The sequence below is a fragment of the Salvelinus alpinus genome, chromosome 21, assembly GCF_045679555.1.
Source record: "Salvelinus alpinus chromosome 21, SLU_Salpinus.1, whole genome shotgun sequence".
NCBI classification, from domain to species: Eukaryota; Metazoa; Chordata; class Actinopteri; order Salmoniformes; family Salmonidae; genus Salvelinus; species Salvelinus alpinus.
In genome coordinates, this window is record NC_092106.1 from 30861512 (window position 1) to 31005690 (window position 144179).

Here is a 144179-nt window from a genome sequence, read left to right on the forward strand (position 1 = left end):
GTATGTCCCAGTGCCTGTATCAGAAATGGCCTCTGGCTTGTGACAAGCTCCAATAGGAGCTGGAGTCAGAGCCCACTGGGCAAAAACTGGTTGAATCAATGTTGTTTCCACGTCATTTCAACCAAAATGATCTATGTGATGACATTGAATCAACAAGAAAAACTGATTGGATTTTCAAAAAGTCATCAACGTCAGGGCATTTAGTCTTTTTTTCATCCAACTTTGTACCTAAATCCAATGACATGGTGACATGTTTTGTTGAGTTCACGTTAGTTGAAATCTCATGTAAATCAAAACAAGACGTTGAACTGACGTCTGTGCGCAGTGGGAGGTTATCACTAGGCAGAGTCGGTGTCAGTGTGAGGCAGAGACTGTGGGAGGTAAAGGTATAGACACAAATGGACCCATCACCTCCCTGATTTCACCTCCCCTTTCTCCCACCCCATCACCTCTCCCAGAACCCCTCTCTGCCCAAGCCTAACAAGAGGGTGGGGTGATAGCAAGGGAAGGTTATTAAGTTGGTATGCTGCTATGGCATAGCACAGTAGACAGTTGTTGGGACCCTTTGTCCCTCCGTCCTAAACAACCCTCAGTGTCTTCCACAGGTTGTTACAAACAGCTGAAGAAGTGAGGACATAGTGACCACACTGAGTCGTGTGCCTAGCAACACCTTGCCTCCAGGGTGGCCCACGTGAAGCACACCACACAGTGGAGAACAAATCCATATGAATGAGTTGTCACTCGTTTGTCATGTTGTTGGAGTGATTTCAGCTGTTAAATATTCTATGCAGAGGGTTGGCTTAGTAACCATCACTGGAGTATATTAAACATATTGGAATAAGATTTGGTTGTGTTGCTATAAATCCACACAGGAGATTATATTCATGTCAGACAAAAATCCTGACATTGTGAGCCTATTTCGTCTAACAGCTAAGGATGAGTAATTGCTGGATCATTCATCACTCAGACACTCACATCCCCAGGGGACATTTAAGGAGCATCATGGGAGACATCATTGTAAAACTCTGGTCTTCACCAAAACCAGAAACCAGCAGACAATGCTTGTGCATCATCATAATGCATAATACAGCTGACAACACTGGAACCATGTTGACACTGTATCACAGCAGTAGGAAGGCTAGTTGGCATGCCATGTCCACACAGTCACTGAGCTGGCAAACGTTGGCATGGCGTGGGCTATGATAGGAGCTTGGGGTATTGAGCTCTCTCTGTGTGTGTGTATCGAGACCTGCATGGCTTGGCATTTATAGTGTTGGTGTAATGACTGTGTGATTGACTGGCTCCACAATAGGGACTCATGTTCTGAACACATACATCTCATCCAGGAGTCAGGACACCACCCGGCGGGACGGCTAGCTGCTAGATGTAACTGGATTACTGTTCCCCTGGGCACAGACCCAGATTAAAGGGTTAAATTAAACAGCATGAATAAAATATTGAAATTATTCTCTTTGGAGCATGCCCAGTGGACATGGGTTTTAGTGGGGTTTGCTTTGCGTGGCATGGCGCCTGCTGCTGCTGGGGTGATGTGGTGGTGATGCTCCTATTTGATGTTTCTTTTTGAAAAAGAGGCTACTTGTGTGCATATAAGGTTTTTAAAGCGTTCAAGGGCAATAGGAATTGAAACGTTGATTAATGACAGTGCTTCCAAATAGGACACGCAGTCTGGACTCACCATTATGCAGACAATCGAGCTCGCCACAGCGTTCAGCTAATTACTGTATATTACTAAACCCCGAGGCCTCGTTCTCATTGAAGAGACAAATCTAGAAAAAGTTAAAGTCAGCACCTGTACCAGGTTATTAAGGAAGAGGCGAAGTGCTTAATGTTATCATCATTTAATGGGAACATTTGGGCCTTGGTCAAGATCATTTTGCTTAAACCTTGAGAAGAGGGATGGCCGAGGGGCGCTTTTTTAATTTTAATCTTTCTAATTGGCTGTTTGGTTCATGCACTTATGTAATGAAAGAGGATGTTCCTTCTTAATCAACTCAAGGGAATGTACGGTGGTGAGGCAGTTGGGTGTGTCCCCGGCGGTTCAACTCTCCCACTATTTCATTCCCAACTCTCCGCTCACTTAACCAAATTAATACTCCCCTCGCATCTCGTCACAATAATATTTCACTTTTTTTTTTACCAGATCCATAAATATTAGTAATTTCTTTCTCTTCCCTTAATTATTTATTTATAAACATTCGCAGCTTATGCAATGTTTTACAATTATTTTACGGTGCTTCGTACCCGCTGTTGCCAAGGCCGAGAAATATCCACCACAGGACACATAAACGTAATTTAATTTGAGAGCTGTGGCCCGTAAAATAATTTGATTTATTGCAAACACCGGAGTGTCGGGAGATAAAATCCTCATCCTCACCATCTCGATCAGGGATTTATTGAATTGTGTTCTATTGATCTGTGATTTATTATTCAGAAAGAAGCAATTTGGGCCAACGCAAGCAGAACAAGCCCAGGCTCAGATACAGATAATGAGACCTACATTCATTCCCAGATAATCCTTATTCCAAAGTATTAACACCTGGCACATTCTCTGCCTCCTCCTCCCATCATTTCTGGTGGCTCAAATTAACAGTGGCATGCAGTTGGCCAGGAATGAACTCATACTGGACAGTTCAGGCTCTTCATTCAAAGACTCAATCATGGACATTTACTGACAGTTGTGGCTGCTTTCTGTGATGTATTGTCTCTACCTTCTTGCCCTTTGTGTCCAGTAATGTTTGTACCATGTTCTGTGCTGCTACCATGTTGTGTTGCTAACATGCTGTGTTGTCATGTGTTCCTGCCTCGCTATGTTGTCTTAGGTCTCTCTTTATGTAGTGTTGTGATGTGTGTTTTGTCCTATATTTAATATATATTTTAATAATCCCAGGCCCCCGTAGGCGGCCTTTTGGTCGGCCGTCATTGTAAATAAGAATTTGTTCTTAACCGACTTGCCTAGTTAATGGTTAAACAAAAAAGCTCTACTGTGGTTCCATGGGACAGTGACGTGAGTGGGTTAGAGACCTGGGTTTAGGGCCTGATAGCAGTGCTGGTAGGCCTATGGACAGATACCTAGGGCCATGGTAAATATTCCTAGTGCATTTCAGTTCATTTTTTGTCAAAGAAAATACAGGTGTTTCATTAATAATCAAATGAAGCTAAGCACCATTTACAATCTGCTGTGGTTTGTAGTTGAAGGTAGTGTCTGTTTTAGAAAAACACACAAAAAATAAACACGTTAAAGTGTTGTATAAGGGCACAGGGCGAGACCCAGATGCAGACACGGGAGGCAGATGGTTCGAGTCTCTGATATTTATTATAATCCAAGGGGCAGGCAAGAGAATGGTCGTGGACAGGCAAAAGATCATAACAAGGTCAGAGTCCAGGAGGTACAGAGTGGCAGGCAGGCTCAAGGTCAGGGCAGACAGTATGGTCAGGTAGGCAGTATGGTCAGGCAGCCAGGTTCAGAGTCAAGGCAGGCAAGGATCAAAACGGGGAGGAGTAGCAAAAGAGAGAATAAGAAACAGCAGGAGCATGGGAAAAACACTCTGGTTGACAAGACGAACTGGCAGACAAACAGGGAACACCGGAATAAATACCCAGGGACTAATGGCGAAAACAGGTGACACCTGGAGGTGGGTGGAGACAAAGTCCGGTTAAACAGATCAGGGTGTGGCAGTACCCCAGGGGCGCAACCTGGCGTCCTACCTTGGCGCATACCTGGCTGACCGGTGTGCCGGCGGTGAAAGTCGGTGATGAGGGCAGGGTCCAGGATGTCTTTAGCAGGAACCCAGAACCTCTCCTCAGGGCCATAACCCTCCCAGTCAACCAGGTACTGGAAACCCCTGCCCCGTGGTCGAACCCTCAGGAGGCGTCTCACCGTGTATGCTGGCTGACCGTCGATGACATGGGGGGGAGGGATTGGCCTAGAAACAGAAGACAGGACTGTGGGACAAGGGATTAATCTTGGATGCATTAAAAGTAGGGTGAACATGGAGGGCATGGGGTAACAGCAGTGGGATTAAAGACTCTAGAAATGGGGAAAGGCCCAATGAAATGGGGGGGAAAGTTTGCGGGATTCCACCCGGAGGAATCCTGCCCGACCCAATAGCGGGGAGCCAGAGTCCGGTGATGGTCTGCTTGTCGACGATACCTGGAGGTGGTCTTGAGAAGAGCCGCCCGAGTTCTTTTCCAGGTACACCGACAGAGGTGGATGACCCGCTGGGCTGAGAGTATGTTGACCTCAACTTCTTGTTCTGGGAAGAGTGGAGGCTGATTACTCTTTCAAATACTCCACATATTCCACCCAGACCAGTTGCTGGCTTCAGATGATGGGGTTACTAGCAATGAGACACCGAAGTGTCGTCTCCATGTCTTGATTGGCTCGCGCCGACTGGCTGTTGGATTGGGGATGAAACCCGGAGGACAGACTGGCCGACGACCCGATAAGGATGCAGAATGTCTTCCAGAATCGGGACCCAGATCCGAGACCATGTCGACCGGGAGTCCATGGTTTCGGAAAACGTGCTGGACCATGAGCTGGGCCATCTCCTTGGCTGAAGGTAACTTGGGAAGAGGGATGAAATGGGCGGCTTTGGAAAACCTATCCACCATCGTCAGAATGGTGGTGTTACCATCTGACGGGGGATGCCCAGTGACAAAATCCAGGGAAATATGCAACCAGGGGCGATGAGGGACAGGGAGTGGCTGAAGGAGGCCAGACGGAGCTTGCCACGGAGTCTTAATTTAAGCAGACACCATGCATGCGGCGATGAAGGCCGAGACATAAGGAGCCATGGTGGGCCACCAGAAGCATTGTCGGAGGAAAGCCACGGTACGACGAGCACCAGGATGAGAGGTAAGCCTGGAGGAGTGAGCCCATGTAATATGTAATGCCCTACAGCACCACAATACAGACAACTATTGGAGCTTAGCCTGCGTGAACATTCCTTAGGCGATAAATCTACCTCCTCCCAGTTGCATAGGTTCCAGTGTATCCGACTCACCTGTCGTCGATGATTTGAGGGAGCTCGGGTGTTCTCGAATCCTCTTGGAAAAACAGCCTTCGGGGACTTCCGGATTCCTTCGGCGGTGAGCGAGCCACAGCGGATGGACGAGTGTGACCTAGGCCAGACCTCTCACTCCTGCGTTCTAGTAGACGTCCATCAATCCTAATGGTGAGGGTGCTGAGGGAATCGAGGTCCACTGGTAACTCCCAAGCAGCTAGCTCATCTTTTATCACCTCTGATAACCCGTGAAGGAAGGTATTGAATAGGGACTCTATGTATTTTTGTAAATAACAGCTGGTGCACTATATCTAAGGAGGTCTCGAGCTATTGCTCGCCTGAAGTTGAGTATATCATGATAAGCTGTAGACCACACTACCTACCGAGAGAGTTCTCATCTGTATTCTTCATAGCTGTTTACATGCCACTTCAGTCAGAGGCTGGCACTAAGATAGCATTGAATGAGCTGTATTCCGCCATAAGCAAACAAGAAAACGCTCACCCAGAGGCGGCGCTCCTAGTAGCCGGGGACTTTAATGCCAGGAAATTTAAATCAGTTTTACCAAATTTCTATCAGCATGTTAAATGTGCAACCCGAGGGAAAAGAACTCTGGACCACAGAGATGCATACAAAGCTCTCCCTCGCCCTCCATTTGGCAAATCTGACCATAATTCCACCCTTCCAAATTAAAGCAGGAAGCACCAGTGACAAGATCAATTAAAAAAAGTGGTCAGATGAAGCAGATGCTAAACTACAGGACTGTTTTGCTAGCACAGACTGGAATATGTTCCAGGATTCTTCCAATGGCATTGAGGAGTAGACCACATCTGTCTTTGGCTTCAACAATAAGTGCATCGATGACGTCGTCCCCACAGTGACCGTACGTACATACACCAACCAGAAGCCATGGATTACAGGCCGCATCCGCACTGAGCTAAAGGCTAGAGCTGCTGTTTTCAAGGAGCGGGACTCTAACCCGGAAGCTTATAAGATATCCTGCTATGCCCTCCGACGAACCATCAAACAGGCAAAGCGTCAACACGGGACTAAGATCGAGTCGTACTACACTGGCTCTGATGCTTGTCGGATGTGTCAGGGCCTGCAAACCATTACAGACTACAAAGGGAAGCACAGCCGAGAGCTGCCCAGTGACACAAGCCTACCATATGAGCTAAACTACTTCTATGCTCGCGTCGAGGCAAATAACACTGAAACATGCATGAGAGCACCAGCTGTACCGGAAGAATGATCACGCTCTCCGCAGCCGATGTGAGTAAGACCTTTAGACAGGTCAACATTCACAAGGCCGCAGGGCCAGACTGATTACCAGGAGGTGTACTGCGAGCATGCGCTAACCAACTAGCAAGTGTCTTCACTGACATTTTTAGCCTGTCCCTGTCTGAGTCTGTAATACCAACATGTTTCAAGCAGACCACCATAGTGCCTGTGCCCAAGAACACTAAAGTAACCTGCCTAAATGACTAGTGACCCATAGCACTCACGTCTGTAGCCATGAAGTGCTTTGAAAGCCTGCTCATGGCTCACATCAACACCATCACCCCAGAAACCCTAGATCCATTCCAATTTGCATTCCGCCCCAACAGATGATGCAATCTCTATTGCACTCCACACTGCCCTTTCCCACCTGGACAAAAGGAACACCTATGTGAGAATGCTATTCATTGACTACAGCTCAGCAGTCAACACCATAGTGCCCTCAAAGCTCATCACTAAGCTAAGGACCCTGGGACTTAACACCTTCCTCTGCAACTGGATCCTGGACTTCCTGACGGGCCACCACCGGGTTGTAAGGGTAGGTAACACATCCGCCACGCTTATCCTCAGCACAGGGGCCCCTCAGGGGTGCATGCTCAGCCCCCTCCTGTACACCCTGTTCACTCATGACTGCACGGCCAGGCACGACTCCAACACCATCATTCAATTTGCAGATGACCCAACAGTGGTATGCCTGATCACAGTCACCAACGAGACAGCCTATAGGGAGGAGGTCAGAGACCTGGCCGTGTGGTGCCAGGACAACAACCTCTCCCTCAGCGTGTTCAAGACAAAGGAGAAGACTGTGGACTACAGTAAAAAGAGGACCGAGCACGCCCCCATTCTCATCAACGGGGCTGTAGTGGAGTGGGTTGAGAGCTTCAAGTTCCTTGGTGTCCACGTCGCCAACAAACTAACATGGGCCAATCATACCGAGACAGTCGTGAAGCGGGCATGACAAAACCTATTCCCCCTCAGGAGAATGAAAATATTTGGCATGGGTGCTCAGATCATCAAAAGGTTCTACAGCTGCACCGTCGAGAACATCCTGACTGGTTGCATCACTGACTGGTATGGCAACTGCTCGGCCTCCAATTGCAAGGCACTACAGAGGGTAATGCGAACGGCCCAGTGCCTCACTGGGGCCAAGCTTCCTGCCATCCAGGACCTCTATAGCAGGCGGTGTCAGAGGAAGGCCCTAAAAATTGTCAAAGACTCCACCCACCCCAGTCATAGACTGTTCTCTGCTACTGCACGGCAAGCGATACCGGAGCACCAAGCCGAGATCCAAGAGGCTTCTAAACAGCATCTACCCCCAAGCCATAAGACTCCTGAACATGTAATCAAATGGCTACCCAGACTATTTGCATTGCCCCCCCTCCCCACTCCACTCTCTGTCCTCCATGCATAGTCACTTTAATAACTCTACCTACATGTACATACTACCTCAACTAACCGGTGCCCCGCACATTGACTCTGTACCGGCAGGTTCCAGGATCCCCAGAATGTCGCTCTGGAGGTGGTAAGCGGGGTTCTCGGGGAGCCGGGGTAGGCTGTACAAACCCACCACTAATAATAAAAAGGTTACTGGGTGGTTGGGGGTTCTCAGAGGTGGCGGGCTGCCTATGAGCTAATTCACTGATTTGCTCCATAATAGCCTTGAACCCTTGGTCGTGGCGTTCCGTCAGGGAACGAAGACCTTCCAAAAGGTCCAGCAGTAGCTCCTCATGCCTCCCAAACGTGGCTCCTTGCAGGGAGACAGCGTTGCGGAGCTGGTCCAAGTCTGCTGAGTCTGTCATGGCCAGTTCGTACTATAAGGGCACAGGGTGAGACCCAGATGCAGACACGGGAGGCAGATGGTTCGAGTCTCTAATATTTATTATAATCCAAGGGTCAGGCAAGAGAATGGTCATGGACAGGCAAAAGATCATAAGGTCAGAGTCCAGGAGGTAGAGAGTGGCAGGCAGGCTCAAGGGCAGGCAGTATGGTCAGGCAGGCGGGTTCAGAGTCAAGAAAGACAAGGGTCAAAACCGGGAGGACTAGCAAACGAGAGACTAAGAAACAACAGGCGCACGGAAAACCACATTGGTTGACTTGACAAGACGAAATAAATACCCAGGGACTAATGGAGAAAATGGGTGACACCTGGAGGTGGGTGGAGACAATCACAAAGACAGGTGAAACAGATTAGGGCTTGACAGTTGTGATGCTGCAGAAAATACTTGGCTCATGACTGCCTTCCTCCCTCTCTCTGTTTCGGCTCCTCTCTTTCTCTCCTTTCTGTATTGAAGGCTTATTTAGTGAGTTTGAAGCCCTGTCAAACTGTGGCATGTGTAGTAGTGTGTGGTAAAACTATTTTCCTTTATTTTCTTTAGTGAATGTTGACTAAACGCATCGCAGGGAATACACAAATTTTTGCGTCTCATTCATTAATACATACTTTAAAATGGAATGTAAGGGGAATGCATACACACCATAACCTACCAAAACACAAAACACACATGCTGTTACGCCCTGACCTTTTTTATTCTCTATTTATATAGGGTGTGACTTGGGTGGGCAAATCTATGCTTCTATTTCTTTGTTGGCCTAGTATGGTTCCCAATCAGAGGCAGCTGTGTATCGTTGTCTCTGATTGGGGATCATACTTAGGCAGCCCTTTTTCCCATCTTTGATTGTTGGATTTTGTTTTTGTACAGTTACTGTGTAGCCTGCAGAACGGTATGTTCGTTTATCTTTTTTTTTTTTTTGGTGTTCATCAAAATAAAGAACGATGTACGCTTACTACGCTGCACCTTGGTCTCATTCCAACAACGGACGTAACAGAAGATCCCACCACAAACGGACCAAGCAGCGTGGCCAGGAGGAGCAGACATCCTGGACATGGGAGGATATCCTGGATGGTAAGGGATCCTGGACGTGGGAGGAGATCCAGGCCAGAAGGGATCGCCTTCCATGGGAGCAGACAGAGGCAGCGAGGGAGGAACAACGGCGACGAAACCAGGAATCAAGGAAATGACGGAAGCCCGAGAGGCAGCCTCAAAAAATGTTTTTTGGGGGTGGCACACGGGGTGGCGAGCGGAGCAAAGGTGGGAACAAGAACCAACTTCCTGTATTTACGATGAGGAGTTGGTCACGGTTCAGATACCATGTTTTCCGGTTCTGCGCACCGTGCCTCCAGTGCGCACCCTTAGCCCGGTGCGTTCTGTGCCTGCTTTCCGCTCTTGTCGGGCTAAAGTAAGCTTCCAGCCAGGACGGCTTGTGAAGGCTCAGCGCTCCTGGTCTCCAGTACGCCTCCTCGGTCCAGGATATCCTGCGCCGGTTCTACGCACTGTGTTACCAGTGCGCCTTCACAGCCCAGTGCGTCCTGTGCCAGCGCCCAGCACTTGCTGGGCTAAAGTGAGCATCCAGCCAGGACGGGTTGTGCCAGCTCTACGCTCCAGACCTCCAGTGCGCCTCCATGGCCCAGTATATCCTGCGCCAGCTCTACGCAGGGTATCTCCAGTGCGCCTGCACGGCCCAGTGCGTCCTGTGTCAGCACCCCGCACTTGCCGGGCTAAAGTGAGCATCCAGCTAGGAAGGGTTGTGCCAGCTCTACGCTCCAGACCTTCAGTGCACCTCCACGGTCCAGTATATCCTGTGCCAGCTCCATGCACCCGGCATCCAGTGCGTGTCTCCAGCCTAGTACGTCCTGTGCCTGCTCCATGTACGAAGTCTCCCATGATGATTCATGGCCCGAAGCCTCCAGTGATGATTCATGGCCCGGAGCCTGCAGTGATGATCCATGGCACGAAGCCTGCAGTGATGATCCATGGCCCGGAGCCTGCAGTGATGATCCATGGCCCGGAGCCTCCGGTGACGATCCATGGCACGGAGCCTCCGGTGACGATCCATGGCACGGAGCCTCCGGTGACGATCCATGGCACGAAGCCTCCGGTGACGATCCAAGGTCCGAAGCCTCCGGTGACGATCCAAGGTCCGGAGCCTCCAGCGAGGGCGCCCAGTCAGGAGCCTCCAGCGAGGGCGCCCAGTCAGGAGCCTCCAGCGAGGGCGCCCAGTCAGGAGCCTCCAGCGAGGGCGCCCAGTCAGGAGCCTCCAGCGAGGGCGCCTAGTCCGGAGCCTCCAGCGAGGGCGCCAAGTCAGGAGCCTCCAGCGAGGGCGCCAAGTCAGGAGCCTCCAGCGAGGGCGCCCAGTCAGGAGCCTCCAGCGAGGGCGCCCAGTCAGGAGCCTCCAGCGAGGGCGCCCAGTCAGGAGCCTCCAGCGAGGGCGCCCAGTCAGGAGCCTCCAGCGAGGGCGCCCAGTCAGGAGCCTCCGGCGACGATCGGTGGTTCGGTTCCTCCAGCAGTGATCTACGGTCCGGAGTCCGCGACAACGATCTACAGTCCGGAGTCTCCAGCGATGATCCCCGCACCAGCGGCGCCACCGAAGTGGGGGGAGCCTCAAGCGGAGCGGGGTCTGCGTCCCGCACCGGAGCTTCCATCGAGATGAGATGCCCACCCGGACCCTCCCCTATAGGTTCAGGTTTGCGGCCGAAGTCCGCACCTTTGGGTGGGGTACTGTCACGCCCTGACCTTAGAGAGCCTTTTTTATTCTCTATTTGGTTAGGTCAGGGTGTGACTTGGGTGGGCAAATCTATGTTTCTATTTCTTTGTTGGCCTAGTATGGTTCGCAATCAGAGGCAGCTGTGTATCGTTGTCTCTGATTGGGGATCATACTTAGGCAGCCCTTTTTCCCACCTTTGATTGTAGGATCTTGTTTTTGTACAGTTACTGTGTAGCCTGCAGAACGTTACATTCGTTTACATTTTTTTTTTTTTTGGTGTTCATCAAAATAAAGAACGATGTACGCTTACCACGCTGCACCTTGGTCTCATTCCAACAACGGACGTAACACATGCACTAGGTCAGTAGGTGATGGCTGGGCTGTACTATGGAGCACAGCTGGCAAATTAGTCTGGAGATTAGGTCAGGTGAAATGGTGGTATGACATTTTTCCACTACACCACAACGTAAAAAATCTGGGAAATAAATCTAGTTAATGACAACAACAAAAAAGTATATTTTATTGTCACATACAACGGATAGGTGCAGTGAAATGAGTTGTTTTACAGGGTCAGCCATAGTGGTACGGCACCCTGGAACAAATTAGGTGCCTTGCTCAAGGGCACATATCTTTCACATTGTCGGCTCGGGTATTGGAACCAGCAAACTTTTGGTTACTGGCCCAACGCTAGGCCACCTGCCGCCCCAAATCAACAGGCTCCCAAAATCATATTGGCCACCTCTCACCTCCTCACGACCTCTATCATCGCTCTATGTCTCAGAGGAGTCCCCCCGGACAGCTCCAGATGATCTGTCTGCTCTGTCAGGTGACCTCTGGAGGGGGCAGGACTTACAGACTAACAGCCTCGCCTTAATGAATCACTGCTAACAGACACGCCACTCACATCTGACCTCGAGTTATGAAAAATATCCATCAGAAAGGAGACCTCTGTTTCTGTCACAATGTGATAATGCATGAAAGATAATGAATGGAAGTCATGTATGGTAATACATAAAACATTTTCATGACTTTGCTTTTTGTACCCTGCATCTGAAACACAGGAGGTTGGTGACACCTTAATTGGGGAGGACAGGTTCGTGGTAATGACTGGAGTGGAATAAGTGGAATGGTATCAAATACATCAAACACATGGTTTCCATAGTTTCCAGGTGTTTGAAAACATTCCATTCACTTCGTTCCAGCCATTATTATGAGCCGTCCTCCCTTCAGCAGCCTCCACTGATCTGAATGTAACTGGATGTTCCTACACCAGGCCTTACTTCTGAAAATGTGATAATACTGCCATTCAGCTCTGATTTGATGTGGGCATAATGTTTGGATTACTCCTGATTGAATCAAGAGCTAACATCCAGTATTTAGGCTTAATATCTCCTCACTGAATCAATATTGAACATGGATGATGATTTTTCCAGTATGCATGCCAAGGAATCTCACGGTCACTTAATACAACAACTCCGCTCTTCAGTTAATTGTTGTGCTATTGACTTACTCTTGTCTATTTCCTCCTCCTTGTTGAATTTTGACAATCTCCTTTTACTGCCTCAGTACACACAGAATTATAGCGATCAATCTACTGAAGACAACATAGCACAAATATTTTGTTGTTTCACAGTGTTACTCCATGTTAACAACCCCTACCACCACTACCACAACCTACCACCAGCCTTCATTTGTTAAAGTTAGCTCTGTCTACACTGTCTCTGACATGCTTGTACTTTATCAGTGGGACATTGTGCACCTGGACACTGGGCACCCGTATGTGTGTGTGTGTGTGTGTTTGTCGTAGGTCAAAGGTTGAAGGGGGGTTTAAATGAAGTGACAGCCACATGAACGTCCCCCGTCTCCCTTACTCCCCCTTTCCTGCCAAGGGAAGAAGGAAGAATGTCATTTTTCACTCCTGTCCGTTCGATGTTCCCGTTGGAGTTTGCAGTGCAAACATGACCCCTGTGTGATAGATGGTGTTTATACAGGATCAAGGTGACTGTAATGTCGTGGCAATTAATGGAGAGGGGGGGGGGGGGGGGAAGAGAGAGGAGGAAAGAAGATGATGATGAAGGGGTGATTTCGAGGGGATGAGAAGAATCAAGCCAGAGGGAAAGAAAGAGAGAAAAGGGGTGGGGGGTCATGTGGCTGTCACTTCGTTTAAACCCCCCTTCAACCTTTGACCTACGACAAGAGAATCTGGGAATCTGGGAATGTTTGGAGGCCATTCTTATCTCTGTGAATGAAGAAAATCCCCAGACAGCTGAAGACGTGCGGTGGAGAGGAAGGAACGACAAATCCATTGGCAGGTTTGATTCTCCCCTCTTGTCTGGGGGTAAAAAGGGGCTTTTGGGCTGTGGGCGGGGAGACTCCCCTGGTGACCTATAGAATTCCCTCCTGCACTTTGAGCTCCAGGGGCCTGGGGAACCACTCTTAAACCCCCAAACCCCTCTCCCTCCTTCTCCTCTCGCACCCAGCCGGCCTGTCCACCCACTCCCCACCGCTCTGCTTTCAGATGGGGGGAGGTTGTATGTGGGTGTACCTGGAGGAGTTGGGCCTGAATGAGGCTGGTATGCTAATGCCAGCCGGTAAGGCTTGGTAAGCTGTCTTCCTTTTGAATGAAGGAAATCTCTGAGGTCCTCAGCAGTTTAAAGTCAGCCCGAAGGGAAGCCTATAAGCCTCAGGGTTTACCCAACAGCACAGAAGATTGGAGTTAAAACAAAGAGCAATGGATGAATAGGGAAACAATCATGCTCCCCTTGGAGCTTTGCTTGATAAAATACTTGGAACTTCCATCAATACTTGCCTGTGATGAAGATATATTGATTACAGTACAGATTGAAGTTGGTGTTTGATATTGTTTGAGTAAACATAGTACTGATTTTGATGTGTTTTGACAGTTTGCCTTCTTGATGATGGTAATTGACCAATAAAGTAATCTTAATCTTAACATATTTGAAGATATACAGAAAATAGTATATTTTGGCATTCATTGAAAAAGCCTTTGGGTTGAATTGCCCTTGATGTTTGTGATTCATACGTAACACATCTTGGAGCTGAGTTTGTGTACAGACTTTTTCTAATCTCGCTCATCTCTCTCTCTCTCTCTCGCTCGCATGCACGCACGCACGCACGCACACGCACACACACACACACACACATCTTGGCTGACCCCTGCTCTCTGGCCCTTAATCGTCATGTGGTAGTAATTAGCGTGTGCTTCTGTGTGTGTGTTCAGAGGATCCATGAATACAGCGTTTCAGGAAAAAAATTGAAATAATCATCATCATCATTCTGAACCAATTAAGACTGATGAGCATCCTCATGATGACTAGTCTGCTCCTCTCTTCTGACTAATAAAGACAGTCATAGACACACACACACACAGGCAGAAAACAGTCTATTGTGTAACATTTGGACCCTTTGAGTATATCCGAGAAGGTTTCTGCCCTCCAGACTCAAAGAAGGTTAGGACATTTCTGATGCTAAATAAGACCAGGAGATAGGGACAAGAAGATGGCAATGGTGGACGGTTGGTGTAATTGTTGGTTGGTGTAATAAGCGTGTAATTGTCATCTGTCAGTGTCCACTCTGTCCCCTCTAGCTGGACTGGGCGGCTGGGTTGGGACTTGTGTGAGTGACACCCACAGCCACTCTGTAGACAGGACCATATGGCCATGTAACAACACCTTAGTCTCCTCCCTGTGTATTTGTAAAGGACTCTTAGTCTGCTGATTAGAATACACACAGACAGACAGACAGACAGCGAGAGAGAGAGATGCCTGGTACAATCATTTCTACAGTATCTATCCATCTGTCTCTATACGTTCTACAGTATCTCTTCATCCGTCTCTATACTTTCTACAGTATCTATCCATCTGTCTCTATACTTTCTACAGTATCTCTTCATCTGTCTCTATACTTTCTACAGTATCTCTTCATCCGTCTCTATACTTTCTACAGTATCTCTTCATCTGTCTCTATACTTTCTACAGTATCTCTTCATCTGTCTCTATACTTTCTACAGTATCTATCCATCTGTCTCTATACTTTCTACAGTATCTCTTCATCTGTCTCTATACTTTCTACAGTATCTATCCATCTGTCTCTATACTTTCTACAGTATCTCTTCACCTGTCTCTATACTTTCTACAGTATCTCTTCATCCGTCTCTATACTTTCTACAGTATCTCTTCATCTGTCTCTATACTTTCTACAGTATCTCTCCATCTGTCTCTATACTTTCTACAGTATCTCTCCATCTGTCTCTATACTTTCTACAGTATCTATCCATCTGTCTCTATACTTTCTACAGTATCTCTTCATCTGTCTCTATACTTTCTACAGTATCTCTTCATCCGTCTCTATACTTTCTACAGTATCTCTTCATCTGTCTCTATACTTTCTACAGTATCTCTTCATCTGTCTCTATACTTTCTACAGTATCTCTTCATCTGTCTCTATACTTTCTACAGTATCTCTTCATCTGTCTCTATACTTTCTACAGTATCTCTTCATCTGTCTCTATACTTTCTACAGTATCTCTTCATCTGTCTCTATACTTTCTACAGTATCTCTTCATCTGTCTCTATACTTTCTACAGTATCTCTTCAACTGTCTCTATACTTTCTACAGTATCTCTTCATCCGTCTCTATACTTTCTACAGTATCTATCCATCTGTCTCTATACTTTCTACAGTATCTCTTCATCTGTCTCTATACTTTCTACAGTATCTATCCATCTGTCTCTATACTTTCTACAGTATCTCTTCATCTGTCTCTATACTTTCTACAGTATCTATCCATCCGTCTCTATACTTTCTACAGTATCTCTTCATCTGTCTCTATACTTTCTACAGTATCTCTTCATCCGTCTCTATACTTTCTACAGTATCTCTTCATCCGTCTCTATACTTTCTACAGTATCTCTTCATCTGTCTCTATACTTTCTACAGTATCTCTTCATCCGTCTCTATACTTTCTACAGTATCTCTCCATCTGTCTCTATACTTTCTACAGTATCTCTCCATCTGTCTCTATACTTTCTACAGTATTTCTTCATCTGTCTCTATACTTTCTACAGTATCTCTTCATCTGTCTCTATACTTTCTACAGTATCTCTTCATCTGTCTCTATACTTTCTACAGTATCTATCCATCTGTCTCTATACTTTCTACAGTATCTCTCCATCTGTCTCTATACTTTCTACAGTATCTCTTCATCTGCCTCAATACTTTCTACAGTTTCTCTCCTTGCCTTTTTCTCTTTGGTGTTTCTCTCACAATAACCATCCTCTCCTCCAGAAAACAGAAACAGGACAACACATTTAAAAGTTATAACTATTATATAACTCCATTAATACTACTAGACAAAACCGTTCTGAAGGCCTTCAAAGCCACACATCTCAGGATGTATTTTAGCTTCACCAGTCATGTAGAGGGAGTATCCAGACTGCAGAAGGAGAGAGAGTGTTTCTGGCCGGTCATTTAGCATGGTCTCTAGTTGATAAATGACCTTGTCTTATTGACTGTGGATTATGTGTGTTTGCGGGATGGAGTCAGAGCTCCACAGTTACAGTGCTGTGGAATGAGCTCTGGAGAACAGACCTGTGTAAATGACTTTAAGCCTGGGAGCAGGACGGCGCTATCATTAACTAGACCACGCTACCATCATAATACCAACACTGAGACCTACCAGACAAGGACATGGTCAATACTGAACATGGGACGTGGCGCTACAGACATTCTGTTGTTTTACCATCCTCTCTCCCTTTCTGATTATCTATGTCTCCCCTCTCTCTCTCTCTCAATCCCTTCCTCCCCCCTCTCTCTCAATCCCTCCAACCCAAGTTCCTAGGCCGTCATTGAAAATAAGAATTTGTTCTTAACTGACCTGCCTAGTTAAATAAAGATACAATAAAAAATACTAGTGTGGAATGAGAACCCTAGTCAGAGGAGTTGACACATACAGATCTGAGACCAAGCTAATGTATCTCTGTCTCTGTGAGGTAGCTATCTCCCTGTCTGACTGTAGAGCGGTGGGGGGGTCTGGGTGGAGGCCGGATGGGGTTAGTGGGTCGTGAGGGTCTGGAGGCCAGACAGGGTTAGGGGACTTCCTCTCTCTGGATCCCCTGCAAAAAGGTAATTGTTTCAGGGGGAGATGCCTTAAAGCCCCCCTTCTTCCTCCCTCCTCACCCCATCACCTCCCTGGTCAGAGGCTACAGGGACTCAGTTGGGAGAGCAGCAGGGGAACTCTACTAAATTAGAGTGGGGGTTAACTTCCAAAAAAGGAAGATTGGGGTGCAGGTACCGGTCAATGGTACGGCCCTCCTTCCATGGAACAAGAGGGGAAAGGGGAAATCATGGGGGAAATAATGGTGTGTGTGTGAGCACGAGAGAAAAAGAGATGAGTGTGCTGAGATGATTAAACGTTCTCTCTCCCCTGACCCCACTCCCATCTGTCAAGGTAGGTAAGCAGCTTCCTGACACTCCTGGGACCCTCATCCCCCACCATGTGACTTTGGAGTTATGGGTGGGCTACTGTGGCATATGTTGATGTGTACATATGACATGTGGACACATTATCACATGCAAACACACACACTTCCACCTGTGTCAGAGTACCCCCTCTTCCAGATGCATTATCTCGACACACACACACACACACACACACAATGAGGGGATCTAGCTAGAGAGAGGGACTAAGGAGACAGAACAGCTCAGAGTAGGAGCGTGACATGCATGATTGAATGAATGAAGCATCTGTTCTCCCCTTGGCCTCTGCAATAACAAAGCTTGATTTGAAAAGCCACTGCCTAAGCCTTGGAGCACTGCATCCTAAAACGTCAATGACTGGAGCGCTGCCCTGTGCAGTAAAACCCCACAGTCTCCCTTGTTGCCATGTCGATTTGTTTATCGAACATTCCTCTTTTACATTCACAAGTCACAACCTTAAATGTCCCTTTACAAGTCTATCTGCTCTGTAACTGAGGGAGAAATTCCAACATAAGATATACTCACTCATGAATCCCTGACAATCTTGCATGTCATTCATCTCCTTCCAAAGGAATATTTTTGTGCAGAGATATGACTTGTGTGTTTATCTTATGTTGTCAAGATAATGTTCTTTGAACAGCCCAAACACAGTTTATATTTAATCATAATAACAAAAAAATCATGTTTGAATTGAATGCTTTAAAGAATGACATTGAGATTTGTAATTGAAGACAAAAAGTGAAGGGTAGGCAGCAATTTGAATGTATGTGTGACCTTCAGTGTGTGTGTGTGTGTGTGTGTGTGTGTGTGTGCCACAGCCTGAGGCAAGGGGCAAACTCCCAGACGGCTGTGCAAACAGCAGCAACTATGACCACAGCCCCAAGGAAGAGAGAGGATATGTTCACCTACAGAGAGATGAACCTGGAGAAGAGTCCCCTAAGCTAGATGGTCCTGGGGCTCTGTTCACAAACACAAACAGACCCCACAGAGCCCCAGGACAGCAACACAATTAGACCCAACTAAATCATGAGAAAACAAAAAGATAATTACTTGACATATTGGAAAGAATTAACAAAAAAACTGATTATACTAGAATGATATTTGGCCCTTAAAACCTCTCTGGGATATGTGGGACGGTAGCGTCCCACTTGGCCAATAGTGTAACGGCGTTCCTCCTCCTCTTCATCCGAAGAGGAGGAGCAGGGATTGAACCAAACTGCAGCGTTGTATTTAGACATAATGAATTTATTTAAGTGTAAACGAAAAACACGAACTTCACTTGAATACTTACAAAATAACAAAACGAATGTAGACAAACCTGAACATACGAACTTACATATAACACGAAGAACGCACGAACAGGAAAAATGACTACATAAAACGATGAACGAACGAAACAGTCCCGTATGGTGCAAACAAACACAGACACGGAAGACAACCACCCACGACAAACAATGTGAAACCACCTACCTTAATATGGTTCTCAATCAGAGGAGATGAAAACCACCTGCCTCTAATTGAGAACCATATTAGGTCACCCATTAACCAACATAGAAACAGAAAACATAGAATGCCCACCCACACTCACGCCCTGACCGACTAACACATACAAAAACTAACAGAAAACAGGTCAGGAACGTGACAAATAGCCAGGGGAAATGTAGAGCGCCAAATAAAAAAAAATGATATAAAATCTAACTTTCATTAAATCACACATGTAAGATACCAAATTAAAGCTACACTTGTTGTGAATCCAGCCAACATGTCAGATTTCAAAAAGTATTTTCGGCGAAAGCATAAGATGCTATTATCTGATGATAGCACAATGTCAACAAAGAGAGAGTAGCATATTTCAACCCTGCCGGCGCTACTCAAAACGCAGATATAAAATATAAAACATGCATTACCTTCGACGATATTCTTTTGTTGGCACTCCAATATGTCCCATAAACATCACAAATGGTCCTTTTGTTCGATTAATTCCGTCCATATATGTCCAAATTGTCCATTTATTTGGAGTGTTTGATCCAGAAAAAAACAGCTCCATTTTTGAACAACGTCACTACAAAATATCTAAAAAATTACCTCTAAACTTTGCCAAAACATTTCAATCTACTTTTGTAATACAACTTAAGGTATTTGTAAACATTAATAATCGATCAAATTGAAGACGGGTCTATCTGTTTTCAATACAGGAGAGCAAGAAACTAACGCTACTTTTTTTAGTCTTGCGCAACTCTCAAACAGTACACATGACGTTACACTGCTTCCTGATGGCCTTCTTCTTCATTGCACAAATGAATAACCTCAACCTATTTTCTAAGACTGGTGACATCCAGTGGAAGCAGTAGGAACTGAGAACAGGGTGATTAGAAATCTGGCTTCCCAATGAAAACTCATTGAACAGACAGTGACATAAAAAATAAAAACAATCTGAATGGTTTGTCCTCAGGGTTTTGCCTGCTACATAAGTTCTGTTATACTTACAGACATGATTCAAACAGTTTTAGAAACTTCAGAGTGTTTTCTATCCAAATCTACTAATAATATGCATATCTTATATTCTGGGGATGAGTAGAAGGAAGTTGAAATTGGGCACGCTATTTATCCAAAAGTGAAAATGCTGCCCCTTATCCTAGAGAAGTTGAGAGTACACAGTGGCAGAATACCTGGCCACTGTGACTGACCCAAACTTAAGGAAAGCTTTGACTATGTACAGACTCATTGAGCATAGCCTTGCTATTGCGAAAGGCCGCCATAGGCAGACTTGGCTCTCAAGAGAAGACAGGCTATGTGCACACTGCCCACAAAATGAGGTGGAAACTGAGCTGCACTTCCTAACCTCCTGTCAAATTTATGACCATATTAGAGACACATATTTTCCTCAGATTACACAGATCAACAAAGAACTCGAAAACAAACCCGATTGGGTGAAATACCACAGTGTGCTATCACAGCAGCAAGATTTGTGACCTGTTGCCACAAGAAAAGGGCAACCAGTGAAGAGCAAACACCATTGTAAATACAACCCATATTTATGTTTATTTATTTTTCCTTTTGTACTTTAACCATTTGCACATCGTTACAACACTGTATATATACAGAAGAGGGCATTTGAAATGTCTTTATTATTTTGGAACTTCTGTGAGTGTAATGTTTACTGTTCATTTTTATTGTTTATTTACATTTTCTTTATTATCTGCTTCACTTGCTTTGGCAATGTTAACATATGTTTCCCATGTCAATAAAGCCCCTTGAATTGAATTGAATTGAATTGAGAGGAGCAGGCTGTGTGTGTTTGTGGCACCCTCCCCACCCTACTACTCCCCACCCTACTATCTGTCATCCAGCCTGCATGTGTACTGACACCGTGGTGAGAACCCTTCGCAAATGATCCTGTTTAATGCATTTACCCAAATCAAATCAATCAAATCAAGTTTATTTTATATAGCCCTTCGTAAATCAGCTAATATCTCGAAGTGCTGTACAGAAACCCAGCCTAAAACCCCAAACAGCAAGCAATGCAGGTGTAGAAGCACGGTGGCTAGGAAAAACTCCCTAGAAAGGCCAAAACCTAGGAAGAAACCTAGAGAGGAACCAGGCTATGAGGGATGGCCAGTCCTCTTCTGGCTGTGCCGGGTGGAGATTATAACAGAACATGGCCAAGATGTTCAAAATGTTCATAAGTGACAAGCATGGTCAAATAATAATCAGGAATAAATGTCATTTGGCTTTTTCATCATCAGACATGAGGTAATGATGGAGGCTATAGCTGTAGTGTCCATCACTATGTAATAGAAACCATAATAATGTACACACCATCATTACAGAGGCTACAGCCATGTCATAGATTTAGATGATACTATATATTGTACAAAAAAAGAAAGGGTTCTTTGTCTGTCCCCATAGGAGAAACCATTGAAGAACTAAATTTGGTTCCAGGTAAAACCCTTTTGTTTCCAGGTAGAACCCTTTTCGGTTCCATGTAGAACCCTTTCCACAGAGGGTTATATATGGAACCCAAAAGGGTTCTACCTGAAACCAAAAAGGGTTCTACATGGAACCCAAAAGGGTTCTACCTGAAACCAAAAAGTGTTCTATCTGGAACCAAAAAGGGTTTTCCTATACGGACAGCTGAAGAACCCTTTTGGAACCCTTTTTTCTTAGAGTGTAGATTGTTTAATATGTCTGATCCTCTTAAAGTGTATTTCCCATCAGTTGGATCAGGGGCCTCATTTATCCAACTAGCTCTCACAGTATCATGTCAGAATTAGACGTTCATCCATGTTTCTCAAATGTCAAATTTCAAAGTTGCTGCAAATGTCAGATTTCAACGCGTTTAAGGTTACGTTTAGGCATTAACTCTGAATGTTTAAGATTAGGGTTAAGTTAAGCCATAACTCCGAAATCTTAAGGTTAGATATTCATTCTGAATGGTTAAGGGAAGGGTTAAAGTTTGGGATAGGCTTAAAATAACAATCTCAAAAACAACTTTCTATCACTGGATTCCAACTTGCCACCTTTGGAATCAGAGGCAGATGCTTACGCCCATCTGTCATTCCCGTCCACAATGCCCTAGCATCTCCCGATATCTGCATCCATGGAGTAGTCCAGTAGTGCTTTGGGATTCGTGTGTAGAAACTGTTCTAAAATACTACTTATGAAAAGAGTTTGTTATGTTCGTAAGCATAGAAAAATCATCAAACAATCCGATGAGCGTCATACACACAGTGGTAGGAGATTACTGTTGATAAATACAAATTATTCTCAGCCTCAGTGCTTGTGCTCGACCTTGGCTATTTGCATTTTTAAACGCCCCTAATTAACCATATATGGTTAAAAAAACATCCCTTTTAAAGCCTGTGGGAAATATACAATGCTGTACCATGAAATACAACGGCACAACCAAACAAAAGCTAAGAAAAAATCACTTTTATGAGAGTGAATTAGTGGTGGTAGTGTCAGATTGAGGACAACAAAAAGGTTTTATTTGGCTTGCCCAGCTTGCTCAGATGTGGTCTGACCAGTAAAAATAAAAACATAGCTACAAAGAGAGGACCATTAGGACAATTCAAATTGCTTTAACAATGGCAAATATACTTCAAATGAGTAGGCAACACTCACCAATAAGCCATCCATCCTCAACAGCTCCCTCCTGTAGGTGTATAGGCCAACATTGCTGTTCTGCAGAATGAACGAGTAGTGCTTTGGGATACGTCTGTTGCTCCGTTCGTATTTGGTAACCCATTGATGGCAAAGAAACCCCTCTTGACTTCAACCTGTTGTGCGATGGTGTATGGAAATTGTTTGTTAGAGCTAGTTTTGCTGATGATTGCGTCCAAGGAATATGGATATTGCCTCAACGAGGAATGTGAGATGGAGATCGGCAGGCTCCTGCTGAAAAGTGCCCTTTGCCAAAAACCTGAGGGTTGATGTGTACCGGAATGGCATGTGTTTGACTTTCTAAAGTAATTTAAAAAAAGAATACAATTAAAAATATATATATATTACTGACAATATCACACATATATTTTCCCTATTCTACGCTTGACAAGCAATTCCCTTATTCAAACACTTGGCATGGTGCGGTCATGGCTGTGTGTGAATTTACTCTCAAGCAAACGTTTATATTGATAAATCTCACACTTTGTCGATGATGCCGGGGTTCGCGGCCACAGAGTAAGCCCAAAAGACAGCCCCAATTTATTTGGGGAGGAGGCACACGGGGTGGTCGGCGGAGCCGAGGTGCGAACCAGTGACAACATGGGAGGAGGTAGAGAGGTGGTCGGTCGACCCAGGGAGAGTGCCAGAGCCCGCCTGGGAGTCAATAGAACAGTGCGAGGAGGGATACCGGATAATGGAGTTGGCGAGGAGTATGTGGCAACGCAGGCGTTTGGAGAAGCGTGTTAACAGTTCGGTACAATCTGTGCCGGTCCCACGCATCAGGCCTCCAGTGCCCCTCCCCAGTCCGGTACGTCCTGTGCCTGCTCCTCGCACTCGCCCAGATGTACGCCTTCACAGCCCAGTACGTCCTGTGCTAGCTCCTCGCACTCACCATGCGAAGTGTGTCATCGTTCCGGTACAATTTGTTGCCGGTTCTACGCGCCAGGTCTCCAGTGCGCCTCCACAGCCCAGTGTGTCCTGTGCTAGCATCATCGAACCGGTACCATTGATGCAAGCTATACGCACCAGGTCTCCGGTGCGCCTTCATAGCCCAGTTCGTCCTGTTCCTTCTCCCCGCACTTGTCCTGATGTACGTGTCACCAGTCCGGTGCCACCTGTACCTGCCCCACGCATCAGGCCTCCAGTGCACCTCCCCAGACCGGTATGTTCTGTGCCTGCTCTTCGCACTCTCCCTCAAGTGCGCCTCCCCAGTCCGGTATGTTCTGTGCCTGCTCCTCGCACTCTCCCTGAAGTGCATGTCCCCAGTCAGGTACGTCCTGTGCCTGCTCCCCGCACTCGCCCTGAAGTTCGTGTCACCAGTCTGGGGCCACCTGTTCTGGCTCCACGCACTAGGCCTCCAGTGCGCCTTCCCAGTCCGGTGCGTCCTATGTCTGCTCCTCGCACTCGCCCTGAGGTGCGTGTCATCAGTCCGGTGCCACCTGTGCCGGCCCCACGCAGAGCTTCAGGCGACGGTCCCCAGTCCAGAGCTTCAGGCGACAGTCCCCAGTCCAGAGCTTCAGGCGACGGTCCCCAGTCCAGAGCTTCCGGCGACGGTCCCCAGTCCAGAGCTTCCGGCGACGGTCCCCAGTCCAGAGCTTCCGGCGACGATCCCCAGTCCAGAGCTTCCCGCAACGGTCCCCAGTCCAGAGGTTCCGGCAACAGTCCCCAGTCCAGAGCTTCCGGCGACGATTCCCAGTCCAGAGCTTCCGGCGACGATTCCCGGTCCGGAACAGAGTCGCCACCGACACTAGACACCCCCCCTAACCCTCCCTTTTTGTTTTGCGGCCGGAGTCCGCACCTTTGGGGGGGGGGGGGGGATACTGACACGTCCTGACCATAGAGAGCCTTTATTTTCTATGGTGGAGTAGGTCAGGGCGTGACTAGGGGGGTTAGTCTAGTTTATATTTTCTATGTGGGGTTCTAGGTTGTTTTTTCTATGTTGGGGTTTTGGTATGATTCCCAATTAGAGGCAGCTGGCTATCGTTGTCTCTAATTGGGGATCATACTTAAGTAGCATTTTTTCCACCTGTGGGTTATGGGATATTGTTTTGTTTTGAGTTAGTGTTGTAGTCACGGTTCGTTGTTTGTTAGTTTATTGTTTATTGTTTTGTCTTTGGCTAAAGTTTCACTTCTTTATTAAACATGTGGAACTCTACGCACACTGCGCCTTGGTCCGTCTCTACGAACGAGCGTGACACACTTTGCGTGGAAATGATCCCACGCATGATTTAAGCACAGATCAGATCAAATCAAATCAAAGTTTATTTGTCACGTGCGCCGAATACAACACGTGTAGACCTTACAGTGAAATGCTTACTAACCAATGGTGCGGGGAAAAAAGGTGTGTGTGTGTGTGTGTGTGTGTGTGTGTGTGTGTGTGTGTGTGTGTGTGTGTGTGTGTGTGTGTGTGTGTGTGTGTGTGTGTGTGTGTGTGTGTGTGTGTGTGTGTGTGTGTGTGTGTGTGAGTAAATAAATAAAACAACAGTAAAAAGATATTTAAAAAAAGAGTAGCAAGGCTATATACCGACACCGGTTAGTCAGGCTTATTAAGGTAGTATGTACATGTAGGTATCGTTAAAGTGACAATGCATATATGATGAACAGAGAGTAGCAGAAGCGTAAAAAGAGGGGTTGGCGGGTGGTGGGACACAATGCAGATAGTCTGGTTAGCCAATGTGCGGGAGCACTGGTTGGTTGGGCCAATTTAGGTAGTATGTACATGAATGTATAGTTAAAGTGACTATGCATATAAGATAAACAGAGAGTAGCAGCAGCGCAAAAGAGGGGTGGAGGGTGGGGGGGCACAGGATGCAAATAGTCCGGGTAACCATTTGGTTACCTGTTCAGGAGTCTTATGGCTTGGTGGTAAAAACTGTTTTGCCAAGTCTAGGACAAAAAAGCCTTTTTGTCCTAGACTTGGCACTCCGGTACCGCTTGCCATGCGGTAGTAGAGAGAACAGTCTATGACTGGGGTGGCTGGGGTCTTTGACAATTTGTAGGGCCTTCCTCTGACACCGCCTGGTGTAGAGGTCCTGGATGGCAGGCAGCTTTGCCCCAGTGATGTACTGGGCCGTACGCACTACCCTCTAAAGTGCCTTGCGGTCGGAGGCTGAGCAATTGCTGTACCAGGCAGTGATTCAACCGGTCAGGATGCTCTCGATGTTGCAGCTGTAGAACCTTTTAAAGATCTCAGGACCCATGCCAAATCTTTTTAGTTTCCTGAGGGGGAATAGGCTTTGTCGTGCCCCCTTCACGACTGTCTCGGTGTGTTTGGACTATTCTAGTTTGTTGTTGATGTGGACACCAAGGAATTTGAAGCTCTCAACCTGCTCCACTACAGCCCCGTCGATGAGAATGGGGACGTGCTCGGTGCTCCTTTTCCTGTAGTCCACAATCATCTCCTTAGTCTTGGTTACGTTGAGGGATAGGTTGTTATTCTGGCACCACCCGGCCAGGTCTCTGACCTTCTCCCACTTCATGGCTACAGACGTGAGTGCTACGGGTCTGTAGTCATTTAGGCAGGTTGCCTTTGTGTTCTTGGGCACAGATTTGTGCCTACGTATGATTGATAAATGAGGACCCTGGACTTCTCCTTCCCCTGTGTTCTAACGTTAGGTTTTACTTCAGCTTTTTAAATAAAAAAACATTTAACCTTTATTTAATTAGGTAAGTTGGTTAAGAACAAATTCTTATTTACAATGACTGTCTACTCTAGCCAAACAGCCAATTGTGCACCACCCTATGGGACTCCCAATCCCAGCTGGTTGTGATACAGCCTGGATTTGAACCAGGGTGTCTGTAGTGACACTTCAAGCACTGAGATGCAGTGCCTTAGACTGCTGCGCCACTCGGGAGCCTGATGTGTAGAGCTGAACTACTCTTTCCCCTGTGTTCTAACTTTAGTTTTTACTTCAGCTTGATGTGTATTGCTCCAGGCTGGTTTACACATGACTGGCCCTACACTACAGGAAATAACACCTGAGGTGTCTCTCTCTCTCCTCTCTCTGCCAGACAGAGAACAAGACCCAGACTACTCTCTTCTCCTCTCTCTCACGCTGGCTCCAATCCTCAGCTCGTTACAAAGCAATCAGCCCCCACTGATCTTCAAAAGACTGGGCTTAACGTCCTCCTTCTCCCCCCTCTGTGCTCCTCCCCTCTCCTCCCTTACCCAATAAACATTCTCCTGGTTGAAGTTGCCTGTAGCTACAGATCTAGGATCAGTTTTACCTCCCTGAATCCTAACATTTACCATTTAGGTGGGGTAAACGTACAACTGAACTTAGATCAGTGACTGGGGACAACTGGGGTGTGTGTGTGTGGAATTTGTGTGGACATGGCCGGTCCTTTGAAAAGCCATCTGTAGAGTACTGTATAATAAGTACTTTAGTGAATGTAAGTAAAGGAAGTAAGGACAGATGGTTGACTGTTGTGATGAGGCAGTACTGAGATATTGGAAGCTCTTGTCATGTGTTGAAGTCCACTGTATTGTATTTTTATAATGATTCAGCAGAAGAGCAAGACCAAACAGAAATAACATGTCATGAAGTTTCGTGTTTTTAATCAAGTATTTGAATAGTAACATACTCATTGTATTCCCAGGCTGTTTTAAACTGATTCCTGGATAAACATTTAAAAAAGAGTGTTCTTTACTGACCTTGAATGTACGGTTGGTGTTTTTGTTGTTGCTAGTGTTGATGGTTTAGCGCATACTGAAAGCTCAATCCATGGCCCATATTACAGAGTCTGAGTGAAACAGTCAACGGCCGTGTCTCAGGAAAGAAGTGGAGCTTTAACGCCTTCACCCTGCCTGTTCCCTGCATGGGATTACATCTACTTACAGTATGTTACATACACACACACACACACACACACACACCACCCTCTCTCGTCACATATTATAGCTTTAGAAAAGGAAAGCCCTCTCTTAACCACTGGCCTCTTCAGTAATTACCATTAGGAGTGTGTAATGGTTGTCCATCCCCTTAAAACTCTCTCTCTCACACACACACACACACACACACACACTTGACACATAAACACCTATTCAAGGCTACACACATATATTTCCCATTGGAGTCCCTTCCCCCAAAACACACACAAACACACTGTCAGGTTAGCAGTCAAATGTTATCAGTCGAGATTAATACTGTCATTCCTGCCTGTCGCTTCAAGCCCGTGTCCCAGAATCCCATAAGATAAGGCTGTGTGTGTGTGTGTGTGCGGTATGTGAGTGTGGTATGTGAGTGTGTATGTGTGTGTGGTATGTGAGTGTGTGTGGCTGTCCCATGATTGTGTGTGTTTGTCGCTCTGACCATTCATCCTGCTGAAGAGTTTCCCACATTTCCCTAGCGGAGTGTAGCCGTCCCCCAGCCCTGGTCCACCCCACCTCTCAGTACACTCCATCAGGGATAAAGAGGCCCTGTGTACCACACCATACGTACCACAGTGGGCCAGGACTGAGAACCCCCCCTAACACACACACACACACACACACACACACACACACACACACACACACACACACACACACACACACACACACACACACACACACACACACACACACACACACACACACACACACACACACACACACACACAGTACTTCAATGAGTACACACGTTACTTCAATAAAATCCAATAAGCACGTTTTTATGTCATTGAAATATATTGATGATCAATAGAGACAGTATTAGAGTTACAGTGATACAGATGTCGGGTACAACACCAGGAAGTTAGGTTCATTAGGTTGATGATTGATAGCTGGACATCAACTGATGCCTAGGTTTCCACTGTAATGTCTTCAGTTCCAGTTTTTCGTTTCCAGAAAAGGAGACGGTGCAGTTTTATATCAATACACATTGATGCTGGATGACTTATAAAAACGTGTATTGCTATGACTACCGAGAGAATTAGAAAGTCACCCTGGCACGCACGCACAAAGTCGGCTTGAGCGAGCGGGGCAGGGAGGTTTGTTGTGGTGTTGGGCGGCACTCCTCAGCGACTTCAAGTAATACAAGTCGACTGCACTGTGAAAAGGCTCTATTGTGCCTGCACTCTGTTTTTCCACGAGGGTAGCATTCCTTCCAAATTGGACAAAAGAATTTTAATGGGGCGGCTAATGGTCTGTGATTAGATAGGTAGAGAGAGAGACAGAGAGGGGAGGTAGAGAGAGAGAGACAGAGAGGGGAGGTAGAGAGAGAGAGACAGAGAGGGGAGGTAGAGAGAGAGAGAGAGAGAGAGAGGGGAGGTAGAGAGAGAGAGAGAGAGAGAGGGGAGGTAGAGAGAGAGAGACAGAGAGAGGAGGTAGAGTGGGGCATGCCGGGCCCTAGATGGGTCCTGGGAGTGGGGGGCTAAACGCTGCAGCAGAGGGGCTAGCGTTTCACTACAGAGAGAGGGGGGCGATAGGGGGCACAGATTACCCCCCATTTACCTGCAACCTTTAAGGGGGAAATGGAAGGAAAGGAGGGAGGGGAGAGGAGGTTAGGAGAGGGGGACACATGGGACACCACTCATATGTATATCCATACATTTCATGGAGAATGGGGAAAGAGAGCACCTGCTTGTGGCTAATGGAGTAGAATGGTGGATAGGATGGTTTTTACCCTTGACTGGGTACACATCCTGCAAACAACCAACAACCAACATAGACCTAGACTATCTGTCAATACTAGAGCCATACACAAATATTAGCCAATCAATCTATCCCCAGGGCCCGTTTTTCAAAAGTTATCTATCTGGATTTTGCCTACCGGATAGGATTAAATGCATAGAAATAGAATGAATAGAATGGACAAATCATTGACTTTAATTGGGAATATCGTTCTATTCATTCTATCTCTATGCATTTAATCCTATCCGATAGCTGAAATCAGGATAGATAACTTTGAAAAACTGGGCCAAGGAAACAATGGACGGTGCACGTGCACGGCTGTGTGTGGAACTAATAGACACATTTACAGGTTAAAAGTCATTAACAAACATAACAGAGAGGCTCATTCAAGGAAGGCGCTCACGGGATCGGCCACACGCCTCTCATTCCCATGGATGAGCCACATGAGCAGGGTCGTTGGGTTAGGGTTAAGGTGGGAGGTCGTCAGCCTTATCAGGACCTTATCATTCACACCTCTGGGCTCTGACACAGGACCTGTCAATCATCATCTGAGAAACAGTTTCTAGCTTCTGCCGCCCCCCCCCTCTATTTATCTGTCTCACTGTATCTGAAAGGTCTAGAAGGGAGCCTACGGTAATAATTGGAAGAGGATAAGGTTCTGTAATATTGCTGTTAATGTGACTATATATATTTTTACGATCAATGAGAAAGGAAGAATAATTGGATTGATAAAATATGTCTGTTACATGCTAAAAAGATGCAACCTTATTTGGTGCAAGCTACAAATTTACCGACTACACTCTGATCACTTGTTTTTCATAGAAAGTAAAAACATATTTGGTTCCGAGTATCTAAAAGCCCTTGGGCAGGTTTGACGTCCCTGACAGGAACTTTATCTCACGCTGACACCAGATTTACCGGGTCATTATCCCGCTCTTAACACCACAAAGTGATACTTCTGCAACAAAATGGGACAGATTAGTTAGATCTTACATATAGACAAGTATAGGGGTAGATGTGTAGCCTACACTACAGAGTGATATGGAGACTTCCCTGCTCCTTATGGAGGGTTCTTACAACAGTGACATATTTATAAAACTATGACAAATCTCAAAGAAATACTATATTGTAGGGCTGCTGGTGCCTGTAAGTACTTGAAGAGTTTTTAAGATGACAAAATGGCCCCTCAACGTCTCGCGGATGTTTCTGGCAACCAAAGTCACAGTCCTGTTGGGGTGTGACCAAAGGCCTGTGGTGGCTCATATCGACTGCTGACCACCAGGCAGGGGGTGGAGAGGGGGGTGCCAGGGGCAGAGAAAGGCCAGATCACACTGCATCGGCTGGGCATGGGGCACCAGCCACGGTGGGTAATTAAGAGTGGGGGGAGGGGGTGGGTAGTAATGGGAGATACAGTGAATAGCAGGGTAGAATGTTGTTAGCCATTGTATGGATAAAATGTTGTTGGTATCGTAAGTTTTTATTTGCAGAAGGAATACCTCCTATTCATGAGTTCCATGAAAGCAATTGGGTTTTTCTGTCCTGATATTGTGATTTTCTTTCTTGAGCATGTTTCTTTCTCAATCAAGGAGAATTGCCATCTAACCAGACTATCTGTCTCCAACTTCCAATTTCAGTGGAGTGAAATTACTTCCACTAGCCCCTTCCTCCTCTACACACACACACACACACACACACACACACACACACACACACACACACACACACACACACACACACACACACACACACACACACACACACACACACACACACACACACACACACACACACACACACACACACACACACACACACACACACACACACACAGTCATTCTTCTCTAAATTGGATAGAGACACTGTCATGCGATATTTACATAAGTAATAACGGGCTGGTGTTCCTGAGGGTAGTCAGTCAACAGAGTGGCTCCTATCTCACTGCACGGCCTGCTGGGTAATTGCTATTTTGGCACTGAGGAGCTACCTGTGCCTGGTCTGTGTGTGTGTGTGTGTGTGTGTGTGTGTGTGTGTGTGTGTGTGTGTGTGTGTGTGTGTGTGTGTGTGTGTGTGTGTGTGTGTGTGTGTGTGTGTGTGTGTGTGTGTGTGTGTGTGTGTGTGTGTGTGTGTGTGTGTGTGTGTGTGTGTGTGAGTGGGTATTATTTGCCAGAAAGTGTCTGCTTTGACCTGAACCAACCTCCATTCTATTTGCAGCACAAGTCTGGAAGGCTGTTGTGTTTCTTTAGGTCCATTGGGGAAAGCATCTGTCCACCAGAGCTCTTCAGTTTGGTTTTGAAACAGTTATTATGTTTGCTGTTTGCACATGATTTTGTTTTCCTTCGTGCAAGGGTGGTATGTGTGTGTATGTATCCTAGTTCATGAGATTCGGTGTGGGTGTCTATTTGAATGCCTTTATTTACTGGCTTGCCTGTGTGTGTGAATAGGTTTATTTTGATGTCTGTGCAGGTGTTTTTCATATTGGTCAGAGAGAGAGAGATTCCCCTGCCAGAGTGTTGTAGACAGCTCTCTCCTCCTCTGTGTAACTCAATAAGCCCTGACTGCTGTCATGGTGCTGTGGGACGCCATGGTAACTCCTGCTAAATTTAAATAAGCTCACCTCTGGTCATTACCATGTGCAGCACCATCTTACCTTCCCACTCGCCTTCCACACACACCCAGAGGGAGAGAGAGAGGGAGGGAGAGAGAGAGAGAGGGAGGGAGGGAGAGAAGGAGGGAGGGAGAGAGGGAGGGAGAGAGGGAGGGAGGGAGAGAAGGAGGGAGAGAAGGAGGGAGGGAGAGAGGGAGAGAGGGAGGGCGGGAGGGAGAGAGGGAGAGAGGGAGAGAGGGAGGGAGGTAGGGAGGTAGGGAGTGAGTGAGTGAGTGAGTGAGTGAGTGAGTGAGTGAGTGAGTGAGTGAGTGAGATAGGAAGATAACTGGATCTCTGGGACAGGAAGATAACTGGATCTCTGGGATAGGAAGATAACTGGATCTCTGGGATAGGAAGATAACTGGATCTCTGGGATAGGAAGATAACTGGATCTCTGGGATAGGAAGATAACTGGATCTCTGAGATAGGAAGAGCTGGATCTCTGGGACAGGAAAATAACTGGATCTCTGGGATAGGAAGATAACTGGATCTCTGAGATAGGAAGAGCTGGATCTCTGGGACAGGAAGATAACTGGATCTCTGGGATAGGAAGATAACTGGATCTCTGGGATAGGAAGAGCTGGATCTCTGGGATAGGAAGAGAGCTGTGCAGCGTCTTACACCAAGGCATAAAAAGACTTACAGACGCCTTAAATCATTTCCCCCCAGAGTGGTTATTCCCTGCTGCCACTGCCAAATGTCTCTTTTTTTATGTAATCTTTTACGTAAAGCTTTAAAACCTGCCCAAAGTTAACGCTGATTTGTAGTTGTGTGTTGATACTTTAAGCGCTGAGTGAAAGTGCTGTACTGACATTTAAACACGTCCCTGACAGGAACTTTATCTCACGCTGACACCAGATTTACCGGGTCATTAGCCCGCTCTTTACACCACAGAGTGATACTTCTGCAACAAAATGGGACAGATTAGTTAGATCTTACATATAGACAAGTATAGGGGTAGATGTGTAGCCTACACTACAGAGTGATATGGAGACTTCACTGCTCCTTATGGAGGGTTCTTACAACAGTGACATATTTATAAAACTATGACAAATCTCAAAGAAATACTATATTGTAGGGCTGCTGGTGCCTGTAAGTACTTGAAGAGTTTTTAAGATGACAAAATGGCCCCTCAACGTCTCGCGGATGTTTCTGGCAACCAAAGTCACAGTCCTGTTGGGGTGTGACCAAAGGCCTGTGGTGGCTCATATCGACCACTGACCACCAGGCAGGGGGTGGAGAGGGGGGTGCCAGGGGCAGAGAAAGGCCAGATCACACTGCACCGGCTGGGCATGGGGCACCAAGTTTTTATTTGCAGAAGGAATAACTCAAAGAGATCCCAAGTTTGTGGTTTGCTGGACAACAACAGGCAACAAGTAAGGATATTAAATGTGGAATTGGTGTTTCAGAGTCAAACTGTCTCCATGCTTCCGTTTAAACAGACACTGTACGACTGAAATCCACAGAACCGGTATTTGATGTCTTGTTTGACTGTGAAGATCTGATTAACTCCATCACTGCAGTGAGTGAGACATGTTGCGTGAGCTATAGAGAGCAGAGTGTCTTCTCCCATGTGGTACAGTGGTCTAAGGCACTGCATCTCAGTGCAAAAGGTATCACTACAGTCCCTGGTTCAAATCCAGGCTGTATCACATCCAGCTGAGATTGGGAGTCTCATATGGTAGTGTCCAGGTTTAGCTGGGGTAGGCTGTCATTGTAAATAAGAATATGTTGTTAATTGGCTTTCCTATTGAAATAAAACTCTGTCTGTTGCTGACACAATGCTGGGTTGGTGATTTATGATCTCTCTACTTCTTTCATTTCCTGGTCTCCAACTCCCACACACCCTGACCTCCAGGGGCTATCTCTCTGACAGTGTGCCCAGGGAACACCACATGAGGCTGGTGTCCGGAGGCGGTAGGCAGGGTCCTTAGCCTGGGGGTCAGCTCTGCTCAGGGCTTCAGCCCTGCTTCAGTAAGGTAGGCTCAGCTTGGAATCAGCTAAGACAAAAGCTGTTTTAGCCCAGGGAGTGAGGGATTTTGGAGGGTAGAGGGGTATTTTTTTTTCTCAGTTGACAATTAAAGGAAACACACAGTTAAAGGAAAAATTAAAGGAACACACAGGCTGTGAGTGTGTGTGTATGATTGGAACACAATGCAGATGTGTGGGCAGTAGGTGCCGTCTGGAGAAAGTGGAGTGGGATGAGGAGGAAGGGTGGGCTGCCACTTTAGAAAAAGCGCCTTATGGTTTGATGAGAGGATAAAGGAAATGATCAGAGTGTAATCAATCAAAAAACCTGTGACACAAATGAACAAAGACAAGAAACGCGCCCCCTCTCTCTCACCCCCTCCCTCCCCCCAACTCGTCTCAGCGGTGGCCCCACCTGTTCGTCAATAGGCCCCTTCGTTGGCAGCAACTCGCAACTTCGCCATCATTGGTCGAGCTTGTGAAAAGTGTTCCATCAGGACTTCAGGTTTTATGGTTAAGTGGCTTGTCGTCAGGGGAAAATGGAAAACCGCCATTCAGGTCGTGACGGGTATCGGACAATCAATGTTGGAACTTAGTAAGTGGCCAATCTTGAGGAATGCCAGATGCTACGCCGAGTTCATGTGGATCGAGATGTTTATACTGGAGCAACCATACCCCCACAAGATGCAGTATGGCCTCCCTGAAGACCCCCCGACCCCCCCAACATGAGGCCAATATTCACCCCTCCACCGTTCCGCTCCATCCCTATCCAACAGTCATCTTCCTTCCCCCTGATATAATGTAATTTCCTTGATTAGTCCAAGAGCAGCCCTCAATAGCAGCCCTTACTGCCTGGTACTGGAAAAAACACGAGTTCCTCTCACGAGACAGGCATCCATGAGGGAAATCAAAGCTACTGGACCTATCTAAACACAGGGGACAAAGACTGCTCTATACAGAATGAGATCACCCGCAATGAAAAAACTTATGAGCGATCCGTAACTGCCATTCTAAACTTTATGGAAATCTGAGGGTGGTATCAGCCTATAGTTCCAAAAGCTGAGAAAATTGATTCAAAACAAGTCAGAAAACTGTATAACAAGTCACACTCACGAGTGGCACAGTGGTCTAAGGCACTGCATCTCAGTGTTAAAGGTGTCACTACAGACCCTGGTTCAATCCCGGGCTGTATCACAACTGGCCGTGATCAGGAGTCCCATTAGGTAGAGCACAATTGGCCCAGCATTGTCTGGGGAGGGTTTGACCGGAGTAGGCCGTCGTTGTATAATACAAATTGAGTTAGCTAATCCAAGTTTATAATTTTAAAAGGCTAATTGATCCTTAGAAAACCCTTTTGCATTTATGTTAGCACAGCTGAAAACTGTTGTGCTGATTAAGGAAGCAATAAAACTGGCCTTCTTAAGACTAGTTGAGTATCTGGAGCATCAGCATTTGTGGGTTCGATTACAGGCTCAAAATGGCCAGAAACAAAGACCTTTCTTCTGAAACTTGTCAGTGTATTCTTGTTCTGAGAAATGAAGGCTATTCCATGCGAGAAATTGCCAAGAAACTGAAGATCTCGTACAATGCTGTGTACTACTCCCTTCACAAAACAGCACAAACTGTCTCGAACGAGAATAGAAAGAGGAGTGGGAGTCCCCGGTGCACAACTGAGCAAGAGGACAAGTACATTAGAGTGTCTAGTTTGAGAAACAGATGCCTCACAAGTCCTCAACTGGCATCTTCATTAAATGGTACCCACAAAACAACAGCTTCATCATCAACAATGAAGAGGTGACTCCGGTATGCTGGCCTTCTAGGCAGAGTTCCAATGTCCAGTGTCTGTGTTCTTTTGTTCATGTTAATCTTTTCTTTTTAATTAAATCTCTGCCTAGAAGGCTAGCATCCCGGAGTCGCCTCTTCACTGTTGACGTTGAGACTGGTGTTTTGCGGGTACAATTTAATGAAGTTGCCAGTTGAGGAATTGTTCAGCAGTCTAATGGCTTCTCTAAGCTGTCGAGAAGCCTTTTGGTCCTAGACTTGGTGCTCCGGTACCGCTTGCCGTGCGGTAGCAGAGAAAACAGTCTATAACTTGGGTGACTGGAGTCTCTGACAATTTTATGGGCTTTCCTTTGACACCGCCTGTTATATAGGACCTGGCTGGCAGGAAGCTTGGCCCCAGTGAAGTACTGGGCCGTTCGCACTTCCCTCTGTAGCGCCTTACGGTCAGATGCCGAACAGTTGCCATACCAGGCGGTGATGCAACCGGTCAGGATGCTCCCGATGGTGCAGCTGTAGAACCTTTTGAGGATCTGTGTACCCATGCCAAATCTTTTCAGTCTCCTGAGAGGAAAAAGGTTTTGTCGTGCCCTCTTCACAACTGTCTTGGTGTGTTTGGACCATGATAGTTTGTTGGTGATGTGGACACCAAGGAACGTGAAACTCTCGACCCGCTCCACTACAGCCCTGTCGATGTTAATGGGGGCCTGTTCGGCCCGCCTTTTCCTGTAGTCCACGATCAGCTCCTTTGTCTGGCTCACATTGAGGGAGAGGTTGTTGTCCTGGCACCACACTGCCAGTTCTCTGACCTCCCTATAGGCCGTCTCATCATTGTCGGTGATCAGGCCTACCACTGTTGTGTCATCAGCAAACTTAATGATGGTGTTGGAGTCGTGCCTGGCCATGCAGTCGTGGGTGAACAGGGAATACAGGAGGGGACTAAGTACACATCCATGAGGGGCCCCAGTGTTAAGGATAGAGTACTCTTACCACCTGGGGGCTGCCCATCAGGAAGTCCAGGATCCAGTTGCAGAGGGAGGTGTTTAGTCCCAGTGTCCTTAGCTTAGTGATGAGCTTCGTGGGCACTATGGTGTTGAACGTTGAGCTGTAGTCAATGAACAACATTCTCACATAGGTCTTCCTTTTGTCCAGGTGAGAAAGGGCAGTGTGGAGTGCGATTTAGATTGCGTCACCTGTGGATCTGTTGGGGCGGTATGCGAATTGGAGTGGGTCTAGGGTGTCCGGGAGGATGCTGTTGATGTGAGCCAATGACCAGCCTTTCAAAGCACTTCATGGCTACCGACATGAGTGCCACGGTGCGGTAAACATTTAGGCAGGTCACCTTCGCTTCCTTGGGCACAGGGACTATGGTGGTCTGCTTGAAACATGTAGGTATTACAGACCCGGCCAGGGAGAGGTTGAAAATGTCATAGTGGGATTTTTTATTAGCGTCCGGATTAGTCTCCCGCTCCTTGAAAGCGGCAGCTCTAGCCTTTAGTTCGATGCTGATGTTGCTTGTAATCCATGGCTTTTGGTTGGGATATGTACGTACAGTCACTGTGGGGACGACGTCATTGATGCATTTATTGATGAAGCCGATGACTGAGGTGGTCTATACCTCAAAGCCATTGGATGAATCCTGGAACATATTCCAGTCTGTGCTAGCAAAACAGTCCTGTAGTGTAGCATCCGTGTCATCTGACCACTTCCGTATTGAGCGAGTCGTTACGCCTACATGGAGAGTGTGGTTTAGGCATTAGCCAGACTACCCACTAAAGTGGTTCCCAGGCAAAATGCACACAGGCAGGTGTAACCAACAGTTTACACATCCAAGTGGGATCTTAAGCAATTTTTTTATTGCAGGATCTAACATACCATACGAAATGGCGGACATAGTTCACAATTTAGCAACGTTTTCTGGAAAACTATTTTGGCTCCTGAGTACTACTTTAAAACTACTGTCTGAATTTTTTTTTTTTTTTAACTCTGTAGTGTCACTTTAAATCTATCTATTCACTCCAGTGTAAATTTGCTAAATTGTAATTACTTCGCTACTATGGCCTATTTATTGCCTTACCACCTTACTCCATTTGCACACATTGTATATAGATTGTTCTATTGTGTTATTGACTGTACTTTTGTTTATCCCAAGTGTAACTCTGTGTTGTTGTTTATTGTCGCACTGCTTTTCTTTATCTTGGCCAGGTCGCAGTTGTAAATGAGAACTTGTTCTCAACTGGCCTACCTGGTTAAATAAAGGTGAAATAAAAAAAATTAAAAAAATGAAAGAGTCATGATCAGGAAGAACTATGGGTAACCTGCTGGCCCTTGTGTATGTATTAGTGACTGTGTGAGGTGATGCGAGAACTACCCACCTATCCCACGACGATGGCCCCCTTCAGTGAGTGGGGGCTCACTGAAGCCTGCCTGGAGGCTGCAAAACTTGGCTCATCCCGCAGGAGAATGGAGAAAGATCCAGAGTAGGAGGACGTGAGGGAGGAAGGGAGGGTGAGGAAAACGTGTAAATAGACAGACAGTCTAAACCAAAAGGGAGAACACAGGATTTTTCAAAACCGAATAATGCCTTCATTGTTTGAGGAAAAACCCAAAGGAAAACATTAGGTTACTCTTATCGATTTATTTCTAGACCTTTAGGCGTTAACCGTTATTAGAATGTTTGTTATCTCAACTCAGGGATGGATCCCCAGATGTATCAGCCCAACACACCTTAATTCCAATACAACATTGATAAAATGCTATTTGAATAACGACTATAATCAAATAACACGGGATTCATGGCCATCATTCATCACATAATTGATATGATCAATTTCCCAAAGTGGAATTTCGTGTTATGTAATTGGGTCATGCTCTTACTTGTTCCATAATCCAATATATACAGACTATCTGTGATTGTATCCGCTAGGTGGCGACCTTGGTCTAAAGTGTTTAATCTTGGACAGCGCAGGACATCACTGGGGACAACTTTCATATGGGGATCACAACGCGGTCCAATGACGAGTAGGCGGTTTAACTCACGTTATCAGAAAAATGACAAATATCTGCCTACACATGACAACGACTAGCCCGAATAAATAATTAAGATTTTTTAGGATTATTTGAGCAAAGCACTTTTGAGACACGTGCTATAGCATAGACTTAATAAGGAATACCAATGTTGAAACGTTATTGGGAATTTAATCTTCATTATTAATAACAATGTAACGACATTATATTGGAAGTTTATTGGTTGTCTTTAACAAGAACAGGAGTGGTGTCCGCATGAAAGAAATGCACTAACTATTACAGTAACAACCGGCCCTTTACACAGTCCCATTTGGCCCAGTGTCCACTCATGGCTGAGGGGTAGGGGGACAGTTAATGATTATTTGGACCGTTTTCCCGTCCACTGCGTTTCCTATTTGGAATGACTGCCGCGTCAGAGCGCTCAGACCCGCCTCCTGGCTGTTTTCGGAGCATCGCTCTATCCCTGCTTCAAACGCATATTCCACAGGGAGAGAGAGAGAGCAAGACCTGCGAGGAGCGGAACGAACTACAAGAAAAAAAGCGAACGACAAATGGCACTCATGGCTGGGATTTTGTTTACGGCGACCTCTGTGCTGTTTGGGATTTCTACGTTTGTTTCTTCGGCACGGATTTACCCCCAAAATGAAGGTAAGACTTGGAATAACAGCGGAGCCCCGTCTTGGATTTCTTCTCCGTTAGTTTATACTCCGTCCACTTCGTGTGTGAAACGGACCACGAGCCCGTTGTCCCGTAGCTATTCTGGACTCATGCAAGAACCTGCAGCACTCAAATAAGGGGGCAACACTATTAATTTGCTCAACAACATGTGCAATTATTCTCTGACATTGGATTTCCATTTGCGTCAAACTCATCGAACGTTTTGTGTCGTAGGCTACTTGGTCCTCTTGCTACCTAAATTGTTGAAAGCGCTTGGCAGAAAGCCGGAGCGTATGAAGTCTATATGGGGCTCTAGCAGGGTCCGAGTGGAGTGCTGGGAAGTCTTACTTCACAGTTTCTGTTAATTAAGCAACAGTCACCTTCTTCAACAAAATTTGTTTTTTTTCTTGAGCCATATAGACTACAAAGACTTGATTTTATTTAGCAATCATTATTGCTTTGGAGGGCATGTCTGTGTCTGGTTTTGTGCAGGACGGTGGTGCAACCCCCCCTTCCAAAATGAGCCATGTTATTTTAGTTCATAACCATGTATTGCAGTCGCAGTTCTGTACAATAATCCCCATTCAATTATCAAGTGGCTCTTGTGCATTTTCTATGTCAAATGCATTAACTTCAAAACAGTACTCAAATAATTACCTAAGCCAAGTAATATCAGATAAATGTTAACATCTTAAATTAAATCCACTCTTTAAAATTAAATTAAATGCACATTTAAGCGCTTCTGTAGATTTCCGTCACTGCGCACTGAGAAGATTACAGTTAGAAATATAAGAGGCTATTTAAATCTCATCACGGATTATTTTTGATTTCTCACTGAAGCAAATTCATTTAGAAGTCCGTGGTTCTCTAATTGACTTCGATTGATCATCATCGAACCTCAGGAGTTAAAACAGACAAACGGAGTCTCGAATATCTAGGCCTATTTATTAACATCCAGCGTTTCACTCACTGGGTTACAATGACAATACCCATGGTTCTTTATACAAATATCAAATCCCCGTAAAAATATAATATATAATATATATGAATATTACAGGGGTCCCTTTATGTTTTAATCACAAATCCCCCTGAAAAAAAATATCAAAATTACGCATTTGAGTAATCCAAACATATTACATATTTTATGGAGTTATATGCGTGGACATGGGCTTATAGATAGGTCGTTACACATCGATCATTAGCCTATTTCAGACTCGTTTTTTGTTGAGCAGATTGCGCAGAATTGTTTTCCTCGATCAAACTGCATAACTATCCAACTATGGTAACATAACAGCACCGTGGCTTTTCCAAACGGTATATTAGCACTGTAGACAAGATTACACATCATCAGTGTTATGAACAGCCTATAACTGCTCACTTCTCTTTCTATGTTTTTCAGTGACGTTACTGGACTCCAGATCCGTAGCGGGGGAGTTGGGCTGGGTCGCCAACCCAACAGAAGGAGGGGTAAGTGCCCCTCGTTAGGACGCGAGTCCCCCGTTGATTCAAAATGGAGAGATGATGTCCTCTATAGCCTACCGGCCACCTCCCTCCTCTCTCTCTACTTGCAGTAATGGTCAGATTCGAGTCCGATACTGTAGCAGGCGTCGGGTTTCCTGAATAGACGGCGGATTGAATCGGTCTTTGTGGAGAAACTGTATATCCTTTTCCCCCATTGAGGCGCGGGGGAGAGGAACTTGGCAGCACAGAAAGGGCCCTCTGGAATGGATGAATGAAGGGAAAGGGCAGCGGGTTTCAGTCCTCGCTGTATGATTGGATTGGGCCATAAAGCGATAGGGAATGTGATCGGACTAAATGCGTGATCCCGTGGTCTAATTGGGATATATATAGTTGCGCTGATCATGTACAGAGTGCGACTGTTTCGGGAATGGCCGTGAAGGGGCCCGGGGTGCGCGCGGCTGGGTCCTGTCTGGCACACTCCCCTGTGAGTTGTTCCCTGAGCCGAAGCAGCAGCAGCACTGGCGTCTGATTAATTGCATGGGACCATCTTATAGTTTTAGTCGTATTTATAGACTAAACCAACAAGGTGTCCCAAAGTAGAGCAACATATGCTATCCAAGAGCAATGACGTTCTTCTGTCTTTTCAGACATCTTCTGGCATATCCATTATATTTTAATGATACTGTTTATCGTATGCTATAGACCCATAAAAGAAACGTTGATCTTTTGTCGCAGCCCCGCCTCTCCAACTCTTGTTTTATTCACCATGGGGTTGAGTTGTTGTTCAATGAACTTGGTTCGTGTGTGCTGCTGTTAGTTGCTCTCTGTTCCTCCTTCAGCCGTTTCCTCTGTGGCGGAGTGATTGACAGGGTGCTGACAGCGCAGACAGGCCTGCATTCACCCTCTCATTACAACCAATTGCCCACATTCTCTCTCTCCTCCGCTATCGGGGAAAGGTGCGGCCTTATCTGCAACACCGGTTGATTTCCACGATAAAGGGCCAAGCAGAGAGAAGAGAGCAGTGGAATAGAGCAGCGGGGGTTACCATGTTATATAGTTATCTCCCCTACTCAAAGGTATAGGGCTTTGAACGAGATTATTTATGATAACACGTTGAATCAAATTCAGCGCAGGATACATCCTTCCCCGTAGTAATAGCTCTGTTTGGTCTCCTTTCTCTGAATACTATATAGTCCTAACCAGATACAAGCAGAAGGCTGGTTTGTCTGCTCTTGTTTTTAAATGCAATAAATTCGAAAACCCTTTTTTAACCTCATTATGAAAAATGTAAAGGCCCAGCGAAGTGAAAAACGTGATTTACCTGTTTTTATATATATTTCCACACCATACGGTCAGATAATAAATAATGTGAAATTGTGAAAATTATGATTATGCCCTTTTAGTGCAAGAACTGTTTGAAAAGACTGCCTGAAATTACAGCCTGTTTTGGTGGGATAGAGTTTTGGCCTGTCTGTTGACATCACCAGGTGGTAAATTAGTTAATAGACCAATAAGAAAGAGATTTCCAAACCTCTCTGCCAATAAAAAGCTAGTTCTCAGTTTTCCCCTCCCCGCTCAGACCACTCCCAGACAGTCCTAGCAAAATTCTTTGCTCTTTGCTGAGAAGCTATTTTGTTTCTTTTTTGACCATTATAATTGAAAACAATCACAGTAAGGTCCTTAATTGTTACCCAGAAATGATTTGATATTGAGATAAAAACTGCTGCATTGGACCTTTATGAGCATGCCATAATGCCCCCAAAGCCTTTCAAAACGCCATATACTGTACCCTAGGCTCTTTATCATAAGTAAAACAAACATTGCTCCTATAATAATAAGCCAGCCAGTCATCAATAACGTAATCCATACACCCGATCCACATGTGTGCTGTCAAAACCTCTCCCTCTCCAAAATCATTTGTATACCTACAGAAAGAACACAGGCACACTTTTTCTATTGGGTTTCTGTTCAAATCACTTGGGTTTCTATTCTAATCACTATAAGCCATTACAGACTTAGGGCCTATCCATTAGCTCATACATAAGATTGTTTCAATACCACCTTTCCTTTCTCTTCGCTCTCTCTCTGTATTTCTCTCCATTTCGTGACCTTTAAATTTATCATGGAGTTATGGGGATTTACATTGAGACATTAAATTTGACATTATAGTAATAATGAATGGTGCATGTTCCCCAAGGATTTGGTTGGTTTCCTTTTATGTGGAGATAAAACTTACTAGTCGGGATTGAATACAGTACAGTAGGCCTATTTGTACTTATTTCTGCCTGTACCAGTAGTAGTTTCATTATAAAAGGCCGTACTGTGTATATTAGGCCTTGTCATGCATTTATTATTCTTGAATTGACAAGCTTGTCCATTAAATAATTGGCCTACTGGGACACAGATATTGAGTCACCATTTTGCTATGGTCTTTCTCAATGTATGTTTGCAAGTCAATGTTTTTATGTGGCCTACCATTTTCCAGAATTTTCTAATGTTGATATAATGTTTGTCCGATTTTTTCCTAACATTGTCTCTGTGTTTGTGTCCACAGTGGGAGGAGGTGAGCATCATGGATGAGAAGAACATTCCCATCAGGACGTACCAGGTGTGTAACGTCATGGAACCCAACCAGAACAACTGGCTTAGAACGGACTGGATCCTCCGAGGTGGCGCCCAGCGTGTCTACATCGAGATCAAGTTCACCCTGCGCGACTGTAACAGCCTCCCTGGTGTCATGGGAACCTGCAAGGAGACCTTCAACCTCTACTACTACGAGTCCAACAACGACAAGGAGCGCTACATCCGAGAGAACCAGTTTGGCAAGATCGACACGGTGGCAGCCGACGAGAGCTTCACCCAGGTGGACATCGGAGACCGCATCATGAAGCTGAACACGGAGGTCAGGGACGTGGGAGCCTTGACCCGGAAGGGTTTCTACCTGGCCTTCCAGGACGTGGGAGCCTGCATCGCCCTGGTGTCTGTCAGGGTGTTCTATAAGAAGTGTCCCATGGCTGTGAGGAACCTGGCCCAGTTCCCTGACACCATCACCGGGGCCGACACGTCCTCACTGGTGGAAGTCCGAGGATCCTGCGTGCATAATTCTGAGGAGCGTGACGTTCCCAAAATGTACTGCGGGGCGGACGGAGAGTGGCTGGTGCCCATCGGGAACTGCCTGTGTAACCCGGGATTCGAGGAGAGGAACGCTAAATGCCAGGGTAAGTTAAGGAGAGAAATCTTCTGTCTGCCTCAGATATATATATTCCTCCAGTCACGGGCGGCAGCTGTTCTGTGTGGTTATTTATTCTTGTCTCTATCGTTCTCTCTTCCTTCACCTTCCATCTCTATCTCCATACAGAAGCCTGCTTCTTTATCAAATCTCCCTCCTCTCTCTCTGTAGGTCTCTTTGTCTCACTCCCTCCATGTATCCCGCTCTCTTTGTCTCTCACTCTCTCCCTCTTCCCCCCTCTCCTCTATTCACCAACCTCTCTCTCTGTTGCTTGTTGTCTCTCTCTCCTCCACCCCTCCCTGCGTCTATCCTACATGGTATCAGGCTGGGTAAAAGAAGCAGTGATGATTGTAAATTCCGTAATTATCCAGGCAATTGGGATGTTTTAGTTCGGCCAGGAGAACAGGCCTAATATTGGGATGTGTTAGTTCGGCCAGGGGAACAGGCCTGCTATTGGGATGTGTTAGTTCGGCCAGGAGAACAGGCCTGCTATTGGGATGTGTTAGTTCGGCCAGGGGAACAGGCCTGCTATTGGGATGTGTTAGTTCGGCCAGGGGAACAGGCCTGCTATTGGGATGTGTTAGTTCGGCCAGGAGAACAGGCCTGCTATTGGGATGTGTTAGTTCGGCCAGGAGAACAGGCCTGCTATTGGGATGTGTTAGTTCGGCCAGGAGAACAGGCCTGCTATTGGGATGTGTTAGTTCGGCCAGGAGAACAGGCCTGCTATTGGGATGTGTTAGTTCGGCCAGGGGAACAGGCCTGCTATTGGGATGTGTTAGTTCGGCCAGGGGAACAGGCCTGCTATTGGGATGTGTTAGTTCGGCCAGGAGAACAGGCCTGCCTGTCTGCTGTGTGTCTCTGGTGGATAAATGGCTCAGAAGAGATCAGTCTAAATAGATACCAGTAGCTGCCAGTCTCTCTCTCTACTCCTAGCCCCAATCCCAGCCAGATGATTCCCAGTCTCTCTCTCTCTCTCTCTCTCTCTCTCTCTCTCTCTCTCTCTCTCTCTCCTCCCCACCCCAACACCAGACCCTATCCCAGCCAGATGATTCCCAGTCTGTCTCTCTCTCTCTCTCCTCCCCACCCCAACACCAGACCCAATCCCAGCCAGATGATTCCCAGTCTGTCTCTCTCTATCGCCTCCACATCCCAACACCAGCCCAAATCCCAGCCAGATGATTTCCAGTCCCTCTCTCTCTCCTCCCCAGCCCCAATCCCAGCCAGATGATTTCCAGTCCCTCTCTCTCTCCTCCCCAACCCAGCTCCAATCCCAACCAGATGTTTCCCATTCTCTCTCTCTCCTCCCCACCCCCAGCCCCAATCCCAGCCAGATGATTCGCAGTAGGGCCAGTGCTCATTCACCTCATTATATGCTGGTGGATGAGAGGTGGAAAGAAACACACACACACACACACACACACACACACACACACACACACACACACACACACACACACACACACACACACACACACACACACACACACACACACACACACACACACACACACACACACACACACACACGGCATTGAGGGTGAGGGGGAAAAATGCTACAAGTGTTTGTTTTACTCTTCCATCTCACTGATCCCTCTTGGTTCTGTTTAATGTTGTTTGAGTGGCTATACTTGGTGGATGTCTTATATTAAACCATCAGCATATGAGTAAAAACATGGCAATGCAAGAAAACAAAATTGTACTCAAAAGCCAGCGGAGATCATATGTTGAATCTGTCGATACAATTACCAAGGATATTATAGGCCTACTTTGTGTTTCTCTCTTGGTGCGTGGCTACAATGGGGACGGGCCACTCTACCTACCTTCATTTACGGGGGAGCCTTTAAGCTCTATCGTAGAGGACTAATTGCATGACAAACAGACCTGGTGATTTAGGGTACTAGGGCTGGCTCCTTCTGAGAGGGGACGAGGAGGGCGCACTGAGGTACAAATGGTCACAGATGGTGTGTGTGTGGGAAAAAAGGTTGCGGGTGAGGGGGTAGCATTTCGTGGCAAGAATGTTCTTTGGAATGTAGCCCGTCTCCCCTGTCGGTGGCTGTGGCTGTGTGGATAGCTGGGACCAGTCTCTCACTCCCCTGTCGGTGGCTGTGTGGATAGCTGGGACCAGTCTCTCACTCCCCTGTCGGTGGCTGTGGCTGTGTGGATAGCTGGGGCCAGTCTCTCACTCCCCTGTCGGTGGCTGTGGCTATGTGGATAGCTGGGGCCAGTCTCTCACTCCCCTGTCGGTGGCTGTGGCTACGTGGATAGCTGGGACCAGTCTCTCACTCCCCTGTCGGTGGCTGTGGCTGTGTGGATAGCTGGGACCAGTCTCTCACTCCCCTGTCGGTGGCTGTGGCTGTGTGGATAGCTGGGTCCAGTCTCTCACTCCCCTGTCGGTGGCTGTGGCTATGTGGATAGCTGGGGCCAGTCTCTCACTCCCCTGTCGGTGGCTGTGGCTATGTGGATAGCTGGGACCAGTCTCTCACTCCCCTGTCGGTGGCTGTGGCTGTGTGGATAGCTGGGGCCAGTCTCTCACTCCCCTGTCGGTGGCTGTGGCTGTGTGGATAGCTGGGGCCAGTCTCTCACTCCCCTGTCGGTGGCTGTGGCTGTGTGGATAGCTGGGGCCAGTCTCTCACTCCCCTGTCGGTGGCTGTGGCTGTGTGGATAGCTGGGGCCAGTCTCTCACTCCCCTGTCGGTGGCTGTGGCTGTGTGGATAGCTGGGGCCAGTCTCTCACTCCCCTGGGTTGTCTTCAAAGAAGGAGAGAGCAGAGATGGAGGGATGAAGGAAAGAGCAGAGATGGAGGGATGAAGGAGAGCAGAGATGGAGGGATGAAGGAGAGCAGAGATATAGGGATGAAGGAGAGCAGAGATGGAGGGATGAAGGAGAGCAGATGGAGGGATGAAGGAGAGCAGAGATAGAGGGATGAAGGAGAGCAGAGATGGAGGGATGAAGGAGAGCAGATTGAGGGTAGTTAAATACACTTGTTCAATTCAGTTAATCTCTTTGAATGATTATGTATCATTACTGGTGTGAGGCAGCAATATTTAGTTCCCTCTCATACCAATCTCACGGGAAACTATCACATCAGAGTTAGTTCAGACACAGTCTCCATGGCTACCAGAGCGTCAGTCCAGGGTTCACCTCAGTGTTTGATGGGTTAAAAGGTGGAGCTCACTGTCAGCCTTCAAGTGCACTGATGAGCTGGTTAATATTCCACAGCATGACGAGGTAGAATAGTGGGGGGCTCAACTTCAATATAATCATGTGGACCAAGACACTAAAGAGGGGCTGAGATGGGGGGTTGGGTCTCAAGTCCTCTGTCAGAAAGAGGGAGTGTGTGTGTGTGTGTGCAAAGGTTATGGGGGTACCTTGGCCTCTGGTTCCCAGCAGTGGTGATTGAATGGGACTCCTCCATCATTGTTGGAGCAGTGAGGTTGGGGGGTGTGTGGGTTAGGGGGGGTCAGGGGATTGTGAACGCTGGCTGAGGGTCAAAGGTCACTAAGTTGTTCATCCATCTTGCTGGTATGTGTGACAAGGTCGTGGGCCAGGATTGATTAAGACGTCAGTATCCTGACAGCTGGGTGCTCGGGGGCCGCCAGGATGTACACAGAGCACAGGGGCCAAGGGGTAAAGAGGCCAGGCAGGGCCCCCGAGGATGACCGGGGGGTTGCTTTTGGGTTCCTTTCTTTTCTCTCTCATTCCCTTATTTCTATGAGCTTGGGTAGAAGGGTAGCGCTCTCTCCCGCTAGTCGTCTGTTGAGGGTGACTCCATTGTTGGGGGGTGGGGGGGGGTCATGTGTTTGTATGTGTGAATGTGTGAGTGTGTGTATCGATGTGGGTGTTTATGTGTGAGTTAGTCTGTGTATTGCATTCATGTGAGTTAATGTGTGTGACTGTGTGTTTGTGTGTATTGTGTTCATGTGTGTGCGTTTCTGTGTGTATGTGTTGGATTCAGGCGACTTGGGAAGTGTGAGAGTCGTGTGGAGCGAGGAGCAGGATGGGTGAGAAAGGGTAGTAGTGGTCAGTGCCGTTTAAGATGGAAGATGCTCATTGAAAAAAAAGAAAGATATATGAGCATGTCCTTATTTCTATTACAGCATATTGGATGACTGTCATTCATATTCCATTCAGCCAGTTTAATGTAACATTGATACGTTTAGGCTCCTACATGATACTCTAATTTTCCCTGTACCCATCATGAGTTTCTATTGGACAAATTCAGGTATGTTTATCCTCATTTCATTCCGTTTGCTTCCGTTTAAGAAACGTATTTCAACAGAATCGGCGGAATGAATACAATCACACGCAAACTGTTCACTTTCAAAGCCTCGTATAATTGTCGGTGCACAACACAACAGCTGTCTGTGACCAGGTGAAAAAACCTTCCCAACTCATACCTTCATATGATAACTGCTACACACAGCCTACATCGCTGTCACCATATTAGCTAACGTAATGTCATAGTCAACATAGCTACTAGAACTAACGCATTAGTAAATCCCCTACAATAATGCAGTACATTGTACAGCCTGTAAGCTGTTTAGCAGTTACACCGGCGGGCCACGGTGGCAATAAATTAGTAAAACCAAAAGCTTACCTTGACTTGGAAGAGTTCCAGTGTTGGATAGTTATAGCCAGCTAGCTAACATAGCATCCCTCTGTTTGAGCCAGGTGTTTGAGTAGGCTAAACTAGCTAGCTGCATTTGCTACCTAAGTAAGAAGAAATTAAGAAGTTAATTTGTGGATTAAGCACCATGAGCCTCCTAAGTTTTGTATTGAAGTCCATATACCCAGAGGAGGATGGAAGCTAGTTGTCCTCCAGCTACACCATGGTGCCTCCCTACAGAGTCCTGTTGAGGCTACTGTAGACCTTAATTGCAAAACAGTGTGCTTTAATCAAATCAAACTTTATTTGTCACATGCGCCGAATACAACAACTGTAGACCTTACCGTGAAATGCTTACTGACAAGCCCTTAACCAACAGTGCAGTTCAAGAAGAGTTTAGAAAATATTGACCAAATAAACTAAAGTAAAAAATATATAAAAAATGACACAATAACATAACAATAATGAGGCTATATACAGGGGGTACCGGTACCGAGTCAGTGGCAGGGGTACAGGTTGGAGGTCATTTGTACATGTAAGTGGGGGTGAAGAGTAGCAGCAGTGTTCCACACAAGTGGAGGAGGGGTGGTGTCAATGTAATAGTCCGGTGGCCATTTGATTAATTGTTCAGCAGTCTTATGGCTTGGGGGTAGAAGCTGTTAAGAAGCCTTTTGGTCTTAGACTTAGCGCTCCGGTACCGCTTGCCGTGCCTGTAGCAGAGAAAACAGTCTATGACTTGGGTGACTGGAGTCTCTGACAATTTTTTGGGCTTTCCTCTGACACCGCCTATTATATAGGTCCTGGATTGCAGGAAGCTTGGCCCCAGCGATGTACTGGGCTGTACGCACTACCCTCTGTAGCGCCTTACGGTCAGATGCCGAGCAGTTGCCATACCAGGTGGTGGTGCAACCGGTCAGGATGCTCCCGATGGTGCAGCTGTATAACTTTTTGAGGATCTGGGGACCCATGCCAATTTTTTTCAGTCTCCTGAAGGGGAAAAGGTTTTGTTGTGCCCTCTTCATGACTGTCTTGGTGTGTTTGGACCATGATAGATCGTTGGTGATGTGGACACCAATGACCTTGAAACTCTCGACCCGCTCCACTACAGCCCCATTGATGTTAATGGGGGCCTGTCCGGCCAGCCTTTTCCTGTAGTCCACGATCAGCTCCTTTGTCTTGCTCACATTGAGGGAGAGTTTGTTGTCCTGGCACCACACTGCCAGTTCTCTGATCTTCTCCCTATAGGCTGTCACATCGTTATCTGTGATCTACCACTGTTGTGTCGTCAGCAAACTTAATGATGGTGTTGGATTCGTGTTTGGCCACACAGTCATGGGTGAACATGGAGTAAGGGAGGGGACTATGTACACACCCATGAGGGGCCCCAGTGTTGGGGATCAGTGTGGCAGACAAGTTGTTGCCTACCTTTACCACCTGGTGGAGGCTCGTCAGGAAGTCCAGAATCCAGTTGCAGAGGGAGATGTTTAGTCCCAGGGTCCTTAGCTTAGTGATGAGCTTCGTGGGCACTATGGTGTTGAACACTGAGCTGTAGTCAATGAACAGCATTCTCACATAAGTGTTCCTTTTGTCCATGTGGGAAAGGGCAGTGTGGAGTGCGATTGATATTGCATCATCTGTGGATCAGTTGGTGCGGTATGAGAATTGGAGTGGGTCTAAGGTACCTGGGAGGATGCTGTTGATGTGAGCCATGACCAGCCTTTCAAAGCACTTCGTGGCTACCGACATGAGTGCCACGGGGCGGTAATCATTTAGGCAGGTCACCTTCGCTTCCTTGGGCATAGGGACTATGGTGGTCTGCTTGAAACATGTAAGTATTACAGACTCAGTCAGGGAGAGGTTGAAAATGTCAGTGAAGTCACTTGCCAGTTGGTCCGCGCATGCTTTGAGTACACGTCCTGGTAATCCGTCTGGCCCAGAGGCTTTGTGAATGTTGACCTGTTTAAAGGTCTTGCTCACATCGGCTACTGAGAGCGTTATCACACAGTCATCCAGGACAGCTGATGCTCTCGTGCATGCTTCAGTGTTTCTTGCCTCGAAGCGAGCATAAAAGGCATTTAGCTCGTCTGGTCGTCTCGCGTCACTGGGGAGCTCGCGTTTGGGTTTCTCTTTGTAGTCCGTAATAGTTTTCAAGCCCTGCCACATCCGACGAGCGTCAGAGCCGGTGTAGTAGGATTCAATCTTAATCCTGTATTGACGCTTTGCTTGTTTGATGGATTGTCTGAGGACATAGCGGGATTTCATGTAGGCGTCCGGATTAGTGTCCCGCTCCTTGAAAGCGTCAGTTCTAGCCTTTAGCTCGATGCGGATGTTGCCTGTAATCCATGGCTTCTGGTTGGGATATGTACGTACGTCATCGATGCACTTATTGATGAAGCCGATGACTGAGGTGGTATAGAGTTTTGTATGTGTCTCTGTGTGTGGAGTAAAGGTGATCTAGAGTTTTGTATACATCTCTGTGTGTGGAGTAAAGGTGATCTAGAGTTTTGTATACATCTCTGTGTGTAAAGGTGATCTAGAGTTTTGTATACATCTCTGTGTGTGGAGTAAAGGTGATCTAGAGTTTTTTCCCTCTGGTTGCACATGTGCACACTGGTAACAATGTGGTAAAACTGATTTAAATTTGCCTCCATTAAAGTCCCAGGCTACTAGGAGCGCCGCTTCTGGGTGAGCATTTTCTTGTTTGCTTATGGCCTTATAGAGGTGGTTGTAGTGCCAGCATCAGTCTGTGGTGGTAAATAGACGGCTATGAATAATATAGATGAAAACTCTCTTGGTAGATAGTGTGGTCTACAACTTATCATAAGATACTTTACCTCAGGCGAGCAATACCTCGAGACTTCTTTAATATTAGACATCACGCACCAGCTGTTATTGACAAAAAGACACACACCCCTACCCCTCGTCTTACCAGACGTAGCTTCTCTGTTCTGCCGGTGTATTGAAAGTCCCTCCAGCTCTATATTGTCCGTGTCGTCGTTCAGCCACGACTCGGGAAACCTAGGATATTACAGTTCTTAATGTCCCATTAGTAGGATAATCGTAATCGTAGGTCATCCATTTTATTTTCCAATAATTGCATGTTAGCAAGTAGAATTGATGCAACGGGAGTTTACTCGCTCGCCTACGGATTCTCAAAAGGCAGCCTGATCTGCATCATTTTTTCCTCTGTCTTTTCTTCACGCGAATGACGTGGATCTGGACTTGTTCCCGGGAGAGTAGTATCTCTTTCTCGTCGGACTCGTTAAAGGAAAAAGCTTCTTGCAGTCTGTGGTGAATAATCGCAGTTCTGATGTCCAGAAGTTATTTTCAGTCATAAGAGATGGTAGCAGCAACATTATGTACAAAATACGTAAAAATAACATACAAACATCACAAAAAAAAATAAATAGCACAATTGATTACGGAATGTAAAACGTCAGCCATCCTCTTCGGCACCATTTCGGCGTCCTAATCAATTATTTGGTGACGTGAATATATTTTGTGTAGTTTTATCTAAAAAGGATAACTTTTTTAATGTTTCACTATTTAAATTGGTTGGTCCTCCTCTTCCCCCTCTGAGGAGCCTCCACCTAGGACATAGTTGGAGTTTACAGGCTGGCTGAACCGTAAAGGTGTCAGACTGTTTTGACACCTCTCAACGGGGAGGGAGGGTAGTGGGGAGCAGACTGGGATTTGATGGTTGAGCTGCTAAACCTCTTCACCATCTATACAAACACCACATCAAGGACAGGGCCACCGCTGCTCTTCCAAGTCAACATGCCAACCTACCCACCTGTTTTGTTGTAGCAAGAATGAGTGTGTTTGTGTGTGTATGACCATATTAGTGTCAGAGAGAGGAATGATTGTAGGCAAAGAGTGTGATTGTAGTGTTTTCCCTCGATTCCCCTTACCTTAACCTGTTGATCCTGACCATTGACCTTCTCAACTGAAAGTGGTTCATGTTGTTGGATTATGAGGTATTATATATGACACAGCTTTCCAGTATTGATGTAGTTGTATGATATGTAGGCCTCTCTCTCTCTCTCTCTCTCTCTCTCTCTCTCTCTCTCTCTCTCTCTCTCTCTCTCTCTGTTGACGTTGTTAAATATGCACTAGGGAGCATCATCTAAATTAACCACGTAATTATATTTATCCCTCTAGTCCCTCATGACTCTAAATACACAAACGCAAATGAGGTATTACATATGACACAGCTTTCCAGTATTGATGTAGTTGTATGAGATGTAGGCCTCTCTCTCTCTCTCTCTCTCTCTCTCTCTCTCTCTCTCTCTCTCTCTCTCTGTTGACGTTGTTAAATATGCACTAGGGAGCATCATCTAAATGAACCACGTAATTATATTTATCCCTCTAGTCCCTCATGACTCTAAATACACAAACGCAAATGAGGTATTACATATGACACAGCTTTCCAGTATTGATGTAGTTGTATGAGATGTAGGCCTCTCTCTCTCTCTCTCTCTCTCTCTCTCTCTCTCTCTCTCTCTCTCTCTCTCTCTCTCTCGCTCTCTCTCTCTCTCTCCCTCTCTCTGTTGACGTTGTTAAATATGCACTAGGGAGCATCATCTAAATTAACCACGTAATTATATTTATCCCTCTAGTCCCTCATGACTCTAAATACACAAACGCAAATGAGGTATTGCATTTGTAGTCTCCCTCTCTCTTCCACCCCCTGTTCTCCCTCTCTTTCTCTCTCTCTATGTATTTCTCTCTGTGTCCTCCCTCCCTCTCGCTCTCCTTCTTCCATCCCTCTCTCTCCCTCCCTCCGTCCCTCTCTCTCTCTCCTCTGGGTTGTTTGTGCTAGTTAGGCTGTCTCTGGTGACAGCAGCAGCAAGTGGGTTGAATAATAAAATTATCATCACTGTCGTGAGGTTGAGCACCATGGTGAACATTACTGCCTGTCTCTATTCTGATGCACAAGCACGCAAACACACACACACACACACACACACAAGAGTAGAATATAATTTAATGTGCGCATCACGTTTTCTGCCTCTCCAGAGAAGCTAATTTAGTGTTGTTAAGTGGAGAGACGAGAAATCTATTACCACCAGGTAGGAAAAAATAAAAACATATGACAATGAGGACAAAACGTGTCATGAGGGAGGACGCTTCTTATTTTTCCAGCAATCACACTAAAATAATAGCTGTTCCTTAAAGAGTCCTCATATTTCTTGCTTTTTTAGCTTCACTTACAGTGGGGAGAACAAGTATTTGATACACTGCCGATTTTGCAGGTTTTCCTACTTACAAAGCATGTAGAGGTCTGTAATTTTTATCATAGGTACACTTCAACTATGAGAGACGGAATCTAAAACAAAAATCCAGAAAATCACATTGTATGATTTTTAAGTAATTAATTTGCATTTTATTGCATGACATAAGTATTTGATACATCAGAAAAGCAGAACTTAATATTTGGTACAGAAACCTTTGTTTGCAATTACAGAGATCATACGTTTCCTGTAGTTCTTGACTAGGTTTGCACACACTGCAGCAGGGATTTTGGCCCACTCCTCCCTACAGATCTTCTCCAGATCCTTCAGGTTTCGGGGCTGTCGCTGGGCAATACGGACTTTCAGCTCCCTCCAAAGATTTTCTATTGGGTTCAGGTCTGGAGACTGGCTAGGCCACTCCAGGACCTTGAGATGCTTCTTACGGAGCCACTCCTTAGTTGCCATGGCTGTGTGCTTCATGTCGTTGTCATGCTGGAAGACCCAGCCACGACCCATCTTCAATGCTCTTACTGAGGGAAGGAGGTTGTTGGCCAAGATCTCGCGATACATGGCCCCATCCATCCTCCCCTCAATACGGTGCAGTCGTCCTGTCCCCTTTGCAGAAAAGCATCCCCAAAGAATGATGTTTCCACCTCCATGCTTCACGGTTGGGATGGTGTTCTTGGGGTTGTACTCATACTTCTTCTTCCTCCAAACACGGCGAGTGGAGTTAGACCAAAAAGCTCTATTTTTGTCTCATCAGACCACATGACCTTCTCCCATTCCTCCTCTGGATCATCCAGATGGTCATTGGCAAACTTCAGACAGGCCTGGACATGCACTGGCTTAAGCAGGGGGACCTTGCGTGCGCTGCAGGATTTTAATCCATGACGGCGTAGTGTGTTACTAATGGTTTTCTTTGAGACTGTGGTCCCAGCTCTCTTCAGGTCATTGACCAGGTCCTGCCGTGTAGTTCTGGGCTGATCCCTCACCTTCCTCATGATCATTGATGCCCCACGAGGTGAAATCTTGCATGGAGCCCCAGACCGAGGGTGATTGACCGTCATCTTGAACTTCTTCCATTTTCTAATAATTGCGCCAACAGTTGTTTCCTTCTCACCAAGCTGCTTGCCTATTGTCCTGTAGCCCATCCCAGCCTTGTGCAGGTCTACAATTTTATCCCTGATGTCCTTACACAGCTCTCTGGTCTTGGCCATTGTGGAGAGGTTGGAATCTGTTTGATTGAGTGTGTGGACAGGTGTCTTTTATACAGGTAACGAGTTCAAACAGGTGCAGTTAATACAGGTAATGAGTGGAGAACAGGAGGGCTTCTTAAAGAAAAACTAACAGGTCTGTGAGAGCCGGAATTCTTACTGGTTGGTAGGTGATCAAATACTTATGTCATGCAATAAAATGCAAATTAATTATTTAAAAATCATACAATGTGATTTTCTGGATTTTTGTTTTAGATTCCGTCTCTCACAGTTGAAGTGTACCTATGATAAAAATTACAGACCTCTACATGCTTTGTAAGTAGGAAAACCTGCAAAATCGGCAGTGTATCAAATACTTGTTCTCCCCACTGTATGTCCCCTCCTCTCCTCACTTCCTCCCTCCCTCGCTCCTTCTCCCCCTCCCTCCACCAGATGAACTGTAATTCAGTGATCATTACTGGAGGTGCTGAAAGTCTCTTCCTGCTCGGCCCGCGGTCCTGGCTCGACACTTTCCCCTGCCGTTTCTAACACTCATCGCCATCTCTCCTTACACCCCATTCAGGCCAGGAAAAGACTGCTCGTTGAGTGTGACCCAAGCAGGCGGGCAACGCTCTGACAATACAAACACAACAAACGCAACGCTTGAGCTCACCGAACGCCACCCGCATAACCCACATGTAACCACATTGTTAAAACTTCCTGAATTGTTCAGCAAATATTCAGCTAATGATCGTGAACTTTCAGGGGACGTTATGGAAAATCTGTTTTCGGAGCCAACTCTTTCTCTCTCTCCGTGTCTCCTTCTCTTTCTCTCTCCTCCCTCATCTTTTTGAAAAGCATCCTCTCTTTGAAGGCTGCGATGGGAAGAGGGAATGATTAAAGCAGTCACTAAGCAAATTAGCATGTGAAAAGCCCCAGAATAAATACCCCAGGCCGCTCTCTACCCACACCCCAGCCCTCCCGTCTCTCTGTCTTTCCCTCTCTCCGTGTCTCCTTCTCTTTCTCTCTCCTGCTCGTTTTTGGACACACTCTTACTCTTGCTCTCTCACCACCCGCTTTCTTTTACTTCCTCTGTTTTTCTTTCTCTCTCTTATTCTCTACTGGAAAAGCTGGGTTGATGGACAGACTCTGAGGAGGAGAGAGAGAGAGATAGAGAGAGAGGGGGGGGGGGGGCGGATGGCGAGAGAGAGCCATGGGCTCCAATCAACAGAGGTCAAAGGCAGATCATTTGAAAGAAGGAGAGAGAGAAAGACAGTGATCTAGAGAGGGAGTGGGGCTCTGAAAAGAAAAGATAGTCACTTTCATTGATTTGACTGAGGGAGAAGAGTACTTTTGCAAGAAGGAGAGAGGGGGAATGAGAAGGAGAGGGGAAAGAAGGGTGCAGTGAGAAGGAGAATGAGACAAAGAGAGGGAGTTAAGTGGGAAAGATTTAGTTCCAGTTTGGCAGTCATCCTTTTCCTCCACTTCATCATCTCCCCAAAATCCCTCATATATGATGTTGAGGTGTGTGTGTGCATGTGTGTTAGTGATCATAGTGATCTGTGAAATGTGTACGTGCTTCTGTGTGTACGTTTGCGATATCTATTGAGGTCAGATCACCCACTCAACCGTGGCTTCTCTTTTAACTTTTAAATCCTGTAGTGTGAGCAGCACAGCTGAATACAACACCACCTGTAGTGTGAGCAGCACAGCTGAATACAACACCAACATACCCACACATAGATGCTTTGTCTGCCAAATCTCCCCCGGTTTCTCACAATGGAGGCTGATTGCAAACATCTTGACAAGTGTTACATCTCTCTCTCATTCCCTCCCTCTCTCATTTCACCTCTCTCATTCCCTCCCTCTCTCATTTCATCTCTCTCATTCCCTCCCTCTCTCATTCCCTCCCTCTCTCATTTCATCTCTCTCATTCCCTCCCTCTCTCATTTCACCTCTCTCATTCCCTCCCTCACTCATTTCACCTCTCTCATTCCCTCCCTCTCTCATTTCACCTCTCTCATTCCCTCCCTCTCTCATTTCACCTCTCTCATTCCCTCCCTCTCTCATTTCACCTCTCTCATTCCCTCCATCTCTCATTTCACCTCTCTCATTCCCTCCCTCTCTCATTTCACCTCTCTCATTCCCTCCCTCTCTCATTTCACCTCTCTCATTCCCTCCCTCTCTCATTTCACCTCTCTCATTCCCTCCCTCTCTCATTTCATCTCTCTCATTCCCTCCCTCTCTCATTCCCTCCCTCTCTCATTTCACCTCTCTCATTCCCTCCATCTCTCATTTCACCTCTCTCATTCCCTCCCTCTCTCATTTCACCTCTCTCATTCCCTCCATCTCTCATTTCACCTCTCTCATTCCCTCCCTCTCTCATTTCACCTCTCTCATTCCCTCCATCTCTCATTTCACCTCTCTCATTCCCTCCCTCTCTCATTCCCTCCCTCTACTATTCCCTCACTCTCTCATTCCCTCCATCTCTCATTTCATCTCTCTCATTCCCTCCCTCTCTCATTCCATCTCTTTCTCATTCCATCTCTCTCTCATTCCCTCCCTCTCTCATAACATCTCTCTCTCCCTCCCTCTCTCAAAACCACTCTCTCTCCCTCCCTCTCTCATAACATCTCTCTCTCCCTCCCTCTCTCATAACATCTCTCTCTCTACCCCCCTCTCTCATAATATCTCTCTCTCCCTCCCTCTCTCATAACATCTCTCTCATTCCATCTCTTTCTCATTCCATCTCTCTCTCATTCCCTCCCTCTCTCATAACATCTCTCTCTCCCTCCCTCTCTCATAACATCTCTCTCTCCCTCCCTCTCTCATAACATCTCTCTCTCTACCTCCAATCTTAAACTCCCTCTGTCCTGCCAGGCGGAGGTGGTATTTTCTTCCCTCTTCGTCTTGTTTCTGAGAGCAGAACTCCTCTGGGAATGAAAGGCCTCGCTGTGGTAATCACTTACGGGTTCTGACAAAAAGAGCGCACAGGAAAAAAAGCCTTGATCTACTGATGGGCCAGAGTTTCGACTCAATGCACATTTTAATAAGAAAAGGCCTCTTCTAATCAAATCAAATTAAATCAAATTTTATTGGTCACATACACATGGTTAGCAGATATTAATGTGAGTGCAGTGAAATGCTTGTGCTTCTAGTTCAGACCGTGCAGTAATATCTAAAAAGTAATCAAACAATTTCACAACAACTACCTTATACACACAAGTGTAAAGGGATGAATAAGAATATGTACATATAAATATATGGATGAGTGATGGCCGTGCGGCATAGGCAAGATGCCGTAGATGGTATAGAATACAGTATATACATATGAGATGAGTAATGTAGGGTATGTAAACATTATATTGTTTAAAGTGACTAGTGATACATTTATTACATCCAATTTTTTATTATTAAAGTGGCTAGAGATTTGAGTCAGTATGTTGGCAGCAGCCACTCAATGTTAGTGATGGCTGTTTAACAGTCTGATGGCTTTGAGATAGAAGCTGTTTTTCAGTCTCTCGGTCCCTGCTTTGATGCACCTGTACTGACCTCGCCTTCTGGATGAAAGCAGGGTGAACAGGCCGTGGCTCGGTTGGTTGTTGTCCTTGATGATCTTTATGGCCTTCCTGTGACATTGGGTGTTGTAGGTGTCCTGGAGGGCAGGTAGTTTGCCCCCGGTGATGCGTTGTGCAGGCCGCACTACCCTCTGGAGAGCCTCGCGGTTGTGGGCGGAGCAGTTGCTGTACCAGGCGGTGATACAATACGACAGGATGCTCTGGATTGTGCATCTGTAAAAGTTTGTGAGTGTTTTTAGTGACAAGCCAAATTTCATCAGCCTCCCGAGGTTGAAGAGGCGCTGTTGCGCCTTCTTCACCACACTGTCTGTGTGGGTGGACCATTTCAGTTTGTCTGTGATGTGTACGCCGAGGAACTTAAAACTTTCCACCTTCTACACTACTGTCCGTCGATGTGGATAGGAGGGTGCTTCCTCTGCTGTTTCTTGAAGTGTGAGTGTGAGGTTATTTTCCTGACACCGCACTCCAAGGGCCCTCACCTCCTCCCTGTAGGCCATCTCGTCGTTGTTGGTAATCAAAGCTACCACTGTAGTGTCGTCTGCAAACTTGATGATTGAGTTGGAGGCGTGCATGGCCACGCAGTCATGGGTGAACAGGGAGTACAGGAGAGGGCTGAGAACACACCCTTGTGCTGCCCCAGTGTTGAGGATCAGCGGGGTGGAGATGTTGTTTCCTACCCCCACCACCAGGGGGCGGCCCGTCAGAAAGTCCAGGACCCAACCGTACAGGGCAGGGTTGAGACCCAAGGTTTCGAACTGAATGACAAGTGTGGAGGGTACTATGGTGTTAAATGCTGAGCTGTAGTCGATGAACAGCATTCTTATATAGGTATTCCTCTTGTACAGATTGGTTAGGGCAGTGTGCAGTGTGATTGCGATTGCGTCGTCTGTGGACCTATTGGTAAGCAAATTGAAGTGGGTCTAGGGTATCAGGTAGGGTGGAGGTGATATGATCCTTGACTAGTCTCTCAAAGCACTTCATGATGACAGAAGTGAGTGCTACGGGGCGATAGTCTTTTAGCTCAGTTACTGTAGCTTTCTTGGGAACTGGAACAATGGTGGCCCTCTTGAAGCATGTGGGAACATCAGACTGGGATAGGGATTGGTTGAAAATGTCCATAAACATACCAGCCAGCTGGTCTGTGCATGCTCTGAGGACGAGGCTCGGGATGCCGTCTGGGCCAGCAGCCTTGCGAGGGTTAACACGTTTAAATGTTTTACTCACGTTGGCCACTGTGAAGGAGAGCCCACAGGTTTTGATAGCGGGCCATGTTAGTGGCACTGTGTTGTCCTCAAAGCGAGCAAAGAAGTTTAGTTTGTCTGGGAGCAAGACATTGTGGTCAACGATGGGGCTGGTTTTCTTTTTGTAATCCGTGATTGACTGTGGACCCTGCCACATACCTCTCGTGTCTGAGCCGTTGAATTGCGACTCTACTTTGTCTCTGTACTGACGCTTAGCTTGTTTGATTGCCTTGCGGAGGGAATAGCTACACTGTTTGTATTCGGTCATGTTTCCAGTCACCTTGCCCTGATTAAAAGCAGTGGTTCGCACTTTCAGTTTTGCGCAAATTCTGCCATCAATCCACGGTTTCTGGTTGGGGACGGTTTTAATAGTCACAATGGGTACAACATCACTGATGCACTTGCTAATAAACTCGCTCACGAGTCAGCGTATACATCAATGTTGTTGTCTGAGGCTATCTGGAACATATTCCAGTCCACGTGATCGAAGCAATCTTGAAGCGTGGAGTCCGATTGGTTGGACCAGCGTTGGAACAGACCTGAGCAGGGGCGTTTCCTGTTTTAGTTTCTGTCTATAGGCTGGGAGCAACAAAATGGAGTCGTGGTCAGATTTGCACAAAAGGAGGGCGGGGGAGGGCTTTGTATGCGTCACGGAAGTTAGAGTAGCAGGGATCCAGAATGCTGCCAGCCCGAGAATGCTACCAGCTCCCTAAAATTTAGGGAGCCTTGTTCCCCAGCTACAATAAATGCTGCCTCAAGATATATGGTTTCCAGTTTACATAGTCCAGCGAAGTTCTTTCAGGACCGTTGAGGTGTCTGCTTGGGGGAGATATACACATTTGTGATTATAATCAAAGAGAATTCTCTTGGAGATAATGCGGTCGGGTCGGCATTTGATTGTAAGGAATTCTAGGGCAGGTGAACAAAAGGACTTGAGTTCCTGTATGTTGTTATGATTACACCATGAGTCGTTAATCATAAGGCATACACCCCCGCCCTTCTTCTTACCAGAGAGATGTTTGTTTCTGTCGGCGCGATGCGTGAAGAAACCTGGTGGCTGTACCGACTCTGATAACATATCCTGAGTGAGCCATGTTTCCGTGAAACAGAGAATTTTACAATGTCTGATGTCTCTCTGGAAGGCAACCCGTGCTCAAATTTCGTCTACCTTGTTGTCAAGAGACTGGACATTGGCGAGTAGTTACTCAAGAGCGGTGAGCAATGTGCCCGTCTACGGAGCCTGACCAGATGACCGCTCCGTCTGCCTCTTCTGCGGCATCGTTGTTTTGGGTCGCCTACAGGGATCAGATCCAATGTCCTGGGTGGTGGTCCGAACAGAGGAGCCGCTTCGGGAAAGTCGTATTCCTGGTCGTAATGTTGGTAAGTTGACGTTGCTCTTATATCCAATAGTTCTTCCCGGCTGTGTGTAATAAGACTTAAGATTTCCTGGGGTAACAATGTAAGAAATAATACATAAATAACAACATACTGCATAGTTTCCTAAGAACGCAATGTGAGGCAACCATCGCTGTTGGCACCATCTTGAGTCTAATCACAGTCTCCGTGCCACGGGCATACCATCCTTTTCCACCTCTGTAAACACACTGACATATGGACACACACACACACACAATTGCGCGCACACACACACACACACACTGGCAAGACTGTCAGAGGCAGAACTCAAGAGAGTGGGGATAGCGGTATGTATATGACGTGTTTGTGTGTGTTTGTGTGTGTGAGATGTAGCCGAAGGATCGGTGAAGTTTCTCTGTTGTAGAGGGCACATCGCCCCGATTATAAACTTGAATCCTGCTTGATCCACAACACTGTCAAATACTGCAGGATAAATATCCCTTGATGCCTCTCGCCAGGGAGGAATGGGAGAGAGGAAGACAGGGAGAGAGAGAGAGAGAGATGTAGTACTGCTGTGATAAAAGGCCTGAGATGTCAAAGGTGAAGCAGTTGGTTGTGGGTAGAGAGGAAGATTGGTCTTTAAACAAGCATTTCCTGGTTAAGTCATGACCCCTGTTAGGAAGTCAATATTACTGCCATTGGTTCACCATCCTCAGATCAGCCTGCCCTAAGGAGGGAGGGATAAAGGAAGAGAAAGAATGTTGTGACAGAGAGAATAGAGACAGAGACAGTGAGAATTGATGGAGAGAGAGAGAATAGAGGGAGAGACAGAGATAATAGATGGAGAGACAGAGAGAATAGATGAATAGACAGAGAAAATAGAGGGAGAGACAGAGAGAATAGATGGGGAGACAGAGATAATAGATGGAGAGACAGAGAGAATAGATGAATAGACAGAGAGAATAGATGGAGAGGGTGAGAGTATGTCAGTTTAGTGAGAAAGAGCAACAAGACAGATGGAGAGATGGAGAGAAACTCAACATGCTCAATTCTGGTAATGCCCATTTTGAAACTTCAAAGCCGGCCGTACATTTTAAATCAATCTGCCTTTTGTTAATGTTTGGGGTGTCACTGTCATCGCTCTGTAGACGTGTCTGTCTGCACATCAAAGGTGTAGCGTAAACACTGCACATTAGCACTGTAACCTGCCCTAACCGCATGCCATTAACTTACATATCAGGTTACCCATCCTCCTCAGCCTTCCTTTACCTGCCTCACCACCAGGTTCAACCAGCCAGGGAGCAAACCAGTGGTTAATGATGGGGGTGTTCCATGACAACAGCAGCTGACAGTATTTTTAGCTTCCATGGTTATTGTCTCCATGTCAACACATTATCTAATTTCTGGATCTGGAATGGGCCGCTTCTCAGGGACAGGCAGGGGAAGGGAAGGTCAGTGGGAGCAGCAACAGGTCTAAGAGACATGACGAGAGGTCAGGGGTTAGCAGAGTGACAGCAGTGCTGGGCACCATGTGATTCTGGAATGGGATGTTTGGAGAATTAGTGACCCTGCAAAGCTGTATGCATACACACAGGCCAGACAGACACGCATAGGGAATAGACTCAGTGGTCACACACAGAGCACACACAAACTTAGAGCAAGCACACACACACGCAGTCTTGTACAACTAACCTTGTGGGGACACACAATTCAGCTCCATTCAAAATCCTATTTTCCCTAACCCCTAACCCCTAACCCGTACCCTAACCTTAATCCTAAAACCTAACCTTGACCATAAAAATAACCCTAGCTCATAATCCTAAACCTGATTCTAACCCTAACACAAATTCTAACCTTAACCCTAAACCTCCTAGAAATAGCATTTGACCTTGTGGGGACTAACAAAATGTTTTGTTTGTTTACTATACTTGTGGGGACTTCTGGTCTCTCTTTATGTCCAAACTCCTCCTTGTTGTTCGCGCGTTCAGTACACAATCTAAACTCACTATGCGCGTGCAAGTCCAGCAGAAAGTACGGACGAAAAATCCCAAAAGTTATATTACAGTCCGTAGAAACATGTCAAACGAAGTATAGAATCAATCTTTAGGATGTTTTTAACATAAATCTTCAATAATGTTCCAACCGGAGAATTCCTTTGTCTTCATCCCAAAAAAGTGAGACACAGTGCTGTTTTTTGTCAAGGGCTTCAGTGATATAATTTAAAACCTTCATGGCTGCTGTACTTGTTCTATGCTTCTTCCTGAAGCCCGATTGGTACATTGATCAAATAAAGTTAGTATATAAAAACTATTTTAGCTGTTCACTCACAAGGGTTTTAAGTATTTTCACCAGGGGTGACAGCTTTGAGATTGGCCTATAATTATTTAAAAGAGTTGGATCCCCCCCTTTTAAAAGTGGTAGGACAAATGCTCATTTCCAGATCTTTGGAATTTCATTACATTCCAGGGTTAGATTGAACATATATGTAAGTGGTTCAGCTATGAAATCAGCTGCCAGATTTAAAAAGCAGGGATCCAAAAGATCAGGACCTGCAGGCTTTCTCTGATCGAAGGATTTCAGGGCTTTATGTACCTTCTGCACTGAGAATGCCAAAAAGCAAAAGGTTTGACCAGATATCGCTGGTTCATCCACATAGGGTTGTACAGAGACAGAGCACACTGAATCAAACACCCTACCAGATGATTCAAAGTGCTCATTGAAACAATTCAGCATTTCAGTTTTGTCATATACTGCAACAAAGTCCTCCAATACACATGACGGTAATTCATTAACATTACTGTTTCCAGACATAGACTTAATAGCCTTCCAAAACTTTCTAGGGTCACTCAGGTTATTAGTGGTAACAGACATAAAATATTCAGACCTGGCCTTCCTGAGAAGAAAAGACGTAACTGCCTAAAAAGAAGCCAATCAGCATCAGAACATGATTTCCTTGCTTTAGCCCAGGCTAGATTATGGTCATGAATAATACAAGACAGCTCAGAAGAAAACCATGGATTATCCCGCCCTTTAACCCTGAACCTGCGGAATGGGGCATGTTTGTTTACTATTTGGAAAAAAACATCATGAAAGAATTTCCAGGCAGTTTCCACATCAGGAATAAGCTCAATCTTGCTCCAATCAAAATAAAACAAATCATGAAAGAAAGCCTGCTCATTAAAACACTTCAAATTTCTCTTACGAATAAAACGTGGGTTTGTCTTAGGAACCTTAGTATTTCTAACAGCAACAACAGCACAATGGTCACTTAAATCATTACAAAAAACACCAACCGTAGAATATTTATGTGGAACATTTGTCAATATCAAATCAATCACGGTAGATTTCTCTGGACATTTGAGATTTGGACGAGTGGGTGAGTTAATCAACTGCGTAAGATTCATAGAATTACAATACATTTTTAAATCATCAGACACCGGCTTTAACCAACACCAGTTGAAATCACCAATCAAGATAATTTCACTGTAAAGAGGTTTAGACATAAGGTTCATCAGAGAAGAAAATGCATCACAGAGAGCAGAGGGGGTCTATAACAGCCAATCACAGATACAGAGAGCAGAGGGGGGTCTATAACAGCCAATCACAGATACAGAGAGCAGAGGGGGGTCTATAACAGCCAATCACAGTTATAGAAAGGCCCTTTGAAACCTCAAGATTCAAAGCAAGAAATTCCAACTGTTTACAAATAGTTTCAGACTTTGCCACACTTACAGGGAATTTAGTTTTTACATATATAGCCACACCCCCGCCTTTCTTAACCCGATCAGTGCGATACACATTGTAGCCATTTATACAAATATCCTTATCAAGAACAGACTTGCTGAGCCAGGTTTCAGAAGACACAATTTCATCAGCATCAGTTGATTTAGCCCAAATCCTAACCCCATCATTTTTTTGACAACAGGCTGCGTACATTTAAATGAAAAATACCAAAACCAGATCTTGATTTAAAATCCGAGGGGGTTTGGAGACATTGCATATCAGGGCCAGGGTTAGGTTGCACGTTACCTGGTATCAACAACAGAAGAATAACTAGGCACCTCTGTTTAATAACCTTGCACGGCTTCTCTTTTTTAAGAGACCTACTGCAAGCGAATTCTACAAGTGATGTTTCAGACAATACAAAACAGTCATTTAAAACCATTAGACTTTGGTAGTGACACAAATTCATACTGTTCACATCATGCCACAAATGCATCGGCACTTGGACGATGGGACCGAGTGAAAAAGAGCGAGTTCCCGCAGACAAAATGTCTAATGGACGGGAGAGCATATTGTCAGATGTACTCACCCAGCGACAATGTTCGTTTTCTCCAGAGTTCAGTAAAGTCAGTGCACAAAGCAATACCACGAAAATTGTCATTTTCTCTGAGAGATGTAAGAAATAGAGGCCAAGGAAAGGTAAGGGGCGAGAGGGACAGTGTGTATGTATGAGTCTGTATGTGAGTATGTGCGCACATTTGGTGTGTGTGTGTGTGTTTGTGTATGTGTGTATGTGTGTGTGTGTGTGTGTGTGTGTGTGTGTGTGTGTGTGTGTGTTGTTTTTCTCCTTTTACATCCTCCCTTTCCTGTCCCATTCTTGTTAATTATACAGTACAGGATAGTAACCAAACCAGCCAATTGTTGATCTGGGTGTGGGGTGAACGTCCCTTACCACAACAACATTAGCATACCCCCCTCCACACTATTATCCCCCCTTCACACTGTTATCCCCCCCCCCCCCCCACACTGTTATCCTCCCCCCCCCCACACTCCACACTGTTATTCCCCCCCACACTGTTATTCCCCCCCCCCCCCCCCACTCCACACTGTTATTTCTCCTCCCTCCTCCACACTGTTATTCCCCCCCCCCCACTCCACACTGTTATTTCCCCCCCTCCACACTGTTATTCCCCCCCTCAACACTGTTACTTCTCCCCCCTCCACACTGTTAACCCCCCACATTGTTATTTCTCCCCCCTCCACACTGTTAACCCCCCACATTGTTATTTCTCCCCCCTCCACACTGTTATCCCCCCCTCCACACTGTTATTTCTCCCCCTCCACACTGTTAACCCCCCACATTGTTATTTCTCCCCTCTCCACACTGTTATTCCCCCTCCCCCCTCCACATTGTTATTTCTCCCCCCTCCACACTGTTATCCCCCTCCCTCCACACTGTTACTTCTCCCCCCTCCACACTGTTAACCCCCCACATTGTTATTTCTCCCCCCTCCACACTGTTATTTCTAACTATAATTGAATAAAAATGCAACTCTTTCATTGTAAACAATGTCAGGAAAGCATGCCAGATACTCCCCTCCTATCTCCTCACCACAACCTCAGCCTTATTGAGCCTTTCTCCCTTGAGGACTGTGGGGAATGTAGCATAGACCACAGCCTGACTCAGTTTGTTTACCTTCTACTGATTCCTGATACATCACTGTCCCCTGCTAGAATGATCCCTCAAAGCCTGCTGTGTGTTTTTGTGCATGGAAGATTTTGAAACAGCATGTACTGTATGTGCAGTATACATGTGTATGAGAGACTTTAGTGTGCTTGAGTGTACATGCAGTTGTGTATATACAATATGCAAGAGTGTGTGTTGGTATGAATGTGTGTGTGTGTGTGTGTGTGTGTGTGTGTGTGTGTGTGTGTGTGTGTGTGTGTGTGTGTGTGTGTGTGTGTGTGTGTGTGTGTTGGTGTGTGTGTAGGCATTGTTATTCATTACCCATCTGCCGTGTGAATCCTTGTTCTCAAAAGGTCCGTAGTGTTCTGGCGCTGTGCCCGGTTTAGGTGGTGCCACCCTCAGAACCTGGCATGGGCACAAGAGTGGAATCTGAGCAGCCCTCCACCCAATAGGGCCAAGTTAAGCAGTGTTTAACCACACACAAAGGTGGATCTGTTTAAACCCCCTGCCACTCTCTCTCTCCCTCACCCCCTTTCTGTCTCTTTCCCGTCTCTCTGTTTCTCTCCCTCTGTCTTTCTTTGTCTCTCTCTGTCTCTGTCGTGCCCAATTTCTCTTTCTTTCTCTCTGTCTCACTTTGTATCAATCTTTCGCTGTTCTCTCTCTCTCTCTCTCTCTCTCTCTCTCTCTCTCTCTCTCTCTCTCTCTCTCTCTTTCCCAGAAGTCCCCTTCCATACCATGTGTCCATTCTTGAGGTGTGGACTTGACCACTGAGTGTTCTGGGTGTAATACAGTAGATTTCTCTGATATTGCCATTGTGCTAACAGGCTCCTGTACTCTGTGGTCCAACAAAGAGAGAACAGGGTGGAGTGGTCGTGGTGGAGAGGGGGGAAGTGGGGCCTACGTGTCATAAAGAACGCAGAGACCTGGGCCTGCAGGAAGTCTGAGAACAATATTTCAATATTAAAGTTATGCAATCCAAATAATAACAATAGTAGGCATCATGACGCTAGCAACGTGTTTGCAACATGGATGAAAACAGTAATTAGCTTTTAAAAAGGATTTGTCCTATGTACTTAAATAGTTACGTTTGGAGTATGGTAGTGGTCTAAAATATTACATGTTGCTTGTTTAAGCACTTGTAAAAATGTTATGTAAGCAATTTCTCTTTAAAGTCAACTATACTTCATTTTTATCTCAGGTTCCCCTTTTGGTGTGTTGGCCTCAGGTTTTGACATGTGTTCATAGTGGTGTCAGGTAGAGACATTTTAATTAGAGCAGCTCCTGGGTGGCTCCTGGTTGATGGATAGCTTCTGTTGGAAATCATCTGCCTCAGACAGACAGACCCAGACAGACAACCAAGCAACCGAGCTGCACTGGTCTGGCATCAGCTTTATATATTAGCTACGTTAGCTCTCATAACAATGGTTAGCGTGGCTAACCTTTATTGTTGTTAGGATTTTTGTTTATGATTGGACCTTAACTAGGGCTAATATGAATATCAACCTTGATATTTGCATTGTTAGCCCTGTTAGCTTCGCTGCTATTGTTAGCCCTGATAGCTCCTTTTCCCACCATACAGGTCAGGATTAAGACACGTGGCGAGTGTCTATCATCAATCATTGTGGTCGGTTTCGGTGGCTGTGTGTCTCTCATCCATCACAATGATAGGTTTCGGTGGCCGTGTGGCTGTGTGTCACCATCAGGGCCGGGGGTAATTAATAACCCCACAGACTGAATTAATGACTTAACCTGTTCCACTCTCCTGCTGTTTTAATAACAGATGCTAATGGTTAGCGCTTAGTTAGCCCCAGCTAAATGACAGAGGCTCAGGTTTTGGGATTTGTACATGTTTTTTATCGGTTTCACTTTCTCTCTCACTGTGTGTGTGTGTGTGTGTGTGTGTGTGTGTGTGTGTGTGTGTGTGTGTGTGTGTGTGTGTGTGTGTGTGTGTGTGTGTGTGTGTGTGTGTGTGTGTGTGTGTGTGTGTGTGTGTGTGTGTGTGTGTGTGGGAAGGGGGGAGTGTGTCCATTACTTTAAAACCGGTTTTATTCCGGCTAGCTGGGGTATAAACCCAAACTCCCCTAGACTAGTAATGCTTTGGTGTTTCTTATGGCTGCCACCTGGGCATCCTATCGACTCTGTTTACTTGGAGCAGAGAGAGCGAGAGGGAGAGAGACACACAGCGAGAGAGAAAGACACACACACAGAGAGAGAGAGAGAGGGAGAGAGACACACAGCGAGAGAGAAAGACACACACACAGAGAGAGAGAGAGAGAGAGAGAGACACACACACAGCGAGAGAGAAAGACACACACACAGAGAGAGAGAGAGAGAGAGAGAGACTGAGGAGAAAAAAAGGAAAGGGATGCTGTTAAAAGAAAGAAAGAAAGTTTGAAAATAACATGCTGGCTCTTTAAGGTAGAGGAAAGAAGGAGAGTCTCTCTTTGCCCTCAGGTTTGAAAACCGATCGCTTCGTTGTGAAATGAAAGGCTTTGTGAGGATGCCTCAGTCCCCTTCAGAGAAACACTCACTGTCTGTTATGACTGAGACAAGAGCCACCGAATTTCAACACCAAAAGCAAACAAAGCGTTTTGATGAAAGAGGGAAACGATGTAGTTTGAACTTTATTATTTTTCGGTTTAAAGGAATCAATTGTTCTGTCTGGGCAAGCCCAGTTTATGTGTGTGTTGCGTGCTGCATTCTTGGGTTTTGGCTGGCTATTCAAGGGGTTCTTTCATTCTTTCTCGCATGCTTTATGTATCAAGTGTATAGGAAGCTTTGTTGTGTCGCCTGGTGAGTGGGTATCTGCCATGGTTTGCGTGCGGGTCACTTGGTGAAGTTTTAGTAGCTGGATGTGTGGGTTGGTGTGTTTCAGATGGCTTCTGGGGAGGATGTTGTGGGCTATTCGAAGACTAATGTGTAGGTACTTTTTAGTTGGTGGGTGTGTAGGTAGTTAGTTATCATTGTATCTCCACCTTTTGTGTGGTTTTTGCAGATGGTCGCGTTGGCCGTTTTGTTTTGAACAGAGGTTTTCCCCTTTCTCATCGTCTCACACGGTGAGCCCAATTCACCAACAGAAACCCCACCACCCTGACAAAACCACTCATTAACTCCTACAAACCCCCTCTCCTTATCCCACACCCCCAAATGTGCTTCAGCTTATAGACAACACAGAGAGAGGAGAGGAGGAAGGGTGACAAAGAAAAGACTAAAGCAATAGAGGGTTGAATGAGTGAAAGAAGCCAGAGGGATGAAGGGAGGAATGTCCCAGTCTATAAGGGATTCCATTTTGAGCCATTCCAGAATAGAACAGTAAGTCACCAGTCCCTTTGTCTGCCTTTGATCTCCAAGCACCAGGATCTGGCACCTGACAAACTCTACCGCTCTGAAAGGAGGCATGGGGAGAAAGAGAAGGAGTTGGAGGAGAGAAAGAGGGAGGGAGAGAGGGGATGAGAGAGAGAGAGGAATAGGGACATGAGGAAAATAAAAAGGAAATGGAAAGATAGAAAGACTATTACAGAGGGAAGGATTTGTGAATGCTAAAGGAGAATCAGACGATATAATGAGGGCTCCTTAGCTAGACTCAATAATTTGAATTTCTCTGCGTGTGCGTGTTGGTCAAGGCCGGTCTGTGCGGTGATAAATCCATGCAGTCTTAAGGGAGATTCCTTAGTAAAGCCTCAGTCTTCCAGACCACCCAGCATTGTGGTCTGTCTGACACACATACACGCACATGCGCACGCACGCGCACACACACACACACACACACACTCCTAATGGGAAGCAAAGTCCCTGGCTTAACGTGGATTTCACCCTCTCTTCCAAGTACCTTTTCCTTTTCTGCAGGGCAGGGCACTATTATAAACACTTCTCCATGTTGACATCCCCTTTTAAACTATTTCCAAGATGCAAAATTCAGACCACAAATGAAGATGCCAACCCATCTCTATGGCGAAGGGGGATTTGAGGGTTTGCAAATAATTCTGCTGAAGAATAAGGCGGTGGCTATTTGGTAGTGGAGGTCACCTCAGGACAGATTGATTATCACAGAGTAATAAACTCATCAGATCTCTTCTCACACCACTCTCAACCTCTCTTTCTCATTTCACAGAGGCCATGGCTCTAAGACCCAGAAGTATGGACCTCAATTAACTCTCCCCCCAGCTTTCAGTGAGGGGTGATCAGTCTAAACCAGCTGGACCTCCCCCCGCCTCCCCTGGTCAGCTTCCTGGTCATAGCACATTGACAAAACCCCCTCCTAAACCTGTCGTTTCTCTTAAAACCCTCAAAACGGTCACAACCCCTCAACACAATACCCGTCCCTGTCGTGCCTCTGTGACACATTTGGGCGTTAAAGATTGTCAAAGATCCTTAACAGATAGAGAGATAACACAAAGCACCTTCCGTTTTAATCCTCTACTCTGTCTTCTACTGTGAGAAGAAGACTAAAGGCTCTCCTCTCCTCTAACCCCTGCCGGCGTGAATCAAAGAGGACCGTAGCGCTGAGCGCTAACTGGTGAAGCGGCAAGGATTGGGGCTGATTGACTAGGAGGGGATGAGGAGATAAAGACTCAGCAGGTAGCAGCAAGCCGGGCTGAGCTGAGCTGGAGGCTACCAGAGGCTACGCTAATCCTGTGGCTAGCTAACGCTAACAGGGGAGGGAGAGAAAGACACACAGGGAAAGGAGCCCAGTTTCATTATTGTGCCTCAGAGTAAAGAATTTCCCTCACTTTTTGGGGTTTGTGAACATCCTTGTGTGTGTGTGTGTATGTTTTCTTTGGATGGCAGTGGAATGTGTATTTTCTTTAGGGTGGAATTCCTCTTGTGAGAGTAGGTGGTGTGCGTAAAAAGGCATGAGTTTAGGTTAGTGTGGTAGATGCATGAGCAACTTTGTTTTGAACACTATTCAAAGTGTACGTGTCTTGCACGTCGTATTTTATTCATGAATTTATGAATGTGGAATTACAATGCTGTTGAATACATTTTTGGGACTTTGTGCGACTGATGGATAAACCCAGCCTCGTATAAAACACTCAGATGATTACATACTTTTATTCTACCGGGAAACGATCCCTCTCTGCCCACACACACACACACACACCTCCCCCTCTCCTAAACTAGCAGCCCACCGCAGGGCTCAATGCCTTTCGCTGGTCCTGCCAAGTATCCGGCCGCCTCAGTGATTGACAGGCTATTGGCCCAATCGGTGTCCTGGCTGTCTGAACCGCACCTCTCACAGCATCCCTCTTTTGTTCTCCTCTTCTGATCCAGTGCTCTTGGGTGAAATACAACCCTCTAGACTTCTCTGATATTATGGAAACGGTACAGTAGAGAGGAACTCCTTGAAAGCCGTGCCCTCAAATCAAGCTGTCAATCAAGAGGATAGGGTAGCGCCGTCGCCCGAGTCGGAAAAGTGTCACCTAGGTTACAATTTGAGGCATGTGTAGTGTAGTGAGGTGTAGTGTAGTGTAGGCCTTATGTGTTGAGAACCTGGCTCACACTGGGCCAAATGGGGTGACATTTGTTTGTTAATTATGTTGGAATGCCCATGGCTTTGGTTACAATGTACCTCACAGCCCAGCCAATAAAGCATAGTTTAATTCTAGAGAGGGAGGAGGGGCAGTTATGTGATATTTGTGTAACTCTTGTGTGGTAACTTCTCTCTTCTCTATTAGTCTGATGATAGCCAGCCATAGGGCATTGGTGAAATGTCTGACTTTCAGAGGAGGAAAATGATGACAGATGGGTAGAGCTGGAGAAATGAATAGAAGATGGAAACCCCAGTCAGCTTGTTGAATCGCCCAACAAGAGAAATAGAGAGAGAGAGAGAGAGAGAGAGAGAGAGAGAGAGAGAGAGAGAGAGAGAGAGAGAGAGAGAGAGAGAGAGAGATGTTAAGTAGATATGATCGACTGAAAGCAACATTCCACAGTGTGTGGGGTGTGTACTATCTGTGAGTGTGTGTTTCTCTATGTACAATGCCGACTGACCTTGTCTCTCTCGCTGTCTGTGTTCTTACAGCCTGTAAGATTGGCTACTACCGTGCCCTGGCCACAGACGGTGCCTGCTCCAAGTGTCCTCTCCACAGCTACTCTGTCAGAGAGGGATCCACATCCTGTGCCTGCGACAAGAGCTACTTCCGCTCTGAGACTGACCCTGCATCCATGCCCTGCACCAGTAAGTGTACATACACGCATGCACGCACGTACGCCCACACACACACAAATCAATACACACACACACACACACAAATCAATGCACACACACACACACACACACACACACACACACACACACACACACACACACACACACACACACACACACACACACACACACACACACACACACACACACACACACACACACACACACACACACACACACACACACACACACACACACACACACACACAGCTCACATGCATAGTACACACCTGGTGTTTAATAGTTGCATTCTGATTCCAGGTGGTACTTAGTGATCACTCAATGTGACAGAGAACTAATTAGGAAATAAAACACTGCATCTAAGATTCACTCTTCCACCAGAGACAAAGAGAGTGGGAAACAGAGAGTGAGAGAGTGAGAGAGTGAGAGAGTGAGAGAGTGAGAGAGAGAGAGAGAGAGAGAGAGAGAGAAAGAGAGAGAGGTAGTCCTACATTGACAAACACATTTTTAATTTTGATTGTCTTCCTCCATGACAATTTCTCCCTCCTCTCTTTCTCTAACTTTCTCCCCTATAATCTCTGTTGTGAATCACATCCCACACACAGTCATACTATACAATCAGCTTGGGTCCATACATAACCAAACAATGTTTGCAGTGTGAAATAAAAAGAAACACAGCTACGAATCTGTTGAAATATGCTGCTTTTCTCCATGACAGGAAGTCTATTAATCTGCTACTGGCAGGGTCTGTTTTAATAGGGTCTTATCTACGTTATGGGGGAACCTGAGCCTTAATGTTAAAAACACAAAGATGGGGCCTTGTACGTGACTCTGTGACCTGTCTGTGAGTTGGGTGACCTTTGACATTTGACTCCTGTCTGTCACTTTGTCTGTCTGACTGACTGTGTTTTATTTTCTGTGGTGCTCTGAGTTTCAACCATGTTAGACCCTTATAATCAAAGCTGTCACTCAATCACCCCCCATCTCTCTCCCCTCTCTTCCTTTCTCTTTCTCTCGCTCTCTCTTTGTCTCTCTCTCTCTCGTTCGCTCTCTATCTTTCTCTCTCTCTCTCTGTCTCGCACAAAACATACTCAGCGTCACAAACACAGACTGAAAAAAGTCTTCAACTACTTTCCCAGTTCGCCCTGCTGGAGGTCAGACAGGGAAAACGCTGGCATCCCTGGTAATTGGTGTGTGTGTTGTGTTTGCGTGCCTGTGTGTGCGTCCTCCGATGGCAGTTGATGATTATAACTGGATGATGGGTAATCTCACAGATGTGAGCAGCGCGGATAGGCATTCTATCACTCCTTTTCTCCCTCCTTCGCTCCCTTTCTCCTTGAACCCTTTTCCTTTTGTCAATCAGTTTATAACCTGGTTAATCTTTACATTGATTTACAATGTAAAGACAGTAACACACACACACACACACACACACACACACACACACACACACACACACACACACACACACACACACACACACACACACACACACACACACACACACACACACACACACACGCGCATTCGGGCTTGTATGTATCAGAGAGTAGAGCAGAGCAGAGTAGGGACACATGGGGATGGTCTCAGTGGGATTTTCCCATTTTCTTATCAGTGGTTTGGCAGTGGGGAGAGAGGTGGTGGAAAGGGAGAGAGGGTGGGAGAGAGGGGGAAGAGAGAGGGGGAGAAAGGGAGAGAGGGTGGGAGAGAGGGGGAAGAGAGAGGGGGAGAAAGGTGGTGGAAAGGGAGAGAGGGTGAGAGAGGGGGGAGAGATGTGGTGGAAAGGTAGAGAGGGTGGGAGAGAGGGGGGAGAGAGGGTGGGAGAGAGGGGGGAGAGAGGTAGTGGAAAGGGAGAGAGGGTGAGAAAGAGGGGGGAGAGAGGTGGTGGAAAGGGAGAGAGGGTGAGAGAGAGGGGGGGAGAGGTGGTGGAAAGGGAGAGAGGGGGGAGAGAGGGGGTGGAAAGGGAGAGAGGGCGAGAGAGAGGGGGGAGAGAGGTGGTGGAAAGGGAGAGAGGGTGGGAGAGAGGTGGTGGAAAGAGACGGAGAGGGTGGGAGAGAGGTGGTGGAAGGGAGAGAGGGTGAGAAAGAGGGGGGGAGGTGGTGGAAAGGGAGAGAGGGTGAGAAAGGGGGGAGAGAGGGTGGGAGAAAGAGGGGGGGTGGAAAGGGAGAGAGGGTGGGAGAGAGGTGGTGGAAGGGAGAGAGGGTGAGAAAGAGGGGGGGAGGTGGTGGAAAGGGAGAGAGGGTGGGAGAGAGGTGGTGGAAGGGAGAGAGGGTGAGAAAGAGGGGGGGAGGTGGTGGAAAGGGAGAGAGGGTGAGAAAGGGGGGAGAGAGGGTGGGAGAGAGAGGGGGGGGGGTGGAGAGAGGTGGTGGAAAGGGAGAGAGGGTGGGAGAGAGGTGGTGGAAGGGAGAGAGGGTGAGAAAGAGGGGGGGAGGTGGTGGAAAGGGAGAGAGGGTGGGAGAGAGGTGGTGGAAGGGAGAGAGGGTGAGAAAGAGGGGGGGAGGTGGTGGAAAGGGAGAGAGGGTGAGAAAGGGGGGAGAGAGGGTGGGAGAGAGAGGGGGGGGTGGAAAGGGAGAGAGGGTGGAGAGAGGTGGTGGAAAGGAAGAGAGGGTGAGAAAGAGGGGGAAGAGAGGTGGTGGAAAGGGAGAGAGGGTGAGAAAGAGGGGGAAGAGAGGGAACCATACTCAGGGTTGAGTGAATTCCTCTCGGATGGTAATAGCAGGATCCATGCTCTGGCCAATTTACCCTGTGCTCCCTCACGGCCCAACTCAGCACTCAGCCAACAATTACTGAGACAGAAAAAGAGAGGGGGGGAGAGTAGATGGGTGGGGTGGGGTGAGGGAGGGAGGGAGTTGGGATGGAGTGGATAATGGGGGAGTGGGATACGGAGGCTAGGGGGAGTAGGGAATTGAGAGATAGGAAAAGTGGGAAAGATGGAGGGAAAAGGGAGAACGAAAGAATGTTGGTGAACAAGGATCCCTCCTTCTCTTTGTCCAAACGCCTAGTTAACATGGTGGAAACAGTTTCAGGTAAGGATGTGGTAACATTTTGGTTATGTTTTTGTAATGTGTAGGTAGCACACACACACCTCCCCCTCTCCTAAACCACCAGCCCTCCGGCCCCAGGGCTCAATGCCATTTGCTGGTCCTGCCAAGTATCCGACCGCCTCAGTGATTGACAGGCTATTTGGCCCAATCGATGTTCTGGCTGTCTGAACCGCACCTCTCACAGCATCCCTCTTTTGTCCTCCTCTTCTGATCCAGTGCTCTTGGGTGAAATACAACCCTCTAGACTTCTCTGATATTATGGAAACGGTACAGTAGAGAGGAACTCCTTGAAAGCCGTGCCCTCAAATCAAGCTGTCAATCAAGAGGATAGGGTAGCGCCGTCGCCCGAGTCGGAAAAGTGTCACCTAGGTTACAATTTGAGGCATGTGTAGTGTAGTGAGGTGTAGTGTAGTGTAGGCCTTATGTGTTGAGAACCTGGCTCAGAGGAGACACTGGGCCAAATGGGGTGACATTTGTTTGTTAATTATGTTGGAATGCCCATGGCTTTGGTTACAATGTACCTCACAGCCCAGCCAATAAAGCATAGTTTAATTCTAGAGAGGGAGGAGGGGCAGTTATGTGATATTTGTGTAACTCTTGTGTGGTAACTTCTCTCTTCTCTATTAGTCTGATGATAGCCAGCCATAGGGCATTGGTGAAATGTCTGACTTTCAGAGGAGGAAAATGATGACAGATGGGTAGAGCTGGAGAAATGAATAGAAGATGGAAACCCCAGTTAGCTTGTTGAATCGCCCAACAAGAGAAATAGAGAGAGAGAGAGAGAGAGAGAGAGAGAGAGAGAGAGAGAGAGAGAGAGAGAGAGAGAGAGAGAGAGAGAGAGAGAGAGAGAGAGAGAGAGAGAGAGAGAGAGAGAGATGTTAAGTAGATATGATCGACTGAAAGCAACATTCCACAGTGTGTGGGGTGTGTACTATCTGTGAGTGTGTGTTTCTCTATGTACAATGCCGACTGACCATGTCTCTCTCGCTGTCTGTGTTCTTACAGCCTGTAAGATTGTCTACTGCCGTGCCCTGGCCACAGACGGTGCCTGCTCGAAGTGCATTTTAATAGCATTTTGGTAGTGTTTCGAAAGCGTTGTGGTTGCGTTCCCTACGGTTTAATTACCCAGTGTCAGTCACAGCTGATGGCTCCCACTCTCCCTCTCTCTTACGCTCGCCCTCTCCGTCTGGATAATCCTGGGAGCAACAGGTATGGCCAAAGGTAGTGTTAATGGAATGTAGGAGACCAGGGAGCTTCTGGAATGTGTCTGTGATTGAATAGAACATTATATAATAACCCATAATATAGTTATACAGCACAGCATGACTTACCATGGCAATAAATAGCAGACAGACACATCTTACTGACATACACATACTACAAAACACACACACACACACACACACACACACACACACACACACACACACACACACACACACACACACACACACACACACACACACACACACACACACACACACACACACACACACACACACACACAGTACAATATCTCCCGTACTCAGACATGATCCCAAAACCCCATTGTACTGGGGGAGAAATCCAGCTCACATACATTTGACCTTAGTCCTCTTCCGTTTATGACAGAATGGCACTAAGAAAATCTATCTGTTTAATAGCTCAGTGTTCTAGCAGGAAACCACAGAGGAGATAGAAACAGGAAGACAGCTACATTGAACCTTACATGACAAAAGATCATTACAGTGATGGTTCTGCAGCCACCGCCACCTTAATTTAGAAACGATCATCTATAACTGACTGGATGGAGGGGGGTATGGAGGGATGAGCGAGGAGAGGGGATGAGGGGGGAGGCTTCATCATAATGTTTAATGAGAGCTGGTAATGAATTGTCAGACGGGGAAGGGGTTGAAGGTAGGGGTGATGCTAATATTAACCCTGTACACACACACACACACACACACACACACACACACACACACACACACACACACACACACACACACACACACACACACACACACACACACACACACACACACACACACACACACACACACACACACACACACATACACATTTGGGCCTGTACTCATCTCTCCTTTCTATCCCTGTCTTTCTATGCCTCAATCCAAAAGGAGAGAGCACTGCCCATTTCCACCCAAACCATCTCTATAGCTTTTAGGTGTCTTTCAGTTGGAACGACCCTCTCCCCTCCTCCCTCTCTCTCTCTCTCTCTCTCTCTCTCTCTCTCTCTCTCTCTCTCTCTCTCTCTCTCTCTCTCTCTCTCTCTCTCTCTCTCTCTCTCTCTCTCTCTCTCTCTCTCTCTCTCTCTCTCTCTCTCTCTCTCTCTCTCTTTATCTATCTCTCTCTCTCTCTCTCTGTCCTCCGTATTAATCAGTGGCTTTTTGCTTCCTGGATGAACAGACGGTGTTTGTCTTCTCCTTCTCCCCCCCCCTCTCTCACTCTATCATTCTCTTCTCTACTATTTGTAAATGCATGGACTATCACCAGATTGACCACACAAACACACAAGAGCGTACATACACTTACATGCTCACACTCCTCCAGTCGTTCTCCCCCCCCCTCACTCTCTCTCTCTCTCTCTCTCTCTCTCTCTCTCTCTCTCTCTCTCTCTCTCTCTCTCTCTCTCTCTCTCTCTCTCTCTCTCTCTCTCTCTCTCTCTCTCTCTCTCTCTCTCTCTCTCTCTCTCTCTCTCTCTCTCTCTCTCTCTCTCTCTCTCTCTCTCTCTCTGTGTGTAATCATTCATTGCCACGTTGCTCCTCCAAAAATAACACTGATAATTAATTTCCATTTTGAAATGATTTGTCAGTAGATGGACTGGCATTCATATTTCAGCCCGTGTCGATACCTTTGCTCGCCCATGTGACCTCCATTAGTCAGAGAGGGGGGGTTACAGTTAACTTAATCACTGTTTGTCATGTTTGAAAGCAACTCTTGAATTAGGAGTGTACAGAGTGAAACATTATCAAACACAGACCCTAGATCAAGGCCACTTCTTTATTACTAGGTTGAAAACAAACTCTGTCAAATCCCTAAGAGAGTCCCATAAACAGATCTGGGACCAGCTGGGTTGAGTTTGAGTTGAGCTTATTTTATTTTTACAGGGACAGTGCACATTAATCAACGTTTCAGTAAAAGTGCCGGTTTTAGCCAGCCGGCTAATTTTCAACCACAGTCCCCGGGCAGGTTAATTAAAACAATTACAATATAGACAATCATTGAGCAGTGAGCACACGCAGAGCAACATAGGACAAGCAAGACATAGCATACAGACAGAGCAACATAGGACAAGCAAGACGTAGCATACAGACAGAGCAACATAGAACAAAAAGCAGCAAGACAAAATTCATAAAAGCAACAAAGTGTTTCCATACCTCACAAGCTACAGACAACAGACAACATGGAAAGCGGCAATACACAGCTAGGGATTATGTTCACAAATCTGATTGACCTTTAGCCATGTCTTCATGCATTTTGTGAAAGTGTGATATGTGCTGCAGTTATGTGTGTCTGATGGCAGTGTATTCCAGACATGGGAAGCTCTCACAGAGAAAGCGGATTTACTAAAGGTGCTTTTCCTTAACCTCTCTGGGATATGTAGGACGCATGCAATACACCAAATTAAAGCTACACCTGTTGTGAATCCATCCAATGTGTCAGATTTCAAAAAGGCTTTACGACGAAAGCACACCAAACGATTACAGTAGGGAGAACAAGTATTTGAAACACTGCCGATTTTGCAGGTTTTCCTACTTACAAAGCATGTAGAGGTCTGTAATTTTTATCATAGGTACACTTCAACTGTGAGAGACGGAATCTAAAAAAAATCCAGAAAATCACATTGTATGATTTTTAAGTAATTAATTTGCATTTTATTGCATGACATAAGTATTTGATCACCTACCAACCAGTAAGAATTCCGGCTCTCACAGACCTGTTAGTTTTTCTTTAAGAAGCCCTCCTGTTCTCCACTCGTTACCTGTATTAACTGCACCTGTTTGAACTCATTACCTGTATAAAAGACACCTGTCCACACACTCAATCAAACAGACTCCAACCTCTCCACAATGGCCAAGACCAGAGAGCTGTGTAAGGACATCAGGGATAAAATTGTAGACCTGCACAAGGCTGGGATGGGCTACAGGACAATAGGCAAGCAGCTTGGTGAGAAGGCAACAACTGGTGGCGCAATTATTAGAAAATGGAAGAAGTTCAAGATGACGGTCAATCACCCTCGGTCTGGGACTCCATGCAAGATCTCACCTCGTGGGGCATCAATGATCATGAGGAAGGTGAGGGATCAGCCCAGAACTACACGGCAGGACCTGGTCAATGACCTGAAGAGAGCTGGGACCACAGTCTCAAAGAAAACCATTAGTAACACACTACGCCGTCATGGATTAAAATCCTGCAGCGCACGCAAGGTCCCCCTGCTCAAGCCAGCGCATGTCCAGGCCCATTTGAAGTTTTCCAATGACCATCTGGATGATCCTGAGGAGGAATGGGAGAAGGTCATGTGGTCTGATGAGACAAAAATAGAGCTTTTTGGTCTAAACTCCACTCTCCGTGTTTGGAGGAAGAAGAAGGATGAGTACAACCCCAAGAACACCATCCCAACCGTGAAGCATGGAGGTGGAAATATCATTCTTTGGGGATGCTTTTCTGCAAAGGGGACAGGACGACTGCACCGTATTGAGGGGAGGATGGATGGGGCCATGTATCGCGAGATCTTGGCCAACAACCTCCTTCCCTCAGTAAGAGCATTGAAGATGGGTCGTGGCTGGGTCTTCCAGCATGACAACGACCCGAAACACACAGCCAGGGAAACTAAGGAGTGGCTTCGTAAGAAGCATCTCAAGCTCCTGGAGTGGCCTAGCCAGTCTCCAGACCTGAACCCAATAGATCATCTTTGGAGGGAGCTGAAAGTCCGTATTGCCCAGCGACAGCCCCGAAACCTGAAGGATCTGGAGAAGGTCTGTATGGAGGAGTGGGCCAAAATCCCTGCTGCAGTGTGTGCAAACCTGATCAAGAACTACAGGAAACGTATGATCTCTGTAATTGCAAACAAAGGTTTCTGTACCAAATATTAAGTTCTGCTTTTCTGATGTATGAAATACTTATGTCATGCAATAAAATGCAAATTAATTACTTAAAAATCATACAATGTGATTTTCTGGATTTTTGTTTTAGATTCCGTCTCTTACATTCCGTCTCTTACAGACAGAAATTACAGACCTCTACATGCTTTGTAAGTAGGAAAACTTGCAAAATCGGCAGTGTATCAAATACTTGTTCTCCACACTGTATGTTAGGTCAGTACATAGTCACAGAAAAACACAGCCATTTTTCCAGCCAAAGAGAGGAGTCACAAAAAGCAGAAATAGAGATAAAATTAATCACTAACCTTTGATGATCTTCATCAGATGACACTCATAGGACTTCATGTTACACAATACATGTATGTTTTGTTCGATGAAGTTCATATTTATATCCAAAAATCTCAGTTTACGTTGGCGCGTTACGTTCAGTAATGTTTTGCTTCCAAAACATCCGGTGATTTTGCAGAGAGCCACATCAATTTACAGAAATACTCATCATAAATGTTGATAAAAATACAAGTGTTAAGCATGGAACTTTAGATAAACTTCTCCTTAATGCAACCGCTGTGTCAGATTTAAAAAAAGCTTTACCGAAAAAGCACACCATGCAATAATCTGAGTACAGCGCTCAGAGCCCAAACAAGCCATACAGATATCCGCCATGTTGTGGAGTCAACAAAGTCAGAAATAGCATTATAAATATTCACTTACCTTTCAGGATCTTCATCAGAATGCACTCCCAGGAATCCCAGTTCCACAATAAATGTTTGATTTGTTCGATAAAGTCCATCATTTATGTCCAAATACCTCCTTTTTGTTCGCGCGTTTAGTACACAATCCAAACTCACGACGCGCGGGCAGGTCCAGGCGAAAGTACAGCCGAAAAGTCATATTACAGTTCGTAGAAACATGTCAAACTAAGTATAGAATCAATCTTTAGGATGTTTTTATCATAAATCTTCAATAATGTTCCAACCAGAGAATTCCTTTGTCTGTAGAATTGCAATGGAACGCAAGCTACCTCTCACGTGAACGCGCATGACCAGCTCATGCCACTCTGGCAGACCTCTGACTCATTCAGCTCCCATTCCCCCCTCCTTCACAGTAGAAGCATCAAACAAGGTTCTAAATACTGTTGACATCTAGTGGAAGCCTTAGGAAGTGCAATATGACACCATTTCCACTGTATCTTGGATAGGCAAAGAGTTGAAAAACAACAAACCTCAGATTTCCCACTTCCTGGTTGGATTGTTTCTCAGGTCTTTGCCTGCCATATGAGCTCTGTTTTACTCACAGACATCATTCAAACAGTTGTAGAAACTTCAGTGTGTTTTCTATCCAAAACTACTAATTATATGCATATTCTAGTTTTTAGGACTGAGTAGCAGGCAGTTTACTCTGGGCACCTTTTTATCCAAGCTACTCAATACTGCCCCCCTGTCCCAAAGAAGTTAAGGGAACTATACAGTCACCTCTCATGGCAGACCTTGTGGATCCTCTGCCATATGTTTGGGTTTTCTGTTTAACAAAAATACTGAGTGGAGGGGGAGCCAGGCCATTTAGGATCTTGAATACAAGACATGCGTTGGTGTATTGCACAAGATTTTCCCAACTCAGGAGCTCATGCTTTCTGAGGATGTAACAGTGATGATGGCTATTGGGCTTCCTATCAAGCACTTTGAGAGCCTGTTTGTAGACAGACTGAATAGGTTTTAATGTTGTACAGCAAGCTTGGGCCCAACTAGTCAAGCAGTATGTTAAGTGGGGGAGTATCATAGATTTGAAGTACAGTTTTGCTACCTCTGTAGTCAAACAATTTCGTATCAATCGGAAATTAGCTAGGTTGAATTTGGTTATTTGAATTACCTTTTTCACATGCTTTTTAAAAGAGAGGTTGGAATCAAGTACGATGCCAAGGTACTTAAAACCACCTGGAGCTTCTCCCCTGCAACACATAGACATCTGGCTCAGTGGCATCAGTTGCCCTCTTTGTGAAGAACATGTAAACAGTTTTTTTCACATTGAGATGCAAACACGAGTCACTGAGCTGCTTTGTAACCTGGACCATTACAGTAGTGAGTTCTTGTGCAGCTTGTTGTTTGCTCTTTGCATGAACATATATCACTGTATCATCTGCATACATTTGAACTTCAGACCCAGTACAGACAGAAGGCAGATCATTAATGTACAGGCTGAACAGGAGGGGCCCCAGTATTGACCCTTGGGGCACACACACATCATAGCTAAGAGTGGGCGACAGCTCATTGCTCACTGACACACTGAGTTCTGCCTTCAAGGTATGATTTCATCCATATCAAGGCATCGGGGGAAAAGTTGAACTTGGACAATTTTGTGATGAGAATCTCATGGTTAACAGTATCAAAAGCCTTCCTTAGGTCCAGAAACACAGCCCCAACAACGCCCCCTTTGTCCATATTGGACTTCACATTTTCCAGAAGAAAGCAGTTGGCTGTTTCTGTGGAGTGTTTCGCTGAAGCCAAACTGCATGGAGTGTAATGTGAAGGGGCTGTTGTTGAGGTGGGCAATCAGTTGTTCTGCTACACACTTTTCAACAACCTTTGACACCACAGGTAGTATACTAATGGGCCTGTAGTTACTCACGTCAGCAGGGTCGCCCGATTTAAAGATGGCCGTTATTATGGCCGACTTCCATACCCTTGGAAACACCCCGAGACCAATAGATGTGTTGGTGACCTAAGTAATGGGGCCAATGAGTGACTCTTTGTAGTTTTTAAGAAAGGTAGAGTCCAGCCCAAACACATCTTTGGCTTTAGAGTTCTTTAGTGAGCTAATCACCTTGTTCACCTTTTACTCAGAAACCTCCCTTATGATGAAGACAGGTTGAGCGTCATTCACTAGCACTGAGCCCAAGAAACTAGTGGAGGGGTTCTGTGTCAGTACCCTGACAGAGTCAATAAAGTAGGAATTGAAGGCTATTGCTATTTTGACTGCATCCTGTGTTAGATTGTTATTCACCATGATTTCTAGTCTTTTTGCAGTGTTACTATGGTCTTTCCCTGTTAACTTTTTTAGGTTCTCCCAGATCAATTTAGAATTTCCCTTTGCTTCACTAATTATGTTAATAAAAAAGTTTGCATTGGCCTGTCTGATTTCTTTCATCACCTTATTTCTCAACATGGTAAACCTACATCTGTCATGCTCTAATTTGGATCTTAGGGCTATTTTTAGAGCATAATCTCGTTTTTTCATCAATTTCCAGATTTCTCCATTTAGCCAAGGAAGAGTGCTCTTTTGGCCAGGTTTGGATTTGATTTTCTTTAGGAAACCATTTATTGTAGTCTGGCTTGTGGATAGAAAAATCTGACTATCAGCTTCCACGTCTGTATAGGACAAGAGATCATTCCAGTTAATTCCCTTAATTGCGTTTTCAAAATAGTTTAATTCACTCTTAGGTATTCTTAGTTGATCTGGCTTTCTAACAGTAGAGAGGTTAAACCTGTTCTTAGACAGCTTTCTGGCTATAAGTGTCAGATTATGATCAGATAGCCCAGTAACCATATTGAATGATTTAGTCACTCTCTCTGGTTTATTACTGAACACCAAATCAATCTGTGTTATAGAGCAACAAGTCACCCTGGTTGGCCCTTTAACTAGCTGTGTAAGGTCAAAGGTATTAGTGATCCGTTTGAGGGTTTTCCTACAAGACTTGTCTTCATAATTAATGTTACAATCTCCCATTAACTTATTATGGCTGGGTGGCAGTATTGAGTAGCTTGGATAAAAAGGTGCCCAGAGTAAACTGCCCACTACTCAGTCCTAAAAGCTAGAATATGCATATAATTAGTAGATTTGGATAGAAAACACTCTGAAGTTTCTACAACTGTTTGAATGATGTCTGTGAGTATAACAGAACTCATATGGCAGGCAAAAACCAGGAAGTGGGAAATCTGAGGTTTGTAGGGTTGCCTATCCAATATACAGTGGGATATTGGTCATTTTGCACTTCCTACGGCTTCCACTAGATGTCAACAGTCTGTAGACCCTTGTTTGATGCTTCTACTGTGAAGAATGAGGGAAGGAGAGCTCTTTGAGTCAGGTGTCTGTCACGAACCCTGTACCTTTCTCTCCCTCTTCTCTCTCCCAGGACCCCCGACCGCTCCGCTCCACCTCATCTCCAACGTCAATGAGACATCGGTCAACTTGGAGTGGAGCACTCCTCTCTCCTCTGGCGGACGCCAGGACCTCAGCTACAACGTGGTGTGTAAACGCTGCGGGCCCGAGGGGACACGGTGTCAGCCCTGTGGGAACGGGGTCCACTTCAGCCCCCAGCAGCTGAGCCTCAGGGCCACCAAGGTGTCTATCAACGACCTGCAGGCTCACACCAACTACACCTTTGAGATTTGGGCTGTTAACGGGGTCTCCCAGCAGAGCCCTGGACCTGAGCAGGCCGTGTCGGTGACAGTCACTACCAACCAGGCCGGTGAGTTGGGGTTGGGGTTGGGGGGAGATGTGTGTGGGTGGGGAGAGAGATGCTGGAGACTGTTGTTGTTTGTTGGGTTGTTTTGGTAAAGGTTGAGATGTGCTTTGAATGTTTGAATTTAATTTTATTTTAAGGGGAATGGGGAAACAGACAACATTTATATTCTAATGAATTGTATTGATTTGGTTAGGCTTAATTACATTGCAGTATGTTGGGTAGGGCAGTGTGTGTTGTTCCAGTGGAATGGGATCATGAATACCACGGCTGGCCCTCTACAACCACAGTAGAGCTCCCTGCCTGGTGGTGCGCTGAAAGGCCCCTGTTGTTTTGTCGTTCGGCCATTTTTTCTCCAGTTGTTGTGCAAATTTATTTTACGGCTGTGACCTTTCCTTTCCTCCTGATAGATGATTATTACCTCTGGTTTTACTGCGGCGCTCTTGGGTGGCGGGCTAAGTGCCTTTTTGTGTTGCTGTTTTGATCCCTGGGAAAAGAGAAGATCTCTGGAGGATTCTGACTGGCTATTTAAGGACAGGATGGCTTGATGTATCTGGTCTGGGAGAAAGGAGCGATTAATGGATCTAGAGCTGCCTTGAAAACAGTTGTCCTGCGATAGTAAGATATATAAACGATGTTGCCTTTGGCTCGTCACTGAAGCATGTTTCACAACTGTTCTCCATTCTCTAATACTTACATTAAGTTGGCCCTTCTGCAGCTGGAGGCATTACGAGTGTGTGTGTGCTTGTGTGCATGTGTGCATGTGTGGTCATGCTTGTGTGTGTGTGTGAGGCAAAAATATCTGCCTGTGCAGGTTATTTTGTGTGTTGTGTAGAATGTGTGCGTGTGTGTGTTAGAGAATGCCTGTGCATGTGTATGTGTGTGTCTGAGAAAGTGTTGTGTGTCTTGAGAACGTGTGTGGGTGTCTTGAGAACGTGTGTGTGTGTCTTGAGAAAGTGTGTGTGTGTCTTGAGAACGTGTGTGTGTGTCTTGAGAACGTGTGTGTGTGTCTTGAGAACGTGTGTGAGCGGGTTGAAGAGAATAGCACCAGAGTTGATTGGATTTCTCCCCTAATACTCAGTAGGGGTTTTCAGAGCTCTGATTTCACCCCTGTAATCCAGACAGTCATCTGTGGCTGTCCCTCTCTCTATATCACCCCCAACCAGACACAGTGGATTACACATTTATTATGATAGATTTATTATGATATGCTCTGTAAAAAGCCACTTGGGCCAGCGGCCTTGATCAAGATTCAGGTTTCTGTAGGGAAAGAGTGCAGAGGGGGAGTGGGGGGATTCCTAATTTCACCATGAACAATCCCACTGGTAAATCAGACAGGGTGTAACCCCTTCACCCCTCTGGATGAAGGAAGGGGTGTGTGGGGGGTTGAGGGATGGTATTCAGGGTTTTGGAAGGATGTCCAGCTTTGTGCCGACCTGTAAATGGATGTTTAGAAAGTTTATGAGATCGTCTTTACGCTAGATCTTGTGTGTGTGTGTGTGTGTGTGTGTGTGTGTGTGTGTGTGTGTGTGTGTGTGTGTGTGTGTGTGTGTGTGTGTGTGTGTGTGTGTGTGTGTGTGTGTGTGTGTGTGTGTGTGTGTGTGTGTGCGTATGATCCTTGGTATGTGTAATATCTTGAAAAGGTAGTGAGTTAGTGCGTGCAAGTGTTTGTCACTCTCTCTCTCTCTCTCTCTCTCTCTCTCTCTCTCTCTCTCTCTCTCTCTCTCTCTCTCTCTCTCTCTCTTTCTCTCTCTCTCTCTCTCTCTCTGTCTCTCTCTCTCTCTCTCTCTCTCTCTCTCTCTCTCTCTCTCTCTCTCTCTCTCTCTCTCTCTCTCTCTCTCTCTCTCTCTCTCTCTCTCTCTCTCTCTGTAAGACAAACTAACTCACTCAAGAGCATAACTTACTCACAGGGTCCAACTCGTTCTCACTGTGACACACAGACTCAGAAAGTAGCTCAAAAAGTAGCTAGCTCGACAAACTTACCCACAAAGCCATTTTCATCCACCCAGGGAGCAAACGTTCAACTAATCTCAGTTTGTCTGTGTTGCTCATTCCCAGCTCTGCTAATGTGTCTCTGCTAGCTAATATATGCATGGGCTGCTGTGTGCCGTTGACTTTCTCCACTGTCTGTGAGCGATAATGTGAGTATGTGTATGTTTTTATGTGTGTTTCCATCTGTCTGTTGGTATAATGAGTTTGTGTGTGTGTGTGTGTGTGTGTGTGTGTGTGTGTGTGTGTGTGTGTGTGTGTGTGTGTGTGTGTGTGTGTGTGTGTGTGTGTGTGCACGTGCACGTGCATGTATGCTTAGGTGTGTGTGAGTGTTGCGGCGGGCGAGCTGTAAAAGAGTTTTTGGAGCACATTATTGGGAAATGAGATCTGAATATTCATTGCTTTTCCACTTAGTATTCCGCAAGCGTTTTAGCCCACGCTTTCAGGAGGCGGTAAGACATTACAGGTCTGCCCCACATTCAGGTCTGTCTACAGAGGTGCCGGTCAGGCAGCTAGTTTACACTGTTATTCTCCAATCTAGCCCTGCTGTTACATCTCTAATCTCCTGCATTGCCTGTGTTAGCTTGATCCTGGCCGGGTGTTTGGCGTGTGATAGTGACACAATGTGTGTATGTAGGCCTACATGTGTTTTTGGGGTGTGTGTGTGTGTTCTTGCGTGCATGCATGTGTGTGTTTTATCTTCTCTAAGTCTTAAACTTTTCCCTGATTGATAGTACAGTGTGTGTCCTTCCATTGTAACCTTCACCTCCTCCAAACCAAGCCTTAGAAGGAACCACTCACAGAATCACTCATCTTTAACTTCACATTAGCCTTGGAAAAAAGCAACAGGAGGACCAGAACACGATTAAATCTCCATATCTGTCATCTTTGGAGAAAAGATGGATGTGTGGATTACCTAAGGGGAATGGGCCGGCTGACCCTTTGGATTTCTTTCTGGTCGGGAGCATCCCTGGTCACCCCCGGGGGGCCCTTCAAAGTGGGTCTGGCTGCCAGGCGCCCTCCAGTAATATTGATTTGAGGGTTACAAATGGCCGCCGTTCTAATTGTTTAAATAGAGACGCAACACTTTAGCCCGACCGGCAGAATGACACAACCCAGGGAGATCTATTTACCGCTGCTCGCTCTGAGAGCTGTCTGTACTAAACCCCACCCTGTTCCAGACCCATCGCCCCCTTTCAAACCCCACTGCCCCCACCTCTGAAACCTAACCCATCGTTGGTGCTTGGATTCCAGGCCTGGTTGAACTCAATCCCTCCCTGAAAGCCTGGTTGTGTTAGCATTAGAGTGAACACTAGCCTCCAGGACAGTAACCCCTGGACTGGTCTGGGGGAATAGAATATATATAATGTCACAGATAATGCTTTCATAATCGACGATAGGGGTCGCCTCAATAATCACAGCAGTGTAATTGTTTAAAAGGCAGCACCAGGTACGCTGGATAGGACGTGTACAGTAGCCAAAGTCACGGGTCAGAGATTTACTTAGCTTCTATAGTAGTACTACTCTAGCTAACTTTAAATGGCAGATGGTAAGCTACCAAAATATCAGCAACAATGTTTTGCCTGCATTTGTGTTTAAGCCTGGGAGATGTAAGGATAATGTAAGGTAGCCTATGGTGGAGATTCAGGACAGTGTGTATGACTGGGTCTGTGTGTGACTGGGTGTGACTAGGTCTGTGTGTGACTGGGTCTGTGTGTGACTGGGTGTGACTGGGTCTGTGTGTGACTGGGTGTGACTGGGTCTGTGTGTGACTGGGTGTGACTGGGTCTGTGTGTGACTGGGTGTGACTGGGTCTGTGTGTGACTGGGTCTGTGTGTGACTGGGTGTGACTGGGTCTGTGTGTGACTGGGTGTGACTAGGTCTGGGTGTGACTGGGTCTGTGTGTGACTGGGTGTGACTAGGTCTGTGTGTGACTGGGTCTGTGTGTGACTGGGTGTGACTGGGTCTGTGTGTGACTGGGTGTGACTGGGTCTGTGTGTGACTGGGTGTGACTGGGTCTGTGTGTGACTGGGTGTGACTAGGTCTGTGTGTGACTGGGTCTGTGTGTGACTGGGTGTGACTGGGTCTGTGTGTGACTGGGTGTGACTAGGTCTGGGTGTGACTGGGTCTGTGTGTGACTGGGTGTGACTGGGTCTGTGTGTGACTGGGTGTGACTAGGTCTGTGTGTGACTGGGTGTGACTAGGTCTGTGTGTGACTGGGTGTGACTGGGTCTGTGTGTGACTGGGTGTGACTAGGTCTGGGTGTGACTGGGTCTGTGTGTGACTGGGTGTGACTGGGTCTGTGTGTGACTGGGTGTGACTGGGTCTGTGTGTGTAATGTGTATATATGGGGGAAGGGTTAATGGCTGTTGAGGAGGTGAGAGGAAGGGGCTGGAAGGTTTCTCCTGAAGGGCTCTACAGTACCAACATTTGACTTGCATATGCGTCTATATATTTTGCTGTGCGACCTGGAATTTTTATTTAGGAGTACCAGTGCGCCTTGAAAAATGAAGGATTCTATCTTTAATATAAAAATATGAATCTTTAATATAAAAAAGGTCAGCGTAGAGCTCTGCTCTGTCTGAAGATGTCTTTGAACTGCCCCATCCAGCTCTACCTGACTGTGTGTGTGTGTACTCTGCCTGCATGTCTGTTCGTCTGTGTGACCCTCTGTCTATAATTGTATTTCTCTTTCCTTGGGCATGAGTGTGTGCTGGTCTTTTTGTAGGCTCCACCTCTGCATTTGTCAGTGCTTTTCGATCAGTAAGTGGATGTTTTTTTCCCAGACAACTATATCCATATGGATGGACTTTCTAGTGTCGTCTGTGCCTGACTCTGACCAAATTTGTGTGTTGTCAGTCTCTGAGATAGAGGTTTGACATTTGGAGCGAGTTGGGAGGAAGTGAGTGTGAGCTGTTATTGGTGTTTTAACCTGCAGATGTTGAAGGGGGAACACAGACACAGAGCAGCTGGTTGAAATACTGTCTCATTATGGGCTGCTGCAGAATGGCCTTTAGACATTGACCTCTGCCTACGTTTAATAAAAAACTATTGATTGGCTAGAAGACAGAGGAGCAACAGCAAGGGAGCAGGGGAGAGGTCATAGCAACGCAGTGGTTTCCCAGGGTGACCAGAGAATCTTTGGAATTTGCGGGACAGGAAGTGAGATAGTCCTTAGCTTAGCTTGGAGCATCTGCTGTGTGGCGAAGAAGGGAAATGGATGTGAAACTAGCTGTAGGCATTGGGAAGGTTTGTTCTGATGTATTCCAACCATTTGGCTTAGCAATAGAGCTTCACCATTGGACTCCTTAGATGTAGCGCTGCAGCCATTAGCCGTACACACCTACGCCCTTTGACTGGGAGCCAAGCTAAACGGCAGGTGGAGTTGATTGCCTCATGGTATGGTGACTCTCAGAAAGAGCAATAGGAAAGAAACAGACTTAGTGGCTCAGAGGGTCAAAACAACAAGGCAGGAAAGGTCAATGCTCCCAAGTGGCTCCCGAGTGGCGCAGCAGTCTAAGGCACTGCATCTCAGTGCAAGAGGCGTCACTATAGTACCTGGTTTAAATCCAGGCTGTATCACATCCAGCCGTGATTGGGAGTCCCATAGGGCGGCGCACAATTGGCCCAGTGTCGTTGGGGTTTGGCCGGAGTAGGTCTTCATTGTAAATAAGAATTTGTTCTTAACTGACTTGCCTAGTTTAAATAAAGGTTAAATAAAAAAATAAAAGGCTAAAATCTCTCTCTTTTTGTCTTTTCTTTCTGTCCCTAGCACCGTCTCCCGTCAACTCGATCCAAGCCAAGGACATCACCAGACACACCATCTCTCTGGCCTGGCAGCAGCCTGAGAAAGCCAACGGGGTCATCCTGGAGTACGAGGTCAAATACTATGAGAAGGTGAGGTGGGAAATGTAGTTCTCTGGGAAATGCAGTTTTTTTCCTCAGGCTTTAAAATAACATTGAACCTGACAGGTTGAGAATTTAAAAAAATTCTGAACAGTGAAAAGGTGACAACCTGACACTGTAGCCTCTGACGAAGCTGAAGTAAGAACCTTTGACATGCCAGGAAAACCACCTCAACTCTTTTCATCCCTCTCTCTCGCCTTCAGGACCAGAATGAGAGGAGTTATCGCATTATCAAGACGTCGTCCAGGAACACCGACATCAAGGGCCTGACCCCTCTGACCTCCTATGTGTTCCACGTGCGCGCTCGCACCGCCGCCGGCTACGGAGAGTTCAGCGCTCCCTTCCAATTCATGACCAACTCTGGTAAGTGGAGCGCTACCTTCACAGCATCGCACAAATCACTGTGATGATGTCATTGTGACACAGAGCAAGTGTCAACATGTGTTCTGTTTTAGCACATGCTACCCACCTACATCTTTGTCACAGCTTCTAACATGTTGGAACATGAATGATATAGACATAATGTCACATACTGATATCGCCTGTTTTAGTACATCTGAATAACACCTAAATAATCCCAAACATTTAACAAACATTCAAACTCAAACTGATTGCCCCTGTCATGTGGGCAGGAGGACGTCTGTTCTGTCCTCTAGACACAGGTGTCTCTTTGTGATGCAGATGGGATAGTGGCATATGGTAATGACACACTGAAGCACACAGCTCTTTGCTTGGTGGAATGGTACTGCATTGTGTCTCAATGGGCCTCTGAGAAACACAATACTTTATGGGGACTCATAAAATGGAGGATAGGGAGAAGGACTAATACTCTGGGCCACACACGGAGGGAGAGAGGAAGGGAGAGGAGGTCAATGACGATGGCAAATAGAACATCTACTGTAGGTTTTACATCTCGGGACCTGATTAGACTGAATGATATTGACTTTGCTCTGTGTCTGTCCACCCACTCTTTCCCTCTGTCTACCTCTCATTTTTCTCTCTCTTTCTCTCTCTACCTCTCCTTTTCTCTCTCTTTCTCTTTTTACCTCTCATTTTCTCTCTCTCTTTCTCTCTCTCAACTGCTCATTTTTTTCTCTCTTTCTCTCACTGCCTCTCCTTTTTTTTTTTTTTTCTCTCTCTCTCTCTCTCTCTCTCTCTCTCTCTCTCTCTCTCTCTCTCTCTCTCTCTCTCTCTCTCTCTCTCTCTCTCTCTCTCTCTCTCTCTCTCTCTCTCTCTCTCTCTCTCTCTCTCTCTCTCTCTCTCTACCTGTCTCCTCACTCTCTATATATATTTGTATTCCTCTCTCCTCTCCTCTTTCTTCTCTCTGTCCCTCCCGCTCTTCCTCTCATATTCAGTTCCAGCTCCTATCATCGGAGATGGGACTAACTCCACAGTGTTGCTGGTGTCTGTGGTGGGCAGTGTTGTTCTCCTCCTCATACTCATCAGTGCCTTCGTCATCAGCAGGAGGTGAGACTCTCACCCCCCCCCCCCCCTCTCTCTCTCTCTCTCTGTTTTCTTTCTCTCCGTCTTGCTTGGCAGCTGTAGAGGCAGGCTCGAAAAAATGTCTGTCACACGTCGACGATAGGTGCACGCACGCACGCACGCACGCACGCACACACACACACACACACACACACACACACACACACACACACACACACACACACACACACACACACACACACACACAGCCCCAGTGAGTGATGTGTTGCTGCACCTGAGACATGATTGACGGTGTGACAGCTGAAGAGATGTAATCAGCGACCCTCGCTCCTCTTCTCCCACTCCCATCGTCTCTTTCCTCTCTCTCCCACTCCTCCCTCCACCTCTATCCCTCTATCTCTCGCTGTGGCTGTAATATGAGGTGGTAGTTAGATTCTGTGACCTGTGGGGAGATGGAGAGCGAGAGAGACAGTGAGAGAGTAGGAGAGATAGAGAGAGAGAGAGTGAGAGAGAGGGAGGTGTAGAAGAAGAGAGAAAAAGTGAGGGAGAAGGAGGCAGCAGGTGGATTTGCAGTGACCCAATCAGAGGGTGTTAACCAGTGAGCAGTAGAGCAGAACAAAGCAGTGACACACAGATGGGATTACATGCAGATGGGGTCTCTCTCTTCACGCTTTAACCACGCTCTGTCTTTTACTGGCCACTGTTTGTGGGTGTGTGTGCGCTCCTGTGTGATTGGACACTTCTATATGTATGAGAGAGAGAGTGTGTGGGCGATGGAGAAAGGGGATGTTTGTGTTTTGTGCGCACATTTGTGTGTGATTGGGGCTCTTCCAGCCAAGCAGGTGGCCGTCTTTGATTCATATTCATTGACGGTAACTGTCTGTCATTGTGTTTTGAGCATCGTGTGGGGGAGGGGTGGGTGGGTAGCGCTCAGGGTGATTCACAGAGATGTTTAACAGTCATTAAAAGGACAGAGAGGCACATTGTCATGTTTAAAAGTCATTAGTCCAACATTGTCCTGCACATCTGGTGGCCTTAGCCAACATCAATAATAACACCATGGACTTGCTCCGTGCTGCTGAACCTAGCTAACCACGTCGGCCATGTTGTTTTTCTCCCCAGAAGGAGTAAGTACAGTAAGGCCAAGCAGGATGCTGATGAAGAGAAACACCTACACCAAGGTAGACCACTCACTGTACTCATCCTACGCTAGTATCAACGTTCACTGATGAGCCTCTGAAAAAATTATGCAGTTGGTTAATAGAGTAATAAAACAAGGTATGTTTGTAATAAAAGTGTGGATGAAATGTGTTTCCAAAAGTAATGCCGTATAACATTTACGACAGAATTCTCCAGTTAAAACCTATTGACAAGATAAATACTTTCATATTATTTCAGATGTCATTAACTCTGATGAAATAAGAGTTATTACACCAATCTAACAGAGACATTGGATGGAGAGATGTTGTAATGTAGAAGTTGAGGAATTAAAGGATAAAGGAGAAGAGAGGACGGCAGTATAGCCCACAGCATGGGGAAAATGAGGAGCAGATGGAGCTCTGCTGGTCAGAATGCATTAACCGTCCCTTTTCCCTCCTCCTTTCTCTCAGGAGTGAGGATATACGTAGACCCCTTCACCTACGAGGACCCCAACCAGGCTGTCCGAGAGTTTGCCAAGGAGATCGACGCTTCCTGTATCAAGATTGAGAAAGTCATTGGCATCGGTACGGACTGGACTTAACATTGCACATACTTTTACTATGTCAACATGACCGTTTTGTCAGACTGGTAATATTTGGCCAGACTCATTGGGTCAATAGACAATAAAATGACTTGGGAGGGAAAATGTAATGTTCCTGTTTTCCCTTGTCTGCCAGTGGAAAAAGTCAGCCGATAAACCAAATAATAGAAAAGAATCAATGGCCATTTCCCTCTCTCTTGCTCTCTTTCTGCTCGACTGAGAAGGAGGATTGGGGATCAGAGGGGGTCGATCAATGATTAAAGTACAGCCCCCTTTCCCACCACCACCTGTTCCCTTCCTAGAAATAAGTGTGGTTTCTGTGTTATTAGCTATTCTCTTGACCATGTTGAAAATGTGAAAATGTATGAGTATGTATTTTCTTGTGAGTTTGATAAGGTGTGTGTTTTATAATAAGTTGTGTGTATGTGTGTGTTCCAGGTGAGTTTGGGGAGGTGTGCAGCGGTCGTCTGAAAATGCCAGGGAAGAGGGAGATTTGTGTGGCCATTAAAACCCTGAAGGCGGGATATACCGACAAGCAGAGGCGGGACTTCCTGTCTGAGGCCAGCATCATGGGCCAATTTGACCATCCAAACATCATTCACCTGGAGGGAGTGGTCACCAAGTGTAAGTAGGATCCTGATCAGAGGATTTTTAAAAGGCAGAATTTAAATAAATGTGAGTAAATCAAAATATTGTGGATCTTATAATAGAGAAACCAATCATATACTCTATATTTTCCCTATGGTCAACATAAACTATGAGGAGACAAAACCTGAAAGGGACAAGCTCAGATAAAGACCCATCCCATCCCAGCCCTGTTACCCAGAGAGCCATGGGTAGGGGTGGTGTGGGTCCGGACATGGCGCCCATCCTGGGAATCCCCAGGTGGTTGGAGTCCAGATGGAACAGGTCTGGTCCAGGTCGGCTACAGGGTTAATGTGTCCTGCGCTGTAGCTAGCTCATTAATCATGGTGTCAGCTGTAAATGTGTTTGGGGTTAGAGAGTGATACCCTATCTGCAGGACAGACCCTGTACTGCTGCCACACCAGACGCTGGCTTCTTACCCCTTCACCCCTTGTTGTTTAGAGTGTGTGTTGGGGGACGGGGGGCGTACGTGTGGGAAACTAGTTGGGTGTTCAGTTCGTAGTGCGTTGTATAGGTGTTTGAGAGAGACAGTTTCTATTGATGTTCCTACTGGTTTAGAATTTTATTATTAATGTCTTTTATTATGAATGTGTCTGTTCACCTTTGATTAGGTACATGTGAGTGTTACCTCAGATTCCCAGTTACCTTGCCTGGTTAGATGGAGAGACTGGTTTAATGCATTGTGACAGAACAGCCAGCCCTATATGTCCTCCTCTCTAGGTGAATAGACCAATCACAGTCAGCCATTCAATCTGCACAGCCCAGCATGACTGAACCATACATACCACTGTTCTGATCACGCATTACACATCAGACCTCGGAGAGAGAGGGTGGGAGGGAGGGAGGGAGGGAGGGAGGGAGGGAGAGAGAGAGAGAGAGAGAGAGAGAGAGAGAGAGAGAGAGAGAGAGAGAGAGAGAGAGAGAGAGAGAGAGAGAGATGAGAAGGAGAGACAGGATGTGATTGAGAAATAGAGAGGAGAACAATACATGTGAGAGGGAGTGTGAAGGAGAGAAGAAGAGAGAAGGAGAGAGAAGAAGAGGGGAATAGGGGGAGAAAGAAGAAGGGGAATAGGGAGAGAAAGATTGAGAAAGGAAAGGGGAGGCTGAAAGAGAAGCAGACACTAGGAGAGAGATGTAGATAGAGATGTAGATAGAGATGTAGAAAACGAGTAAATGAGATACCAGACTGGAAACAGAAACAGTTTGAGAGGATAGGACTGCATCCAATTTTCCTCTCCTTCCCTCTCCCCTTCCTCCCATCTTTGTAATGACAAAAAGCTTGACACCCGTTTCTCTGCAATTAGTCCTTCACACTTGAGTGCGTTGGTGGAATCTATTAAGAATCCATTATTTGAATTGCACTTTTTCCCCTCCCTATTTCAATCTAGTTAAAAGGGACTTCTATCTCGCCTCAGTACGGCAGCACTGCATGTCCAAGAGGCCAATTAAGTCTTATTAATTATTGATGAAGTCTAAATATGCACTAAATACATAAATAGACTAACATCAGAGACTCAGAGTTGAGCCAGCATAGCCTCTCATCTTAGCCATGTATTTATTTTTTCTTAGCGTCACTCTGACATAATTAAAAACCCTGGCCGTCCATCGTCAGTCGTTAATACTTTGAGGATTCCCAGCTTTCCTTTAGGATGTGATACATTTAAATTCCCACATTTACATAATGTAAGCACTGCAAAACTTGAAATGGTCCTGTTATAAAAACATTTAGAATACAATCCAGTGAGAGTTAGTAGCAGGCCTCTTTGTGTTCTCCCACCGACGTCAACTCTCTATAATAACGTTCCCCTAATGTTACCTCAACGTTCTCCAAACATTGTCCTATATGTTATCCTCTACCCTCCCTAGTATTTTTTGGGGGGCAGGTGATAATCGGCTTATTGGCGGGGCCCTTGCCCAGAGTTCATTGCCACAGGCGGCGGGACGTATTCAGTAAACAAGACATTAGCATGCAAATAGGCTGGGAGGACGAGGGAGGGGCTGAGAAGGGGCGAGATGGGGGTCGTAGGTCAGACGCTCCTCAGACTTAGTTAGGGAGCTGTCAATCAGCGGCGGCCCGGGGGCAGCAGGGGAGAACAAAACAGAACAAAGATGGTTGACAAAGAGGCTCCCGTCTCAAGTTGAACTCCACTTCCTCTTTGGGGCGTTGCTATAGCCCTGTAAGTCATGGAGTGCCAATCACGCGCCACACAGAGCCGTGACTGACAGCCTCTTGGCAATCGAACCAGTCTACTGCAGAGTGGGAGAACTTCACCTTCAGACCCTGAAACTACTAACTACTTTACTCAGTGGAACTTGACACTAATAACTAGGAAGCACTCCAATAACTCTCAAATTTGTGGGAAAATTAGTTTCTAATAACAAATCAAATGTGAGTATACATGTTTAAAATAATAATCATAATCATAGCACAGTTTCTAACAATTCCAAGAGGAGTTAAAAGTAAACTCTTCGCCATGTGTTTGCTGTATGGCTGATTAGGCAGTTGCCATCTTGCTAGAGCTATGGGATGAACCACACATCTCTCCCCCCCTCTCCACCTCCTCCTCTCTACCTCCCAGAGCCACACAAAGACACGTAAACATCACAGAACCACCAGGGAATCTCCCTCCTGCTGAAAGAAAGAGACAGATGCTCCCCCGAGAGAGAGAGAGAGAGAGAGAGAGAGAGCGAGAGAGAGAGAGAGAGAGAGAGAGAGAGAGAGAGAGAGAGAGAGAGAGAGAGAGAGAGAGAGAGAGAGAGAGAGAGAGAGAGAGAGAGAGAGAGAGAGAGAGAGAGAGAGGGCAGAAAATGAGAGAATGACATGGAAAAAGAGAAAGTGTGAGAGGGAGAAAGAAAGGGAGAGAGAATGTGGAGAGTGACAGAATGTACAGAAAGTTGGCAGAAAAGTGGAAAAGGAACAGAGAGAATGGTGAAGAACATAAATAGACAGATTGTCATAGATGAATAGATATTGTGTGTGTATGTACAGTGCCTTCAGAAAGTATTCACACCCTGAATTCAAAATGGATGAAATATATTTTTTCTCACCAACCTACATACAATACCCCATAATGACAAAGTGAAAACATGTTTTTCGAAATTTTACCACAATTGAAAATGAAATTTAGAAATATCTAATTTACGTAAGTATTCACACCCCTGCGTCAATTATTTGCAAAGCATCTTTGTCAGCGATTACAGCTGTGAGTCTTTCTGGGTAAATCTCTAAGAGCTTTCCACACCTGGATTGTGCAACATTTGGCCATTCTTTTTTTATTTTATTCTTCAAACTCTGTCAAATTGGTTGTTTATCATTGCTACACAACCATTTTCAGGTCTTGCCATAGATTTTCAAGTAGATTTAAGTAAAAACTGTAACTCGGCCCTTCAGGAGCATTCAGTGTTTTCTTCATTAGCAACTCCAGTGTAGATTTGGCCTTGTGTTTAAGGTTATTGTCCTGCTGAAATGTGAATTAATCTTCCAGTGTCTGGTGGAAAACAGATTGAAAACAGACTGTGCTTAGCTTCATTCCATTTATTTTTTATCCATAAAACCTCCCCAGTCCTTAACATTTACAAGCACATCCATAACATGATGCAGCCACCATCATGCTTGAAAAAATGGAGAGTGGTAATGTGTTATGTTTGGTGCAAATCCAATACAACACTTTGTATTCAGGACAAAAGTGAATTGCTTTGCCACATTTTTTGCAGTATTACTTTAGTGCCTTGTTGCAAACAGGATGCATGTTTTGGAATATTTGTATTCTGTACAGGCTTCCTGCTTTTCACTCTGTCAATCAGGTTAGTATTGTGGAGTAACTACAATGTTGTTGATCCATCCTCAGTTTTCTCATGTCACAGCCATTAAACTCTGTAACTGTTTTAAAGTCACCATTGGCCTCATGGTGAAATCCTTGACCGGTTTCCTTCCTCTCCGGCAACTGAGTTAGGAAGGATGCCTGTATCTTTGTAGTGACTGGGTGTATTGATACACCATCCAAAGTGTAATTAATAACTTCATCATGCTCAAAGGGACATTGTCTGTTAGCTTTTTTTTACCAATCTACCTTGTTTGCGAGGCATTGGAAACCTCCCTGGTCTTTGTGTTTGAATCTGTGTTTGAAATTCACTACTGGACTGAGTAGGGACCTTACAGATAATTGTATGTGTCGGGTACAGAGATGAGATAGTCATAAGAAAATCATGTTAAACACTATTATTGCACACAGAGTGAGTCCATGCAACTTATTATGTGACTTGTTAAGCACATTTATACTCCTGAACATATTTAGGCTTTCCATGACACAGGGGTTGAATACTTATTGAATCAAGACATTTCAGGGGTAGAATACTTATTGACTCAAGACATTTCAGGGGTAGAATACTTATTGACTCAAGACATTTCAGCTTTAAATTTTTTATTAATTTGTAAACATTTCTAAAAACATATTTCCACTTTGAAATGATGGGGTTGTCAAGGCTGTGTGTAACTGGTGAAAGGAGTCAGGCGCAGGAGAGCTGAGATGCGTGGACAAGGTATTTAATTCAAGAAAACACCAGTACAAACACAATACTATGGTGCTGGAAAAATACCGGTACCACGAATTAAACGGGCGTAACAACAAAACCCGGCAACAATAATACCAGCCGTCAGATACAGCCTTGCAATAAAACAAACACGCACACAAACATGGGGGAAACCAGAGGGTTAAATAATGAACATGTAATGGGGGGAATTGAAACCAGGTGTGTAGAAAACAAAGGCTAAACAAATGGAAAATTAAAAGTGGATCGGTGATGGCTAGAAGGCCGGTGACGTCGATCGCCGAACGCCGCCCGAACAAGGAGAGGGACCGACTTCGGCGGAAGTCGTGACAGGGGTATTGTGTGTAGGCCAGTGACATTTATTTTAGCTACATTTAATCAATTTAAATTCAGGCTGTAACACAACAAAATGTGTAAAAAGTCTAGCAGTGTGAATACATTCTGAAGAGACCATATGTGCACATTTCTTGCCTTTGCTCATTAGTATACTTGATTGTGTGTGTGTGTGTGTGTGTGTGTGTGTGTGTGTGTGTGTGTGTGTGTGTGTGTGTGTGTGTGTGTGTGTGTGTGTGTGTGTGTGTGTGTGTGTGTTGTGTGTGTGGGGGGGGGGGGGGGGGGGTTGGTGTTATGTTACAGTAGAGATCCCTCTCTGTGTTGTTGAGTAAGTGGGAGACACGAGGACACACTTACACTGAACTAATTAAATCACTACGGGACTGAGACGAATGGTGTACCACACACACACTCTCCTGAGAACCACTGCTCTCCTGCTGTGCTCTGATGTGCATCATTTACCTCCATAATCATCTGCCTTTCATTCTCTCTCTCTCTCTCTTTTTTTTTTCTTCAGGTAAACCAGTGATGATTATCACAGAGTACATGGAGAATGGCTCGCTGGATGCATTTCTGAGGGTAAGTCATGCAGTGTGTGTGCATATTCAACTCTGTGTGTGGTATGTGTCTGCTTCATATGTTCAGAACTCTGACTATTACGGCCGTTACCCTCTTAATGAATGTCAAACAAGCAACGTCATCAAGATTATGATGACTTACTATCTACAATCATCATCACATCCTGCCAGTACACTGCATACAAACATTATCTAACATGAATTTCTTTGTTTGTTTGGTTCGCTAGAAGAATGACGGGCGTTTCACAGTGATCCAGCTGGTGGGCATCTTGCGTGGCATCGCGTCAGGCATGAAGTACCTGTCTGATATGAGTTACGTCCACAGAGACCTGGCTGCACGCAACATCCTGGTCAACAGTAACCTGGTGTGTAAGGTGTCTGACTTCGGCATGTCACGAGTACTGGAGGACGACCCCGAGGCTGCATACACCACCAGGGTAAGAGAGTGTGTGTCTGGCTGTAATTTCAGTATGTCTATCTACCTGTCAGCATTTTTATGTGTTTTTATTTTTGTATGTAAATCTATGTTTTTGGTACAGTATGAGTGATACTAACAACTTGTTACCTGACAATCACAGGGAGGGAAGATCCCCATTCGCTGGACAGCCCCAGAGGCCATCGCCTACAGAAAGTTCACCTCGGCCAGCGACGTGTGGAGCTACGGCATTGTCATGTGGGAAGTGATGTCATACGGAGAGCGGCCATATTGGGACATGAGTAACCAGGATGTAAGTCTACAATGAGAACATATTCAGGTTTAAAACGTAAAATAATAATTATGTTATGTCATAATAACAAATAGTATCGGTGCAATTACAGCTGTACAATTTTCCTGATTCCATCCTATTATTCAATTATAATAACATCATCATTACAGTGTGATTAGGATGGCTGAGTAATCTAGCTCACAGTCTACCATCAACCCTCTAAACCTCTGCCCCCTCTCCCCCAAGGTGATCAAGGCCATAGATGAGGGGTACAGGCTGCCCCCACCTATGGACTGCCCCGTGGCATTGCACCAGCTGATGCTGGACTGCTGGCAGAGGGAGAGGGGCGATAGGCCCAAGTTTGGCCAGATTGTCAACATGCTGGACAAACTGATCCGGAACCCCAACAGCCTGAAGAGGACTGGAGGAGAGACCACACGGTGAGACAGGGATTTCCTGGTTCATTCACTATTATTGTAATGTGTGTAGTCAGTACTGTTTTATACACTTCCATAGAACATTAACTGAACGGTACACCTTGTTAAATGAAGTATGTGTTCTAATAGAGTTGAGAATTACAATGGTAGCTAGCTGTATGTTATTAAATATACTTTAAATAGGAGCCGTTACTCCTCGGAGGACGTACGTGTGTTTACAGACCTAGAGCTAGTCGGGGAGGAAAGTCTTTTCCACTTTAACACAGAGAGAGAGAGAAAGAGGGATGGAGAGGGGGAGAGAGAGTCCCAGAGGAGTAATTAGTGGAACTGAATCCCATAAACAGCTTTTACAGTTAAAGAAGGGGAAATGTTCTGCAGAGTGTACAGGGGCGGGGGAGTGGTTGAGGTCTTGGGGTCCCTAGCAACATTTCAAATCCACATGCTGGTTCCATGGCTCAGGGTGGTAGAGGTGGAGAAAGACCCCCAAACCACCACAGTATGTTTCACAACGAAGCAGGGGCCTGTGTATTACCCCACAGCCCCCCCCACCACACCCAGACTACCCCAACAGACCCCAGCCCCCCCCACCCCACCCAGACTACCCCAACAGACCCCAGACCCCCCAGCCAGGCCAAAGTGGTGCTTGAACCCTGCAGCCCAAGCCTCTTAGCCAACACCTGTTAAATTCTGGAGGAGGGGAGCAGTGGAGCGGGACCGTAGTGAGCGTGCTCAGTCCCTCGGCTGCACTGGCCCTGGGTAAATATTTGATGGCAGACATCGTTGTGAAGCTAGGGAAGGAGGGATGAAGGGATGGAAAAGGAGAGGGGAAATGTAGTTCTCTGTTGGTGTGCCTGAAAGAAGGACAAGAGTCATGATGAATATCTGCATGCTAGAGGAGAAGCAGTGGGAGGTTAAAGCCACAGTGTGTGTTGTTAATGATTTCTCTTTAAATAACGATTAACTAACCGTGTTGGTGACACCCGGGAGGAACTGTGTTTTACTTGGCTTCTGTCTTGGAGGACAAATGGAGATGGGACGCATGCTAGCGCTTAGTTTGACTAACTTGCTGGTTCCATCAGAAAAAAATATATGTGTGTGAGAGAGAGAGGGGGAAAGAGACAGACAGAAAGAAGAGATGCTGAAGAATTACAGTTCCTTTTTCAAAGCCTCAGGGTAGACAGTAGTTCACACGCCTGGCCCGTGTGATAAGCTAACGTCAAATGATGAAAAACATCACTACCCTTGAGGCCAGAGGGCACCGTGTCTCTCCCTCCTCCTCAGGTCCTGATTTAATTGGTTGTTCAGGTGTTGCAGTTATGTCTGAGTGACAGGTGAGGTGATGTAAGAAACAAGAGCAGTGCCATTCTAATCCATCAGTTTCTTACTGCCAAGTCGTTTGACAACAGTTTCTCAAAATGGTGGCTTAGGTAGCTTATTATAGTTTGTGGGTTGAAGCTTATTCATTTCGGTCAATGGGTAAAGATTGTAGTTATTTAAAAAAAAATATATATATATATATTTGGAGGGTCAAAAGAAAACTCTTTAAAGATTTAGGTGGGTTGGACAACTGAAAGGTTTAGGTACTGTTGCTTTAATATAGTGGAAATGTCTGGATGTAGACTGACCTTCTCCCCCTCCATCCTGCACGGTATCCAGACCCAGCACCACCCTCCTGGAGCCAGTCAGCCCGGAGGTGGCCTCGGCCCTGGGCTCTGTGGAGGACTGGCTGCAGGCCATCGGCATGGAGAGATACAGCGACAACTTCACCGCAGCAGGATACACCAGCCCAGAGGCTGTGGTTCATATGACACAGGAGTGAGTTAAGCTTGGTTTACTCAGCATTTATGCATCCAGGAGAGACCTGTCTGACTTTTTTTACTCATTTATATTAGGCCGGGTTGACACCTAGAGAGGCTGTTAAATCTGTCATATGAATCAGGAAGCTGTCATAGTTTGTCTTGGTTCCTAATGTTTTCTTCCCTCCTCTTGTTATAACAGGGACATGGGCCGAATTGGAATCTCTTCAGCTGCACACCAGAATAAGATCCTGACCAGCGTCCAGGGAATGCTCTCCCAAATGCAACAGATACAAGGCAGAATGGTTCCGGTCTGATCCACAAGAAGGAAACGACTTAATTTCTTAAGATAATAAAAATAAAATATCAAAAGACAAATGAACGATAAAATTGTTTACCTCATCCATGCACTTTAAATTGGATTTAAAAGAAGAAGAAAAGAAGAAGAAAAGTGGGAAAAAATTGCACTTTTTGTCAGACGTTAGACCTTGCCCTATTGAGAACGGGATATTTTCCTGTCTGAGCGGCGCTGGGAATGGGACGGACGGAAAGCTTTTCCGAGAGGCCAACTGGAGTGCCTTCAACGGTCTGGAAGGAATTCAGAGGGGATCGCTCCTCTGGGCAAAAGTAATGTTTCTGGAACGTTCTTTCTGGAATACCTACAGAGCAGTAATTGTGTTAAGTTGTGTATGTATGAATTGTTCTCTGTGACTCGCTGCCATACCCTCCATTGTCTTTCTCAGCTGGATCCGTCCTAACAACAACAGACAAAATGGAGGATTCCAACCTCGAGATAAACACTGATGTTCTGAATCTGAGAGGTTGAGGGAGGGATTCAAGAGGGAGGGGAAGTGGGATCTGTGTTTTTGCTCTGTTCTGGTCTTGTTTTTTCCCAGATTGGGCTGTTTTGTTGCCCTCAGGACATTGAGCATTTTCTCAGAATGTCTTTGATCTAAAGAGGTGCATTGCTACCCCTTGTCCTCCCAAATCAACATCTCACCCCTCCTAAAACATTTTATTTGGATCATCTTTCATCAGCCCCTCTGGATTACAGCCCGCCCCCCTGGGTCTGATTATTGCTTTTTGTTCTTTGACAGACAGCTGTTTGGACCAGTTGGATTCTTACTGTGTATTTGTTTCCTGAACGTAAAAATGAGAGCAAAGGAGTATGGGATTTATTTGAGCACAACTGTGCACAACTGCGGAGAGATGGATATGTAACAAAAAACAATGACAACGACATCAAAATAAACAAGAGAATACATGCTGGACATTATTCAATCATCAATCACCATGGTAAGGATCTATAAACTACCCTTCCCTCAGTTCTTTTAGCCAAGTTATCTTTGCTCATTGTGTATTTATTCCTTCTGTTATTATTTTTCTATTATTTCTCTTTTTCTGTATTTGTTGGGAAGGTCCCGTAAGTAAGCATTTCAATGTTAGTCTAAACCTGTTGTTTGCGAAGCATGTGAATAACATTTGATTTGAATGTATTGATATTTGACGTATCTTTGTCGGTATTAACACGAAAACAAACAAATGATTTACTATAAAACACTACAGTATGTGAGCTTATTCAGGTCTGAGCTGGACCATTATGCATATACTGCAGTACTGTTGGTTATTGCACTTTTTAACCCTCTGCAGTGTGCACATACTGTAGAACTGTCTATCTCTCTCTCTGCAGTGTGTACATACTGTAGAACTGTCTAACTCTCTCTCTCTCTGTAGTGTGTACATACTGTAGTACTGTCTAACTCTCTCTCTCTCTCGCTGTAGTGTGTACATACTGTAGTACTGTCTAACTCTCTCTCTCTCTCTCTGTAGTGTGTACATACTGTAGTACTGTCTAACTCTCTCTCTCTCTCTCTGTAGTGTGTACATACTGTAGTACTGTCTAACTCTCTCTCTCTCTCTCTCTCTCTCTCTCTCTCTCTCTCTCTCTCTGTAGTGTGTACATACTGTAGAACTGTCTATCTCTCTCTCTGCAGTGTGTACATACTGTAGTACTGTCTAACTCTCTCTCTCTCTCTCTCTCTGTAGTGTGTATATACTGTAGTACTGTCTAACTCTCTCTCTCTCTCTCTCTCTCTCTCTCTCTCTGTAGTGTGTATATACTGTAGTACTGTCTAACTCTCTCTCTCTCGCTGTAGTGTGTACATACTGTAGTACTGTCTAACTCTCTCTCTCTCTCTCTGTAGTGTGTACATACTGTAGTACTGTCTAACTCTCTCTCTCTCGCTGTAGTGTGTATATACTGTAGTACTGTCTAACTCTCTCTTTCTCTCTCTGTAGTGTGTACATACTGTAGTACTGTCTAACTCTCTCTCTCTCTCTGTAGTGTGTACATACTGTAGTACTGTCTAACTCTCTCTCTCTCGCTGTAGTGTGTATATACTGTAGTACTGTCTAACTCTCTCTCTCTCTCTCTGCAGTGTGTACATACTGTAGTACTGTCTAACTCTCTCTCTCTCTCTCTCTCTCTCTCTCTCTCTCTCTCTCTCTCTCTCTCTCTCTCTCTCTCTCTGTAGTGTGTACATACTGTAGTACTGTCTAACTCTCTCTCTCTCTCTCTCTCTCTCTCTCTCTCTCTCTCTCTCTCTCTCTCTCTCTCTCTCTCTCTCTCTCTCTCTCTCTCTCTCTCTCTCTCTCTCTGTAGTGTGTATATACTGTAGTACCGTCTAACTCCCTCTCTCTCTCTGTTGTGTGTACATACTGTAGTACTGTCTAACTCTCTCTCTCTGTAGTGTGTACATACTGTAGTACTGTCTAACTCTCCCTCTGCAATGTGTACATACTGTAGTACTGTCTAACTCTCTCTGCAGTGGTGAGCTCATTGAGTGCTGAGCTGTTTGAGTGGTGTGTTAATAAACAGGCATCCCAGCACCTGAGGCCGTAGGATCGATCAATAAGCCCTGTTCTCAGATCAGTCACTGCTCTAACCCGCCTGGCGTGTGAATGAGGACGATTAATCACTGACTGAGTCAGCATGCAGCACACCGCATCCACTCACACCTGGGTTCAAATACTATTTGAAATAATTTTGAATACTTTTGCTGGGCTAGATTGCACTTTCCTGGTGCAATGGAACCAATAGAAGAGTAGGAAAACTGCAAACCCCGCCCATCTCGCACTCCAGGCAGGCTAAACCAAGAAGCTTAAAGTATTTGAATGATTTCAAATAGCATTTAAACCCAGGTCTGCAACCTATCAGAGTGGCATGACTCAAGATCGGTTCCCGTAATGAAGAAAATGTTTTCTATTGTTGGTTTTTGCCAACCAATAATGCAGTGATGTCATTGTATCGGTTGGGGAAGGCTGATGTGTTTGTTTAGCTATGTATGACTAGAACTTTCCATATGCTTAACTGGTATGTGTTGTTGGGCATGACAAGGAGATTTGAGTAGTTAGTTCTAGGCCAGGCAGAAACTGTCTTTCAAACTTATAACATTCAAAACCAACCATGTGATCTCTCTCTCTCTCTCTCTCTCTCTCTCTCTCTCTCTCTCTCTCTCTCTCTCTCTCTCTCTCTCTCTCTCTCTCTCTCTCGCTCTCTCGCTCTCTCGCTCTCTCGCTCTCTCTCTCTGTCCTCCAGCTGCCCCCGTCTATCATCAACAGGATTCCTCCCTCTCTCCCCATGACCAGAATTCCTCCTCTTCTCCTTGGAGTCTCCTCCAACTCCAATATGAGAAATCCATCTCTCCATGTCTGGCACATTTCGTTGTTCGCCGTCACTAAGTTTTTCTGAACGGACAAACAGACTAGCGCTCCATGACCATCAGCTTACAGAAACAATATGAATGATTCAGCAACACTTAAAAAACATAAAAATAATGTAATATAAACTACACCCTGCTCCAGCAGATGATGTACTTGTTTTATGAATTTTGAAGTTTATTTTGCTTTGTGTTTTTGGGTAGCATGTAAAGTGAGTGTATGGTAACAGCGAGCATGTGATAGTGTGATGAGTGTGCACCATGTGTGTTTGAGTGAGTGAGTGAATGTGTATGGGTGTTTGTGTGTGTCTGTATGACTGTCTATGATGTCTTCGAAGTACTATCGATAGTTGTCTGTTTTTATGCCAGATTTGTTTTTGGAATTTCATGAATTGCTTAGTAACTAGAAAAACAATGTAAAGTGTGCCACTACTCGTGCTCTGTCAATCCTCTTCAGCAACAGCAGTTAAAGAGGTTTGCGGTTTTCAACACACCCTTAACTGCATTGGCTTTAGTAGTGGGATCCAGTTGGATATATGGACAATAGCCTCCTATACTGACAGAAACACAGAAGGACAGACGGACAGTCAGCGGCATAGGCTCTCTCATTAGAAAGTAGAGTGGACTCTCCGAGCTGAAGCAAAGACACTGCGGAACCATCTTTCTGGATTTTGAGCAGGGGATGTTTTAAAAAGACGCACCTATATAGTCAACAAGGACTTGATGCTGGGAAGGGTGATAAGAAGGGATAATCATTGGTCTCGTTTCATTTTTTTTTTCTTCAGATATGCACCAAATGACAGTCAGGTTTCATTCAAAGGACTTCTTTTTTTATATACAACCGTTAATATCTGAATGTTTTTCCGATCATATGTGATGGTTGACATACTACAGATTACTCCGTCCTCCATACCAGCCCAGCTCAATGCTCTTCTCATTGGTAAAGTTGGGTTTTAATCCATCAAGGACCTGTCATGTGGAAATATGCAAGAAGTGTGAGGAAAGGGAAACAGAATGTACTGTATAATACTTTTTCATTTAGTTAATGATGAAAAAACCTAACAAAACACAAATGAATGTTTGTCATTGTATGCCTTCTGACACCATATGATCCAGCCATGCACACTAACACTCTTTCAATCTCTTTTTTTTAATGCTTTTTTTGTATTATTATTTTTGTTCATTCGATTTATTTTGTCAAGGATTTTAGGTACATGTAACTTATGTCATTATTTATGGTCTTTTATATCTAGTTTGTAAAATTATAGCAAAAGTGAAGAAAATGAAGGGTTGTCATATGGTGCATTCTTATTAAAGTAGAAACCATCCGACTGTCCTTGTTTCCTGCTTATTATAGAAACACACACACACACACACACACACACACACACACACACACACACACACACACACACACACACACACACACACACACACACACACACACACACAAAACACACAAAACACACACACACACACACACACACACACACACAAAACACACACACACACACTCGTAAACCTCCCAGTGAGTTTGCAGTGAGTTCCCTCTGCGGCACATGAGAGCAGATAGATCTGACTGTGAGTTGCAGGTTGTGTCTTGGGCAACAAGGTGTCGGAGAGCTTTTACAGTTTTTACAATTGTTTAAGACAATTTTGAAAACAGGGCCCGGTTTGTCAAAACACTACACACAATTAGCACAACCCTACACCAAAGTAGCACTTCAGATCATTTGCAAAATGGAACACTTTTGTCAAAACTATACACGACTTCATAAAAATAATATTTTGTTACCATACGAAACACACACATTTCATATGACTTCAATCTTTTTGAACCAGTTACACACTGCTGTTGCTAACCTAAAACACTTTTAGCAAGTCTAATTGTCAGTGATTAGAGTACTGTAAATGAAGTACACAGAGAAAGTGCAACTATACAAACACTAACAAGACCAATACTGCAGACTGAGGAAAATATAATTTATTTCTCTCCATATACCCAAATCAGTCAACATGTCAACATGGAGAATCACAACAAAACATGTCCCAGTTTTCATGCTACTACAGTAGTGTGCATAACACTGTTAGCTCAGCAAACAACAGACAAACGTAAAATACTGTATCCAGTACAGGTTACAATTACAGTAAATAACAACAACAACAAACATAAAAAATTATCTGAAAAAAAAACTGACAATATTGTACAGAAAATACTACAGTAAACATACTATACATTATCTCTTCGCCTAGCTGGATCTGGCCAGAGAATTTCATCAACATCACAAGCAATATCATCATTAGCAAGACAACGCTGGAAGAACCATCTTGAATGTCGAATCCATCCTTGCACAGCTGCGGCGTCGACTTGGTCACAGGCGTCCTCCATGGCCTGACTGAGGGGTACCTGAACCTGGGGCTGGAGATCGTAAACCTTCCACCACCATGCAGAGAAAAACTCTTCGATAGGGTTTAGAAACGGAGAGTATGGTGGAAGGTATAGTACTGTCAACTGTGGATGGTGTTAAAACCAGTTCTGGACCAAAGCAGAGCGGTGGAATGACACATTGTCCCAGATGACCGTGTATTGCATCTGGTGCATTTCATTACCTGCTGTGACGATGTGGTACAATCGGTACAAAAATGCGAGAATGTGAGGTGTGTTGTAAGGGCCCATTTTGGCATGACGGAGGACAACCCCATGCTGTGAAATGGCAGCGCAAAGGGTGATGTTACCCCCACGTTGCCCTGGGACATTGATTATAGCCCTGTGGCCAATGATATTTCTGCCTCTCCTTCTTGCTTTTGTGAGGTTGAACCCTGCCTCATCAATATATATGAATTCATGCAGGATTTCCTCAGCATCCATCTGCAAAACTCCCTGAAATACAGTGAAAGACAAGATTGTGTAGTTCAGGATAGGTCTAGTATACAGTCAATGTAAAGAAGTCATGTGTGCAGTATGCAACATCACAGTGCTAAAGTGAACAATACAAACCTCCACATACTCATGCCGCAGCCGTTTCACACTCTGAATTCCGCTCAAAAGGCACTCGATAAAGTTGTTTCATTTGAACCTGATGTCTTTTCAGGATGCGTGCCAGTGTTGACTGAGAGACCTGATGGACATTATTGAAAATGGCCTGGTCACCGATAATGTTGGCTTGTAGTTCTCTGAGCCTGATAGCATGATTGGCCAAAACCATGTTTATTATCTCTCTCTCTTGTTCTTGCGTGAATATGGGCCCCCTTCCTCCTTGTCGTTCCCGACCCTCAATCCTATGTAGAGAATAATACATGTAACTTACTGTACAATGTCACAGGAAGGGGTATTACAAGTGCTGACATGGTGCATACAATAAGCGGCTGATTACTGTAACTGTAGACAGATCTTTTACCTGTTTTCCTGTCGAAAAGTCCTTATGACAGATGCCACTGTATATCTGCTAAGATTTGGCTGAACTCTCAGTCCAGCCTCCCTCAACGTCAATCCGTGGTTCACAACATGGTCCACTAGTGTTGCACGAATGTCATTTCATAAGTTTGGTCCTCTTCTTCTTTGTGCACGTTCTCCTCCTGCTTCAGGTCTTCCTCGACCTCTGACTCGGCCTCTGCCTCTTCCTCTACCTCCTTCTCCTCCTCAATGTACTCCTCCTCTCACCCTCACTCTTCTTCTGACTCCTTCCATTTTGGTTGAAGGCAGGTGAATCTACCTGCTGCATTTGTATAGTGCTTAAACCTGATCGGTGTGTCTATAATTTAGCAATCATGTGTTTGTGCACCTGATGGCTGTGTTTAACAGATCATAGGTGTGGTAATTTGACAGTCAGTGCTTTGGAATTGCAAGGAAGTGACATCATGATATACTTCTGTGTCTGATGTATACACGTGTGTTTAGTGTTTTGCAAATCACTGTGTGTAATGTTTTGCAAATAGTGTGAAGCTGACAATGTGCTTACAGTTGTGCAAATCTAGCCTTGTGTTTTGCTCCTTGAGTGTAAGGTTTTGCTAATTGTGGGAAAAGTTAAATTTTTGTGTGTAAGCAATCGTAAAATACTAACATGGTCGGTGTGTTTAATCAGAACAGCATCTGTTTCCTGCGTTCATTTCCAGCGGCTTTGATAGGGAGAGAAAGCGGGAGAACTGAGGCCATTTTTAAAATGGGTGCTGAAGTATTGTATTCTCTGCCAAATGGTGTTGTACATGTTTCCTGAGGAAGCATCATAACAAATCATCTATACATTAGCTAGGGAAGAACGATTGCAGAAGGAGATGCTTATCGGAAAAAAGTGGTGTGTGTGTGTATGTGTGTGTGTGTGTGTGCATGCCTGCACGTGTGTGTGCGTGTGTGTGTGTGTGTATGCCTGTTTGTGTGTGTGTGTGTATGCAATCGTATGTGTGTATGCCTGCGTGTGTGTGTGTATGCCTTCGTGTGTGTGTATGCCTGCATGTGTGTGTGTATGCCTTCGTGTGTGTGTATGCCTTCGTGTGTGTGTATGCCTGCGTGTGTGTGTGTATATGCCTTCGTGTGTGTGTGTATGCCTTCGTGTGTGTGTATGCCTTCGTGTGTGTGTATGCCTGCGTGTGTGTGTGTATATGCCTTCGTGTGTGTGTGTATGCCTTCGTGTGTGTGTATGCCTTCGTGTGTGTGTATGCCTGCGTGTGTGTGTATGCCTGCGTGTGTGTGTATGCCTTCGTGTGTGTGTATGCCTGCGTGTGTGTGTGTATATGCCTTCGTGTGTGTGTGTATGCCTTCGTGTGTGTGTATGCCTTCGTGTGTGTGTATGCCTGCGTGTGTGTATGCCTTTGTGTGTGTGTATGCCTTCGTGTGTGTGTATGCCTGCGTGTGTGTGTATGCCTGCGTGTGTGTGTATGCCTGCGTGTGTGTGTGTATATGCCTTCGTGTGTGTGTGTATGCCTTCGTGTGTGTGTATGCCTTCGTGTGTGTGTATGCCTGCGTGTGTGTGTATGCCTTCGTGTGTGTGTATGCCTTCGTGTGTGTGTATGCCTGCGTGTGTGTGTATGCCTTCGTGTGTGTGTATGCCTTCGTGTGTGTGTATGCCTGCGTGTGTGTGTGTATATGCCTTCGTGTGTGTGTGTATATGCCTTCGTGTGTGTGTGTATGCCTTCGTGTGTGTGTATGCCTTCGTGTGTGTGTATGCCTGCGTGTGTGTGTATGCCTGCGTGTGTGTGTATGCCTTCGTGTGTGTGTATGCCTGTGTGTGTGTGTGTATATGCCTTCGTGTGTGTGTGTGTATGCCTTCGTGTGTGTGTATGCCTTCGTGTGTGTGTATGCCTGCGTGTGTGTGTATGCCTTCGTGTGTGTGTATGCCTTCGTGTGTGTGTATGCCTGCGTGTGTGTGTATGCCTTTGTGTGTGTGTATGCCTGCGTGTGTGTGTATGCCTTCGTGTGTGTGTATGCCTGCGTGTGTGTGTATGCCTTCGTGTGTGTGTATGCCTGCGTGTGTGTGTTTGCCTGCGTGTGTGTGTATGCCTTCGTGTGTGTGTATGCCTTCGTGTGTGTGTATGCCTGCGTGTGTGTGTATGCCTTCGTGTGTGTGTATGCCTGCGTGTGTGTGTGTGTACTTGCAGGGTAATATGGTGGGACTTTGAAAGAAGACTGCAGGTTCAACTCCAGACTATTGACTATTCTGAAAAGCAACTAACAAAGACCCAACCTTCATAGTCATACTGTTACTATTTTGATTTGTATTATTCTTTTTCAACTCTAAATTGTCGGGAAGAGCTTGTTAGCAAGCATTTCACGGTAATGACTTCCTCCACCCGTTGTATTCGACAAATATGATGTGATTTAAGACATAGGAATAGAGAGATAACGAGAAGCAGAGGTTTGACAGTGAGAGAGACAGATGGAGAAGATTTAAGAGATAAAATGAGAGACAGAAATGAGAACGAGCTGCACAGAGAAAGTGAAAAAACAGAGAGGCAGAAAGAGAGGTGTCGGTCATTTGGAAACGCTAGGTCTCCCTTCTAATGGTCTAGATCTCTAATGCTAGGACTCTAGTCTGCATATTAAGCTAAGTAAGACAAAGTCATCTTTTAAGCTCAGGTAATGACCAATGTTTTGGGACATGAGAGTTGGAATGCAGTCTCTCTCCTCACCACTGCTACCAACAAATGACAGCAGTCACCACCACAACCAAACAATCCTCTCAATAATGTGATTTCACCTCTTTAGTTCTGTCCAATGAGGTCCAAGAACATTCTCTGATGTATTGTGTTAATCATTCCTTTCATTAGGGAGAAGCTAAACTGCAGATGGCGGAAAAAGCCATGCCAATGTTTACACCATAATTATAATATACTGTATCTGGCATTAATGTGGAGCAATGTACCATAACGTGAAATATTACACCATATTTCTTTTCATGAAAATAAATGTAACGTTTTCTGGCGTTTTTGTATAACATCTTGTTCAGATGTTTGTGGAAATGGTCTGAAATCCACGTTTTAGACGTCACTTCATATTGAAATCATTTGGACCCCCCCATGTTGTCATTTAAACACAGACTTAAAGTACGGCAAAAGCTTGAGTCATTATTCAACATTCCCAGCTCTACCAACCCCCACCAACCCCACTTTTTCAAGACCTTCAGATGAAGTGGTAGCTTCTCAAACTGGCATAACCCTTCAACCCCTTACTGTCAGAGCAAAGGCTTAAATTGGAACCATTTGGGATGGTACTCAATTTGAAGATTTGAAAGACATACTTTGCCAGTATGAACCAGTGACAATAGTGCAACACATTGATGTCTCCATTAACAGCATCTGCGAGGGGCTCTAGAGGGGCTCCTTCAGTCAGGTCCCCACAATGTCATAACCCAAACGCTTCCACTCTAATCTCTGGACCAACATTATTCTCATGGCTAAATCCAAGGAGAGGGAAGTGTTTTGCTGTTTCACAAAGCTGTCCAGGTGGCTGACTGGCTTCCTTAATGACAGAGGAGAAGGAGTGGATGACTTTGGATGGCGACTGGAGTGAAAATGTGCTATTATGACTCACAGGGAAATAGTGTGTTATTATGACTCACAGGGAAATAGTGTGTTGTTATGACTCACAGGGAAATAGTGTGTTATTATGACTCACAGGGAAATAGTGTGTTATTATGACTCACAGGGAAATAGTGTGTTATTATGACTCACAGGGAAAAAGTGTGTTATTATGACTCACAGGGAAATAGTGTGTTGTTATGACTCACAGGGAAATAGTATGTTATTATGACTCACAGGGAAATAGTGTGTTATTATGACTCACAGGGAAATAGTATGTTATTATGACTCACAGGGAAATAGTGTGTTATTATGATTCACAGGGAAATAGTGTGTTATTATGACTCACAGGGAAAAAGTGTGTTATTATGACTCACAGGGAAATAGTGTGTTGTTATGACTCACAGGGAAATAGTATGTTATTATGACTCACAGGGAAATAGTGTGTTATTATGACTCACAGGGAAATAGTATGTTATTATGACTCACAGGGAAATAGTGTGTTATTATGATTCACAGGGAAATAGTGTGTTATTATGACTCACAGGGAAATAGTGTGTTATTATGACTCACAGGGAAATAGTGTGTTATTATGACTCACATGGGAATAGTGTGTTATTATGACTCACAGGGAAATAGTGTGTTATTATGAAGAAAGGGGAACTATCGAAGCTAAGCAACCAATAGGGTCCTGCATGCCAAAACATTGAAGAAATAATTACAACTCTGTTAGAGTTGAAAGGTCCTGTGGGAAAAGTGCTGGGTAGAGACCGTCCCCTTCAGACATCAGGGTTTATTGATCGAGAGGCTTCTAGCACAGTGCTGCTGACCTTGTGTAGACTCACCAAGCTTTTATCTCTGATGGACAATAGAGAATAGTCTCTGTGAAAAACAGAAACCTAAAACGAAAAATTAAACATGAGAGAAAGAGAGCATGTGTTAATTTAGATTGAGCTTTCTCTAAAAGTATTTAGTTCGGGGTATAACGTTTGTCTTTGTGTTGCATTCGTCTGACAGACACAGGAGACTGTAACTATCGCAGACTAAGACCCGACAACATGAAAAAGCACTTATGGGAGTTCCTCCTCTTCTAGCAGCAAGCGGTCCAAAGGCAGTTTTCCAGGACTCTCCACAGTGATGTCAGAAAATAAACAGAATATGATGGAGAACCTAGGAACTAAACAAACAAGGAAAAATAGAACTCTGAAACTAAATGACAAAAGCTACTGAAACAGGAACATCAGCAAAATAATACCAGCGAAAATGGCGTGAAGCTCCCCTTCCTCTTGAGAGAAAGATACATATTTGAGGAGAAAGAGAACCGGGGAACAAAATACAAAACTAAAACAGATCTATAAAAAATCTAAACTTAAAAAAAGATTCTATGTATGTATTTCTCCTTCCAATAACCGCTGAATATGTCCGCCCTAAATGGGAGGTTGGTTCCTCCCCTCCTCCTCTCCTCCTTCCCCTCCGCCCCCTCCTCCTCCCCTTCCTCCACTCCTCCTCCCCTCCCACCCCCCCTCCCACCCCCTCTCCCCTCCTCCTCCCCTCCCTCCCTCCCCTCCTCCTCCCCTCCCCTCCCTCCCTCCCTCCCATTCTCCTCTCCTCCGAAAGACTCCTCTAATCTCGCTACATTATTTTATTATGACACTCACTTTCAGCTCCTTTAATTGGGGACTGACAGGCCTGCAGCCAACTTCTCTCAGCTGGACGGTGAAGGGAGGGATCGGAGGAGTAGTAGGTTGGGAGTAGAGGGGAGGGGAGGGTAATGGGAAACGCAATGGAACTTGTGTACACATTCTCTGTTCGTCACATCGTAAAACATGTCACTTTTTAAATATGTCATCGTCCACACATCTGTCTGAGAGCTGGAGGGAGGATCAAGATAACATGGACCCAGAAATCACTGGTTATATCCTCCTGGCTGCTGTTGATCCAAGATGGACTCCACTTGGCAATAACAGCCATAGACATATGCCTATAACAAAGCGACCACAGACTTAGACAAGGGAAACACTCAACACTCGATACTCATCAAGTCTTGCTGCCCAATGGCTTCACACAGAAGCATACATATCCCCAAGTGACCAAACACAAAAGTGGTCAATAAGTTGTGCTTCACCTGTTTTGTGTCTGGAGAATGACTACCTCCAGTGGTATTATCCCTAGTGATTGCTTGTGTGTATGCTGGTGGTTTATCAGTGTGTCCAGGACCATGCTAATCTGGGAGACTATTCAGCCAGCCGGCAGTTAGGCTACTCCCAGATAAAGGTGAGGGGGGTCAGCCACTTGACCACTCAGTGGCTCTTCAGCTCCTTATCCCTCTGCTGCAGAGCTGGCCCCTCCTGGTATCCTGACCTCTAACTCCTGTGGTAATCTCCAGAACAAACCACTTTCTATAAGGGCACAGGGCAAGACCCAGATGCAGACACGGGAAGCAGCTGGTTGGAGTCTCTGATATTTATTAGTATCCAAGGGGCAGGTGTAACGGCAGTCGTAATCCTCTTCCTCGGACGAGGAGAGGCGAGAAGGATCGGACCAATACGCAGAGTGGCTAGTTTCCATAGTGATTTAATTATTAACAAAAACAATATGCGATACAAAATAACTACCGTGACAGTCCTGTGTGGCGGAACACTAACACAAGAACAAACACCCACAAACACACACGTGAACCCCACCTGCCTTAGTATGATTCTCAATCAGGGACAACGATTGACAGCTGGTCCAGGAGGTACAGAGTGGCAGGCAGGCTCGAGGTCAGGGCAGGCAGAATAGTCAGGCAGGTGGGTACAGAGTCAGGGCAGGCAAGGGTCAAAAACCGGGAGGACTAGAAAAAGAGAGATAATGAAAAGCTGGAGCATGGGAACAACTCGCTGGTTGACTTGTCAAGACAAGGCGAACTGGCACAGAGAGACAGGAAACACAGGGATAAATACACAGGGCAAAATAAGCGACACCTGGAGGAGGTGGAGACAATCACAAGGACAGGTGAAACAGATCAGGGCGTGACACTGTTTGTCCAGCCCATTGGCCTGCCTCTTCAGCACACAACTGGAAGATAAGGGTTGGAGGTATGGGCAGGGTGGCGGTGGTGGGGTGATTTTGAATGGTTTGGGGATTGTGTGTGTGTGTGTGCATATGTGTAGGTTCAGGGTGGATTAGGGTGACATCCCTGCAGGCCAACCACAGATTAATCAAGTCCCACCCTCCTCTCCTCCACTCCTCCACTCCCCCCTCCTCTCCTCCAATCCCCCTGAACTAACTCCTGATGAATGTTTGAGGCTCAATTAGTTTGAACAGAACCTTGTTATCACAGTGCAGGAAACCTGATAACAGTATGAGAGAGAGAGAGAGAGAGAGAGAGAGAGAGAGAGAGAGAGAGAGAGAGAGAGAGAGAGAGAGAGAGAGAGAGAGAGAGAGAGAGAGAGAGAGAGAGAGAGAGAGAGAGAGAGAGAGAGAGAGAGAGAGAGAGAGAGAGGGAGAGAGAGAGAGAGAGAGAGAGAGAGAGAGAGAGACAGAGAGACAGAGAGACAGAGAGAAAGAGAGAGTGTGAGGGGGGAGTTCAGAGAGAAATTTAGGGCTAGTTTCGTCGCTATAGCGGTTGTTTTGGCAGTGTCGGAGGTGGAACTGCGTTAGAGCTGTCAAATCTAGCCCTTAATCTATTTCAACACAAATGACTTTTCCTCATAACGCATTTATGTCCAGTACACTATTTTACATGCTAGCTAAGTAGTTAAAAAGTGGTAAGTAGTTGCAAAGTTGCTAATTAGCTAAAATGCTAAAGTTGTCTATCATGTTTATTATTTTTATTTTTATTTAACCTTTATTTAACTAAGTCAGTTAAGAACAAATTCTTATTTACAATGACGGCCTACCAAAAGGCAAAAGGCCTCCTGCGGGGAGGGATTAAAAATTCAATTTAAATTTAGTACCAAACACACATCACGACAAAAGAGATACCACAACTACATAAAGAGAGACCTAAGACAACAACATAGCATGGCAGCAACACATGACAACAGAGCATGGTAACAACACAACATGGCAGCAGCACAACATGATAGCAGCACAAAACATGGTACAAACATTATTGGACACAAACAGCACAAATGGCAAGAAGGTAGAGACAACAATACATCACGCAAGCAGATTGAACTGACAGTATGTGTCCATGATTGAGTCTTTGAATGAAGAGATGGAGATAAAACGTTCCAGTTTGAGTGTTTTTTGCAGCTTGTTCCAGTCGCAGGGAGCAGTGATTCCATCACATAAAGTTTGGGTTGCTAGATCAACCTCCCTCCTATTGTTTCTGTCTTAACCTTTTACAGAAGTGGGCTAAATCAGGGCCAAACAGAGTGATTCTTGGTAGTCTTAAACAAATCTACTATGAAACAAAAGTATACACCTCAGACATGGTTATGAGCTGAAAAATAAAAGAAATCAGTCACATGTCATATATACAGTTGAATTGTATTCCATTTTGAGTTTGCATCCCAATATGACACTTTACATACATTACAGAAGACTGAAATATAACTGACACAGAAAAAATGGATTTCTGTTTCTATAATCTCGATTAATTATGAAATTGTGAAAAATATTAATAACATTCCAGCCTTGAGACCAAAGAGGGCCCTTTTGGTCATTGACGGCAGGAAAGGTCTAAGTAACCTACTGCCATCTGTGATTTAAATGCGCTACATACAAATTCACGTGGTGAACGTGAGATACTATACTTTTCGTGTGTCTGTCACGAATTTCGCATACGTCACTTGGGTCTATTTCACAATAATTTCTGATAGCGGGATGACACTTTCTATCCCTGTTTTGAACTTCTAACATGGTAGGGATAGGGAGTGGTTTGATGACACTTTCTATCCCTGTTTTGAACTTCTAACATGGTAGGGATAGGGAGTGGTTTGATGACACTTTCTATCCCTGTTTTGAACTTCTAACATGGTAGGGATAGGGAGTGGTTTGATGACACTTTCTATCCCTGTTTTGAACTTCTAACATGGTAGGGATAGGAAGTGGTTTGATGACACTTTCTATCCCTGTTTTGAACTTCTAATATGGTAGGGATAGGGAGTGGTTTGATGACACTTTCTATCCCTGTTTTGAACTTCTAACATGGTAGGGATAGGGAGTGGTTTGATGACACTTTCTATCCCTGTTTTGAACTTCTAACATGGTAGGGATAGGAAGTGGTTTGATGACACTTTCTATCCCTGTTTTGAACTTCTAACATGGTAGGGATAGGAAGTGGTTTGATGACACTTTCTATCCCTGTTTTGAACTTCTAATATGGTAGGGATAGGGAGTGGTTTGATGACACTTTCTATCCCTGTTTTGAACTTCTAACATGGTAGGGATAGGAAGTGGTTTGATGACACTTTCTATCCCTGTTTTGAACTTCTAACATGGTAGGGATAGGAAGTGGTTTGATGACACTTTCTATCCCTGTTTTGAACTTCTAACATGGTAGGGATAGGGAGTGGTTTGATGACACTTTCTATCCCTGTTTTGAACTTCTAACATGGTAGGGATAGGGAGTGGTTTGATGACACTTTCTATCCCTGTTTTGAACTTCTAACATGGTAGGGATAGGGAGTGGTTTGATGACACTTTCTATCCCTGTTTTGAACTTCTAACATGGTAGGGATAGGGAGTGGTTTGATGACACTTTCTATCCCTGTTTTGAACTTCTAACATGGTAGGGATAGGGAGTGGTTTGATGACACTTTCTATCCCTGTTTTGAACTTCTAACATGGTAGGGATAGGGAGTGGTTTGATGACACTTTCTATCCCTGTTTTGAACTTCTAACATGGTAGGGATAGGGAGTGGTTTGATGACACTTTCTATCCCTGTTTTGAACTTTTAACATGGTAGGGATAGGGAGTGGTTTGATGACACTTTCTATCACTGTTTTGAACTTCTAACATGGTAGGGATAGGGAGTGGTTTGATGACACAAGAGAGCAGTTTCTCACCGATATGTCAGCTCATACCACAGTTACACCGCCAACACATCTGCTAATAGGATGATGTCCAACGCGGGTTTACGCTCTATCTGATTGAATCGCGGGCGTATAGACAGTATACAAGAAAAACAAAGAGAAAGAAAAGTGACAACAGAGAGACCTGGGCTGAGAGAGATTCAGTACAAACGCTTCACTTATTCCAATCCACTGTTTCACTCTGAAGAGAATGGAAAGAAATGAAAACAAAAAAAACTAAGAATGAAAAAGAAATGGTAGAGTGAAAGAAAATGCGACACACAAACCATCCATCATCGAGTGGTTTGAAACTGATGGTGAAAGAAAGGAATATAGATTGACTGAGACACACAGGACTACTAATACCACAGAGGCTGGTTCTGCTGGGGCTTTTCTGTTCAACAAGGGCTCAGACCTGGAATAGTGACAACAATAAGATTCCTATCGGCCTAACATCTGGGCATATTCCTGCTCAAACACCCGTTCTCAATCCCTCTGCTTTTATGCGGTTCGACGAATGGAATTAAAATCAAATCAAATCAAATTGTATTAGTCACATATGCTGAATACAACAGGTGTAGACCTTACAGTGAAATGCTTACTTACGAGCCCCTAACAAACAATGCAGTTAATCAAGAAACAAGACTAACAAGGGAAATCCATGAACTAATAGTACAGGTAGATAGCAATAACAACGATATTACAGAGATACAAAATAAGTTAGAGGAAAAACAAAAAGAACTTGAGGAACTTATTCAAGAACGATCTAATGTAATCTATTACAAAAATAAAGCAAACTGGATGGAATATGGAGAAAAATACACAAAATTCTTCCTGAATCTCCAATACAGGAACGCTAACAAAAAGAATTTGCAGAAACTTGTTACTGAAGACGGAGTTATCGATGATTCTCCGAATTATATTTTAAAAGAGGAAGCTAATTATTTTAGGCAGATGTTCTCTTTTCTGTCTCATCCTCTCCCACTGAATGAAGATTACGGTAAGGAATTCTTTCCAAATAATATAAAAAATGGAAAATTAACAAATTTACAGAAAGATCAGTGCGAAGGCCAAATCACAGAGGAAGAACTTTTGAGGCTATTAAATCCTTTCAGTCTGGAAAAACCCCATGGTTTGATGGCATACCGGTAGAGGTATATCAAGTATTTTTTGATAGACTAAAAGCTCCATTGTTAGATTGTTTTAACTACTCCTATAGAAATGGTAGTGTGTCAGGTACTCAGCAGGAAGGTCTGATTTCTCTATTACTCAAACGAGACCCAGATGGCAAATATAAAGACCCAGTCTTTCTAAAAAACTCGAGGCCCCTTACATTTCAATGTTGTGATGCAAAAATACTAGCAAAATGCATAGCACTCAGAATTAAAAGGGTTTTACCAGGTATTGTTCATCCTGATCAGACATGTTTTTTACCTCGACAATACATTGGAGATAATATACGACAACCACTAGAAATAATAGAACATCATGAAACATATAAGAAGCCAGGAATGGTATTTATAGCGTTTTTTGAAAAGGCATTTGATAAAGACTGGATTTTATTTATAAATGCCTGGATTTTTTCAATTTCAGTAATTCTCTTATAAAATGGGTAAGAATAATGTATAGCAACCCCAGGTGTAAAATAGTAAATAACGGCTACTTCTCAGAGAGTTTTGAATTGTCAAGAGGAGTTAAACAAGGGTGTCCGCTGTCACCATATGTATTCGTTATGGCTATCGAAATGCTAGCTATTAAAATCAGATCCAATAACAACATTAGAGGATTAGAAATCCAAGGCTTAAAAACAAAGGTGTCCATGTATGCCGATGACTCAAGTTTTATGTTAAGTCCGCAAGCTAAATCCCTGCAATGTCTCATTAAAGATCTAGATAACTTTTCTGTACTCTCTGGACTAAAACCTAATTATGATAAGTGTACAATATGTCACGGCCGTTTAAAGGAGTGGACCAAGGCGCAGCGTTTTACATACTTGTTTATTTAACGATGTCGCCAACAAAACAATAAACAACCGACCGACCGACCGACCGACCGACCGACCGACCGACCGACCGACCGACCGACCGGTGACGCCAACGTAGTGCTCACAGGCAACTAAACATGGACAACTACCCACAAAACCAACATGGAAAATGGCAACCTAAATAGGCTCCCCAATCAGAGACAACGATAAACAGCTGTCTCTGATTGGGAACCCATTCAGGCCACCATAAACCTACATACCCCTAGACAATTCAAAATCCCCATAGATAACCAAAAAACCCTAGACAATACAAAAACTAAACAAACCACCCCTTGTCACACCCTGACCTAACCAAATAATAAAGAAAGCAAATATAAATATATAGGGCGTGACACAATATTACATATTGGAATCTTAAAAAATAAATTTTTTACATTACCCTGCAGCTTACCTATAAAATGGGCTGATGGTGAAGTAGACATACTCGGTATTCATATCACAAAATATATAAATAAGCTCTCCACAATGAATTTCAATAGACAACTTGTAAAAATAGACAAGATCCTGCAACCATGGAGAGGTAAATACCTGTCTATTTATGGAAAAATTTCCCTGATTAACTCCTTAGTCATATCTCAGTTTTTCAAATCATATGAGCAAAAAATATTTCACTTTATCTGGGACGCTAAACCAGACAAAATAAAACAAGCCTATCTATATAATGAATATGAATTGGGTGGGTTGAGATTATTAAATATAAAAGCACTGAACGTCTCTCTATAAGCTTCACTCATTCAAAAGTTTTATTTGAACCCTAAATGGTTCTAAAGTAGATTAATAAGAAAAGCTCATCCATTGTTTAAAAATGGCCTTTTTGCCTTTGTGCAGATTGCCATGTCTCATTTTCGATTAATTGAAAATCATACTTTTTTCAAAGTATCTGTCTTTTTCAAACAAGCATTGCAGTCCTGGCTACAATTTCAATTTCATCCCCCTGAAAAAATAGAACAAGTATTACAACAAATATTATGGCTGAACTCAAATGTGCTGGTTGATAAAATACCTGTATTTATGGGAAAGATGTTTGAAAAGGGTATTTTGTTCTTAAATGATATTGTAAATTGTAATGGTGGAGTTATGTTCTTCATGAAGTTATCAGAATTGTATGGGAAGGTCTGCTCAATCCAAGAGTACAACCAATTGATTACAGCATTGCCCCAAAAATGGAGGAGGCGCGTGGCAGCTGGAGGAGGTAGGGAACTGGTCTGTCTGCCCAATATAAAGGCTCAGAACTGGCGGAGGAATAAAAATAGCATAAATAGGAAAGTATACCAGTTTCATTTGAGGACCAGGATGCTGACAACTGTGCCATACAGATTGCAAAATAGTTGGGAAGAGATTTTTGATGTACCGATTCCATGGTACACGGTGTATGAGTTGATATATAAAACAACGCAAGATTCAACACTTCGTGCTTTTCAGCTAAAAATATTATATAGAATTCTTGCCACCAACAAAATTTTGAATATTTGGGGCATAAAATCATCGAAGCTCTGCAGATTTTGTTGTGAGGATACAGAATCAATGCTAGCGTGTATGTGTGTGTGTTTCAAAAACAAAAGGGAAGGGTTGTGTGTTCAACAATGCCCAGGCATCTGCGCTCAAGGATCTCTCTCTCTCTGCAGGGGATCGTTTGAAACCAAGGTTTGCACTATCATGCAAACGGTATGTACAGATATCTGCCTACCCCCCATCAAAAAGTGTGTCGGCGTCTCTTAAAATGGGGACTTTCGTTCATTAACACATATGCCTTTCAATTCCTAATTTATCTCACTCCCAGAGGGTGGGGGCTAAAAAGTCAAACAACCCCCAGAAAGAATACACTATGTCTAGACCGACCCCAGGGGTTAAACATTGATATTTCTAAGCAGCGCATATACTAACGGTGCCCCCACCCCGGTCTATAAATTTACATCGGACACCCCACCAAGGTGCTAACCCTGAGGATGTAGGAAATCAAAAGGGGCCATGTCTTACTGTCTCGACACCCCCCTGTTGTTTGAAATCACAACCTTTGTAATCTAAACCAAATATACCGGTTGTTGCATACAGGATATCGCCTGAAAAAACGTCACCCCAATGCCCCGTAAACGCATTCCGTACTTTCTCTCCTTTTGAGCCAAGGCCGCGAACTTCTCAACGAGTCTAGTGACAACCTATCCATTCTGTTAGCACCGCTTTAGCGCAGCTCCAAACCCACAGGCCAGCAACTTCGAATAGTTATCGGACTGAACATTTAAAAGATAATCTATGAATCCCTCCTAATGGATCTTTCTGAAGGAGAGTTCGTGAAAAAATATATATATTAGATTTGGATGCGGGGAATTGTTTGAATATTAGGGATATTATTGTAATATTAAACATGAGTTATATGTGTTTTAAACCGATGACAACAATTTTTTTTAATGTCAAATGCCCATATTCAGTGTTCTGCATGTCTTGTTCTGGGCTTTATTTATAAGGCGTCTGCCAACCCCAATACCCCAGGACATTCGTGTTTCATAGACAACAACCCTAAGGTCAATAAAACAGGGAGTGGGGGGGCCATACTCTTTGAAATGTTCATCCCCCCCAGTTCAAAGAGGTCCCTAGACATCAATCATCATGACAACTACAAAGGCATTATATACATATTGTCGCACTCGCTCTAAGGCACGAGAACAGGAACAGGATGCCCATATATGGGCATAACCACGTGATCACTTTCCCGCCAGGATGCCCAAATATGGGCATGCACACGTCATCATGACATAGGGTCATAAATCAAACGTTTGACGTGCGCCGTCTACTTTATTCTCCCTCATGCCGCTCTGTTCTGGGCCAGCTGCAGATTAACTAAGTATTTCTTAGCTGCACTTGACCACATGGCTGGACAAAAATCAAGATAAGACAAAACTAGAGCCCGCAGGACTTGCTTTGTGGAGTGTGGTGTCAAAAAAGCAGAACACTTCTATATTACTGAGAGACATCTCCCCATCTTTACAACCATTGAATCTATATGTTTTGACTATGACAGTTTACAATCTAAGGTAACACCAAGTAATTTAGACACCTCAACTTGTTCAACAGCCACACCATTCATTACCAGATTCAGCTGAGGTCTAGAGCTTAGGCAATGATTTGTACTAAATACAATGCTTTTAGTTTTAGAGATGTTCAGAACCAGTGTATTACTAGCCACCACCAAGATGTTCAGGACCAGTGTATTACTAGCCACCATAGAGATGTTCAGGACCAGTTTATCACTAGCCACCATCAAGATGTTCAGGACCAGTTTATTACTAGCCACCAAATAGATGTTCAGGACCAGTTTATTACTAGCCACCATCAAGATGTTCAGGACCAGTGTATTACGAGCCACCATAGAGATGTTCAGGACCAGTGTATTACTAGCCACCATAGAGATGTTCAGGACCAGTGTATTACTAGCCACCATCAAGATGTTCAGGACCAGTTTATTACTAGCCACCATAGAGATGTTCAGGACCAGTTTATTACTAGCCACCATAGAGATGTTCAGGACCAGTTTATTACTAGCCACCATAGAGATGTTCAGGACCAGTGTATTACTAGCCACCATAGAGATGTTCAGGACCAGTTTATTACTAGCCACCATAGAGATGTTCAGGACCAGTTTATTACTAGCCACCATAGAGATGTTCAGGACCAGTTTATTACTAGCCACCATAGAGATGTTCAGGACCAGTGTATTACTAGCCACCATAGAGATGTTCAGGACCAGTTTATTACTAGCCACCATAGAGATGTTCAGGACCAGTTTATTACTAGCCACCATAGAGATGTTCAGGACCAGTTTATTACTAGCCACCATAGAGATGTTCAGGACCAGTTTATTACTAGCCACCATAGAGATGTTCAGGACCAGTTTATTACTAGCCACCATAGAGATGTTCAGGACCAGTGTATTACTAGCCACCATCAAGATGTTCAGGACCAGTGTATTACTAGCCACCATAGAGATGTTCAGGACCAGTTTATTACTAGCCACCATAGAGATGTTCAGGACCAGTTTATTACTAGCCACCATCAAGATGTTCAGGACCAGTGTATTACTAGCCACCATAGAGATGTTCAGGACCAGTTTATTACTAGCCACCATAGAGATGTTCAGGACCAGTTTATTACTAGCCACCATAGAGATGTTCAGGACCAGTTTATCACTAGCCACCATAGAGATGTTCAGGACCAGTGTATTACTAGCCACCATAGAGATGTTCAGGACCAGTGTATTACTAGCCACCATCAAGATGTTCAGGACCAGTGTATTACTAGCCACCATCAAGATGTTCAGGACCAGTGTATTACTAGCCACCATAGAGATGTTCAGGACCAGTTTATTACTAGCCACCATAGAGATGTTCAGGACCAGTTTATTACTAGCCACCATAGAGATGTTCAGGACCAGTGTATTACGAGCCACCATAGAGATGTTCAGGACCAGTGTATTACTAGCCACCATAGAGATGTTCAGGACCAGTTTATTACTAGCCACCATAGAGATGTTCAGGACCAGTTTATTACTAGCCACCATAGAGATGTTCAGGACCAGTTTATTACTAGCCACCATAGAGATGTTCAGGACCAGTTTATTACTAGCCACCATAGAGATGTTCAGGACAAGTTTATTACTATCCACCATAGAGATGTTCAGGACCAGTGTATTACTAGCCACCATAGAGATGTTCAGGACCAGTGTATTACTAGCCACCATAGAGATGTTCAGGACCAGTTTATTACTAGCCACCATAAAGATGTTCAGGACCAGTTTATTACTAGCCACCATAGAGATGTTCAGGACCAGTGTATTACTAGCCACCATCAAGATGTTCAGGACCAGTTTATTACTAGCCATCATAGAGATGTTCAGGACCAGTTTATTACTAGCCACCATAGAGATGTTCAGGACCAGTGTATTACTAGCCACCATAGAGATGTTCAGGACCAGTTTATTACTAGCCACCATAGAGATGTTCAGGACCAGTTTATTACTAGCCACCATAGAGATGTTCAGGACCAGTTTATTACTAGCCACCATAGAGATGTTCAGGACCAGTTTATTACTAGCCACCATAGAGATGTTCAGGACCAGTTTATTACTAGCCACCATAGAGATGTTCAGGACCAGTGTATTACGAGCCACCATAGAGATGTTCAGGACCAGTGTATTACTAGCCACCATAGAGATGTTCAGGTCCAGTTTATTACTAGCCACCATAGAGATGTTCAGGATCAGTTTATTACTAGCCACCATAGAGATGTTCAGGACCAGTTTATTACTAGCCACCATAGAGATGTTCAGGACCAGTTTATTACTAGCCACCATAGAGATGTTCAGGACCAGTTTATTACTAGCCACCATAGAGATGTTCAGGACCAGTTTATTACTAGCCACCATAGAGATGTTCAGGACCAGTTTATTACTAGCCACCATAGAGATGTTCAGGACCAGTTTATTACTAGCCACCATAGAGATGTTCAGGACCAGTTTATTACTAGCCACCATAGAGATGTTCAGGACCAGTTTATTACTAGCCACCATAGAGATGTTCAGGACCAGTTTATTACTAGCCATCATAGAGATGTTCAGGACCAGTTTATTACTAGCCACCATAGAGATGTTCAGGACCAGTTTATTACTAGCCATCATAGTGTCCCTACCAGAAGTCGCCACAAGAATAGCAAACAAACTGAGATTTGACCAACTGGGGACATTTTTTTGGTCCCCGCAAGGTCAAATGCTATTTCTAGGGGGTTTAGGGTTAAGGTTAGAATTAGTGTTTGGGTTAGTATTAGGTTAAGGGTTAGGAGCTAAGGTTAGTTTAATGATTAGGAGCTAGGGTTAGGTTTAGGGTTAAGGTTTTCGGGATAAGTTTAGGGTTAGGGTTAAGGTTAATGTTAGGGTTAGGTTTAGGTTTAGGTTTAGGGTTAGGGTAAGGGTTAGGGTCTAGGAGTTATTGGAAATATGATTTTGAGTGGGATTTAAATTGTGTGTCCTCACAAGGTTAGTTGTACAAGACTGTGTGTTTGTGTGTGTCCTTTCCTGTGTATGCATTATTGTATCCCTGATCTAAGTGGAGACTAGGAATGTCACTCAGGTGAGAGAATGTCAGTTGGTCCCTCTCTGTTTACTAAGAGGCTGTTGTCTATTCTATAGGAGGTACACACACTGATGTAGTCAGCTCTTGGCCACAATAAGGTTAGCATCAGGGCTAATTGAATGAAGAGGGCTGTGTTATGGCTCACCGGTTAGCCTGCTAGTGCTGTTTGAACTCATGGCACTGCGCAGCTCAGTCTATTAAGTGGCTATAAAGGGCCACCTAAGCACCACGGCCAGGAACTGACTACTGACCTGGAGAAGTAGCTAGCTGCTCACAGACCAAGAGCAACAAAATGTACCTGGGAACATGCTGACCTTCTAAATGAAGCTTTTTCACTGAGTAAATCATTTATAAAATATGAATTAAAAAAAACAATTACATCAGATATCTGTTCCTACTTCCTGCCTCCCTTGAGCAGACCTGTGTTAGATATGGGTGGTTTTAAAACTAGTGTTTGATTGTCAACCAGCTCTCTGGAAGGAGTGGTACCTCCATCCCCTTTATCACCGTATCTGAGTGGACCTGCTGGGGAGCACGTGCATGGACTATCACCATGGGAACCCGAGTCTCGCCCCTGTTAATTGACGATTAAACTGGGTCACAGAACCCATTGTGAGGAATCAGCTTGATGGGACCACTTAGGCAACCTCTTCATTCTATTGCTGTGCTGATATCAGTGTCACAGGGTTGTGCCGTGGCGGAGATCTTTGTGGGCTATACTCGGCCTTGTCTCAGGATGGTAAGTTGGTGGTTGAAGATATCCCTCTAGTGGTGTGGGGGCTGTACTTTGGCAAAGTGGGTGGGGTTATATTCTGCCTTATATTCTGCCTACCTGTCCCAGACCTGCTGTTTTCAACTCTCTAGAGACAGCAGGAGTGGTAGAGATACTCTTAATGATCGGCTATGAAAAGCCAACTGACATTTACTCTTGAGGTGCTGACTTGCTGCACCCTCGACAACTACTGTGATTATTATTATTTGACCATGCTGGTCAAATAACATCTTGGCCATATTCTGTTATAATCTCCACCCGGCACAGCCAGAAGAGGACTGGCCACCCCTCATAGCCTGGTTCCTCTCTAGGTTTCTTCCTTGGTTTTGGCCTTTCTAGGGAGTTTTTCCTAGCCACCGTGCTTCTACACCTGCATTGCTAGCTGTTTGGGGTTTAAGGCTGGGTTTCTGTACAGCACTTTGAGATATCAGCTGATGTAAGAAGGGCTATATAAATACATTTGATTTGATTTGACAGTGGAGCTGCTGTGCTGTGCTCATACACAGAGCACAGGGTTATATAGACATCATAGGAGCGTACCTGGAGGTGAGGGACTGGTTGGGAAATATAGCCAAGATGAAAGAATGTCTGTTAACAGAGTAGGGTATTATATATTGCTCTTTGGAGATTGATTAAGTTGTTTGGAATTGATATTGTGTTACTTCAGCTTAATTAGCTGTGTGTGTGTGTGTGTGTGTGTGTGTGTGTGTGTGTGTGTGTGTGTGTGTGTGTGTGTGTGTGTGTGTGTGTGTGTGTGTGTGTGTGTGTGTGTGTGGTGTGTGTGTGTGTGTGTGTGTGTGTGCCTGCCTGTGTTTGAAGCTTGGAAGCTTGTTCATGTGTGTCATGGGGAGGTGGCATGGGAAGAAAGAGACCAAGTGAGTATTTCCAGACAGTCTCTCTCCCTCCCTCTCAATTCATATCAATTTAAGGGCTTTATTGGCATGGGAAAAATATGTTAACATTGCCAAGGCAATGTAGATCATTAACAAAATTGAAATAAACAACAAAAATGTACAGTAAACTTCACACTCACATAAGTTCCAAAAGAATAAAGACATTTAAAATGTCATTCTGTGTCTATATACAGTGTTGTAACAATGTGAAAATAGTCAAAGTACAAAAGGGAAAATAAATAAACTTAAATATGGGTTGTATTTACAATGGTGTTTGTTCTTCACTGGTTGCACTTTTCTTGTGGCAACAGGTCACAAATCTTGCTACTGTGATGGGACTGTTTTATTTCACACAGTAGATATGGGAGTTTATCAGAATTGGGTTTGTTTTTTAAATCTTTGTGGATCTGTGTAATCTGAGGGAAATATGTGTCTCTAATATGGTCATACATTTGGCAGGAGGTTAGGAATTGCAGCTCAGTTTCCACCTCATTTTGAGGGCAGTGTACACATAGCCTGTCTTATATTGAGAGCCAGGTTTGCCTTTCTCAATAACAAGGCTATGCTCACTGAGTCTGTACATAGTCAGAGCTTTCCTTAAGTTTGTGTCTGTCACAGTGGTCAGGTATTCTGCCACTGTGTACTCTCTGTTTAGGGCCAAATAGCATTCTAGTTTGCTCTGTTTTTTTGTTAATTCTTTCTAATGGGTCAAGTAATTATCTTATTGTCTTCTCATGATTTGGTTGGGTCTAATTGTGTTACTGTCCTGGGGCTCTGCGGAGTTTGTGTTTGTGAACAGAGCCCAAGGACCAGCTTGCTTAGGGGACTCTTCTCCATGTTCATCTCTCTGTAAGTGATAGCTTTGTTATGGAAGGTTTGGAATCGCTTCCTTTTAGGTGGTTGTAGAATTTAACTGCTCTTTTCTGGATTTTGATCATTAGCGGGATCGACCTAATTCTGCATGTATTATTTGGTGTTTTACGTTGTACACGGAGGATATTTTTACAGAATTCTCCATGCAGAGTCTCAATTTGGTGTTTGTCCCATTTTGTGAATTCTTGGTTGGTGAGCGGACCCCAGACCTCGCAACCACAAAGGGCTATGGGTTCAATAACTTATTCAAGTATTTTCAGCCACATCCTAATTGGTATGTCAAATTCTTTGTTCCTTTTGATGGCATAGAAGGCCCTTCTTGCCTTGTCTCTCAGCTCGTTCACAGCTTTGTGGAAGTTACCTGTGGCGCTGATGTTTAGGCCAAGGTATGTGTAGTATGTTGTGTGCTCTAGGGCAACGTTGTCTAGATGGAATTTATATTTGTGGTACTGGCGACTGGACCTTTTTTGGAACACCATCATTTTTGTCTTACTGAGACTTACTGTCAGGGCCCAGGTCTAACAGAATCTGTGCAGAAGATCTAGGTGCTGCTGTAGGCCCTACTTGGTTGGTGACAGAAGCACCAGATCATCAACAAACAGTAGACATTTGACTTCAGATTCTAGTAGGGTGAGGTCGGGTGCTGCAGACTGGTCTAGTGGCCCCGCCAATTCGTTGATATATATGTTGAAGAAGGTGGGGCTTAAGCTGCATCCCTGTCTTACCCCATGGCCCTGTGGAAAAACATTTGTGTAATTTTTGCCAATTTTAACCTCACTCTTGTTGTTTATGTACATGGATTCAATAATGTTGTATGTTTTCTCCCAACACCACTTTCCATCAATTTGTATAGCAGATCCCCATGCCAAATTGAGTCAAAAGCTTTTTTTTAAATCAACAAAGCATGACTTTCCCTCTGTTTTGGTTTGTTTCTTTGTCAATTAGGGTGTGCAGTGGGAATACGTGGTCTGTCGTACGGTAATTTAACATTTGCTCAGTACATTGTTTTCACTGAGGAAATGAACTAGTCTGCTGTTAATGATGATGCAGAGGATTTTCCCAAGGTTGCTGTTGGGGAAAATGCCAGAGCTAAGGATGGTGTTAAAGAGTTTAAGTATAGCCAATTGGACATTGTGGTCTGTATATATTGCATAATTTCAGTGAGGATACCATCAACACCACAGGCCTTTTTGGGTTGGAGGTTTTGTATTTTGTCCTGTAGTTCATTCAATGTAATTGGAGAATCCAGTGGATCTGGTAGTCTTTAATAGTTGATTTTAAGATTTGTATTTGATCATGTATATATTTTTTCTGGTTGTTCTTTGTTATAGGGCCAAAAAGATTGGAAAATGTGGTTTACCCATACATCTCCAAATCTTTGTGTTGTTGTTTGTTTAGTTTATTCCAATTTTCCAAGAAGTGTTTAGATTCTATTCTATTCTATTCTTCAATTACATTGAGCTGATTTCTGACGTGCTGTTCCTTCTTTTTCCGTAGTTCTTGTCCAGTTTTGGTATTTAGGTCGCCACAGACTAGTATATGTCCCTGGGCCTGGAAATGATTGATTTCCCCCTCCAGGATGGAGAAGCTGTCTTCATTAAAGTATGGGAATTCTAGTGAGGGTATATAGGTAGCAGACAGGAGAATACATTTCTCTGTTGAGATCATTTCCATTTGAATTTCTAGGTGTGTTCCTGTTTTGATTAATTTAATAGAGTGGATTAGGTCTGCTCTATACCAAATTAGCATACCCCCTGAGCCTCTTCCCTGTTTCACACCTGGTAGTTTGGTGGATGGGACTACCAGCTCTCTGTAACCTTGAGGGCAACCAGTGGGTACGTCTCCTCTATACCATGTTCCTTGTAGGATGAAGTCCAGCTTCCTGCTTTTTCTTCCTGTCTATCTCTTTTACTCTTTCTCCCCCCTCCCCTCTATCTCACTCACTCACTCACTCACTCACTCACTCACTCACTCACTCACTCACTCACTCACTCACTCACTCACTCACTCACTCACTCACTCACTCACTCACTCACTCACTCACTCACTCACTCACTCACTCACTCACTCACTCACTCACTCACTCACTCACTCACTCACTCACTCACTCTCTCTCCCCCCTTTCTTACTCTCTCTCTCCCTCTCCCTCTGGGGTGTGGATGTGGCTAGTGGTGCTATGGTCTGAATGTATGTCCTTTCGGCGTTGGTTCTCTATGTGAAGGTCTGGGGGGAGGGTGTCTCACTGTTCTGGGCGGGGTGTCTATTTATCTCTTGCTCTTGTGTGAGCTATTGGGGCTGCGGTTGAGTCCAATGTCCTTTAGGGTCCGTAAAGGCTGTTCAAGTCCAGGGTGGAGTGGTGGGCCAGGTAGACATTTGGTTTTGAGGCACAGTCACAGGAAATACTTTAAAATATATATATATATATATATTTCACCTTTATTTAACCAGGTAGGCTAGTTGAGAACAAGTTCTCATTTACAACTGCGACCTGGCCAAGATAAAGCAATGTGGTGCGACACAAACAACAACACAGAGTTATACATGGCATAAACAAGTGTACAGTCAATAACACAGTAGAGAAATAGAAAGTCTATAAACAGTGTGTGCAAATGGCGTGAGGAAGTAAGGCAATAAATAGACCAAAATAGCAAGTGATTTCAATTTAGCAAATTAACACTGGAGTGATAGATGTGCAGATGATGATGTGCAAGTAGAAATACTGGTGTGCAGAAGAGCAGAAAAGTAAAAAATAACAATATGGGGATGAGGTAAGTAGATTGGATGGGCGATTTACAGATGGGTTATGTACAGCTGCAGCGATCGGTTAGCTGCTCGGATAGCTGATGTTTAAAGTTAGTGAGGGAAATATAAGTCTCCAGCTTCAGCGATTTTTGAAATTCGTTCCAGTCATCGGCAGCAGAGAACTGTAAGGAAAGGCGGCCAAAGGAGGTGTTGGCTTTGTGGATGACCAGTGAGATATACCTGCTGGAGCGTGTGCTACAGGTGGGTGTTGTTATCGTGACCAGTGAGCTGAGATAAGGTGGAGCTTTACCTAGCAAAGACTTATATATGACCTGGAGCCAGTGGGTCTGGCGACGAATATGTAGCGAGGGCCAGCCGATTAGAACATACAGGTCGCAGTGGTGGGTGGTATATGGGGCATTGGTGACAAAACGGATGGCACTGTGATAGACTGTATCCAGTTTGCTGAGTAGAGTGTTGGAGGCTATTTTGAAATGACATCGCCTAAGTCGAGGATCGGTAGGATTGTCAGTTTTACTAGGACATGTTTGGCGACGTGAGTGAAGGAGGCTTTGTTTTGGAATAGAAAGCCGATTCTAGATTTAATTTTGGATTGGACATGTTTAATATGAGTCTGGAAGGAGAGTTTACAGTCTAGCCAGACACCTAGGTATTTGTAGTTGTCCACATATTCTAAGTCAAAACCGTCCAGAGTAGTGATGCTAGTCGGGTGGGCAGGTGCGGGCAGCAAACGGTTGAAAGCATGCATTTAGTTTCACTAGTGTTTAAGAGCAATTGGAGGCCACAGAAGGAGTGTTGTATGGCAATGAAGCTTGTTTGGAGGTTTGTTAATACAGTGTCCAAAGAAGGGCCAGATGTATACAGAATGGTGTCGTCTGCGTAGAGGTGGATCAGGGAATCACCTGCAGCAAGAGTGACATCGTTGATATATACGGAGAAAAGAGTGATATATACGGAGAAAATAATTGAACCCTGTGGTACCCCCATAGAGACTGCCAGAGGTCCGGACAACAGGCCCTCCGATTTGACACACTGAACTCTGTCTAAGAAGTAGTTGGTGAACCAGGCGAGGCAGTCATTTGAGAAATCAAGGCTGTTGATTCTGCCGATAAGAAAAGCCTTGGCCAGGTCGATGAAGACGGCTGCACAGTACAATCTATTATCGATGGCGGTTATGATATCGTTTAGTACCTTGAGCGTGGCTGAGGTGCACCCATGACCAGCTCGGAAACCGGATTGCACAGCGGAGAAGGTACGGTGGGATTTTTAAATGGTCAGTGATCTGTTTATTAACTTGGCTTTCAATTATTTTGAAAGGCAGGGCAGGATGGATATAGGTCTATAACTGTTTGGGTCTAGAGTGTTACCCCCATTGAAGAGGAGGATGACCGCGGCAGCTTTCCAATCTTTAGGGAACTCGGACGATACGAAAGAGAGGTTGAACAGACGGGTAATAGGGGTTGCAACAATGGCGGCGGATAATTTTAGAAAGAGAGTGTCCAGATTGCATAGCCCAGCTTATTTGTACGGATCCAGGTTTTGCAGCTCTTTCAGAACATCTGCTATCTGGATTTGGGTAAAGGAGAAGTTGGGGAGGCTTGGGCAAGTAGCTGCCGGGGGTGCGGAGCTGTTGGCCGGGGTTGGGGTAGCCAGGCGGAAAGCATGGCCAGCCGCAGAGAAATGCTTATTGAAATTCTCGATTATCATGGATTTATCGGTCGTGACAGTGTTACCTAGCCTCAGTGCAGTGGGCAGTGCAGGAGGTGCTCTTGTTCTCCATGGACTTTACAGTGTCCTAAAACCTTTAGGAGTTAGAGCTACAGGATGCAAATTTCTGTTTGAAATAGCTAGCCTTTGCTTTCCTGACTGACTGCGTGTGTTGGTTCCTGACTTCCCTGAACAGTTGCATATCGCGGGGACTAATCGATGCTATTGCAGTCAGGTCTATATCTGTTCTTAGTTTTACATTTCTTGAAAGGGGCATGCTTATTTAAGATGGTGAGGAAATTACTTTTAAAGAACGACCATGCATCCTCGACAGATGGGATGAGGTCAATATCCTTCCAGGATACCCGGGCCAGGTCGATTAGAAAGGCATGCTCGCAGAAGTGTTTTAGGGAGCGTTCGACAGTGATGAGGGGTGGTCGTTTGACCGCAGACCCATAACGGATGTAGGCAATGAGGCAGTGATTGCTGAGATCCGGATTGAAAACAGCAGAGGTGTATTTGGAGGGCAAGTTGGTCAGGTTAATATCTATGAGGGTGCCCATTTTACGGATTTTGGGTTGTACCTGGTGGGTTCCTTGATAATTTGTGTGAGATTGAGGGCATCTAGCTTAGATTGTAGGACTGCCGGGGTGTTAAGCATATCCCATTTTAGGTCACCTAACAGAACAAACTCTTGCATTTACCCGCTTTATGGTAGCAGGGTGGAAGTTCTTTTTGTGGTAGCAGGGCGGAGATAACCAATTGTGCATTAGGGAAAGTAGAAGAAGCTTTTTCAATCACTCCCTTGAGTGCTGTGGCCACCCTTTCCTGCTGTGCTCTCAGGTCATTTGTAAAATTATTATGTGGCTGGGTGACCACAGTTGGTCCTCAGACAGAAGGTCTAGGGCGCACTGGGTGTTTGGACACCAGAGTTTAGACACTGTGTGTTTGGGAAAAAGTAAATGTTCTTGTATATATTTCCCATTTGAGTCCATAAGGAGTACAATCTGTGGCTTGTGTATGTCCTCAGTGGTTGTGGGGGGGTTGTCAGGAGGGCTATCAGGGTGGCTGACAGGGGGGGGTGCTCAGAGGGGGTGGGATCCCCTGGGCTTGGGGTTCTTCATTTGTCTGATCTGCTGTGATGCCGAGGATATGGTCAGGGTCTGGGGTGGACTGTTCTGCTGTGGTGTCGAGGATATGGTCAGGGTCTGGGGTGGACTGTTCTGCTGTGGTGTCGAGGATATGGTCAGGGTCTGGGGTGGACTGTTCTGCTGTGGTGTCGAGGATATGGTCAGTGTCTGGGGTGGACTGTTCTGCTGTGGTGTTGAGACTTTGGTCTGGGTCTGAGGTGGACTGTTCTGCTGTGGTGTTGAGACTTTGGTCTGGGTCTGAGGTGGACTGTTCTGCTGTGGTGTTGAGACTTTGGTCTGGGTCTGAGGTGGGCCTTTCTGCTGGCTTCTCTGTGGGGGTGGTCAGATCTCTAATGGGTTGTTCTCTGTCACAATCCACCCCCCTCACCCTCCCCTCCAGCACTCTGATCCTCTCTAGTGCTCTGTTCTTCTCCTGCTCCTGTTCTTTCTCCTGTTGATGTTGTCTCACCACAGTCCAGAGTGCAGATATGTCTCTTTCAACCTCTGGTTGAGGGGGTGTTGTTGAGCTGGACTATTTTTTGTTCTGACTGGAGTGTGTTCCGGCTCCACCTGCCGTACCTCCAGCTGGGTGAATTTATCCATCATTTCAATGAGGGAGTAGTAGTCTGTGCTGGGAGGTTGACTTTCTGCTTGGGGTTGCTCATCTATGAGGGGGGTTGTGTAATGAAGAGGTCTGGTCTGACACGCCGGGGTAGGGGGTATCTTTCTCAAGAGAGAGCTTATCCTGCTGAGCTATCTCTTTGATAATGTGAAAGTCCAGCTGAAACTGTTTGGGGTAGCTCTGTACCATTACTGTTACAGATTTGTACACGTTCACATTGGCTGACTCAGAGTCCTCGTTGTCTAGTATCCTGAGTTTCCACCCATCGATAACACCACCCTCTTAACAGAGGGGTAGTGTGTTAGTATACCACTGCGCCATGGTCAGTGTGGAAGATTAAGTTCCCATCTCTCTCTCTCTCTCTCTTTCGCTCTCTCTCTCTTTCGCTCTTTCGCGCTCTCTCTCTCTCTTTCGCTCTTTCGCGCTCTCTCTCTCTCTTTCGCTCTTTCGCTCTCTCTCTCTCTCTTTCGCTCTTTCTCTCTCTCTTTCGCTCTTTCGCGCTCTCTCTCTCTCGCTCTCTTTCGCTCTTTCGCGCTCTCTCTCTCTCTCTCTCTTTCGCTCTTTCGCGCTCTCTCTCTCTCGCTCTCTTTCGCTCTTTCGCGCTCTCTCGCTCTCTTTCGCTCTTTCGCTCTTTCGCATTCTCTCTCTCTCTTTTGCTATTTCGCTCTCTCTCTCTCTCTTTCGCTCTTTCGCGCTCTCTCTCGCTCTCTCTCGCGTTCTTTCGCGCTCTCTCTCGCTCTCTCTTTCGCTCTTTCGCGCTCTCTCTCGCTCTCTCTTTCGCTCTCTTGCTCTCTTTCGCTCTTTCGCTCTCTCGCTCTCTCTTTCGCTCTCTTTCGCTCTTTCGCTCTCTTTCGCTCTTTTTCGCGCTTTCGCTCTCTTTCCTGCTTTCGCTCTCTTTCGCGCTCTTTCGCGCTCTCTTTCGCGCTCTCTTTCGCTCTCTCTCGCGCTCTTTCGTGCTCTCTCTCTCTCTCTCTCTCTCTCTCTCTCTCTCTCTCTCTCTCTCTCTCTCTCTCTCTCTCTCTCTCTCTCTCTCTCTCAGTATATCAGTTCTTATCTCTCGCTTTCCCTCCCTCTCTCTCGCAACCTAAATAGAGAGAGCCCCTGTTGGGTATTCTGTGTCCCTAAAGCTTCTGAGCTGGTGAAACAGATGTGATTTACGTGTCCAGCAGGAGAAAGAACCAGAGAATGAGAGAGAGAAAGAGAGAAATACATGCTCCCACTTTGAGGAAGTCAGTTCACTTAAAAATAGACCTCTGTTTTTTTCTGTGCATTTCCATTTGAGGGGAACCAAACGTATTGTAAAAAACACTATCAGTGTCTGTGTCGTCAAACACACACACGGTTCATTCGGCTCACACATATTTCACCGTGTGGCTCACACACTCTTAACATTGCAAATTTAAGAGTAAACCTGCTTCGTTAATGACAGACAGTTTCCCGGTACAAGGCGTTAAAATGTAATTTCAGTGAGAGGATTTAATTTGGGGGTGTAAAAACCTGCAACAGAAAAACACACTCACCGATCCAAGGAATTAAAACAAGGGGGTGACATACAATCCAACAATTTATTTTGCCTCTCAGCTTGCTACTGGCAGAATGGAAGTTAAAATGGAAACTCTGTAACTGACCTTTCATGTAATACCATGCAATGCCTTACCCCAAAAAAGCCCCCTGAGCAACACCCAGTGTTTGTGTGTGTGTGTGCAAGTGTGTGTGCAAGTGTGTGTGATTGTGTTTCTGTGTGTGTGTGTGGTGAGTTATGGGCATCTCTCATGTCGGCATTTGGGAAGTTGAGACCCAACATCAGGTGGATTAGGCCAGCAGCCTCTGTTAAAATGCTCAGAGAGAGAGGTGGGGGGAGCAAAAGAAAGAGGAGGAGACAGAGAGAGAAAGAGAGGGGGAGAAAGAAAAAGTGAGGAGAGGGGAAAGTGAAAGAGAGGGGGAGAGAGAGAATGAGAGAGGGGGAGAGGGAGAGGGAGTGAGTGAGTGAGAGTAAAAGAGATAGACATGAAGAAAGAAATAGAGAGAGAGACTGCAAAACAAGAGAAAGAAAGCCAACCCATAATAAAAGGTAAGATGAGTTTAACATCGACCAGCCTCAGAATTCTCACTTCCTGTTTGGATTTTTTCTCAGGTTTTTGCCTGCCATATGAGTTCTGTTATACTCACAGACATAATTCAAACAGTTTTAGAAACTTCCGAGTGTTTTCTAACCAATAGTGAAAATAATACGCATATATTAGCATCTGGGACAGAGTAGGAGGCAGTTCACTATGGGCACGCAATTCATCCAAAAATGAAAATGCTGCCCCCTATCCCTAAAAAGTTAATACAGGGTTTTGTTGGGACTGAAGCATAGGTAGAGCAAGCCCTGCTGCTCCAGACAGCGAGCATGGAGAAACAAAGGTGAGCGCTCTAGTTATGGAAGATATCATTTACGTCAGCCAAAGTGAATACCTATCGATTTACATCCTCGCTCTGCACGACAACGGTCTCTCATGCATTATTCATGTTGCCCATAAAAATAACATGAATATACACAGAGACCAGTGTGTGTGTGTGTGTGTGTGCTTGTGTGTTCTGAGCGAGCAAGGGGGAACCATTTCTCAAATTGAAGAACGCAGACTGCATTTTGTTTGGCGTTTTCTACCCAGAGAGTCACCTGGGCCACACTACACCCCTCCTCTATGACGACCCAGGGCTGTGTGCACCCCTCTAACCCCTCCTCTATGACGACCCAGGGCTGTGTGCACCCCTCTACACCCCTCCTCTATGACGACCCAGAGGATTTATGCACACCTCTACACCCCTCCTCTATGACGACCCAGGGCTGTGTGCACCCCTCTAACCCCTCCTCTATGACGACCCAGGGCTGTGTGCACCCCTCTAACCCCTCCTCTATGACGACCCAGGGCTGTGTGCACCCCTCTACACCCCTCCTCTATGACGACCCAGAGGATTTATGCACACCTCTACACCCCTCCTCTCTGACGACCCAGAGGATTTATGTCCTCTCTAACCCCATAAAGCAGCGACCCTCCTTTCATTCCTCTTCCCTCTCTTCTCTTTCTCCTCCCTCTCTTTACAACCCGGGGAGGGAAAGGGTGCCTGAGTTATGGGTATTGTTGGGAACCCCAAAATATATTTTTTAAATATACTGCCTGCCACCATGTCAGAAATGTCAAAGAGTATGTGTGAGGAAGGTGAGGGGAATGTGAGGGTGTGCTTAGGGACATGGCTGTTAAAAAGACACACTGGAGAAGGAGTGGAGGAGAAGAGTGTGTAGAGATTATTGAGTAATGATACTACAGAGTCCACTACCTCAAAATAGTTCTGGATTAAACACAAAACCCACTATCTCAATGTAGTTCTGGATTAAACACAGAGCACACTACCTCAACATAGTTCTGGATTAAAAACAGAGCCAACAACATTAGCATAGTTCTAGATTAAACACAGAGTCACCTACCTCAACATAGTTCTGGATTAAACACAGAGCCCACTACCTCAACATTGTTCTGGATTATACACAGAGCCCACTACCTCAACATTGTTCTGGATTATACACAGAGCCCACTACCTCAACATTGTTCTGGATTAAACACAGAACCCACTACCTCAACATAGTTCTGGATTAAACACAGAGCCCACTACCTCAACATAGTTCTGGATTATACACAGGGCCCACTACCTCAACATTGTTCTGGATTATACACAGAACCCACTACCTCAACATAGTTCTGGATTAAACACAGAGCACACTAACTCAACATAGTTCTGGATTAAACACAGAGGCCACTACCTCAACATAGTTCTGGATTAAACACAGAGCCCACTACCTCAATATAGTTCTGGATTATACACAGAGCCCACTACCTCAACATTGTTCTGGATTATACACAGAACCCACTACCTCAACATAGTTCTGGATTAAACACAGAGCACACTACCTCAACATAGTTCTGCATTATACACAGAGCCCACTACCTCAACATTGTTCTGGATTATACACAGAGCCCACTACCTCAACATTGTTCTGGATTATACACAGAATCCACTACCTCAACATAGTTCTGGATTAAACACAGAGCACACTACCTCAACATAGTTCTGGATTAAACACAGAGGCCACTACCTCAACATAGTTCTGGATTAAACACAGAGCCCACTACCTCAATATAGTTCTGGATTATACACAGAGCCCACTACCTCAACATAGTTCTGGATTAAACACAGAGCCCACTACCTCAACATAGTTCTGGATTAAACACAGAGCCCACTACCTGAACATAGTTCTGAACTAAACACATTTTGAATGTCTTTATTGCTTGACCAAATGGGCTGGGGGAGGGCAATGTACATATAGGCCTATTCCACTAAAACAGAGCAAGATAGCCACCCTGTTTCTGCCTATAAAGACACTGTAAAGTGTAAAAACCCAATCAAATTGTTAAGTGTTAAATCAATTCAATGTTACACATTTCAATCCATTCACCGTAACGGGAGGTGTTGCACTTTGCCCTTTACTAAATCTGCATGCTACTACGTCAGCACCTCTGCTCCGATTGTCAGTCAGGCTCTCATGATCTACCTCCCACCCTGAGTCCCATCCCTCTCCTTGTGGTGCAGAACAGAACAGAGCCCACTGTTCCTCCACCGCCTCCCTCGCTTCTCCTCCTCTCCTCCATTCCTTCCTCTCCATCCTTATAAACCAAAATGACATCTGACCTTGAACGGAAAACTATTACAGTGAAAAAAGTAGGAAAGGATAAGAGGGAAAACGAGCAGAAATACGAGCAAAAAGACGAGCAAAAAGACGAGCAGAAAGACGAACAATAAGACGAGCAAAAAGACGAGCAGAAAGACAAGCAGAAAGACGAGCAGGAAGACGAGTAGAAAGACGAGCAGAAAGACGAGCAGAAAGACGAGCAGAAAGACAAGTAGGAAGACGAGCAGAAAGACGAGCAGAAAGACGAGCAGAAAGACGAGCAGGAAGACTAGCGGAAAGACTAGCGGAAAGACGAGCAGAAAGACGAGCAGGAAGACGAGCAGAAAGACGAGCAGGGAGACGAGCAGGAAGACGAGCAGAAAGACGAGCAGAAAGACGAGCAGAAAGACGAGCAGAACGAAAGGCCTTCTTCATAATGACAAGGCGCTTAATGAAAAAGCAGTTAGGCTCGTATTTCTCCTGCTGTCCATCCTGTCCCTCCAAGGTTCACCTCCCCCCCGCCGAGTCGCTGGCCTTGACTGCAGCAGAACAGCCAAGCACATCAATCCAACCGCAACACTGTAAGGATAGAACATCAGTCACAGTGCTCTGCAGTACGGTATACTGACAACCTCTACTGCTGCAGCTCTCCATTCTCTGCTTCACTGCCAAACTAGAACTGCAGAATCAGAGCAGATTACTAGCTCCTGCCATTCACTTGTTCTTCTTCTCTACAGCTGATCATTTAGATGTCGTTGGTTATAACTGCTGAGCTCAATCATCAAGGGGTGATTTTTCAGTCTTTAAACTTGGTCAAGTGTGAGCTCCAGTCAGTCAGGGGAGAACCCAGGGATATGCACCTGGCACTCTCCATATGAACTGAGTGGAACAAACTCATTTAGAGACCAAAGCATTTCTGTGCATTTCTGTGTTATCGCATGTGTAGGAATAGGAAGAAGGTTAACACAATAACAAGTGTGTGTGTGTGTGTGTGTGTGTGTGTGTGTGTGTGTGTGTGTGTGTGTGTGTGTGTGTGTGTGTGTGTGTGTGTGTGTGTGTGTGTGTGTGTGTGTGTGTGTGTGTGTGTGTGTGTGTGTGTGTGTGTGTGTGTCTGTCCGTGAAGAAAGTGGGGTAATAAGGTCAAGTTTGCAGAAACATTGCTGCCTATCATCTCACACACAATGAGAGCAGAAACATAGCCAACTGAATTCTAATACAGTCTGGATTCAATAACAATACCTTAAATCAAATCCTACTATCCCACACGTATCTCACCGTACTCAAGGCCAACTGTCAAGCCAGTCAATGAATCTCCACACAGTCTGTAGGTAGTGGAGTCTTACCATTTACTTTAGAGAAATTGAGGCCCTAGCGAAAGTGGGAAAAATAAATAAATTTTTGCATATCTATTTCTTTGCTTTGTGCCGTGGCCTTGCATGTCTCTCTCTATCAACAGCATACCAGTGCCGGGATGCAATAAAGACGAGAGGGGATAGGGTAGCAGACAGGTACGCTTGGAATGCCTTGGGAAATAAACTCTCCTTTCTCTCATTCCTTCTGCTCTCTCTCTTTCTCTCTCCCTCTCCTTCCCCCTCTCCTTCTCTCCCGATCTCTCCTTCTCTCCCCCTCTCTCCTCTCTCTCTTTCTCTTTCTCTCTCCCTCTCCTTCCCCCTATCCTTCTCTCCCCCTCTCTCCTCTCTCTCTTTCTCTCTCCCTCTCTTTCCCCCTCTCTTTCTCTCCCCCTCTCTCCTCTCTCTCTGCTTATGCTCAGAGTAAAATGTCCAAAATATAAATCTGGTGCAAAGGCATAAGAGTTTTAATAAATCCTGAATTACAGGGTTACCTTTCCTCCACATGGGCATTATGGAAATGTTGGCCATGTAATAATGTGTAAGTGCACGATAATAAACATAGTGTATGTGCCTGGGTCAATATCTAACAACTGACTGACTGAATGATAAGATGTAAAGAATGACTCTGACTTGACACTCAACATCTCTCTATTCCTGGCCAACCACAAGCCAGAGAATGCTAAAACTCCAAGGCCCTTCTTCTGAAGCACAGTTGACCTCCTCTTACACTCAAATAAAATTCTGTAAAGGCATCACATTTTATTTATAATCTTTATAGACTGTAAACATGTGAGTATGTGAGTGTGCGTGTGTGCGTTTTTTTGGTGCAAAAGTGTGGATATGTGTATATGTCTGTGTGTGTGTGTCTGTCTGCTTATGTGAGTGTGTACTTTGAGTCTATGCCAGCATTGATATCTGGATAATATGTTGAATAATAACTACACAATGACTATCTTTGATAAGGCAGAGAGTAAGTGGGGGGGGGGACCATAGAAACCATAGAGGGTTACTAAATAAAAGAGCCATAAAACAGGGGCCTTTGGCCCCAGCAGAGGAGGGCTTATCGTAACAC

General features: G+C 45.2%; 1 protein-coding gene across 2 annotated transcripts; it reads left to right on the forward strand.

The window, feature by feature from the left end:
- Positions 1 to 39000: 39000 nt before the first annotated feature.
- LOC139548230 (ephrin type-A receptor 4-like) lies at positions 39001 to 108438 on the forward strand. 2 transcript variants are annotated; one of them, XM_071357764.1, is made up of 18 exons: positions 39001 to 39181; positions 40590 to 40657; positions 43206 to 43869; positions 72517 to 72672; positions 84939 to 85274; positions 91030 to 91154; positions 91367 to 91526; positions 92519 to 92630; positions 93729 to 93787; positions 94217 to 94330; positions 94786 to 94971; positions 100391 to 100452; positions 100679 to 100888; positions 101030 to 101179; positions 101405 to 101598; positions 103252 to 103410; positions 103594 to 104687; positions 106990 to 108438. In XM_071357764.1, the coding sequence occupies exons 1-17, from the start codon at positions 39085 to 39087 to the stop codon at positions 103706 to 103708; spliced, it is 2967 nt and encodes a 988-aa protein (XP_071213865.1). In that variant the 5' UTR covers positions 39001 to 39084; the 3' UTR covers positions 103709 to 104687; positions 106990 to 108438. The 2 variants fall into 2 exon arrangements, with proteins under 2 accessions (XP_071213865.1, XP_071213866.1); XM_071357765.1 differs by having other exon boundaries at positions 93732 to 93787.
- Positions 108439 to 144179: the final 35741 nt, after the last annotated feature.

Bases quoted from the DNA above. Each gene is read 5' to 3' on its own strand.
- LOC139548230 (XM_071357764.1), top strand. From the start codon at position 39,085: ATGGCACTCATGGCTGGGATTTTGTTTACGGCGACCTCTGTGCTGTTT. The intron at 72,673-84,938 runs GTAAGTGTACAT...TCTCTCTCCCAG, and splicing joins TGCATCCATGCCCTGCACCA to GACCCCCGACCGCTCCGCTC. The intron at 94,331-94,785 runs GTACGGACTGGA...TGTGTGTTCCAG, and splicing joins TGAGAAAGTCATTGGCATCG to GTGAGTTTGGGGAGGTGTGC.